Source organism: Phacochoerus africanus, chromosome 2 (genome assembly GCF_016906955.1).
Source record: "Phacochoerus africanus isolate WHEZ1 chromosome 2, ROS_Pafr_v1, whole genome shotgun sequence".
Lineage (NCBI taxonomy): Eukaryota > Metazoa > Chordata > Mammalia > Artiodactyla > Suidae > Phacochoerus > Phacochoerus africanus.
The window spans coordinates 165649319-165756003 of record NC_062545.1 but is presented as its reverse complement, the minus strand read 5'-3'; the positions used below and the strand labels follow the sequence as shown (position 1 = coordinate 165756003).

The 106685-nt window shown below is 51.5% G+C and overlaps 2 protein-coding genes across 18 annotated transcripts; both read left to right on the top strand.

Annotated features, from left to right (window-relative positions):
* Positions 1-9656: 9656 nt before the first annotated feature.
* On the top strand, positions 9657-49948 carry IGDCC4 (immunoglobulin superfamily DCC subclass member 4). 7 transcript variants are annotated; one of them, XM_047767099.1, is made up of 20 exons: positions 9657-9712; positions 20012-20362; positions 21584-21725; positions 28853-28989; positions 30281-30421; positions 34018-34173; positions 34816-35229; positions 35729-35893; positions 36440-36577; positions 37392-37562; positions 39056-39295; positions 39478-39579; positions 41696-41879; positions 42562-42689; positions 43349-43519; positions 43696-43833; positions 44553-44658; positions 45154-45382; positions 46118-46279; positions 46817-49948. In XM_047767099.1, coding segments are annotated over exons 2-20 (3336 nt in total). In that variant the 5' UTR covers positions 9657-9712; positions 20012-20361; the 3' UTR covers positions 47228-49948. The 7 variants fall into 7 exon arrangements, with proteins under 7 accessions (XP_047623055.1, XP_047623048.1, XP_047623050.1 ...); XM_047767092.1 differs by lacking the exon at positions 9657-9712 and adding an exon at positions 9844-10132; XM_047767094.1 differs by lacking the exon at positions 9657-9712 and adding an exon at positions 10041-10132 and having other exon boundaries at positions 20012-20254.
* A 3552-nt stretch (positions 49949-53500) lies between these two features.
* Positions 53501-97913, top strand: IGDCC3 (immunoglobulin superfamily DCC subclass member 3). 11 transcript variants are annotated; one of them, XM_047767091.1, is made up of 14 exons: positions 53501-53852; positions 56688-56993; positions 88776-88920; positions 89249-89379; positions 89817-89954; positions 91284-91442; positions 92622-92787; positions 93083-93330; positions 93529-93693; positions 93989-94180; positions 94340-94444; positions 95164-95302; positions 95461-95680; positions 95955-97913. In XM_047767091.1, the coding sequence occupies exons 1-14, from the start codon at positions 53753-53755 to the stop codon at positions 96141-96143; spliced, it is 2403 nt and encodes an 800-aa protein (XP_047623047.1). In that variant the 5' UTR covers positions 53501-53752; the 3' UTR covers positions 96144-97913. The 11 variants fall into 11 exon arrangements, with proteins under 11 accessions (XP_047623047.1, XP_047623042.1, XP_047623038.1 ...); XM_047767086.1 differs by having other exon boundaries at positions 95461-96055; XM_047767085.1 differs by lacking the exon at positions 53501-53852 and having other exon boundaries at positions 56539-56993; positions 95946-97913.
* Positions 97914-106685: the final 8772 nt, after the last annotated feature.

Sequence of the window (106685 nt, the reverse complement as noted above, 5' to 3'; positions counted from 1 at the left end):
CAGACTTCCCAGTGGCTCTCTAGCTCCAGAGCTCCAGAGTCCTCTCAGAGCAAGGCCTCTAGGCTTCTGGACTTCCTGCTAGCCTGACCTCACCCACCCAGTGGTGGTGAGAAACAGGGATTACTCCCTTGGTGCTACGATGGGGAGCAGAGTTGAAACAGCTGCAGTAGGAGAAATTTCATAACCATAATTTTATTTTGGTCTGGGAGTGGTTTGGGGAATTACCAGGATTTAAATAAGTTAATCAGCCTAGTTCTGTCCATAAATCTGGTGCCTTTGCCCTGCATCTTGGAAGAGGTTGAGCTCCCACTGAAATGGATTAGACGGGTTGCAGCTCCAACATAGGCAGTGAGATTGTTGATTTTGTGTGCTCCTTACTGAAAGATAACACTTTCTAAATTGGCTCCCAAACTTGAGTTTGTGAAATAGAAGTTTTGGAACGGTTAGCCAGGATAGTTGTCCTTAGCCAGTTTCAGGAATCCGCCCCCCCCCACCCCCAACCCCTCCACTCCCTCCTCACCCATCTTCACTGGAAAAGCACACTGCAGATGTGGCATAGTTTAACATTCCACCTACAGGTGACAGTTATTTGCAGGAAGGTCCTCTGACCAGGTGAGTTCTGGAACCACACTGCTGTTCTGTGAAACTCTCCACGTTGGCTTGGTTTCTGGGCATATGTGTGGCCATACTTATATCCCTAAGCTGCAAGTGAATGCCACTGTGTGTAGTTCCTTGAGTACTTAATGATGTGTTGCCTTGAAAGTTAATTGTTTTGTGTTGTCTCAACTGTCCATTCCTCCTCTTTTTTTTTTTTTTTTTTTGTCTTTGCTATTTCTTTGGGCCGCTCCCGCGGCATATGGAGGTTCCCAGGCTAGGGGTCGAATCGGAGCTGTAGCCACCGGCCTACGCCAGAGCCACAGCAACGCGGGATCCGAGCCGTGTCTGCAACCTACACCACAGCTCACGGCAACGCCGGATCATTAACCCACTGAGCAAGGGCAGGGACTGAACCCGCAACCTCATGGTTCCTAGTCGGATTCGTTAACCACTGCGCCACGACGGGAACTCCCCTCCTTACTCTTACTGCTGCTTCTATGTCAGTCTAGGACTTGTAATGTGCTGGGTTAGGTGAAGATTAAGAATTTCAAGTGACCTCAGGGAGTTCCCGTTGTGGCTCAGCAGGTTAAGAACCAGACTAGAATCCATGAGAATGCGGTTAGATCCCTGGCTTCACTCAGTGGGTTAAGAATCCCACGTTGCTGTGCCTGTGGCTGTGGCTGTGGTGTAGGCCAGCAGCTGCAGCTCCAATTCGACCCCCTAGCCTGGGAGCTTCCATATGCCTCAGGTTTGGCTTTAGAAAGAAAAAAAAAAATGTCAAGTGACTTCAAAGTTCTTAACTTCCATTCCACAACGATTTAATAACAGTCATGTGCCAGGTCTGTGTTAGGCCACGAGGAAACAAAGATGAAAGGGACACAGCCCTTGCTCTCAACAGGTTCTCAGATCCAACTTCACCTCCCACCTCACTAGCACACCTAGCAGGACACTGCCACTTTCTTAAAGGCATGATAAATTTGCATTTTCTTGCTTTTGTCCCTAATCAAATCCAAGCTGTGCCCAACATTCAAGGTTCTGTCACCTGATCTAGCCTCTCTTTCCCTCACCTCTTCACTCACCCACAAGCATCCTGAGGGTTTCCTCTTTTCTTCTTTCAATTAGGAGAACAGGAGTTCCTGTTGTGGCTCAGCAGAAACAAACCCGACTAGGAGCCATGAGGACTCGGGTTTGATCCCTGACCTCACTCAGGGGGTTAAGGATCCGGTGTTGCCACAAGGTATGGTGTAGGTCATAGACTCAGCTCGGGTCTGGCATGGTTGTGGCCGTGGTGCATGCCAGCAGCTACAGCTCTGATTCCACCCCTAGACTGGGAACCTCCGTTATGCCACAGAGACAACTCATGCTTCAAAGCCAGACCCAGGTTTCTCTTGGCACCCTACAGAGCCTGTATGGGAACCTCCTCACCTGACACAGATGATACTGCAAAATGGTACCAGCAACAGCTTTGGAGCTTGGCTTCAACCCTTGCCTCTACTTGCTAGCTTTATGGGCTTGTGCATGTTTACATAACACTCTGATCCTTGGTTTCCTTAGGTGAGAAATAGGAATAATAACAGTGGGTTATTGTGAAGATCAAATTTGTTTAATATACTATAAAGCACTTGGTGCCTGCCATGCAATAAAAGTGCTCAATAAAGTTTATCTTAGGTTTAGCATTTAATTTTATACCAAACTGTTTGCTGCTGGTTTTGTTTCTGCAGTTAGATTACTGACAGTGTGAGTGGGCACTATATTATATACTTGGTTAATTCTCCCCACTATACCTCTATAGTCAGATATGTAGGCATCACTTATTATATACATGGATATCAAAATTTTTCTTGGTCTTTTTTAGGGCCACTCCCATGGCATACGGAGGTTCCCAGGCTAGGGGTCAAATCGGAGCTGTTGCTGCCGGCCTATACCACAGCCACAGCAATGTGGGATCCAGGCTGCTTCTTCGACCTACACCACAGCTCATGGCAACGCCTGTCAGAGCCAGAACAGATTCTTAGAAATCATCTCATCTACTGCTTTACTTTACAGGTGAGAAGCTGAGGCCCAGAGCCAGGAAGTGATGATACCCTAGTCATCCCAGCTGCTTAAAGAGAGTCTGCACTTGAGCCCAGGTGTCCTATCTTTGTCTTCACCTCCCATGGCAATGTCCTCCCAAACCAGAGATTAACAGATAAATCTGCCAAAGTGAGGAAGCCAAGGTTGCTGCCAGGATGGCCCTGGCAGAGGTGGAGGGAGTTGAGGAGCTGATAGGGTCCCAGGCCCTCTCACCTTTCTTTCATCCAGAGCGGCAGCTTAGCTTTTTACTTATACATGATTGGAGAAACATGTTCTGCAGCTTATTTTTTTTATTTTATTATTTTTTTGTCTTTTTTTTTTTTTGCTATTTCTTTGGGCCGCTCCCGCGGCATATGGAGGTTCCCAGGCTAGGGGTCGAATCGGAGCTGTAGCCACCGGCCTACGCCAGAGCCACAGCAACACGGGATCCGAGCCGTGTCTGCAACCTACACCACAGCTCACGGCAACGCCGGATCATTAACCCACTGAGCAAGGGCAGGGACCGAACCCGCAACCTCATGGTTCCTAGTCGGATTCGTTAACCACTGCGCCACGACAGGAACTCTTTTTTTTTTTTTTTTTGTCTTTTTGCTATTTATTGGGCCGCTCCCGCAGTATATGGAGGTTCCCAGGCTAAGGGTCCAATGGGAGCCACAAACCTACACCAGAGCCACAGCAACACGGGATCCGAGCCGTGTCTGCAACCTACGCCACAGCTCACGGCAACGCCGGATCGTTAACCCACTGAGCAAGGGCAGGGACCGAACCCACAACCTCATAGTTCCTAGTCGGATTCGTTGACCACTGAGCCACGACGGGAACTCCCTTGTTCTGCAGCTTAAAAGAAGGTTTAAAAAACAAAACAGTGACCCTTCCCATCATTTTATGGATGAGGAAACTGAATCCCAAAGAGAATTGCAAAGCCGCATAGCTGTCAAGGTGGCAGAGCTGGTACCAAAAATCAGGCTAACTCCCTGAGGTACAGGCAAATAAAGTAACTTTTTCAAAGCTACAGGACCAGTTGGTAACTGAACAGAGACACTTCAATATAGCCTCTAGGACTCCTACTAAATTTCCTAAAATCTAAGGTATCTTAGAATCAAGGAAATATGGTATTTGTCTGAAATGTGAGTTCCTTCATGGACTGAGCTCATGCTGAGTTCAGAAAGCTTGTACTGGGTGGGTCTTGGATATGAATCTCTCTGAACTTGCCCAAAGAAAAAAGGGGGAGCATGAGAAAGACTAAAGAATTTGAAATCTGATAGACTTAGGTTCAAGTCCAGTAGTTGTGCTCTTGAGCAAGCCCTTTGCTTCTCTGACCTTGAGCTCTAAAGTGGGGTTCTAATACCTTCTTCAGAGTTGCAATGAAGCCAACGTGTTGGAAGTATTTTATGAAGTTCAAGTTGGCATTCCTGCCATTGATCTGACCTCATCCCCTCCAAGGAGTTCAGGGCTGCCAGTGGGAGTAGTCTGCTTGCCAGGACCTGAGCTGTCAGGCCCCAGCCCCAGAGAGAAGACAGATGCTGGGTGGGGAGAAGGAACATGACTCAGCCCCAGGGATCTTGGGAGCAAGGGGCGGTGGCGGGGGAGAAGAAAAGCCTCCTATGAGGGTAACCAGACTCTGCCTTGACCTCAGATACTTCCTACCTGCCTGACCCAAGGCTGATCTTACAGAATTGCACATTATTTTGGATGAAACTGTCATTAACTGTAAGAACTTTGTTAGGGATAACATGTTTCACCTGTGACACCTTTCCCTCTGAATACAGACTGCTAACATCTGTGTGGTAAGTGCCCACCACTTGACACTATTTCCTCACAAGAGTGTCATGCTCAATTTGATCTACACAATAAGCTAAGAGACATCAGTTAGGCAGTGTTAATATCCCCACCTCCTGCAACCATGTATTGTTTTGTTTTCCTCCAGAGAAAGAAATTTGAGCCCAGAGAGGTTGTGTGCCTTTGCCCAAGGCCACAGTGCAGAAGTGGAATGCTAATCCTGGCTTCACTCATCCTTGAGCAAGCAACGTGAATTGAGTACATGCCATGACCTGGCTCATGCTGAGGGATTCAAAGACCTGGGGATGCTCAGGGGAGTCACTCTCAACTCTCAAAGGGCTCTCAATCGAGGAGTAAAGATAGGCATTAGACAAAAGAGGGTCACTACAAAGAGAGAGAGATACTTGCAGTCAGACAGGGGCCGGGGCTGGACATTGGGAAGGCTTCCTCACACATTTGGCTTCTGGGGCTCCTCCAGCATCTCTCTACGTGGTCTCCCCGGCTAGTATAACTGAATCACTTTGCTGTACAGCAGAAATTAACACAACATTAAATCAACTCTACTTCAATACAATTTTTAAAAAGTACATGGGAGGTTGTATTAGATTACATGGAAATACTACAGCATTTTATATGAGACTTGAGCATCCACGGATTTTGCTACTCATGGGGTGCCTGGGAACTAACCTCCCACAAACACTGAGGGATGAGAAGCGACTGTATTTTTCACCACAGTGATAGATTTTATTATCTATTCCAGAATATGAATGCCACAGATCTCCACTGATGGTCCTACAGAGCAAGTGGTCCATAAATTCTTGGTTTAGAGTCATAGAACCTACCAAGATCTTAGAGATTACAATTCAGGCAAATGTTTCCCAGAACTTATGGATGCTCAAACCCCTTTCACAGTAATATGCTAATTAAATCCCTTACTGATTTAAAACACAATTTTTTGCATGGTATATGATAAAGGAATAACTTTTAAAAAAATATTCATCATTGGGGTCTTCCTATATGCTATGCACTGTGCTAGATCCCAGGAAAATAGAAGTGAGCAAGGTACACATGGTTCCTGCTGCAAGGAACTTACTGTTTGGCAGTAGAGCCAGACAAGTTGATGATGTTTATTGTAATAATGCATACTAGATGCTCAGATAGAAGTACCAACTCACAAAACAAGATCTCTGGTTCTGATTGCTCTGCTCAGATCGAAATGGTGTTCCCAGGATTTTAACATTTTTCATTTGGATGCCAGGCCACACAGATACCGTATGCTCAACATGCTAAAAAGCAAATTACTTCTCCTCTCTTCTGTCCAGCTCTCCCCTCTGTTCTCTTTATTTGATAGCATCCTATCCACCTGGTCAAACTAATAAAAACTGTAGTCTTCTACAGTTTTCTTTCTTTCTTTCTTTCTTTTTTTTTTGTCTTTTTATGGCCGCCCCCTCAGCATATGGAGGTTTCCAGACTAGAGGTTGAATCAGAGCTACAGCTGCCAGCCTACACCGGAGCCATAGCAATGCCAGATCCAAGCAGCATCTGCGACCTACACCACAGCTCATGGCAGCACCGGATCCTTAACCCACTGAGCAAGGCCAGGGATCAAACCCACAACCTCATGGTTCCTAGTTGGATTCATTTCCACTGCACCACATTTCCTCTTCTATGGTTTTTCCCAGCCTCTATGCTGAACTGTCCCCAAATGTTACTTCTGTCTTAAACTGTCTCAGGGAGGTTAGGTTAAGAAAAAGTAATTATAGCAGTATATTGTTAATATAAGACAACTTTAACATATTTAAACTGATGATTGAAAAAAACACTCCTCCCTATTTAAGAACTGATGGGTGCTTATTTAAAATTAATTGCCCCAAAAATATGATGTGCCAACAAATATGACTATATATCAAAGTTGAACACAAACTAGAAATTTCATCATATGCTATAGGGTCAAAAATAGCTTTCATCTTATGATTGTATTTTGTGCTAAAATAAAAATATTTTGAGTTTTAGTTTTGAAATGTAAAATAAAAGCTTTTCACATCTATTGGAAAGTACTCCATAAATAACATATTACAGATACACTCAGTCTGCCTTTCTGGTAAACAAAAAGCCAAACTAAACCAAATTATCATTAGATTTTATTTTTTAAAATACTGGTTTTTAACGTATTAGTTATTAATAGCTTTTTTTTTTTTTTAAGGGCTCCAGGTGTGGCACATGGAAGTTCCCAGGCCAGGGGTTGAATCTGTTCCTGGCCTACACCATAGCCACAGCCACACCAAATCTGAGGTTCATCTACGACCCACACCATAGCTCTCAGCAATGCAGGATCCTTAATCCACTGACCTAGCGGGGCTAGGGATTGAAACTGCATCCTTGTGGATACTAGTCCTGTTTGTTTCCACTGAGCCACAACGGGAACTCCAAGTCACTAATGACTTTTGATTAGAAGATGCTAACATTCTTTTCTGATGATGATCAACTTGAGGCAAATTCGCCAAATTTAGTTTCTCCTCAGCATCAGTTTTGTAGCTTAGCCATCAGTGCTCCTTGTACTTCCTGTCACAGAGCTCATGGTCCAATGTGGCTATTAATTAGACAACTTATAGATAACAAAGATTGAAAACAATTTAGGAGTTCCCATTTGTGCCATTGGTTCTCCCCTCCTTAACTTGTCAAGACCTAGGTCAAATATCTACAACAATCTGTGTAGTTCCCACTATGGCTCAGTGGAAATGAATCCAACTAGTATCCATGAGGACGTGGATTCAATCCCTGGCCTTGCTCAGTGGGTTAAGGATCTGGCGTTGCCCTGAGCTGTGGTGTATGTAGGTCGCAGACGCGACTCAGATCTCAGGTTGCTGTGGCTGTGGCTGTGGCTGGCAGCTGTAGCTCCGATTCGACCCCTAGCCTGGGAACTTCCATATGCGGTGTGTGCAGCCCTAAAACACAAATAAGAAATTTAAAAATATATATAAGTTCTTGCTGTGCTCATATACTGCTAATTAAAAAAACAAAAATAAAAACAAAAAAACTTCTGTGAAGGGGGTTCCTGGTGGTGGTACATCAAAAGCAAACCCGACTACTATTGTGGGTTCGATCCCTGGCCTCACTCTGTGGGTCAGGGATCCAGCTGCCCTGAGCTGTGGCATAGATCGCAGACAAGGCTCAGATCTGGCGTTGCTGTAGGTGTGGTGTAGGCTGGCAGTTATAGCTCTGATTCGACTCCTACCCTGGGAACTTCCATATGCCACAGGTATGGCCCTAAAAAGCAGAAAAAAAAATTATATAAAGGCTTTTTCCTCAACATCCCCACAACACACAGTTTCTCTTGCTCCCCATTCTCCCTGCCACCTTGGGCCACTTAAGACACAACTGTGCCTGTGGGCAGTGACTTGTATCTTCTATCCTGGCCCCCTGGCACTTACACAGTGCCAGGTACTGGTCTATCTGCTTAGAATTCAGCAGTGAACCTAGCACACAAAAATCTCTGTCCTCTCAAAGCCCACATTCTGGTTGGGAGGACAGACAATAAATAAACTGAGTAAAATGTAGAGGATGTTAGAAAGACTGGGGATAGAGTGGGGGGAGCTGTGAGGACATGAGGGGTGGGAGGCAGAGTTCCAGACCTGTACTCCTGGGCAAAGGTCTAGAGGCTGGAGGGAGGGGACTGGCTGCCATCAAGTTACAGCAAGGAGGCTGGTGTGGCTGGAGAGGCAGCAAGCAAAGGGGATGGGGTAGGAGGTGAGGTCAGAGAAGTAAAGCAGGCCTCCAGATCAGAGAGGTGTTCTTGTCATAAGAAGGACTTCGGTTTTTGTTTTGAGATAGGAGGCACTGGTGGGTTTTGCTCAGAGAAGTGACACAATCTTGTTCCCACTTTAATAAGATCCCTCTTGGTTCCGTATTGAGAAAAGACTAAAGGGGAACAAGGACAGAAACAAGTCAAGGGGCTATTGTGACAATCCAGGTGAAAGGTGATGGTGCTTGGATCAAGGTGGTGGCAGGAAAATGGAGTGTGAAGGATGTAAAAGTGAAGAGCCAAGGCTGGCTCTAATATTTTTGACTTGAGCAACAGGAAGGATGAGCTACTAGGAACTGAGATGGAGATTATGGGAGAGGCAGGTTTAATAGGGAAGATCAGAGCTCAGTTTGGGACATGTTAAATTAGAAATGCCTACTTGCCAATGGAAATGTTGAACAGGTAACTGGATATACAAGTCTGGAGTTCAGGGGAGATGGTCCAGGCTGGAGGTGTAAGTGTGGGCACCTCCAGCATAAAGATGTAATTTAAAGCCTTGATGACCAGCTGAGATCACTAAGTGAAACAAATAGGAGTGATGGGTTAAGTCAAATGCTGCTGGTGGGCCTGACAATGAATGAATAAATGCCAGATCCTATTAGACCTGCAAAGTGAAGGTCATATCACTAAGGGTTAGCTAGCAACAGATGGGTTAGGTACCTACCCTCTACAAAGTGGCTCTACATATGGGAACACTGGAGACACAGGGGATGAAGAACCATGGCATCCTGGTCTTGGAAAAGACCTTAAATAGGTCATTCAATCTGTACTCCTCTTGCTACCCTACCTAGCCTGATGACTGAATCCCTGGTTATCAGTATCCCTGGGATACTGAGGCAACCAGTCTGGCTAGGAAAGAGAAAGCACAGTTGAAGAATGAGTGGGAAATGACCTCTGGAATCAGAAAACCAGGGTTCTGGTCCTGCATCTCCTGATCCCGAGCTTCCTGTCCTTATGCTAGTCATTTCACCTCCTCCAGCCTCAGTTTCCCTGCAGGTAGAATGGGAGCAATCAAATCTTCCTTGTCTCTCCCAGGGTGGCAGGGAGGTGGGAGTGTAGCAGTGCTTAGGGTAGAGTAAATGCCCTGTCGGGGCTGGTTATTCTAAGAGCAAAAGAAGGAGGTCAAGAGAAGCCATCAGCTTGGAATGACAATGGAAATGGGTTGAGGGAACTGTCATGTCCTCAGAAGGTCTGTTGGTTCAGCATGTGGCAAAGCTAATGAGGATTCAATCCAGAACCGAGGATGGAATGGACTGGCTCAAGTGGCAGGATGGGGTCTGCCGGGTCAGAGACTGAGGCCTTGAATCTGCCTCCACTGAGCCTGGAACAGAGATGGAGGAGACCCTGAGGCAGCAGCAGAGCCTTAAAGTGATAGAGACAGATAAAGTAACAGAGGCAGAAAGAGGCCCCAGGACGAAGAGACAAGCTGCCCAAATGGGGGCCCAAGGCAACCTAGAGAAGGTAAGGGACAGAGGCACAGACCCCAGCGGAGCTGAGCACCCGCGCGCCGAAGGTTACAGTGCACGGGCAAGGGTCTCCCGCGGGGCCCGAGTGGCCGCGCTCGTTGGGCGCCCCCGCCCGGGCTCCTCGCCCAAGATGGCGATGGAGGGGCGGGCGAGGCGGCAGCAGCCCCGGCCCCCGCGCCGGCCCCCGCTTGGGCCCGGGCCCCCGAGGCCGCGCCCCCGCCCGCGGCGCCGCGCCTCCCCGGGCCACTGACGCCCGGCGCGCCCTCCCCCGGCGGCGGCGGCGGCGGCGGCAGCGGCGACCGAGGCGCGGGGTGGAGGCGGCGGCGGCGGCCCGGGCCCGGCCCCATGGCGCGGGGGGACGCTAGCCGCCGCGGCGGGCTCTTCGCGCTGACCTTCTGCCTGCTGGCAGCGCGCGGTAAGGTCGGGCGCCGCGGCAGTGGCGGAAGCCGCTGCGGTGTGTCAGTGCGTCCGCGCCCCGGGCTGCGCTGGGCTATAAGGCCGGCGCGTCCTGCTCCCGAGCGAGTACGGGGGCCGTGGGGCTCGGGCTGCGTGTCCTTGTGCCTGCTGTGCCTGCGCTCGGGGTCTGCGCGCCTCGGCCCGGGGCGTTTGCGGCGCGTACTAGTCTGCAGGGGGTGTGTGTCCTTGGTTTTCGGAGTCTGGAGTGAGTGAGTGTGTGTGTGTGTGCATGTGTATGTGTGCGTATGTGTTTGTGTGTGTGCAGAGGGTGGGGAGGGGGCTTCTACGGACGTCCGCGTCCGCAGTGCGTGCCTGGCCGCGGCGTGGCATCGCGGGCGGTGGATGCGGTGTTGGTGGTTTTCGCTAGGCGGGCTCTGCCTTGCCCGCGCGTGTCTTTTGGTTGGAAGTGTTAGAGAGGAGGGGTGTAGGGGTGTGTGTCTGCACCTCCATTTGTGTCTCGAGAGCGTGTGTAATTGTGTTTATGGGGCTGTACTAATATTTGGCCTTGGCTTTTGGGGAGTGTCCTTGCCCTTGTGGTGGTGGGGAGGGGGGGAAACAGAGCAGGAGATTCCGGATTGACTGGGGATAGTGGTGATAAAGTACTCAACTTTGTCCAGTGGGTGTGGTCCCGGAGGCTAGTTGGGGCGGGGGTGCCGCGGGAGAGTGTTGCCCCCGCAAACCCGAGGCCTAGAGTAGCCTGGGAGAGGGGGCAGGAAAATAGTTGCTTTCGTGGACGTGTCCAACACTCGCTCGGGATGGCACGCGTGTCACCCCTGCCCCACCTCTCAGGGCCGGATCAGAGGAGCGTTGACGGGATCAGCAAGGCCTCCTCCAGGCCCCCACCTCAGATCGGACTCAGGGTGGGTAAAAGTCAGAGTTGTCCTCAGTGGAGAAAGGTCTGGGGATGGCGTGACGGAGTCCCAAGGGTCTATGCCTAGGGCGCCTTCTTCAACCCCCAGCCCTCTAGCTTTCCGTCCTTGTGTGCCTTTAGGGGGCGGCCCGTGGGGAAGGTGGTTGGTTGGGCTGGGGAGGGGGATGGGCTGCCCGCTTTGTTCGCCTAGCTCTTGCCTTCCCTGCAGAGGGGGAAGCTGAGGATGTGTCCGGGGCGAGTCGGGGAGGGACTTGGCGGTGGGGGTGGGGAGGGGGATTTCTCTCCAGCTGCTGCGGCTTTCCAGAGAGACTCAGCCAGGCCACGTGGGAGGGAGGCAGGGACCTCGGAGTGGGGGAAGGAGCCTCTGCCTGACCGCCCGGCCCATCTCCAGGAAACCCAAACAGCGGATGGGACAGTATCGGACACTACTCAGACCCCCTCTCTCCCTACAAAGACTTTTCAGACCCGGCTGGAGGCCACCTGGGGGCAGGGTCCGGGCAGCTGGGCTAGGGAAGTGGGGTCCTGGGAATGTCAGGTGGAGGGGGCGGGCAAGTGCCAGAATGGCATCTATCCTCCTGGAGGCCAGGGGATTAAAGAATAGTTGTGCTGGAGATCCCGTCGTGGCGCAGTGGTTAACGAATCCGACTAGGAACCATGAGGTTGCGGGTTTGGTCCCTGCCCTTGCTCAGTGGGTTAACGATCCGGCGTTGCCGTGAGCTGTGGTGTAGGTTGCAGACGCGGCTCGGATCCCGCGTTGCTGTGGCTCTGGCGTAGGCCGGTGGCTACAGCTCCGATTCGACCCCTAGCCTGGGAACCTCCATATGCCTCGGGAGCGGCCCAAGAAATAGCAACAACAACAACAACAATAACAACAACAACAACAAAGACAAAAAAAAAAAAAAAGAATAGTTGTGCCCACTGTCTTCTGCTCTTCTAAGAGCTCTGGGACTGAGCTCAGGGTCACCCTGCAAAGCAGAATCTGTGCTGAGAACTGTACTCACTGGAGCATTATGGAATATCCGTGGGGCCTCCCTGCAAGGGGCTCAGTTTGCCTCCCAGACCTGGCCTCTCCCTGCTCCTGAGTGCACAAGGCAAGGGCAGGCCCAGAGCAGAGTCGGGGCTCTCTTGGCCAGCAGTGTGCCTGGCTGAAGCAACTGCTCTGCTGGCCCTCAGTCCTAAACGCTTTGAGTGTGCAAAGCCCATCAGGTCTAAGGACACTCCTATAGAGTTCTGACAAGCCACTCTGATCTGGATGGAGGTCATTCAACAAATATTTACTGAGCACTGTTTTTGGGCAGCATGTGACTGGTGCCTGGAATATAGTAAATAAAGAGGAGACTGACAGATAGTCTGGAAAAGTCAGGAAAAGCTTCCTCCTGGAAGTGGTGAATAATAGAGCTCAATACAGAGGGTTAGTTAGCCCTGCAGAAGGAGACTGATGATGGGGAGAGTTTTCTGGAGAGAAGAGTGTGTGCAAACCCTCAGAGGTGAGTTAGATCACTGAATGAAGCTTAATGAGGCTAGATTTGAGAGCACAAGGCATGAGGGTGAGGCAGCCTGGGGAGGAATGGGACAGAGGCCACAGAGAGTCAAGAGAGAAGGCTGACCCCAACTCATGAAGGATCTTGTAAGCCCCAGCAAGGTTTTTGGCTTGAGAGCTCCCACGAGCCCTTAGAAGCTTTTAAGATCAGCTTTGCAGCCGCTCACTCCAGCTGATATGGAGAATGATTGGACAGGCTGGAGGCAGGAGCTGCAGGTTCCTGGGAGGCTGGGGTAGTAATTCAGAAGAGAGGGTGGTACCAACTAGAGTTGTGGCAGTTGGGATGGATTCCAGAGATATTTAGGAAGTAGAATCAGTAGGATTTGAGGATAGATTGAGTTTGTGGGAAGTGAGGGAGGGAGAAGTCAAAAATCATAGACACCTCAGCAATTTCAGCATGGCAGAATATGAAGGGCTGATGTTCGAGACAGCAGTGATGGACCACCTCTCCTGAGCACTGCTCGTGGGTCAAGGCTTGGGAACTGGGAATATGTGGTGGTGGGATGCCCAGTGCTCTGTCTTCCCTACATACATGAAGTGGGACTCTCCCTTCCACCCAATCAGAATTTGGGCAGTGATGCCAGTGGTCAGTAGCAGGAGGGCTCTAAGAATGTGAGGGCTGCTTTTTCCTCACTGGGAAACCCCCACCCACCCATCCCTTTTTCAGCCCAGAGGCTCAGAGGCCAACCTCAATCATTTGGAGGTTAGGAACCAGGTCACACATAATTTCTCTCCGTAGTGAATCTTATCCAGAAGTTATCTAAAGCTTCATTGATCCCGTATGTGTACAGGATCATGCACTATGTATAAACTATCATTTCCTTTCTTTTTGCCTAAAGGTATGTTGTTTTGAGTTGAGTAATGTCACAATTAGCGTCATCAAATGTCAGCCCTGAGGGGAATTCGGGACTCATTTGAGCATGAACCCATTTCACAGATGAGAAAACCGAGTGACTTCCCAGAATGACATGAATAGGGACTGAAATGGGGCTGGAACCAGTCTCCTGGCTCTTGGCGCAGCCATGCTTTCCTGGGATTGATACATGTGAACACAGTTCTGTCTCTCGTCACACACACCCCCCCTCCCCCAATGAGAAGTTATCAACAACTTCGGGCTTGGCCCTCCTCAGCTGGTGCATCTGGATCTGGGCTCTGGAATCCACTCTCTTCCACCCATCCCACCCGCTGCCTCCTGTCCTGCCTCCACTCTTTCTGAGGTACAGCAGCCAGACTTGACACAGAATTCCAGATGCAGAACAGATGTCATTGCCAAGCAGGCCTAGGGGCTCCCAGCTCCCCAGTTGCCGGGGAGAAGGAGGAAGAGTGGCTCTGATGGGGAAGGACCCCAGCCCTAGCCTGGGCAGAGGAAGGTGATGACAGAGGGAGAGAAGGAAACCAGAGAAAGGAAGTTCCGGGCCTGACATGCAGAGAAATGGAATCCCTGTCCTTGGGGCTGGGCTGCCAGCTACTATTGCTTCACTGCTGAGGTTCAGGCATCATCTGCATTTGAGGGGCTGTGGGGTCACTGGGGTCTGGGAAGCAGAAGCTCAGTAAGCTCTCCCTTGATGCAGAGCCAAGACTTCCAGATCATTCCATAAGGGGCTCATTACCTTGTCACATAGCTCGGAGCACTGGCAAATGAGTGGAGTGTGAGGGAGACAAAGGTGGGCCCCTGAGGAAGGTATGTTTAAATCAGACCATCCCTACAGCAGGAGAAGAGGTGAAGTCGGCAGCTCCCAAGCCCTGGTCATGTTTAAGGACAGAGTTTCTTTCAGTGTGAGTTTGCTGTTCGGTCTTTGGGCCTTTTAGGCATTTTGTTAGGGTTCTAATAGGTGCCATGTAGTGCGCTAGGCAGTTTCCACATATATTATTCACATCTTTCCCAGCCCTGAAGGGAGTTCCTATGATCTTACAGATAAGGAAACTGAGAAGTTTCTTGGAAAAGCAAAGCGGCTCTGTGCCTTATCTTTTTCAGTGTGTCTCCACATGTCCATGCGTCTGTTCAAGGAATATGTATTGAGCAACTACTATGTTCCAGGCATGGTTTTAGGTCCTAGGGAGTTAGAACACTGAGCGGGACAATAATCTTGAGCTTATTGCCTCGCCACTGAGAAAGGCAAGGCAAAAACCTAGAGTGCTGGAGTTCTCGTCGTGGTGCAGTGGAAACGAATCTGACTAGGAACCATGCATGAGGTTGCGGCTTCGATCCCTGGCCTCGCTTAGTGGGTTAAGGATCCAGCGTTGCCATGAGCTGTGGTGTGGGTCACAGATGCAGCTCAGATCCTGCGTTGCTGTGGCTGTGGCTGGCAGCTGTAGCTCCTATTAGACCCCTAGCCTGGGAACCTCCATACGCTGTGGGTGCGGCCCTAAAAAGAAAATTAAAAAAATCTAGAGTGCTAACTTCAGTGACCCAGGTGCCCACGGTCCTATGGGGTGGAAAAAGGAGAGGCGCCTATCAGACCCCAGGATGGCACAGCTATTGAAGGAAGAGGGAGCAGCAGTATTCTTTCAGAGAACAGGAAGTGGCTTGGTCTGGTAGGGACCCAGGGTCACAGGGAATAGGAGATAAGCAGGTCTAGCTGAGTGTGGCTTTGCTGTCAAGTCCCCCGAGGCCAGGGCTGTCTCCTCAGGATCATAGACTTCCCAGTGTCCCAGGCAACCATCCCAAGCTCTCCTTCCATCTGTTGTGGGAGGGGCTTATTGTGTGGTAAGGGAGGTGGCCAAGGTTGTGGGGCAGGGAGTGGGGTTTCTGGAAGAAGCTGACCTGTGTCTCCTGGGAAAGGAGAGTGGTGATGGTATCATGGAGAATTGCTCTTGTAAACTGAAAACAAGTTGTAAATCTGTTGGGCCCTGAAATTCATTTGATTTTTTTTTTTTTTGTCTTTTTAGGGCTGCACCCGCGGTACATGGAGGTTCCCAGGCTAGGGGTCTAATCAGAGCTGTAGCCACCGGCCTACACCACAGCCACAGCAACACCAGATCTGAGCCTTGTCTGCGACCTACACCACAGCTAAGGGCACTGCCAGATCCTCAACCCACTGAGCAAGGCCAGGGATCGAACCCACAACCTCATGGTTCCTAGTCAGGTTCGTCAACCACTGAGCCATGACGGGAACTCCTAAGGGCCCTGAAATTCAAAAATGACAAGACATTGATGTTTATGGCAAGTTCTTGGCTTAATGAAGGAGGCATTTCAGCTTCATCTCCCACCCCACCCGTACCTCCAATCTCTTTTCTGAGAGCTCACTGAAGAATGGAACCCTGGCTTATGCCAGGCCCCACACATCCCACAAAACAGCTTCGAGCTGGCCCCAGGGCTCAGCAGTGAATCTTCTTTCTGTCTGGGTGCTAATTGGCCTCGTAAAATCTGATTTATTCTGTAAGTAGGTAAAATAATCTGTCAGAAAAGGAGATTTGAGAGACGGCCCTGGGGCTCTCAAGCATACAAGCTGCATGTCTCTGGCAGGGCCCCACCGAGGAGACTGAGGAGAAGGGACAGAGAGGGAGGCCCCCTCGAGGCAGAAAGCTGGCCAACAGAAAGTGCTCAGGACACAGGACTGTGTCCGCCCAGTCCTGAGGGGAGCGCTGAGAAGTGCTTGTGAGAGGGGCTTGAGGAGTCAGCCATGGCAGGGGCTGAGGTGGGAGAAAAGAGGTGGCCACTGAACCCACTGGACAAACAAGGCCCACTCCCCAGAGCATCACTTTTACAAAAAGATTTGGGACATAGGAACCACGTTTATGTTGAAACAAACATTACTATATAACGGAGCAGGATGCAAAATGTGCCAGAGGTTTAAAAATAGAAGCATTTCAGGTAGTCAGCAAGCCTCCCGAGTAGGCTTTCCTCTGCTGCTGGGAGAATTTTGGTGAAAATGAGAAATGTGGCAGCTCTTTATTTTAACACAGAGGAAACCAAAGCCAAAAGCAGGAAAGTGGCCTCAAGGTCGTACAATACATGATAGACCCAGGACTCTGACTCCAGGCCAAGACTTGTCCTGCCACATCCTGTGGTCCATCTAGGCAAGAGGAAGGATGGGTAAGGGTGAGACCCAGGAAAAATTTCCCTGGGGAAGCCAGGGGCAGCTTCGGGGAAGGATGTAACGCCGAAGCTGAGCCCCTGAGGATGTATGTCCTTGGCACAGAGGTTGGGTTTGGCTCTTAGGCAGAGAGAACCCTCTTATTTGGGAGCAACTGTCTCCTCGATGCTGGGTTCATCTCCAGGATGTCCAGTTTTCCTGGACTGCCTCCAGAGAGATGAGATACGTACCCCACCCTGCTTCTGGGCCTTGGTTTCCCCATCCATAAAATGAGAAACCTTGGGCTCTGTACACATTTCCATCAACGTGGGCCAGCTTGAACTCCTAGCACAGCCCTGTGCTCTCTGCGGGGGACCCCAGTTCTCCCAACATCTATATCCCTGTTGGTTTCCCAGTCCGCCTTTTCTTGTTGGGTGCTGGGCTCTTCCGAGGTGGGGCAGCCAGACATCTGCTGATCCATGAATATTCAGGAAGGGAATTGGAGCCTCCTCTGGGCTGGCCAGCCAGCCCGCGGCCCCTCTGGCCGCCGTCCTGGTCCTGCCCGCTGGAGCCCAGGCTGCTGACAGACCCAGCAGCTGCTCAGGCCCCAACTGTTCACATTGTTTGTTCAGCGCGGCAGGGGATTTTCCAAGCCTGGGACATGCTTTGGGGGGCAGGGAGGCTGCCGGAGGGCTCAGGGATTCGTGTCATGTGGGGCTTTTCTCCCCTGAAACTCAAACCGGCTGGATTGGGGCAATTGGAAGCCGTTAAGCTGAGAGCCCAGCCTGGCCTTCCTTCTACCGTGTTTGCATCAGCATCTAGGGCCTCAAGAGAAAGAAGGGGCTGGACGTTAAGAATAGTGATTAGCATTTTTACATCCCTTTCCAGTTGATGAGGTGCCTTTTTTTTTTTTATACTCACATCAACTTTATCAAATAAATATTTTCCTGTTTTTACACGTGAAAAACAAACCCCAAAACAAACAGAAAAACATTTGCATCTCAAGATGAAGTGCCTTTAAAGAATGAGCTCCCATTCTTTGATTGATGCTCCTTAGGTTCTGGGCATCTTGTTTAATCCTCACAGCCTCCATAGTATCACCTTCATTTTACAGCTGTGGAAACTGAGTTCCAGAGAGGTGAAGTGGCTTGTCACATAGCTGGTAGGTGAAGCAGCAAGACTGGATCTTGATCTTCTGCCTCAAGGTCAAATGCTCTTTCCACTCCAGCCGGTGGCCCTCGGTGATGTGCATTGCCAGTTAGAATGGAAACTGGGTGAGGGGCAAGGGCTGCCTTCCCGCTGCACCCACTAGTCATGCTGAGCCCAGTTGTGCAGTTGGAGGTGCCAGCAGCCTGTTCTGTCCATCTGTCCTCTCCACTGCAGTGTCAGAACTCTGGCTTTTGCCCCAGGCTTATCTCAGACAATCAGAACACCTCTTCTCCCCTGTCTTGTTCTTCTCCAGGGGGAGGGGAAGGGAGCCTGAAGACAGCTGGGGATTCTAAGTGTTGGCATATATGTGTCCAGGAGTTGATGAGTGTGGCGGAGACTAGGCTGTGGTGTGTTCAGGTGTGGAAGCGTGTGTCTGTGGTTTTATGGGTTTATCTAGATGATGTTCTATGTTTGTTCAGGAATAAGCATGTCTGTCCAGTTCACGGAATAATCCAGCCATGATAGAAGCTCAGACGTCACCTGCTATATTTGAGTAAATTAAAACCCAGGAGGGGAAGTGACTGGCTCAAGGCCACACAGCTAGACTGTGACGGAGCCAGGCCTAAAACTGAGCGTTGCCTGATGCCCTAAAGCCATTGTGCTTTCTGCCAGTATGCTCCCCACCCTCCAGGGCTCCGTCAGCCTGGCCTGCCTTATAATGAGTGTGGGCATTGTCTTCACTTCTGTCCCTGGCTCACTCTCAGACACGCATTGTGCCTTTAAACAAGGTGTCGGGCCAGAGGACAAGAAGGAATCTTGGACCATTGAGCTTTTATGGGGCAAGGAGGCAGCAGGTCAACCCTCTGGGAGATGCGACAGGGAGAACTAACCATTTCCTATGAATAATGGTTACTGGGCCTTGCTGAGATGTTGTCTATAATAACAAACATTGGCATTTGTGTGTTTTTGCCTTGACCCTGGGATGGCACTCCTCCACTGTTCCTCTACTCTTTCCTTAGTGGCCAAGTGGTGTTGGACCTGCAGGCTTTTTTGGGGCATCTAGGGAAGCTCAAGGGACTGGGTTCTGGTCCTGGCTTGCTGCGTGGCTTTGGGGGAATCGGCTGCAGGCAGGAGTGTTTAACTCCTCTAGCCATTGGGGCAGAAGTGGGTTGGATAACAGTGGTTGAGAAGATCTCTAAGATTCCAGGAGAGGGAATGACATTACTGAGCCCTGGTTCAGTGCCAGGCCAGCCACTGTTCTGTGCTCCTTTTCGACACAGCATCTCATTTAATACTCACAACAGCCCTGTGAGGAAGGAAGTACTATGTCTTTTTGAGTTGAGATACAGTTCATATACTACAGAATTCGCCATTTAAAGTGTACAAATGGTGGTTTTAAGTATATTCACAGCTTTTGCAACCATCACCACTGTCTAATTCTAGGTCATTTTCATCACCCCCCAAAAGAAACCTCAGATCCCTTAGCCATTACTCCCTATTATTCCCTCTCCGCAGTCCCTGGCAACCATTAATTTATGTTCTGTCTCTATGGATTTGCCTATTCTGGACATTTCATAGAAATGAGATCATACAATATGTGGCATTTTGTAACTGGCTTCTTTCACTTTGCATTAAGTTTTCAGAGTTTATCCACATTGCAGCAAGATCTGTCTTTCATTTCTTTTGATGGCTGGATTATATACTTATCCAGCCATCAGGTAATTGTGCATTTGGATTGTTTCTGCTTTTTGTTTTTGTTTTTATTTTTGCTTTTTAGGGCTGCACTCGAGGCATATGGAGGTTCCCAAGCTAGGGGTCTACTTGGAGCTACAGCTGCTGGCCTACACCACAGCCACAGCAACGCCGGATCCCAGCTGTGTCTGCGACTCACGCCACAGCTCATGGCAATGCTGGATCCTTAACCCACTGAGCAGGGCCAGGGGTCAAACCCACAACCTAATGGTTCCTAGTCAGATTCATTTCTGCTATGCCATGACGGAAACTCCCTGTTTCTGCTTTTTGATAAGAACTGTGATAGTTAGTGAATGAGGAGGTTGAGCAGTAGGGGAAGATGGGCACGAAGCGCAGCCATTGACCCAAGACCACACTTAGGGGCAGAGCCAGGATCCAGACACAGGTCTTTCCACGAGACCTCTTTCTCTGTGATTTGCCCCAGACGCTGGGTGGATGACTTGGGAGCTGGAGCCTGTGGGATGTGGGAGGACATACACTGATGGACCTGGTGCCCCCTCCTCTACACAGGGGTGCAGCCATTGCCCCAGGAGACGACGGTGTCCCTGAGCTGTGGAGCCGGGCCGCTGCAGGTGATCCTGGCCCCAGAACAAGCCACTGTGCTGGACTGCAGCCTGGGGGCGGTGGCCGCCGGACCCCCCACCAGCATCACATGGAGCAAGGATGGAGGCCCCCTGCCTGAGCATGACCACCTTCGCCTGCTACCCAATGGCTCCCTGTGGCTGTCCCAGCTGCCGGCACCCGATGGCAGTGGTGAGGCAGCCCTTGGGGCCTCAGAGGTCCTTGAGGGCAGCTATTCCTGCCTGGCCCATAGCCCCCTTGGAGTGGTGGCCAGCCAGGCTGCAGTGGTCAAGCTTGCCAGTAAGTGCGACCTAGAGGCTGAGCTGAGACCCACGAGTCGTGGGGTGTGGGAAGTGGGGTCCACCCTTCAGTTACTTGCACAAAAGCTTGTCTCCCAGCCCCTCCCTTTTCCCTGCCTCCCACCTGCTCAGTGGGTCCCTTCCTGGCATTGTCAGCCTCAGTGTTCAGTAGTCCCACGTCTTCCCCAAACCTCTCTTCTTTCTCTTCCTTTCCCTATGAATTCGAGCATCTAGACTTATGCTGTCCTCTAGGAAGCCTGCCAGAGGTTCTTTTTTTTTTTTTTTTAGGGCTGCACTTGAGGCACATGGAGGTTCCCAGGCTAGGGGTCCATTTGGAGCCACAGCTGTTGGCCTCTGCCAGAGCCACAGCGACACAGGATCTAAGCCGTGTCTGTGACCTACACCACAGCTCACAGCAACACTGGATCCTTAACCCACTGAATGAAGCCAGGGATTGAACCCGAAACCTCATGGTTCCCAGTCAGAATTGTTTCTGCTATGCCACGATGGGGACTCCCCCAGAGAGGTTCTTAAGAGTGTCTGCACCACAAAGGTGCTCCCCACACCCATGGCGGTGGCTGTGTGGAGTAGAGCCGCATTGTCCAGCCTGTCACTTGGGGGGATCTCAGGAGAGACAAATCACCATGAAATAATTTGAGGGCCAGAAGAAATGTACATCTCACTGTAGTTTGACCATAAAGCGATGTAAGGCAGAGGGACTTCAGAATTCATTCTGCCTTCAGCATCTGACCAGTCATCACCACTTCTCCAATGGCCTTTTTCCAACTGTTCTCCATAACTCTGAATTTGCGCTGCTTGTGTTCCTGTCACCCTGTGTCTCTGTGTCCATGTGTGTTTCACTGGCTGTGTTTGCTGGGTCCCTTCTCGTGTTCCTCTCCTGTCCCTACGCTTTCTCTCTCTCTCTCTCTTTTTTTTTTTTTTGTCTTTTTGCCTTTTCTTGAGCCGCTCCCGCGGCATATGGAGGTTCCCAGGCTAGGGGTCTAATTGGAGCTGTAGCTACCAGCCACAGCCACAGCCACAGCAATGTGGGATCCAAGCCGCCATCCGACCTACACCATAGCTCATGGCAACACCAGATCCTTAACGCACTGAGCAAGGCCAGGTATCGAACCTGCAACCTCATGGTTCCTAGTGGGATTCATTAACCACTGAGCCACGACGGGAACTCCTCCCTACGCTTTCTCACTCTTTCTGTCCCCAGTGCTCTCAGGCTTCTCCCTGCATCCGGAGTCTCAGACTGTGGAGGAGAATGGGACTGCCCGGTTTCAGTGCCACATTGAAGGGCTGCCAGCACCCGTCATTACTTGGGAGAAGGACCAGGTGACGGTGCCCGAGGAGCTGCGGTGAGTGTCCTATGGGGGAGTAGGGCAGAGTCCCCAGGAGGCAGATAGGGCAGGCTCTGGGATGTGCTCAGGAACTGGGATTCTTAGAGTCAGGGTGGCTCCATTTGCCCAGACTGACTTAGGAGCCCACAACCACCTGACACTCAGCTCATTTCTGCTTCCAAAGAGAAGCTGAGCAAGAAGGTTTTGCACCCTGGGAGGAGAGCCTCCCACCAAGCTGTAAGGCTTGGGTAGAGAGCAGTGATCGAGTCCTTCAGAGCATGTGGAGTCCAACCACTTGCTTTATTGAGAAAGAGACCAAGGGCCAGAGAGGAGCTGTGCTTTGTCCAAGGCCACACAGTGAGTCACTGGCAGAATGTTTCTTGTCCACTCAGGGCCTGGAGACTGCTGGGAGGGTTTCCCTTGGCAGGTTCCTCTGGCGTTTCTACCCCAGATGCGTAATTTCTCTTCTCTCAGTTCTATCCACTGGTGTGCGGTATCTGATAAATGGGTTGTGGAGGTCCTTCCTGTTTCACCTGCCCCTCTCCCCACATTGGTAGGAGAGAAATCCCAGGGAAAGGTTTCCAGGGCAGGGGAGAAGCAGAGGCTTGACCCAGGACCTGATCCCTAGTGCAGCCTCCTGGTAAGGCCCAGGCGTACACACAGCGTGTCCAGAAAACCCAAGGCTCGTTTGCTTCTGTGGTCTCGGAATGGGTCCTGTGAAATGTGGCTCCAAAGGCCTTTCCCAGCCACCCTGCAGTCCTCTCCCTGCATCTCTCTAGCTGTAGTTACCAGCTCACTCTCTCCTCTCCTGGTGGAGGTGGGTTCCTTAGGCTCAGAAACATTGGTTGCCAGATCTCTGCCCTGGAACTAACCTGTCTTCAGTGTATTGAGTTGTCCCAGCTCCTCTGACTTTTGTCCCTGTCTAGGTAGGGATGAAACTGTAAACTTCTAGATAGAAAAGCCCCAGGTCACGTCTCTTCAGTTGTAAGGGAGATGAAAGGTGAGAGGTCAAGATAAAAGTGATTCTGTTGCCTTGGTAATCAGTCAGCCTGACTGGTCCTCAGCAAGTCACTTCTCACTCAGCTTCATTCTCCCCATCTATAAAATTAGGGGGGGGGGGCGGAGTTCCTGTCATGGCTCAGTGGAAATGAATCCGACGACTAGTATCCAGGAGGACACAGGTTCAATCCCTGGCATTGCCATGAACTGTGGCATAGGTTGTAGACCTGGCTTGGATCCTGCATTGCTGTGGCTGTGGTGTAGGCCAGCAGCTGTAGCTCTGATTCAACCCCTAGCCTGGGAACGTCCACGTGCCATAGGTGGCCCTAAAAAGCAAAAAATAAAAAATAACAAAGGGGGCAGGGGAAAGAAATAATTGCATCAGATCATGGTTTCCAAAATGTGTTCTTTTTAGAACATTAGTCCCTAAAGATGATTCTGGGGGGAAAAAGTATTCTGTGGTCAAATAAGATCAGGAAACTGCCTGTAGATCTCTCTCTCTCGGAGTTGACAGGACCCTGAGAAGCCTTGTACTGAGAAACCTTTGAACTTGTTGAACAAAAGACTTCCTAGTCTTCTTTGCCCAGACCCCACTTGCAGGAACCCTGTTAATATTCCAGGAATGAGCCTTCTAGGGAGGGGACCTTGGGGGTGCTAACCCAGCCTTTCTAGCGCTGACATTTTAAGTCGTGTGCCTTCCAAATGTGGGGCTTCTCCCCACTGTTTGGTGGACACTTCTGGGAGTTGCTGGGTGAGAACCAAGTGGGAGCCTACTCCTGGGGCAGCCTCCAGAGAGGCTGGGAGCAGAAACTCTCCCTGCCTTAAGTCACAAGAGGCTCCACTTAATCCTTCTCATCATCCTTCAAAGTAAGTGTTGCTTACTTTTCATATTTTCCTCTATGTACTTTTAATTTCTATTCATGTTAGATGCATTTTCCAAATTCACAAAAACAAAAAAGAAGAAAGAAAAATTACTCGTCATCCTATCACCTGTAGAAAGCCTTTATGCTTTTCTTTCTTTCTTTTTTCTTTTTTGGCCACCCCATGGGGCATATGGAGTTCATCGAACAGGGGAGCAGATCTGAGCTGCAGCTCCAAGTTATGCCACAGCTGGGGCAATGCTGGATCCTTTTAACCCACTGTGCTGGGTGGGGATCCTCTGGACTTTTCTTCTGTGTGTTTATAAGAATTCTATTTAAAATTTTGCATTATATTGTACCAACTAGGATTTTTGTTCAGTTCTCTTTTTTTAAGAAAACAAAACTAGCATTTTATTACGATGTTTTTTTTTCTACTTAATACATAAGAAGCCTCCTTTCAGGTCTGTATATTTGGCTATGGCAGATATTATGTGCATTATCAAATGAGAGCACTGAGGATCAGAGACAGAAGTCACTGCCTCAGGTCACACTGCTCATGCCAAGAGTATCGCATGCCAGAGCCCCGGTGTGAATGACACAAGAGCCTCTTGTGATTTGGTGGTTGGGATGGGGAAGCTGCAGGGTCTGAAGAGGTTCCAGCTACAGGTGAGCTTAGAGATTGGGTGGTCCAGCTATGCTCAGAGCAGAGAAGTTACTTCCCCAAAGTTTCCCAGCAATCAGAATGGTTCCCTCACCGCCCACCATCTAGTCCAGGCATCATCCCAGGACACCATAGGCGTCTCCCTGGAGGCTGGAGCTGCCAGTTCCTGGGCTCTGGGAGTATTTGCCCCTAAGTCCTCTGAAAAGTGATCCTCATCTATAAATAAGCTGGGCTCACATGTCCCAGCACATTGTGTGTAGGGGGAATAAAGAAATATCTAAAACAGCAACTTGATTATGCCCAAGGTATGTGTTTTTACACATGCCCAGATATAGTTCTTGTACAAATATGCTATTCATAAACTCAGCCCAGTGGTTTGAAGGAGACCATATGCCTTGGTGTAGGCTGTGCACATGTACAGTTAATAAGCACATTCTGTCAGGGTTTGTGTGCATATTTTGGGAACTGATGGTCAAGATTAGATCCTGAGGCAATTCCCTGCTACTTATACTAATTTCTAATGATAGGGGATAATTTTTCTTCCATGGGAACCAGTAATCAATGAGGGCACTGTTCCCAAATCCCAGGCATTTACAAACCCTCTTCATAATTTTGGCCACCCCAACACATTTATACAATCACTGACTTTGTACATTTCTTTAATCATTTCTCTCTTTTGTAACCTTAACTCATATTAAAAAGGAACGTTAGCTCACTGCAGTCAAATAAAAAACCAGCAACAGTGACCATAAATAGAAGACAGCCATAAAAATAAATATACAACCTCTGGAATAAAAACGTACGCCAGGATCCACTTGAAATCACCTTGTTATCACCATTCACTCAACTTTAAAACCGCCACACTAATAGACTTAATTGCTGCAAGCTCCCAGTGCAATTTTCTGCCCTACCCACCTCCCAGGGCCCATCAGTCTGTCAACCTCCCATGACCCTCGGCTAGTGTCCCTTTCCCTGAGTGGATCTCTGAACAGTTCGGGGTGGAGGCTTCTTGCCCCTCAGGAGAGTCAGTGCCACTGTGTCATTTCTTCTGTGTTCTTGAATCCCTGGGTCTCAGTGGCCTTTTGCGGGGAGGAGCAGCAGGCTCAAGCTCAGCTTGGAAGGGAATGACCTCTCCCTTTTAGATAGAGTTTGCTTTGCATTCTATAAGTAACTTGCTTCATTTGCAATTTGAATTAGTTGTAAAAGGATAAAATACACCAACTTCAAGGGAAAGATTCACCTACCAACTGAACAGAGATGGCTATTACCATTATCTTTTTTTTTTTTTTTTGGCTTTTTGGCTTTTTGCTATTTCTTGGGCCGCTCCCGCAGCATATAGAGGTTCCCAGGCTAGGGGTCGAATTGGAGCCATAGCTGCTGGCCTACGCCACAGCCACAGCAACGTGGGATCCGAGCCTCGTCTGCAACCTACACCACAGCTCACGGCAACACCGGATCGTTAACCCACTGAGCAAGGGCAGGGATTGAACCCGAAACCTTATGGTCCCTAGTCAGATTCATTAACCACTGAGCCATGACATTATCTAATGTGAGCCCCTAATATATTAACAGGGTTGGGGTGGTGAAGTAGGCAGGAATTATCAAACCCATTTTTCAAATGAGAAACCTGAGGCCTGGCATGTGGTGACACTTGCTAAAGATCACATATGTTGGAACCAATTCTCTCCACTCTGCCACAGCTGCTTTTATATTAGATCCAGGAGTTATAGAACAAAGTGTACAGGGACACATGCTTTTTTCCATTAATTTTTTAAAAAAGTTTTATAGTTCCAAACTATATTCACTGTAACAAAAATAAGACACAACAGAGTCCCACTAATCCCACTCTCAGAGAAAACCTTCATGAATGACGTGTGCTTTCCCACCCTTGACTTCTTCTGCGCACTTCCTAACATATCATTTGCCTATTTTCCAAAAATAGAATTGCTTCATAAACTGTTTTGTGATTTCCCCTCCCCCACTAACCGATATGTCCTGGACATCCTTCCAAGGACAGGGCTTTTAAAAACACATTTTAGGAGTTCCCATTGTGGCGCAGCGGAAACGAACCCGACTAGGAACCATGAGGTTGTGGGTTCGATCCCTGGCCTTGCCCAGCAGGTTAAGGATCCAGCGTTGCCATGAGCTGTGGTGTAGGTCGCAGACGTGGCTCAGATCCAGCATTGCTGTGGCTCTGGCGTAGGCCGGTAGCCACAGCTCTGATTTGACCCCTAGCCTGGGAACCTCCATATGCTGCAGGTGTGGCCCTAAAAAGCAAAACGAACAAACAAAAAACCCCACATTTTAACAAAGCAGAAAAGATTTTAGATGAATACTAGAAGTGACTCCAGCTTGATTCTGTTGCCTGCAGCAAGAGCACCAACCCAGGGAAAGGTATACATCCTTTCACTCATTTATTCACTTGTCCATTTGTTCATTCAACACATAGTTAAGGCAACGCTACTTGCCGAAGGAAATATCAGCTCTTGGGTAGCTGGAGCAGTCTCCCTGGAAAGACTGGGAAACTGGAGTTAGGAATTGTGGGCAGCTCCTGGCAGGGACCCTGCTGGCATAGTCAGCTAGCTAGACTGAGGGAGGGGGAAGCATCTTAGAGGCAGAAAATGTTAGGTGAAGGAGACCTGGTTGGGGACGGGGTCCTTGTTTCTCAGATGGGTCCTACATGTCCTTCCCCATCACATTTTCCATGGCAGCAGCCCGGGTCTTGGTCTGGGATTTTAACTCCAGCCACCTTGTGGCTCCTTGTCCCTTCTCCTCTGCTGGCCCCAGCTCTGATGTGGGCAGCTTTTGGAGCTGAGGGCAAGACGCTGGTACAGAAGTGGCTTTGCATGTGGGATGAGGGAAGGACTGATGCAGGTTTATGTTTTTACTTTAAGTCTTGGGACCACAGCAGATTTCCAGGCTTGTGGCCAGAATTCTTTTCCAATACCCTTGAGCTAGTTCTCCTCTTCTGTGTTTAGATTTTCTCATACTCTTCTTTCCCCATGAGCCAAGAGATCTTAACCAAGTGCCCAGCTGCCCCATCCCCTCCCTGACCTTGGTCCAGCCTATATCCAGGGGGCAGCACCATTTGTTCCAGTGAGAAACTAGAACTCTCACCCTCAAGCTTCTAGCAGGGATCCCAGTTAGAAGGTTAGGGAAGCCCCGTTCCCTCCCTCCTTGGGCCAGAGCCTGTTCTGCTCTCCTACTCCCTAGCCCCCATAGATACTTCCTGCCTGGCCCTTCTAGCCCAAACTTCTTTCCAACACTCTAGCCAAAAGGACCGAGAATACCACCCTCGTCCATCCTCATGTACATGTTGATTGGGGCTTGCTGGGGACCACCTCCCTTTCATTGGCCTTCTCAGCCATCTAACAGCTGCTGAGACAGGCAGCCGCTAAGAACAGGGAACCCAGCACCAGAAACCTGGGTTCTAGTTTTAACCCTCCTCCAGCTGTGAGATCCTGGCAAAATAGCCTGCTCCCTCCAGGACTTCGTTTTGACATCAATAAAATGAAGATTGTGATCCCCTGTGTCTCTTGGGCTTTTTTTCCAGGGTCAGATGAGATAGTGTGAATAGAAGGGCTTTTATCAAGAGAAAGGGGAGGTGCAATAGGCAGGGAGTAAACAGATTCAAACTGTATAGAAGGTGAATAGAAAAAGTAGGTCTCCTCCCACTGACAGCTCCCAGGATCCCTCCTCAGGCACAATCCCTGTTACCAGGGACATTCAGTGCAAGCATATACGTGTCTGTGCACCTCCCCCACACTGTTCTGCACGGTACATATTTTGGAGATGGTCATATATCAACACACATGGAGCCGCCTCCTTTTAACAGCTGCCTAGCATTCCATTGTATGAATGTGCCCAAACTGATTTAGGTAGTTCCCACCCTACAGATGGACACTTGGATTGCTTCCAGCCTTTTGCTATTATACAGACAGTGCTGGAGGGACTATCATTAGACATGCTTTGGAGTACATGTATCAGAATATATGTGCGATGAAGTCCTCGAAGTGATGTTGCTGGGTCAAAAGGCCCATGGCGATTTTGATTTTAAGATTTTATCCACCTGCCTTGAAAGAGGGTGTATTTTTTTTTTTTTTTTTTGAGAGCCGTGCCCGCGGCATATGGAAGTTCTTAGGCTAGGGGTCGATTTGGAGCTGCAGCTGCTGGCCTACACCACAGCCACAGCAACACCAGATCCAAGCCACATCTACAACCTACACCGTGGATTGCAGCAACACTGGATCCTTAACCCACCGAATGAGGCCAGATCGAACGCACATCCTCACAGATACTAGGCAGGTTCTTCACCAGCTGAGCCACAACAGGAACTCCGAAAGAGGGTGTATTGATTGGCACGGCCACTAACAAGACAAGACTGCCCTCCCCCGTCCCCTTATCCACAAAGAGTGTTATTAAACCTCTCGACCTTGCTAACCTGATAGGTAAAAATGGTATCTTGTAGTTTTAATTTGCATTTTCTTTTATTACGAATGAAGCTTGAAGATGAGGAGCTGGAGGTTTCTCAGGCTGGAGGGGGAGGTGGGTCCAGGATAGTGGGCACACCACCCTCCCTGTGGAGCTCCTGCCCATCTTACAGGTGCCCTCTCCCCCTTCCCAAGGCTCATCACGCTACCCAATGGGGTCCTCCAGATCCTGGACGTTCAGGAGGATGATGCAGGCTCCTACCGCTGCGTGGCCACCAACTCAGCCCACCAGCACATTAGCCAAGAGGCCCTACTCCGTGTGGCCCGCAGAGGTAAGGGGGCTGGCTGGGTGGGGAAACCGTGGGGTTTCTGGAGTCAGTCATCTCAGACCTGGGAGAGGCCTCAAGTGGTCCAAGACCTGCCTTCAAATAGGTGACGGGTGAGGTGATGAAGCCTAGAGAAGGCAGTGCCACCCAGAAGCGCAGAGATAGTGCTGGGGCGGGGCCCAGCTCCTGGTCCAGGGCTCTTTTCCTGCAGAGGCTCTGTGTTCCCGTGGGTTGAATGGAGAGTCCAGGGTTGGAGACGGGGGCAGGGAGGTGAGGCGTCTGTGGAGGGGTGTTGGTGCCCTGAAGCCCTGGTCCCCTGCCCTCTGTGCGCCCTGAGGGCTCTGCCATTGGGGGATTTTTGTGCACTGTGAATTCAACTTCCAGGAGTCTGGGCTCCTGTTCTCTCCATTTCTCTGAAAAGCTCCCTTCCCAGTGGGATGGAGTTAGAAGAAGACAGGCTTTAGGGTCAAAATGACCTGGTTTGAATCCTAGCTTCTCTACTTACCATCTGTGTGACCCTGGGCTCCTTATCAAATGTCCAGCTCAGGGACGTGACGCAAACAGCTGAGATGAGATTAGGAAGTACCTGGTGCCCTGCAGATGCTCAATAGATCTCACTTTAGTCCTCCCCCCAAGGGCCTCTGACTTACCTCCCTTTCCCGTGGCATCTACCCGCCTCCACCTCGCCGCCACACAGCTCCTCCCACCCCCCTCCTCATCCACTCTACCTCCACTCCCACCCCACCTGCTGGGGCTTAGCTGATGAGCCGCCCTGAGTCTAGTTCAGGCGCCCTCCAGTGCCCAGGGTCTTTACCTCCACCTGCTGGACAAACTGGGTATTCATCATGTTGACCCAGGGACCCAGAGTTACACAGAGAACTTGGCAGGGAATCAGTGCTCAAGGGGCTGCCAAGCTGGCAGAAACTTGAGCCCAATCCCCTGCCTTTCCCACGTAGGAACCGAGGTCCTCTGGAGAAGGGACTTGCCGGAACTAGAAACTATGACTGTTGACTCCAAGTCCAGACTCCCAAGTCTACTCTTGACCCTGTTGGTCTTCTGCCTGGAGGGTGGGTTTGATCTGGCAGGGAAGAGTGGAGGTGGTGTGTCAGCAGCCAGGTTATTCCTCTCCTGGCTCTGAGAGAAAGAGCTGACTTCCAGTCCCAGTACTGCTGCTTTCCCCACCTGTCAGAGGGAACCGTGCCCCACCTGCCTCACCAGATGAATGTGAACATCAGGTGAGGTGCTGCATGTAACGACGCCAATGGTAAGGCTGCCTGCTGGCCTGCCCTCTCTCCAGGGTCTCTGCTATCCACTGGGGTGCAGGATGTGGTCATTGTGGCGGCCCCGGAGAACACCACAGTGGTGTCCGGCCAGAGCGTGGTGATGGAGTGTGTGGCCTCGGCTGACCCCACCCCTATCGTGTCCTGGGTCCGACAGGGTAAGTGGAGGGAGGGGACTGGAGAGCCTGGGAGAGGAAGGGTGTGGCATCTCACACATCCCCAAGTCGAGGAGTGATAAGAGTGACCATACCATGGTCACCGACCTTTGGTGTGGCAGGAACTAACTCCTCTCCCAAGACTGAGTGTGTGGGGGAGCCTGGACAAAATTAATCATCAATCCGTGTAGCAAGTTTCCTTTCCCAAGCACACTAAGTTTGCCACTCACAAAATTGCTCTTGAGGAGTTTCCGTTTTGTCTCAGTGGGTTAAGAACCTGACATACATGTCCATGAGGTTGCAGGTTCGATCCCTGGCCTTGCTCGGTGGGTTAAGGATCTGGCTTTGCCGTGATCTGTGGTGTAGGTCAAAAACACGTCTTGGATCCTGAGTCGCTGTGGCTGTGGTGTAGGCTGGCAGCTGCAGCTCAGATTTGACCCCTAGCCTGGGAACCTCCATATGCCATGTGTGCGGCCCTAAAAAGAAAAAAATAAACCACTCTTGAGACCCTATCTAGGGTGGGCACTGGGCTCGGTTCTCCACCGCACATATTTCCAGTCCTCACAGCAGTGAATGTGTGAGAGCTGAAAAAGTGCCCACGAGTCAGTGGAACTCAGACCCTCTGCTGGCCCACGCAGTATGCTGCCCCTTTGTGCCCGGCTTCACATTGGGCACAGTGAATAAAAGCCCCGGATGAGAGAGAACTGAACTCAGTCTGTGAGAGGGAGATAAACATACATCCACAAGGAGAGGCTTGACAGTAGCAGGCAGCAAGTGATGAGTGCCAAGTGGGACCGCATTATAGGAGATGCTATCAGGGTAATGAGAATGTCTGCCAAACGTCACCTTATAGTCTACTGAACACACAACCCACTCTTGCAGGAACCTCCAGGAGCCCTTGGAAGAGGATAGGGCTATTATTTCCAGTGGGCAGATGAGGAAACTGAGGCTCAGGCAGGTAGAAAGCTGGGACCCAAACTTTAGAGCCTTTTCTCTTTCTGGTACATCACCCTCTACAGCCCTGTATGGAGGAAAAGCAAGGATTATTTTTATTTCCATTTGCTGATAAGAAGTGACTTGTCCCAAGTTAATGGCAGAAGTAAGTCTTAAACCCAGCTCTCTTTACCCTTCTTCCCTGGCTCAGACCTTTACCCTATACTGCCTCCTTTTTGTATTCAGTATATAAAATGATTTTTTAAAAAAAGAGTATATAATGATAGGAGTTTCCTGGTGGTTCAGTGGGTTAAGGATTCACCATGGTTACTGCTATAGCTCAGGTTCCATCCCTGGCCCGGGAACTTCTGTATGCTTCAGGTGTGCCCCTCCCCCCAAAGTATATAATGATGAATACATAGAGTTTAAAGAAAAATAATAACCCAAACAACTACGTACCCCCACTAAGCTGATGAAAAAGAACAGTGCTGGTATCTGTGCCTCCCTGACCTGCCTGGCCTCATTGGACTTGTGAAACTTGCCTAGTTAGGGAGATCCTGGGGCCAGCAGGACCCTTGTACTATTACTGGGGTAAGCCTATGGTGTTGCCCAGAAGTTCTATTCTCAGAATTTCTCAAATCCTGACCCGGCATCAGATGATGCAGGGAGATTCTCACAATTGCCGACTCCCTCTGGAGTTCACATCCAGAGAGTAATGACCCAGGATTCTTTTTTGATTTTTCTTTTGTTTTTCCTTATTTGGGCCACACCTGCAGCACATGGAAGTTTCCAGGCTAGGGGTCAAATCGGAGCTACAGCAACTCGGGATCTGAGCCACATCTGTGACCTATGTCGCAGCTTCCAGCAACCTGGGATCCTTAACCCACTGATCGAGGCCAGGAGATGAACCCACATTCTCATGGATACTAGTCAGATTCTTAACCTACCTGCTGAGCCACAAGGGGGAACTCCATGACCCAGGATTCTCCATGCTTAAACAAGTGCCTGAGGTCCTTCTACTTTCCTGACATGGTTAGAAATGCAGAATCTGGGGTGCCCCAGGCCTCTGCATCTTAACAAGGTCTCCTGCGATTCTGAGATTTGTGTGCACAGCAAATATTTGAGAATTGCTGTCCCAGAGGTCCTGACACCTATGGTTCTGGGATCTCAGTTGGAGAAACTCTGCTAATAGCACTCCTGGTCAGAGGCTGGGAAGAGAGGGGCTGTAAAGGGACTTCATTCCTGACCCTGGGTACTTTTCCAGGAACTTACGCCACTAAGTCAGGGGAAGGGTATAATTTTTTTGTTGTTGTATTTTCTCCTGATGGCAAAAGTTGTTATGTATTCATTGTGGAAAACTGGGGAAAAGCAAACAGAAAAATCCCACCATTCAAGAGATAAAATTGTTAACATATTGAGTGTATTTTCTTCCAGATTTTTTTCTGTGCACATGTACGTTTTCCCTTAAAATTAAAAGCATGCTGTATTTACAGTTCCAAGTCCTATTTTCATTCAACAGTATATCATAAGTTTCTCCTGATCTTTAAATCTTTTTCAAAAAAATAAAAATATTTTTGGCCTTGCCTTTGGCATGTGGAAATTCCCAGGCCAGGGATCAAACCTGAGCCACAGCAGTGACCTGGGCCACTGTGGTGACAATGCTGGACCCTTACCCACTGTGCCACAAGGGAACTCCCCCAAAATAATTTTTTTTTTTTGGTTGCAGAGGCTCGATGTGGGATCTCAGTTCCCAGACCAGGATTGAACCTGGGCCACAGCAGTGAAAGTGCCAAGTTCTAATCACTGGACCACCAGGGAACTCCCCAAAGCTGATTTTTAATAACTGATATTCCATCACTTGAATATAGTCATAATTTAATTTGCTAGTTGTTGCTAGTTGGTGCCAGTTGTCCACTATTACAGTTAACACTTCAGTGATCAGCCGGGTTCACAGCTCCTCACAGCTTCCCAGCACGGGTGCCCACAGGTGGAATCCCTGGTTTCAAGGTCAAGGTGGAGCCCCTGTATCAGTTACCCTTTCTCTGGCATTGCAACATACTATTTGAAAGATTTACCAATTTGATAGGTAAACATGAACATCTGTGTTTTGATGTGCATTTCTTTGATTTGGTAAAATTGAGCACTTTTTTGTCTCTTGGCCATTTGAATTCCTTTTCTGCATTTTCTGTTCATGTCCGGAAGTCAAGGGCTTTTTAAACGGTTTTCAGTTCACATCAAGATAAAAGTCTGCACCTATTCAAATCTTTGGTTCTGGTCCAGACCTTTCCAGACATATTTTCATCACAGCAGGGAGCTAAGACCATATGGGAGGAGTGTGTACTTCTTGAGGGAAATGAATTTAACGATAGCAGGTAATGACTAGTAATGGCAATGACCAGTGTACTGAGCGCATGTAATGTGCCTGCATTGTACAAGGCCGTTTCACAGAACTTATTCGTTCCACTCTCAGAGCAGCCCTTTCAGTGAGGAACTATCTCTCCATTTTACAGACACACTGGGGCTCAGAGGGGGTCCGGTCTAGCAAGTGGAGAAACTGAGCCTGCTGTGTTCTCTTAACTGGGGTGTGGAGGGCCCTCCAGGTCCCGAGAGTGGATGGAAGGGCAGCCCTCAGCTCCTCCGCTCCAGCGCTTCCCCTCCTCCTGCAGACGGGAAGCCTATCTCCACCGATGTCATCGTCCTGGGCCGCACCAACTTGCTAATCACCAGCGCACAGCCCCGGCACTCTGGCGTCTACGTCTGCAGAGCCAACAAGCCCCGTACGCGCGACTTTGCCACCGCCGCCGCCGAGCTCCGCGTGCTGGGTGAGGAAGGGTGGAGAGTGAGACAGGGTGTAGGACACGGAAGTAGGAGTGAGGAAGACCAGATTGAGGCTGGTTAGCTGGGGCTGAGGAAAGGAGGGATGGGAGGGGGAAAATGGGCAAGTGGGTATGCTGGAGGATAAAAAAGGATGGGGCTAGGGAGGCCGGGGTTGGAGAAGGGTGATTAGGGCATGGCTTGGGTGGTTGGGGGTGTGGAGGGGTGGTCTGGGTGAACGCAGGTAATGGGGGAGGGGTGCGACTGGGGTTACTGGAGGAGATGGAGTGGTTTGGGTGGAGAAAACTGGGGGACAGGGTTGGCAGAGGGGTAAATCTGATAGGTGTGGGATCTGGGAGGTGGGGGAGAAGAGAGGGCTAAGTGCGGACGCGGGGTTAGATCCACGAGGGGCCAGGGTATTTAGGAGAGGCTGAGAAGGCCTGGGGACAACTCAGGGAGAGGGAGAGAGTGGGGGTAGAGTAAAAGCGTGAAGAGGGCTGGCGCTGCGCTGCCGAGAGTATTTTGGGGGGAAGGGTGAATCAGGGAGAGAGTTAGAATAGGTAGAGCGGACGCCATAGTTCGTCGGGGATTTGGGGGCGGGGCCCGGAGCGGCCGGAGCTCGTGGTCAGCTTCCCCATCCCCTCCGACAGCGGCTCCTGCCATCTCGCAGGCGCCCGAGGCGCTATCTCGGACGAGGGCGAGCACCGCGCGCTTCGTGTGCCGCGCATCGGGTGAGCCGCGGCCCGCGTTGCGGTGGCTGCACAACGGGGCGCCGCTGCGGCCCAACGGGCGTGTCAAGGTGCAGGGCGGCGGCGGCAGCCTGGTCATCACGCAGATCGGCCTGCAGGATGCCGGCTACTACCAGTGCGTGGCCGAGAACAACGCGGGCACGGCGTGCGCCGCCGCGCAGCTGGCAGTAGTAGTGCGCGAGGGTCTGCCCAGCGCCCCCACGCGGGTCACCGCCACGCCCCTGAGCAGTTCCACTGTGCTGGTGGCCTGGGAGCGGCCCGAGCTGCACAGCGAGCAGATCATCGGTTTCTCCCTTCACTACCAGAAGGCACGGGGTATGTCTGGGGCTAAGAAGCTCCAGCAAAAGCCTATGCAGGGGCGCATTGGGAGGGGCACATATTGGTTGACAGAAGGGTTGCCTGGTTGGTATCTTTGGGGATAGAGTGGGGTGGGGAGGGAGCCCACAGGAGAGACCTGTGTAGATATGGGTTAGCCATTTTCCCCATACCCACAATTTGTTATGAGAAGTGGGAAAGGATGCTTTTCCTCCCACGGAAAATTGCCTTGGCATTCCTGGAGTCAGCTTAACTGCAGCAGGAGTCACTTAAGTTGGACGCTAGAAAGAACTTCCTAACCAGTGGAGGAATTAATACAGTGGAAGTTGAAATCAGGAGAGTGTATTCTCTCCTCTTCAGATTATCTGGAATGATTTATAAAGAGGCTATTCCAGAGAGTGGGACAATATGTAGGATCCCCAGGCAGCCTCCAGCTGGATCACTGGTGGTGGCCCTATGACAGACCCTTTGATCCTTTCTCCCCTATGTCACCACTTAGGCATGGACAGTGTGGAATACCAGTTTGCCGTGAACAATGACACCACTGAGCTACAGGTTCGGGACCTGGAGCCCAACACAGACTATGAGTTCTATGTGGTGGCCTACTCACAGCTGGGGGCCAGCCGCACCTCCACCCCAGCGCTGGTCCACACATTGGATGATGGTAGGGCCTCTGTACCTGCAGTGGTCACCTTGGGGCCCGGAGAACTCCCTGGGGATGGTAGTTCAGCTTCTCTTTACTAGTGTACACCAAGATGCTTTTCCCTACCTTGTATCATCTTTTGTGCCCTGAAAGGGGATTAGCAGGGTTCTTATCCCTAATTTACAGTTGGGGAAACTGAGGCCCAGAACATGAGTGGCTTGCTCAAGGTCAGTAGTGTAGCTGGGACTGGAGCCCAGTTCTCATGATTGCCTGTATGATATGGCTCTTCTCCTCCTCGCCCACGTACCAGCCAGTCAGGCAAGAGCCAGTGACAACCCAGTGGATGTAGGAGATTGTGCCCCCAACCACCTTCTGGCTTCAGGGTGGGAAGGATATCCCCTCATCTGCAGCTTGGAGCTCCCCTGAGAGGCTCCCTTTCCTCCCTCAGATCCTGGTCCTGGGCCAACTTCTGACTTGCTGTGTGACCTGGGCAAGTCTCTGACCGCTCCTGAGCCTCACCTTTCACGTCGGTGGAACAGAGCTCATGCTGATGTTCTTCTGTCTCAGTCCCCAGTGCAGCGCCCCAGCTCTCCCTGTCCAGCCCCAACCCCTCGGACATCAGGGTGGCGTGGCTGCCCCTGCCTCCCAGCCTGAGCAATGGGCAGGTGGTGAAGTACAAGATAGAATACGGTTTGGGAAAGGAAGGTGAGTGGGGGCGAGGTGCGGGGGCTCCACCTGGCTGGGAATCCTTGATGTGCAGGGTGGGTCAGAGCAGCTGGGGGCCTGAACAAAGCTGAACAGTGGGGAGACTGAGGAAGGTAGGCAGAGCAGTGGAGTGGGGCAGGGTGAACCTGGAAAAGGGGCGTGTGGGCTGGCGGTAGGGAGGGCAGGAGTGAAAGGGGGCTAACTCAAGACAGGGGGAGACCTGGAGTCTAGCCCCACCTCCTCTACAGCTGCGGGGCTCATCCTGTTGTGTCCCTGCCTTAGTTTCATTATCTGTGAAATGTATCGGTGGAAGGTTATCCCTGGGGTCCCTTCCACTCACAAAGTGGATGAGGGATAGGGCGGTGGGGGGTGTACGTGTGGGACTGGGGGAACTGAGGCACTGGGGGAGGGATTGGGGCAGATGTCCCAAATCTAGAGGAGGGGGTACGAAAGGGATAAAGAGTTGGGACAAGGCAGGTGGTTGGGGGCCAGGGTGAGGATGAGGGGGAAGGGGAGGGTGAGGAAGAGGGCTTGGGGGCCCTGGAAGGCAGGCGGTACCTGATGGCCTTCACAGCCAACCCCTGGTGCCCTTGCCCCAGTGCGTGTGGGGCAGTCATTGACTGCTCCTGGGAAGGTGGGGAGCGCATGCCATCATTCGAGTCTGTCCAGGCATTGAGCTGTCAGTGCTGAGAGGCCTCAGGCTCCGATGGGCACCGAGGAACCAGGACCTGAGGTAGAAGGGCTGGTGTAGCCGAGTTTAGGAGTCATGGTCCTTAGGTGGCCGCCCAGCAGTCAGTCTTTTCTGTCCCAGCAGATCAGATTTTCTCCACTGAGGTGCCAGGGAATGAGACGCAGTTTACGCTGAATTCACTTCAGCCCAACAAGGTGTATCGAGTGCGGATTTCGGCTGGCACAGGGGCTGGATTTGGGGCTCCCTCCCAGTGGATGCAGCACAGGACGCCCAGTACACACAACCAGAGCCACGGTACGGGGTCAGAGGGGACAGGCAGGTGATGTGTGTGCATGGGTATATGTGTGTCCTGGGAGTTCAAACCCAAAGGCCCCCATCAGAGACCTTCCATGGCTCCCCCTGCTGGATGGGCAAGGGGGGATGGGTGAAGAGGGCCAGCGCTGGCCTTTGCGGGCACTCCTGGGCTCATGTCCCTTCCCTCTGCTGTGTGACCTTGGACAAACCATTCAAAACTCTACCACTTCGTTTACTCCCAGGCATGGCATGAGGATTGATTAATGTATTGTAGAGAAAGTATTTAGTACAGAATCAGACATTGTTAAATAGCAGCTGCTTCTATGATTATGATTGTTGTGTGTTTTGTTGAGAAGCCCAATGTTAAAATGATTAAATGCAGACAAAACCTGGCACACATACTATCTGTGTGACATCGGCAAGTTACTTGACTTCTCTGAGCCTCAGTTATCTTACCTGCAAAATAGGGGTAGTAGTATTTTTGTTATTTTACAGGATTATAAGAATAAAGTTAGGAGTTCCTGTTGTGGCTCAGTGGGTTAAGAACCCGACTAGTTCCATGAGGATATGGGTTCCTTCTCTGGCCTCGCTCAGTGGGTTAAGGATCTAGCACTGCCATGAGCTGTGGTGTAGGTCGCAGATGCTGCTCAGATCTGGTGTTGCTGTGGCTGTGGCTGACCTAGCCTGGGAACTTCCATATGCTGCAGGTGTGGCTGTAAAAAGAAAAGAAAAAAAAGAATCAAGTTAAAAGATATGGTACAGGAGTTTCCGTCATGGCTCAGTGGTTAATGAATCCGACTAGGAACCATGAGGTTGTGGGTTCAGTCCCTGCCCTTGCTCAGTGGGTCAAGGTTCCGGTGTTGCCGTGAGCTGTGGTGTAGGTCGCAGATGCAGCTCGGATCCTGCGTTGCTGTAGCTCTGGTGTAGGCTGGCAGCTACAGCTCCTATTGGACCCCTAGCCCGGGAACCTCCATATGCCACAGGAGCGGCCCAAGAAATGGCAAAAAGACAAAAAAAAAAAAAAAAAGATATGGTACAAAGTGTTTAGAACAGCATCATAGACACATAGTGAGCCACCCCACTCTTTGGTTCCCAACTCCAACGGCCCCATCCCTCCTTCCTGGCTTCAGCTGCCTCTGTGTTCCCCTTGCCTGCTGGTATCCACTCATTCAATTCCTTCAGAATTCTAGAGCCCTACTCTAGAGTAGGAACTATTAACCCTGAACCAGAGGTGCTCCTTGATAACTTCTTTGCAAATGCCCAGGAGACATCTCTGTATCCCCAGCACCCTGGGCTTGTGGAATAGTGAGCTCTCTAGACTGAGCCGGGGCCTGGCACTTAGGCTGGTGGCTGAGTGGTGATGCTGGCAAGGCTCTTACTCCATGCTGTCTTCCTGCTTTTTGTTTCCTCATGCCTCCTCCCTCTCTCACCCCTGGCCTCCTCCTCCTCCTTCCTTGTTCTCTTCTCCTCCCTTCCTGCTCCTCTGCCCCCAGTCCCTTTTGCACCTGCAGAGCTGAAGGTCCGGGCAAGGATGGAGTCCCTGGTGGTATCCTGGCAGCCACCTCCTCACCCTGCCCAGATCTCTGGCTACAAACTGTACTGGCGGGAGGTGGGGACAGAGGAGGACGAGGCCAATGGTGAGAGCGCCCCAGGGGGCCGTGGAGACCAGGCTTGGGATGTGGGACCTGTGCGGCTCAAGAAGAAAGTGAAGCAGTATGAGTTGACCCAGCTAGGTGAGAGGGCCGGTGGTGGTTTGGGGGGGAGTACGGGGAGGGGATGAGATGGCCATGGCTCCGGTGGAAGGCTGGACAAGATGGGTCAGGACTTGGAGATGGAATCTCTCTGAGGATAAGAGAAGAGAATGACCCTAGAGGCTCCTCTAGCCAGTGAGTTGACTCCCCATGACCTTCCTCAGTCCCCGGCCGGCTGTACGAGGTGAAGCTTGTGGCATTCAACAAACATGAGGACGGCTATGCTGCGGTGTGGAAGGGCAAGACGGAGAAGGCTCCCACGCCAGGTGAGGGGGTGGAGAAGGGGAGGAGAAGGCTCAGTCAGCCGGCCTGTATGTGGCCTCTTTCCCTCTCTCATGGGCCAGTCCTGGTTGTCACACTGAATGGAAGCTTCAGCCATCCCCAAACCCATTGTGCTAGGCTATCCTAGGTCACAGAAAGGAGCTCCAGCTTGTGCACTGTCTTTTAGGCCTGCTACCATGTTTTCATTATCCATGAGCAGTGCTAACTTGGAAGGTTTGGACCAAGAGAAACCTCATCATTGACTTCCAACCCCAAGTTTGACCTTTAAACAGTTTTAAAAATGCATCCACCTATCCCTCTGCTCTAGGCAAGGAGGGGATCCCTGTGTGGCCCACCAGGAAATGGAAGCTCAGGGTCTTAGTCCAGGATGCTGTCACAAAACACCTTAGACGTGGTGGCTTAAACAAGCAACATTTAGTTCTCACGGTTCTGGAGGCGGAGAAGTCCAAGATCAAGGTACCGGCAAAGTTAGTATCTGATGAAGACCCTTCCTGGCTCATAGACCATAGGCCATCTTCTTGCTGTGTCCTTACATGGCAGGAAGAGGACCAGAGAGTTCTCTGAGGTCTCTTTTCTAGGGCATGGCTATGGACTGGATGTTTGTATCTCTCTCAACATGTGCTGAAACCCTGTCATGGGATACATGCGATGTATAGGAGATAATTAGGATTAGATGATGTCCTGAGGGTGGGGCCCTCAGGAATGAGATTAGCACCCAGTATAAGAGGCACAAGAGAGGAGTTCATATCATGGCTTAGAACCGAACTAAGATCCATGAGGATGTGGGTTTGATCCCTGGCCCCACTCAATGGGCTAAGGATCCGGTGTTGGCATGAGCTGTGATGTAGGTTGCTTGGATCATATGTTACTCTGGCTGTGGCATGGGTCGGCAGCTGTGGCTCTGATTCACCCCCTAGCCTAGGAACTTCCCTATGCCTTGAGTGTGGCCCTAAAAAGCCAAACAAACAAACAAACAAACAAAACACAAGAGAGCTTGCTTCCCCTTTCTGTTCTGAAGATATGAGAAGTCAGCAGTCTATAACCCAGAAGAGGGCCTTCTCGAGAGCTTGACCATGCTGACACCCTGATCTCCAGCCTCCAGAACTGGGAATAATAAATTTCTATTGTTCATAAGGCATTCAGTCTATGGTTCTTTGTTGTTGTTGTTGTTTTATCTTTCGCCTTTTTAGGGCCGCACCCGTGGCATATGGAGGTTCCCAGGCCAGGGGTCCAATCAGAGCTACAGCTGCTCGCCTACACCACAGCCACAGCAATGCCAGATCCGAGCCGCATCTGCGACCTACACCACAGCTCACAGCAATGCCAGATCCTTGACCCACTGAGCAAGGCCAGGGATCGCCCAAGTCCTCGTGGATGCCAGTCAGATTCTTTTCCGCTGGGCTATGACATGACAGGAACTCCTCTGTCTATGGTTCTTTGTTATAGTAGCCTAAAACAGACTAAGACAGGCACTAATCTCTAAGACAGGACCCCACCATATGTTCAAATCTCAACATATGAATTTTAAGGGGAAATAAACATTCAGTCCATAACACTTTTCTATATACTTTACAAATATTAACTTAATTCTCATAATAGCCCTATGAGATGTAGGTACTATTATCAGCCCCACTGACAGAATAGGAAATGGAGACACAGAGGAGTTAGTTAACTTCTCCTTAGTCACACAGCGAGTAAGCGGCAAAGTTGGAATTTGGACCAGGGGAGCTTGGCTCCAGAATCCATAATTACCATGATTTGCTGTCTCTCTCTATTACACTCTTACATACTTGTGTTCCCTAGTCTGCAATCTGTATGACCTTGGCAAAAAATCACTTAAATTCTTGGGTGCCTCAGTTTCTTCATCTGTGAGGTGGGAGCGATGCTACCCAATTCAGGATTAAAAGAGAAAGGGTAGAAGAAAAGGCCCTGGGGGCCTGAGCATCCTGGTGATAGTAAAAAAAAAAAAAAAAAAAAAAAAAAAAACTGGCAGAAAAGAAAAAAAGAAAAAAGAAAATGCCTTGGGAACTGCAAACCACTATCTGTATTTAGAGATGAGTATCCTCCCTCCCTTCCCACACCCTAATTTTTACCCTCCAGACCTGCCCATCCAAAGGGGGCCACCCCTACCCCCTGCCCATGTCCATGCGGAATCAAACAGCTCCACGTCCATTTGGCTTCGATGGAAGAAGCCAGACTTCACCACAGTCAAGATTGTCAACTACACTGTGCGCTTCAGCCCCTGGGGGCTCAGGAATGCCTCCCTGGTCACCTATTACACCAGGTGGGAAGAGGGGCTCATGGTATGATGGGGGAGGAAGAGCGCAGACGGTGGGGAAGAGTGAGCAGGTGATAAGGAGAGGGACCTGCCTGGGGGTTCGGGGACTCATGTGTTAACCCAATTGAGGGTCTGATGACCTGATGGTGACATGCGGAAAAGTGGGAGTCTATCCAGTCCCATCCACCCCCTCACAGGAGACCCTTGTACTCAACCCTAGGAAATGTCATGTGCAACAGACCTATTTCCTCAACTTCAGATTATGGGGAAGAGACAGCCCAGCTGCTGTCGTAAGAGGCCCCTGATTGGGTAGGGAGACAGACCTGACCTGGGGAGCTGTTGGTTTGGCAGAAGAAATAATACAAAGCAACAGATACATAAATCACACCTAAAGTAAAATTAAGTCAAGGATAAGATGCATCAGAGATGGTTCCTTGGGTGGAGAGTGATGTGGATTAATCCAGGAAGAGGGGTCCTGGCTTGGGAATTGACCTTGGAGCATGATACCCTGGGAGCAAGTTACATCCAGGCCTCTCTGCAGGTCCTCTGGATGGTATTAGTGGTCCCCCCACTAGAGAGCAGGTTCCCTGAAAGGGGCAGGGGCTGGAGCAGGGTGTAGATCTGGAGGGGCCTGCCTTACTGGGAGGGTGGGCCTGAGAGCCCCAGTCACTGTTTCTTGCCTCTGCAGCTCCGGAGAGGACATCCTCATTGGCGGGCTGAAGCCATTCACCAAATACGAGTTTGCAGTACAGTCCCACGGAGTGGACATGGATGGGCCTTTTGGCTCTGTGGTGGAGCGCTCCACCCTGCCTGACCGTGAGTGGCCCCTCGGCCTTCTGGCCACTAGTCCATCTTTCATTGTACTCCTTTTTGCCCTTCGTGGCTCAGTGCTAACGAACCTGACAAGTATCCATGAGGATATGGGTTCGATCCCTGGCCTCATTCAGTGGGTTAAAGATCCAGTGTTGCAGTGAGCTGTGGTGTAGGTCACAGATGCAGTTCAGATCCTGCATTGCTGTGGCTGGAGTGTTGGCCAGCAGCTGCGACTCCAATTCTACCCCTAGCCTGGGAATTTCCATGTGCTGTGAATGCGGTCCTTAAAAAAAAAGCAAATAAATAAAATTAGAAGGTACAAATAAGCCTTCTGAAAACTTTGGAGCTCTGTCCCCAGGTCCCTAGAATACCAGACAGTGTCTTCAATCCTTGGAAGTGTTTGGGTGTGGAAGTTTGGGGAGCTCTACGCTAAGGAGCGGACAAGCGTTTCTGAGAGGAGAGGAATGGTGGTGAAGTGCCCCCCTCCCAGCTGTTTTCCAGAAATTCCCCATTGAAAGACCAGACCTCATTTTGCTTTGCATTTTGTGGTTTTTCTTCCTAGTAAAAGAGGAAGCATGTCCTCATGCCCTGGCTCCCAGCTGCCCCCAGAGCTGGGGCTCTCAGTGACCCTGCCTCTTTCCATCTCCTCCCCTGCATCCCAGGACCCTCAACGCCCCCATCTGACCTGCGCTTGAGCCCCCTGACGCCATCCACCGTTCGGCTGCACTGGTGCCCCCCAACGGAGCCCAACGGTGAGATCGTGGAGTATCTGATTCTCTACAGCAACAACCACACACAGCCCGAGCACCAGTGGACCCTGCTCACCACAGAGGGTGAGTGCTCCCACCCGGGGGCATCTGAGCCTGTTCTAAGGGCTTCTAGGAGGAGCAGGAAGAAGCTCCTGCCTGAGTGGGAGAAGCAGATTTCCTCTGAGCCACTTCCCTGGCCCCTCTCTGCATCCCACCCCGACTCTGTTCATCAGCTCTGCTCCCCCTGCCCACCCCCACAGGAAACATCTTCAGTGCTGAGGTTCATGGCCTCGAGAGCGACACTAGGTACTTCTTCAAGATGGGGGCACGCACGGAGGTGGGGCCTGGGCCCTTCTCTGGCCTGCAGGACGTGATCACGCTCCAGGAAAAGCTCTCAGGTAAGAGGTGGGAGGGGAGAAAAGAGTAGGGTCTGTGCTGGTGTCGCCCAAGGCCTCCAGAGGCCCCTGGAGTTGACTTCTAACCCTAAAATCACCTCTTCCAAGGCCCTGCCTCTGGACACACTACCCTCTTGTAGTTTTGGACAGCTGCCCCGCTTAGTTGGGTGTGGAGAAGACAGATTTGAAGGGGAAATGGGTGTGGTTCAGGGGCGATTCCGTTGAGGGGCCAGATCTGAGGGAGATTGGCTTGGTTTCTTTGGGGGACTGGCTTAGAGAGGTGATGAGCTTTATGGAGTGGAGGTCTTGGGCAGTGGGACTGGCTACATAATTTGCGGAATCTGGTGTGAAATGAAAACATAGGGCCCCTTATTTAAAAAATTAGGAAGAATTTCAGGGTGGTGACAGCAGAGCATTAAACCAAGGCCAGAGCCCTTCCAGGCATGGACCCCATGCCACTGCACTGCGGCAGGCATGCCGAGCCAGCCCTGCTGGGCAGGCAGGAGGCGTGTCTCACTGAAAGGCCAGGTTGGTGGGGAGGAACCACAACTTCCAGATGTCCCAGGGGGCGGACAGTTGCAGAGAGAAGTAGTTGTGTTGCTTGTGAGACAGGAAAGGCCCTCCTGCCCTTGTATGTGTCTGAAGGGTGAGTCTCTGAAGGAAGCCACAAGAAGTCCCTGTCTGTGAACCCTGGCTTCCCTGTCCTCCCTCTCCCCTGCCAGATTCTTTGGACGTACACTCAGTCACGGGCATCATCGTGGGCGTCTGCCTGGGCCTTCTCTGCCTCCTGGCTTGCATGTGTGCTGGCCTGCGCCGCAGCCCCCACAGGTGGGTGCAGGGACCAGTCTGACCACAGAGAGGAGAGATTTTGAGAAGGGCTACAGAGATGAGAGAGCAGGAAAAGTGGCCATGGCCTGCCCTGGGCACTCCCAGGAGCCCCATTAAAGTTGACTATGGGATGAAGGGATTGGGGGTGGTGTCCTCATGGGAGGGGGGGTGGTTTAGGGACGCCCTCAGCCTGACCCCTCAACAAGGACAGGCTTAGTCAGAGATGCTTCTCTCCTGCTACCTTGGTAGCTGCCAGCACCTTGGAAAAAGGGACCCCCAATCTCCAGATACCTGGAGCCAATGGAAGAAAGGCCTCATTTGCAGTGTCACAGCTATTTTGAACCATCACAGAGTGTCTCATTCATTTCACAGAATGGGAAACCAAGTCCCAGAGATGGGCAGGAAGCTGCCCAGGGACACAGGCTGAACTAGATCCTGGTCCCACCCCCACCCTGCTCTTTGACTGCTCTGCTTGTTCCCCATCCTCCCTTCCAGGGAAGCCCTCCCAGGCCTGTCCTCCACAACCACCGCTGGAAACCCCGCGCTGTACTCCCGAGCCCATCTTGGGCCCCCCAGCCCCCCGACTGTCCATGAACTGGAGTCCCTTGTGCACCCCCGTCCCCAGGACTGGTCCCCACCGCCCTCAGACATGGAAGACAGGGCTGAAGTGCACAGCCTTATGGGTGGCGGCAGTTCTGACTGTCGGGGTCACTCCAAGAGAAAGGTGAGCCTGGAGCCCTGGGATGTCTGAGCCCCACACTGCAGCTCACTCCCAAGTAGGACACCAGGGGGCGCAGGAGCACAATGTGTGACCCTGTGAGAGACCCTCTCCGCCTCCTCCCCCTCTCCTTCCTGGGCCATCTGAAGAAGAACTGGCACTCTCTCCCTCCTCCTTGAAAGGGCTGGCGGGCAGGAAAGCAGATGGGCCCCCATCTCTGGCAGAATAGGTCAACCTGGTTCTCCCCGAAGGAGGGGAGGGCCCCCAAAGGACTGTTTGCCGGTGATTCAATGTGGCCAGAACACCTGGATTCCTTCTCATCCTGGAGCTGGGGCGACCTTTAAGACCCAGCTCTCCCCCATATGGGGAAAAGAGCCTGGTTATTTTGGCCTTGGCCAAATGGGACCGGGATCCGGATAAGGTGGGCCCACACAGGGCAAGTCCCCTCCTTGCTGGCTGTGGTGGCTCATCTCACATTCTCTGACCAGTCAGCTCGAATCCCTGAGTCCTTCCTCACCCTTTATCTGACTCCGTGGTGAAGGAGACCCTGCCTGGGTTGGAAACCTCTGGGCCTTTCTGCAGGAGGACCTCTCTGTCGTCACATTCACCACCACCCCCCCCACCCCCGGCACTCAGCCCATTCTGGCTTGTCCCCACAGCCTTGGGGAGGGGGTTCATCCACTTCCTCCTTTTATACTTCCCAGCCAAGCCCTCAGGGCCCCCGCTTCTTTCCCTATGCAGATCTCCTGGGCTCATGCCGGCGGGCCGAGCTGGGCAGGTCCCTGGGCAGGCTGTGAGCTGCCCCAGACAGGCCCCATGCCCTCTCTGACCCGGGCTCTGCTGCCCCCTGCTGGAACCGGGCAGACGCTGTTGCTGCAGGCTCTGGTGTATGACGCCATAAAGGTCAGTGTCCTGGGAGGAAGGGGGAGGAAAGGAGAGAAGGGTCCCTGTGTTTGCGAAGAGCAAGTAGCAAATCCTCTGGAGACCCCTGGTGGTGACTTCTCTGGGGATAAAAGTCTAGCCTCGAGACCCCGGGAGCCTGTCATGGTGAGTGAGTGGAGGGTGGGCCGGTTTGTGAGAATCTGTGTTTGTCTGGGTTGGGGACCGTCCCTTTTCTACCTAGGTGAAAGTGGGCCATGGCAGAATTACCATGGATCTGAGGGTGAGCCTGGCCCAAGGGCATTCAGCCCTTCCCCCTATTCACTGAGGCCCTGACTGAATCCAATCCTTCTGGAACTCCTGGGCAAGAGCATTTCCCTGCCTCCCCAGGGATCCAGTCACCCTCTCTTGTAGGATAGTCACTGATCTTCCTTTACCATCTCTCAAGTAATATACAGTGGGCTCTGGGCTGGAGGTCAGTTCCTCTCCATCCCAAGTGTGATGGGCATTCTTCTGATGGTCCTTCTCAGTGATGGTCTTGGTGTTCTCTGCTCTGACCAGGGCAACGGGAGGAAGAAGCCACCCCCAGCCTGCAGGAACCAGGTGGAGGCTGAAGTCATTGTCCACTCTGACTTTAGTGCATCCAAAGGGAACCCTGACCTCCACCTCCAAGACCTGGAACCTGAGGATCCCCTGCCCTCAGAGGCTCCTGACCTCAGTTCAGGTGTTGTGGATCTAGGACAAGGAGCAGACTGGTTGGACAGGGAGCTGGGAGGGTGCGAGCAGGCAGCTCCTGGGCCAGACAGACTTACCTGCCTGCCAGAGGCAGCCAGTGCTTCTTGCCCTTACCCAGACCTCCAGCCCAGTGAGGCTCTGGAGGAGGCCCCTGGGAACAGCTGCCCACCAAAGGCCCCCTGCCCTCCAGGAGCCAGTCCAGGCCTGCCTAGAGCCCCAGTCTCCTCCTCTGCTTAGCTCCCCTCGAGGGCACAGTTTGGGTCAAGCTGGTATGGATCATGGGACATGACCCATGTGACCACACATGTACACACGTGTACCTGCAGGGACCGAACATCATCAAGCCATTTGGAGCCTCCTAGGTTGCTTTGGCTCAAGGGAGAGGAAGAAATGGATTATTCCCTTCTGTGACACACATGATATGTGAGAGACGTGTGTGGAGCACAGCTATATGTGATGTACACATGTGTGAAGCACACGTGTGTGTGCTGGTTGGTGAGCTGGGAAACTTCGGCTCAGGCTGGTCACCATGGCCTAACGGATCCTCCAGGTCAGGACAATGCCCCAGTGTAGTCTGTTCCCAGCCCTGTGGGCCCCCCATCTCCATCACCCAGCCTTTTATTACACACTCTGAGAGTGTCTCCAGTGCCCTGTCTGACAAAGACAGCCCCAGCCCCCTTTCCTGTCCGCCTGGGCTGAGTGCACATAGGCTCTGAATGTCTAACACTTTAGTTGCATCGCCTCCCACCTGCCATATCCCCATTGCCCAAGTTGAGAGGGTGACTCTGGCTCCCCTCAGCACAACTCTGCATCTAATTTGGTAATTGGGGAAGTGCCTGGTTTTGAAAATCCACGTTCTCTTGCTCTCCTCTCCCGCCTCCCCGCTCTGGTGTCTGTCTCCCACTCCACCTGCTCTCCCAGTCCTAGTGCCCTCCTCTCCCTCCCAATACTCTTTCCTTTCCTCTCTGCGGTTTCTCTTGTCTCTCTGCTGTCTGCCACACCTCTCCCGAACCGTGTCCCGTGGTTCTCCTGCCTGGCTTCAGTCTCTACATCCTTCCCTAACAACACGACTACCTCATGTCCATTCGAGGCCGTAGTGTGACTCCTGTGTCCTGTCCATCGTCCACTTGAGCCATTATCCTCCTGCCCCCTCCTCCCTGGGCGCCATAGGCCCCCTCCCCAGGCCGACTACCTACCCCCAGCACAGGTCTGGAGAAGTCCTTTCAGCTTCCCTTGCATTTTTCTCCCTGGGATTGAGATAGGAGGGTTCTCCTTGGAAGAGACAAATGCAAGTCATACAAGGGGGGTTTTGAGACAGAGAAAGGGGAACACAACTCAAAGGCTCAGGATAAAATTATGTTCTCCCTTTCTGTGCTAGGAGGCAGGTTTGCTGGATGGAGGGGGTTTGGGACCTTCCTTCCCAGCTGAAGCTAGAAGGGTAGAAGCAGATGGGGATTAGGAGCCCTGCAGCCCAGCTGTGTCCACCTCTGTGCACCTTGAATGTGGGCTTGATGGGGTGCGGGTAGAAGGAACCTCTTCTGGGGTGCTGGAAGGGAGGAGGTCTTTGCCCAGGACAAGGGCGATAGGCTCATTTCATTCTGTTTTTTCTTTAAATTCAATCCTAAAATCATTTTCTGTTGACCCGCCACCCAGGGACAAGCTTGACTTTTATTTCCTGTGGAGAGAAAACAATGTCATTTATTTGATTTTGCACCTCAGCCTCTCACAGGAGCATCAAAAATGCGGTCTTTTCTCCCTGAATGCATCTTTTTTTTAACTGAACAGCACATCAAGAGTTAACTCTGGCTTCTGGGCCAAATTAGAAATAACCAGTCTAGCTTTCTTTTTTTTTTTAAATGGTGAAATGTCTCTCAGCGGAGTTGCAGCTTTCTCAGACCCTTTCAGCATCTGTGTTTATTACACTCGGGTGTCACTCACGTCTGACATCCGCACCTACATTTTCTCCCCCTCCCCCTCCTTCAGCCAGCCTATGATAACACTAAGGATTATTAATGTTGGTTTTGTATCTCGTTAAGGACAGAATTGTCACTTGTACTCTTTCTGTGGCATTCAGCGTTGCTGTGGCTGACACCACTGTATATGGTTCATCATTGCTCTGAAGGTCAAAAGCCTCATTTTATTTTGCTGGTTTGATTTTTTTTTAAAGGAAAAAAAAAAAAAAAAACTGCCCTGAATTAAATGGCTGTTTTAACAGTAGGCTCTTAGCATTACACCACATAGTCATTTTTCATGTTCTTGTTTAACAGGCACTGAGGTTCTGGTTTAAATTAAATAGCTGCAAATGAGACAATTTATAACCCATTAGGTTGGATGGAAAATTGTTTCTCAAAAGCAAATAAGTAATAAATCTGGTATCTGCCTATAACTCACAGTTGATAAGAAAGTGGCCATTACTCACTAGGATTATATATGATTTGGGCTTGGGGTAATTTGGAAGTGTTAGGTTTGTGTCTTTGTAGCAGTATTTTTATTAGAAAAGAGTCTATTGGCCTTTTACAGGGTATTAATCCCTTTGTCACCTACCATTGATGCCTTACGGTTTTTGACTTTCATTTAAAAACCTTTTCTTGATGCATGATAAGTGTAATCGGTACCTGCTCACTTATTTGTCTGTATTTAGTTTTGCTGTATTATTTAATTATTTTTCCAGCATTTTTTTCCTCCTTACAAATATGATATTCTTTAGTGTTAAGCCAAGGTGTTTGTTGATCATGTACATGTCCCAATAATGAATTAATAAACTATTTTCCAAAAATGTTCTCTTTTGAAACCAAAGGACTAGAATTCCCTCAGCCTTTCTGTCCTAAAGAATGTGTTTCCTACTAGGATGGGAAATGTTGGTTTCTGAGAGAAAGAGCAGATGGTTATAGGCAAGAATTGAACGGTCTCTGGAGAAAAGGGAACCCTCGCACACTGTTGGTGGAAATGTCAGTTAGCGCAGCCACTATGGAAAATAGTATGGCGATTTCTCAGTAAAACTAAAAATAGAACTACCCTACCATATGACCCAGTGGATTCACTCCTGGGTATATATCCAAAAAAACCCCCAAACACTAATTCAAAAAGATACATGCAGAGTTCCTAGTGTGGCTTAGCAGGTTAAGGACCCAATGTTGTCTCTGTAAGGATGTGGCCTTGCTCAGTGGGTTAAGGATCCGGCGTTGCCACAAGCTGTAGCATAGGTCACAGTTGCAGCTTGGATCCAGTGTTGCTGTGGCTGTGGTGTAGGCCTCAGCTGTACCTCTGATTCATCCCCTAGCCCAGGAACTTCCATATGCTGTAGGTATAACTGTAAAAAGAAAAAGAAAAAAGAAAAAAATACGTTCACTGAAATGTTCTTAGCATCCCTATTTACAATTGCCAAGATATGGAAGCAACCTAAGTGTACATCAACAGATGAATGGGTAAAGACCATGTGATATATATATATATATACACACACACACACATACGCACGCAATAGAACATTACTCAGTCATAAAAAAGAGTGAAATTTTGCCATATGCAACAACATGGATGAACTTGGAGGGCATTATGCTAAATGAAATAAGTCAGACAGAGAAAGACAAATACTGTATGATATCACTTATATGTGGAATCTTTAAAAAACAGTGAATATAATAAAACAGAAACAGAATCACGGATATAGAGAACAGCTAGTGGTTACCAACGGGGAGAATGAAGCAGGAGGGTCAATGTGGGGGTAGGGGATTAAGAGGTACAAACTATTATGTATAAAATAATGGAGTTCCCTGGTGGCTTGGTGGGTTAAGGATCTGGCATTGTCACTGCTGTGGCTCAGGTTTGATCTCTGGCCCCAGAATTTCTGCATGTCACAGGCACAGCCAAGTAAATAAATAAATGAAATTTAAAAATAAAATAAGCTACCAGTATATAGTGTACAACACAGGGGATATAGCTAATATTTTATAAAAACTATAAATGCAGTATAACCTTCAAAAATTGTGAATCCCTGAATGGTATATCTGTAACTTATATTGTATAGCAACTATACTTCAATAAAAATGTTTTTAAAAAGAGGGAGTTACCGGCGTGGCACAGCAGAAATGAATCCGACTAGGAACCATGAGGTTGCAGGTTCGATCCCTGGCCTTGCTCAGTAGGTTGAGGATCCGGCATTGCTGTGGGCTGTGGTGTAGGTCACAGACATGGCTCAGATCTGGAGTTGCTGTGGCTGTGGTGTAGGTTGAAGGCTGTAGCTCTGATTAGACCCCTAGCCTGGGAACCTCCATATGCCACAGGTGCGGCCCTAAAAAGCAAAAAAAAAAAAAAAAAAAAAAAAAAAAAAGTTAAAAAGAAAATAACTTATTCAGAATCCTAGGATAGGAAACTCCCCCCCCCCCAAAAAAAAAGAAAAAGAAAGAGCTGAAACATCTCTTTCTCTCAACAGGCACTTAGGAAAAATATTTAAACTTAGGAAAGATGTTTTCTTTGATGGCATGCTTTTAGACTCTTCAAGGACCTCCTTCCATCTGGACACATATTCTTTAACTTTCTTGGGTGCAAGGGAGGAGTGAACCACTAACTCCAGAGGTCTGGGCTCAGCAACTCTTCTTTGTTCTGGCAACTCCAGAATTGCCTGTGGCTGCATGTTCACACATATGGACACTGTCCCTACAAGCTCAGAGACCTATACATGTACACTCACCTTCACAAATACCCTTGAGTCCATTAACCTGGGCACAACAGTCACACACAAAACCCCACACTGACACCTCTCACACAAGGGTCACAGTTGGCAGCTTCTCTGCTAAGATCTTTACAGTGCCTGGACTATGCATGCTTTTCCTCTTCAGGGAACCAGAAGCCAGAGGCTGCTCTGCCCAGGACCACCCCAAAGTGGCTGGTAAGCCAGCCCCAAGTTAATTGACAGATCATAGGGAGAGATACCGCACATTTTGCATGCAGCGGAATAGCCATTATTTGCATATCACTCTCAGACCAAGGGTTGTGATAAAGAAGAATTAAACACTTGTCAAAATGAATTTAAAATGACAGCAACTCGAGACACCAATTTGACCTCTCCAGAGTCTAGGACAAGCCAAGAAGGGGTTGTTGAGAATTCAAGCCCTGAAGGGGGGAGTTCCAGGACTTTGCACCCAGGGAGGGCCCCCCTTCCCTCCCTTTCCGGTGGTCAGTAGTGGCCCATCATTCCTGCTCTTCCTCATAATAAAATTGGTTTGCAGCTTTGGTGTTCCCTAACTCTGAATTTCTCCATTGCATTCCATTGCCTGCTCCTAAGTCCTGTCTCTCAGGCTCACCTTCCAATTGCTACCTTACAGTCAGGAGTCCCTGGACTCCCTAACCCATCATTAGTAAACTTAACTGATTTCTTGAGGACTTTTCTTTACCCACCTGCACCAAATTTAGTTTTATATATGGTTAATTAACACTCCTGGTCCAAGATTCCAGAGCTGATACTAAAGGGGAGATGTAGTTATTCCTCTGCGGTACCAGTTCAATACCAGAAGAGCGAATGGCTGAATGTGGCAGAGATTACCCTCTTTAAATCTCCTGCTTGTAGAACTTCGTAGTTGCTCAGTAATTTTGATGGACTGGCCCATCGTGCTGAACTCTGAGGGAGAGCATGGATATGTATCTCCTAAGAGGCATGCCTATCTTCTGTAACAATTCTTACGTGAGACCAATGTCCTTTATGTGTTTTCTGACGTGAAACGTTCAGTCTTTGTGGCATAGAAATGTTACTGGGCATTTTAACTTTCTGGCGCTTTTGCGGTTACTAGATTGTTTGTCACGACCTGTGTTTTATAAATGTCCTATGAGTGAGCAAGAGAGATACGACTATATCTTCCGGATGAGCTCAGAGAGTGACTATCTTGGCAGAACTGCAGTCAGAACCCAGGAACCCGGTTACTTTAGCATTCTCATTGTCTGCTTCCCAAGTAAGGCCCTGGGGAAAACTGCCTTCCCACTCCCTCGTGCCTCCTGTCCACCCGAGAGCCGGAACTCCTCAGTCTAGAGTGGCCAGTCTTGCATCTAAACGTCCTAGCCTTTGGATGGAAGAACCTGAAGGCCTTGGAAAACAGAATCTGACAACTTTGTGCAGCTTTTAGGGAATTATCTTGACAATGTAGACTTGGACACGGTGGAGGAGGGCGCAGCAGAGAGTGGGTCAGAGCGAATCCCGCAGCTTTGCCCATTTCTCCGCAACCCAGACCCACTTCGCAGTCCTTTGGGTCTCCACTTCCCCAGCCCCCCAAAGTCCGGGGCTGGCTCGCGGGAAGTGGGTACAGGGCTGCTGCTCGGGACGGCGCCGGCCCCGCTAGCCCCAGTTCAAAGCGCAGGGGGCGCGTCCGCCGCGCAGCCGGGAATGTCCGGCCGCTTAAAGCGCTCGCCGGCTCTTTTGTTCCCCAGACCGGGCCTCCGGGGAGAGGGGGCTGGGGGAGGGGACCGGGAGAGGAGGGAAGGGGGGCGGCGGGCGGCGGGAGGAGGGCGGGGCGGGCTCAGGCGGTGCCGAGTGCGGAGCGCGCACCCAGGGCGAGGCTGACAGATCGCCAGGGTGGGTGCAAGATGGCGCAAGCGGCGCTCCCCCAGCGCCCCTGGCGCTCCTAGGCAGGCATGTGGCCCCAGCCCCCAGCCGCCCGGGCTCGGCCCCGGCCGGAGCCCCGGCCCCGGCCCCGGCGCCGGCCCCGCGGGACGCTGTGAGCCGCGAGAGGCCCCGGAGCCGCGCGTCGCCGAGCCGAGCGGACCGCGAGCCCCATGGCTGCCCTGCGCGCCGCGCCCCCGAGCCGCTGGCCCCGGCTCTTGCTGCCGCTGCTGCTGCCGCCGCTGCTGCTGCTGCTACCCGCGCCGAGCGACGGTGAGCTAGGGCGTCCGCGACCCGGCGGCTGTGAACCCAGCCCGGGGAAGGGCGAGAAGGGAGTAAACGCGCGCGAGGGGCGGACCTGAGGAGAGCGGCGCGGACCTGCAGGCGGACCCCGGGACCTAGGGACTTGCCGGAGAACGGGAGCCGAGCGGGACAGGGCGGAGCCCGGGGAGAGGGCACTGAAGCCGGGCTGCGGGGCACGGCAGGAGGATGCTGAGGACCGAGCTCCTGAAGAGAGACCTGCAGTCAGTCAGTCCGCTGCAGCTCCACAACTGAGGGCAGGACCCGAGCCCGGACCGAGGGGCAAGGAGCGCGGCAAAGCAGGAGCTCGGCGGGAGGGCTGGAGTTGGGGAAAGGGGGGAACGAGCCACGGGAGACCGCAGGGCAGAGTCCTGTGGTGCGCGGAGCTGGGGTGCGCGGAGCCCTGCGGTGGGCACAGAGTGACCGGAGGCGGCGGATGCAGGAGACCGCCGACCCCGGGGACGAAGGCCGGGATAGAGCGGGCTGCGCTGGGCGCAGAGGGCAGGTCCTGGATTTGGAGCCGGGACTGAGGCGGGGAGTGAGAGGGAGAGACAAGGAAGAGGAGGAAGATTCCTGGCGGTGCGCGCGTTGGGAGTGGGAGACCTGAGAGACACACCTCGAGCTGAGGATGGGGCAGAGAAGCCGACCGGGGGCGAGTGAACGGCTGGGCAGCCCACGTGCCCGCCTTGCCCCGGAAGGTGTGCACGCAGAGCTCGGGGTCTGCCGGCTTGGCTGCCCGGAGCTTCGTCACCACCACTCTGTTTCCACAGTGGCTGTAACGGGCTCACCTCACAGGAGAGGGGTGCAAATTGAGTCCCTTCTCCTCCCACCTCAAGTTCTCAGCAGACATTGCTCTGGGCACTGTTCTCTCCCCTCTTAGCTCCGAAGAAGCGGGATATCGCGGCAGCATCTAGGAGAAACTTTATCCTCCGGTTGCTATACCGGGATTGGAGAGGGGAGCAGAAGCAGCTGAAATGCAGGTCTTGGGGAGGATGGGTAGGGATTTGAAGGGGCGTGACCCTCATATGTCCTAATAGGAATTACGCAGCCCTGAGGGTAGGGAAAACGCCCCTAACCCCAGCCCTCCTCCTCCCTCCTTTCTCCCCACCCACTGCCTGGTCTCCTCTCAGCCAGGGAGGGCGCTGGTCTGTTGGGAAGGGGCCAGCTCAGGGATCGCTAGCTTCACGGAAATGTGAGGAGGGGGTCTGTGGCTGCCTTTTCAGCTCAGGTGGGTTCTTTCTCCCTGGCGAGGAGTTGTAACTGGTCTGGTGAGTTGCTCGTTGGAGAAGTTGGAGACTTGGCATCTTGCCTGGATTTGGAGTTCTTGTTCTTCCTCTTCTGATTCCTTGATCACCCTCTTCTCCCTTCTCTTCCTTCCCTTCCTCTTTCTGTCCCTTTCTCTTCTGCAGGAGTGAAGAGGTTGCTGACAGTAGAGCTTCTAGGAACCTCCCTCCTGAATTTTGGGAAATATGAGTTGATATTTGGTATCCCTCATCTGCCTTATGACAAAGAGAAAACAAGCAAAACAACCAAAGCCCAGAGCTTCTTAGGGGAGGAGCAGTGGTGCTGGATGCTAGCCTAGCTTGTACCTGATACTGGGCCAACACACCCTGCTCCCTGCCAGGCACTGGACCAGGCCTCACATGGTTTTGCCAGCAGCAAGAAGCAAAGATTTATTACTATCTCATTTTATATTTATTTGGAACTTTTTTTTCCTTTTTATCTATTTAGGGCCACACCCATGACATATGGAGGTTCCCAGTCTAGGGTTCGAGTCGGAGCTGTAGCCACAAGCCTACACCACAGCCACAGCAATGTGGGATCTGAGCCACATCTGCAACCTACACCACAGCTCATGGCAATGCCGGATCCTTAACCCACTGAGCGAGTCCAGGGATCAAACCTGCGTCCTCATGGATGCTAGTCGGGTTAGCTAACCACTGAGCCATGATGGGGTCGTGGAACTCCTATATTTGTTTAGAACTTTTAACTTTTCACAGCGCCTTTGAATCTGTTAGTCACATTTAATAACAAGCCACACTGTTGTTCCTGATTTAAACACATGAGGAATGGAAGCAAGGCCAGGTTGAACACCTAACATGAGGTCATACCCTGAAAGTCTGAGGCTTCAGTGATTTGCAAGGATAACCACAGAAGTGGCAGGAGCTGTATTGAAATCAAAGTCCTATTTTCAGGTCCCCAATTTGCACCTATTAACTGTGAGTCCTCAGACAAGTTGCTTAACATCTCTGGGCTTCAGTTTCCTTTTCTCTAAAAGATAAAAATTTTTAAAAGATGGTAGTGGAGTTCCCATCATGGCTCAGTGGTTAACGAATCCAACCAGGAACGATGAGGTTGCGGGTTCGATCCCTGGCCTTGCTCAGTGGGTTAAGGATCCGGTGTTGCTGTGAGCTGTGGTGTGGGTCGCAGACGCGGCTCAGATCCTGAGTTGCTGTGGCTCTGGTGTAGGCCGGTGGCTACAGCTTCGATTAGACCCCTCGCCTGGGAACCTCCATATGCCGCGGGAGTGGCCCTAGAAAAGGCAAAAAAAGACAAATAAATAATAAATAAATAAAAGATGGTAGTAATAATATCCATCTCTCCAAGATGGTCTGTTGATGAAGTAAATATACTGTATGAGATGATACTTCATAATAACTCACAAAGTTCTGTGTGTTAATGGAGATTCCTATTAACATCACAGAATGACAGGGATGGGATGCACAGATCCAGAGAACTTGGAACCCTTGCTCCGGCTCATTCCATGCTCACCTCTCCTTTTGCTCTCATCTCCCTCACCTGATTCAGGTCTTGGCCACTCTGCTGAACTGGCCTTTGCTGTGGAGCCAAGCGATGATGTTGCAGTCCCTGGGCAGCCCATGGTACTGGGCTGCAGGGTGGAGGGGACCCCTCCAGTGCGAATCACCTGGCGGAAGAATGGGATGGAGCTGCCAGAGAGTACCCACTCTACCGTGCTGGCCAATGGGTCCTTGATGATCCGCCACTTCCTGCTGGATCAAGGAGGCAGCCCTTCAGATGAGGGTGACTATGAGTGTGTGGCTCAGAACCGCTTTGGGCTGGTGGTTAGCCGGAAGGCTCGAATCCAGGCAGCAAGTAAGTGGATGCCCTTACCTTTTTTTTTCCCCCCAGGCCATGGGGGATAGAGGAGTGGTTCCATCTTATGCAGCTTCTGGAGCACTAATTTCTCAGCATGGGTCAGTTGAAAGGTGCATAGCAGTAATCTGTGGTGGTAGAATTACAGCATATACTCATTTAAGTGATTGGTATGCAATTTGACAAGAATGTAGCCAAATACTGTTGTGGGGAGAGGGAAAGAGAAATCAAGAGCAAGCTTTATCCAGCTCTTGGGTCAGTGTGTCTTAGTTTCCAGATGCATTGTGAGCATCCCAGTCTATTGAGTAAAATTCTCAATAGACTGGGATGCTTTAAACAATTTAAAAATTGTTTTAAAGATCAATGATTGTCATATTTTGGGGCGATTTAAGAGAATTTGAAAGGTAATTTTGGCTACCTGCATCTTTTAAGTATGTGCTGACTCTCAAACCTTTCGGGTAGAATAAAACCTCACTGTGCCAGAGATGACATTCTGAAGCTTGTCAACAATTTGCTTAACAGAAGATGTGATAGAATAATTTCAGGGTTAACACAGTGATGACATTACTCCCACTTATCTTCAAGCCGGTGTACTTTGTAAAAGAATTTCAGCTCTATTGAGGAATAATTGACAGTAAAATTATGAGATACTTAAAGTATACATGGCGGTGACTTAATATTCAGTGTGGGGTTTTGTTGTTGTTGTTGTTGTTGTTTTCTTGATTGGGAGAGAAGAGGTGTCTCAGCTCTGGAATTTTGCTTTGCTTGTGCTGATGGACCATTGGGTATTGCAGTGATGAAATGATGGCTGTGCTTTACCACCCTGCCCTGCAAAAAGTTATTGTAGTTGTTGTTGTTGTTTAATCTGTGTACACGCGTGGGAATTGTTTCTTAAACCAAAATTATTGTTATTATTTTTATTTTAATGATTTTTATTTTTTTTCCATTATAGCTGGTTTACAGTGTTCTGTCGATTTTCTACTGTACAGCAAGGTGACCCAGTCACACGTACATATACACATTCTTTTTTCTCACATTATGATGCTCCATCATAAGTGACTAGATGTTGTTCCCAGGGCTACACAGCAGGATCTCATTGCATATCCATTCCAAAGGCAATAGTTTGCATCTATTAACCCCAAATTCCCAGTCCATCCCACTCCCTCCCCCTCCACCTTGGCAACTACAAGCTTGTTCTCTAAGCCCATGAGTTTCTTTTCTGTGGAAATGTTCATTTGCGCCATATATTAGATTCCAGATATAAGTGATATCATATGGTATTTGTCTTTCTCTTTCTGACTTAGTTCACTTAGTATGAGAGTCTCTAGTTCCATCCATGTCAAAATTATTTATGTACCTTGGGAAGGTGGCGGGCTATGAAGGCGGGAGGTCATGGTTGAGAACCACTGCTCTTGAGAAAGCCCAAAAGCTTTGCCAAGTGGAAAATGTTCTCTATCCTGTATTGCTCTACTTCTGGGGAGGTGTCCCTTAAAGAGGCTGCTTTAACTTTGGTTGGTAGTACGTCTAGCTAATACTAACTAAGCACTTGTTGCATGTTGGGCACCCTGCCTAAATGCTTTGCATGAACTATCTCATTTAGTCATCATGCTGATGCTGGAAGATACGCTGTTGTCATTCCCCTTTTACAGATGAGAAAAGTGAGGGAGTTCCCTTTGTGGCTCAGTGGGTTAAGAACCCCATATAGTGTCCCTGAGGATGCTGGTTTGATCCCTGGGTTAAGGATCCGGCGTTGGGTTAAGGATCACCCAATGGGTTAAGGATCCAATGTTGCCACAAGCTTCGGCACAGGTCGCATATGTGGCTCTGGTCCTGTGTTGCTGCAGCTGTGGTGTAGGCCGGCAGCTGCAGCTTGATTTGACCCCTAGCCTGGGAACTTCCATATGCCACAGGTGTGGCCCTAAAAACAAACAAACAAAAACAAACAAACAACAACAGCAAAACCCCCGAAACTTAGGGGAATTGGTGGCTTATGGTGAGCAGAGGAGCCGGGCCTGCAGCCTATTCTGAATCCTGCACCCTCCCACTTAACTCCTGTGGCACGCTGCCTCATCACCGTCTGATCACTGACAAGTTTCTTCCTGGCTCTGAGGGCATTTGCACAGTTGCTCTGAACGGCTGGTGAGTGATGAATTGTTCTGAGGCAGGAGCCCTCTCTTGAGCTGAAGATGCCCCTTTGTTCTAAGGAAGGCGCATCCAGGCCCCCATATGGAGCTCTCTGGGAGGCAGCCCTGGACCCTGAGACCGAATCACTTCTGGCTCAGCAACCCCTCATCCCCCGGCCCTCCTGGCGGTGGTGGGGAGGCTGGTGTAGCCCTGAGCAGATGGCTGGGTGTGAGGAGGAGAAGCATGGATGAAGGGTGGGGACCTGAGGAAGATTTTCAGATGGGAGAAATGAGACTTCTCAGGGAGCTGACCCCCACACCCTCCCTGGCCTGTGTCAACACTGGGCGATAGATGGCCCCTGCATCACCAGCCTGGGATCCTGGGAGATAAATCCCCAGGTGTTTATATATAGCTAATTGTAAATGTGCTTTTCTGTAAATGGTAATAACTTCAAGATGTTTGGTTTCATTAAACTCCTAACAGTGTAAGAAATTGAGCTGTGGGCCTTGGCTGGGGCAAGAGCCAGTGGGCAAGTTCAGCTTGGTTAGTTCTTTGGGGTCCTGGGGACAGCTGGGGGGTTGCAGCCAAACACTGGCAGTCTGATCCACCTCTCTCTCCCCACCAAGGCTTATGGCCCCCTGGGGGAATGCTTGGCTACCAAGCAACCGGGTGGCTGGACCCCCTTTTCTCACTTCAGAGGCTGATGTCCTTAGAAACCTCCAATGCTGATTAGCTGCCTATGTTTGCTTCTTTAGTAATAATTCCCAGCCCGTGTGCCCGCAGGCAGGGCAGATGTTGTGTGACACGGGAGGATGCCTTCTGAAGAGGTGTGAGAAGCCTTCCAGAGTCCCTGCTTCTCCTTCCTGCTCCACCGGAGCTGACAGGCAGGGGGACTGTACCCTTACAGACACATAATCCACCCAGTGGACTCACCCAGTGAGGCAGGTAGGGGTCCAGGTCTGTGTGGGCAGGACTTGCTGGGGCATCTGAGCTCTGGGAATACCCCCTCTTCCATCCCGGTGAGCTCAGATGCTGTCATTGAAAGATGGCCTGGAGTTCCTGTCATAGTTTAGTGGAAACAAACCCAACTAGGAACCCTGAGGTGCGGGTTCGATCCCTGGCCTTGATCAGTGGGTTAAGGATCCGGCGTTGCCATGAGCTGCAGTGTAGGCCACAGACATGGCTCGGATCTGGCGTTGCTGTGGCTCTGGCTTAGGTAGGCAGCTATAGCTCTGATTCAACCCCTAGCCTGGGAACCTCCATATGCCAAGGATGCGGCCCTTAAAAACAAAACAAAACAAAAAAAAAACAACAACCCCCCCCCCAAAAAAAAACCAAAAAAAAGAAAGATGGCCTGAACAGGATGGGCTAAATGACAGGCTGATTTCTCGGGGCTTCAGTTCCAAGCGTCTCCTTTTTAGGATGGAGTGGCTCAGGGTCCAAAGGGCACTCATGCTTCCAGCCCATCTGGTTTCTCTGGCTTGCCATTCCATGTGTTTATAGTTTGGGGGCTGAAAATCGAGATGTGTGTTAAGGATGGGACCCTGGACAAGTTAACCTCTGCATGGCCGTTTCCTTACCTGTGAAATGTGCATATAACCCTACTTTGGGGGATGGTTGTAAGACTAACGCACCCCGTGCTTTGCCTGGCACATAGGAGGTGCTCAGTAATGGAGCTAATACTTTTTTCTTCATTTAAAGGTGACTTCACTGATATACACTGCCAGCAAAAGCAGACAGCCTGAATCTGCTCCCAGCCTCCAGCTTTCTCTCTCCCTGGGACTCAGGAAGCACTCCAGGGAAATCTCTCAGGGAGCAGAATTACTGGAGCCTGAGCACAACTTGTTTTAACCCCTTCCTAGGAGAGCCTTGGGGTTCTCTGAAGCCTCTGGGCATCAGCCAAAGCTTGACTGGCTGTGAGACCCTCTGCCATCCCTCTGGAGGGGTCCAAGGACAGCATATGGGTCACCTGATCCAGTGGGAACATGCATTGATGCACACCTGTTGAGGGTTGTGAACCTGGATGACAACAGCGAAGAGGGATGGGATAGTTACAAGGAGCAGGGACACCTGGGTGTGGGGCACCTCAAGCAGATGCCCTTGGTTCCGGGTCCTCATTTCCTGGTCTCAGTTCTCAGGCTCAGGCCCCTGGAGACTGGAGTAAAGAGCTAGATGATCTAGAGCAAGACTTCTCTAATATTACTCGGCCCGTGGATTACCTGGGGATCTTGATAAAATTCAGATTTTGAATCAGTAGGTCTAGGCGAAGGCCTGGGGTTCTTCAGGGTTAACAAGATCCCAGGTGAGGAGTTCCCATCGTGGCTCAGCGGAAACGAATCTGACTAGCATCCATGAGGATGCAGGTTCGATCCCTGGGCTTTCTCAGTGGGTTAAGGATCTGGCGTTGCTGTGAGCTGTGGTATAGGTCACAGATGCGGCTCAGATCTGGCATGGCTGTGGCTGTGGTGTAGGCCAGCAGCTACAGCTCTGATTCGACCCCTAGCCTGGGAACCCCCGTATGCCTTGGGTGTGGTCCTGAAAAGACCAAAAAAAAAAAAAAATCTCAGGTGATGCCAACAGTGCTGGTCCACAGGTGCTAGAGGAGCGCCCCCTCCCACATCATAATCACTGGTGTAGGGGGTCTGTGGGCAGCAGAGTGAAGTCTGTAGGACATGAGCTTCAGGGACAGACCTAGGTGGGTTTGAACCCCAGCTCAGCCACTCACTGATGCTATGTTCTTAGCACAAGTTCCTTTTAACTCTCTCGAGTTTTGTGCTCTCATCCGAAAAAAAATGAGCATAATCCCATCAGCCTATCAGGGTTGTTGGAGGATTAAATGAGGTGATGGGTGTAAAGCATGTGGCACAAGACTTGGCATCTAGGAAATGCTCATTATGTATTATTGTTAGTGCTAGCTACTAATGGCTAATTTAGGCTGAGAACCAGACTGTCCCAATGCAGGCTGGGCTCTCAGAGCCAGGATTGCCTCCCTTCCAGCCTGGGGTCATCCAGATTAGGCAGGCCCAATGCTGGTTCTGAAGGTTCTGAAGGCAAAGACTCCCCAGCTGGATGTACATTGTCCTCTGAGTCTCAGGGTCCTTATCTTTAAACTGGGGAAATAATATTTATCCAGGAGGAATGCTGTGAGGATTACCTATGATCACGCGTAAAGAACTTGGCAGAGTTCAGGGCACGTAGAAAGTGTTGCTTAAATACTCTTATTGTTTGGGGGAGGGGAGGTGATAGAGGTGAGAAATGTGAAGTTCTAAGCTCCTTTTGATGTGGTGGTTCCAGGCAGGCCCCTGGGGAGCCCAAACGTCTAGAAAGAGGCAGTAGGGTGTGCTGAGAGGGAAGTCTAGTTCTAGTCCCCTGCTCTCACCACCTCAGTCTCCTACTGCTCAGGTCCTCAGTCACCCAGTCCTAGAGTCTGAATCGTTCTCATCCTCTCTGAGGGAGGGCTTAACCAGCAACTCTGAAATCTCCTTCGGTAGCAAGATCCACGCTTGTGTGGGAGTTCCCGTTGTGGTGCAGCAGAAACAAATCTGACTAGGAACCATGAGGTTTGATCCCTGGCCTTGCTCAGTGGGTTAAGGATCTGGCATTGCCGTGAGCTGTGGTGTAGGTTGCAGACGTGGCTGGAATCCGGCGTTGCTGTGGCTCTAGTGCAGCTTGGCAGCTGTAGCTTGGCAGCTGCAGCTCTGATTGGACCATGTGTGGATCCGGGGGGCAGCATCTGAGCTTAGTTCTGTGGAAACAGATCTGGGACAGGGGAACTATGGGCTGAAGTTGCTGTGTGGTACAGCTTGTTGGGGGGGCAACATATTTAGGAGGCCTCTGTCACTTGTGTGGATCCCAGGCTTCTCTCCTTGAAGGATGGCTCAGCTAAAGTAACCCTGAGGAAGTCTCCCCCGACCCTCACGCACATCTGCCTACCCATTTGGGCCAGAAGCAGGCTCTGCAGCTGAAGTGTCACTGGTGTGATGAGTGAGTGGCCATGCCTAAGCCTGCTTTCATGCCAGGCAGCTCACCCCTAAGCATGCCATGGTGCAGAGGTATGTGCAAATGAGCAAGGGTCAAGGCCTTCCTACCTGCCAGTCAGTACTCCAGAGACCAGCCCCTTCTGAATCTCTTGAGAAGCTGTCAGGTGTGATGGAAAGGCCCTGGGCTGGACATCAGGAATCCTGTGTGGCTCTGGGCAAGTCACTCATCCTCTCTGGGCTTTGCTTTTCTCCTTGTAATATCAAGTAATTGGACCAAGGTTCATGTCTATGGTATTAAGGCTTCCTTTGCATCCAGTCAGTCCATGAGACATGCCTGCCTTCGCTGAGCCTTTTCTCAGTCTTTTCTCGTCCCTGCTCCTGCCTTACCTGATCCCTCCCCAAAGACCACTTAGCTTACGGTAATTCCTTTTTCCCCCTCCTAAGGTGGGGAATATTTGTGGTCTGTGGCATTCAGGCTGCTTGCATTGTTAAGTAACTGTTTTGTGGCTGGATATTCCATCTGTCTCCTCAACTAGATTTTAAGCTCCTAAAGGGCTTCTCTTTCTTTTGTATTTCTCACGTCCCCTGCCTGTGGAGCGTGGTACAAACGAAATGAACCTGTGGCCTTGTGGGTGCAAGGCCCTGTCTCTCTCCACTTCTCTTTTGTTTCCTCTCTCTCGCTGGCTCTCCCTACCTCAAATTGACAGCACAGCTCAAAGGAACAGAAGCTTGTGAACAGGCAGGATCGGCAGGGGAATGTAACACTCGGGCAGGATCACGGGGTGGTGGCTGCATGTTTATCTCTAGACGGGCGGAGACGCTCTCTTCCCCACCAGATGGGGTGTGAATCAGAGACCAAACTGCTTGGTAGCTTTCATGCGTGGGTCCCTGGGTCTCCTGCCTTGGCCTTTATTCCTCGCCTGGATGAAGCGTCTGCCCACCGGCCCCAACTGTGGGGGTAGGACGGCCCCTCACCCCACCAGCAGGACTTGAGTGTGGAAGTCAAATGCTTCTGGTTCCCACACCTTGGCTCCACTGTTGCAGGCAGCCAGCTGGCCCCTTGAACACAATGTGCAAATCTTCTCTGTTCCTGTTCCCGGCATTGTCCGTGGCCGGGCGCCTTGGCTGGGAATGTGGGCCGGTGAATAGGAGAGGCATTTGCAGCCTGCAAATGAAACAGGCCCCCGGTGCCCCCCCCTCTCCCTTAGCCCTCATCTCCTCCCACCCCCAGGGAGAAAGGACTTTTTCACTTCTGGCCTCCTTGTATTGCCTTTCCCTCTTCTCTCCAGAGTCCCTGCAGGCGTGTGTGTGTGTGTGTGTGTGTGTGTGTGTGTGTGTGTGTGTGTGTAAGAGAGACTTTTCACAGTAGCTCGAAGGCTCTTCTGCACAGCCTCAATAAAAGTAGACTAGAACAGAAGGGTACCCAGGATGGAAAACCAAACAGCTCACTGCTGTCTTTGTGTAAACTGGATCGAGTGTTTCCAAGAATGTCTGCCTGTGTAACTAACCTATGGCTCCCTAAGATCTCTGGCCACAGCCTTGTTGCAGCAAGGAATGTAGAGGCCAGTAGTGCATGTGTGCATTGCCATGTGGGCCCTGGTGGGCACCTGAATACAGATGTGTGTTGAAGGATGGGCTCAGGATTGGGGTCCAGCTCTCTTCAAAGGACTTCCCTGTGGGAATCCCTCTTTCCTTGAGCAGTGGGGCCAGCCCAGAGATCTGGAGTGGATAGAACTGGTGCAGGGCAACGGGTGTGTGTGTGTGTGTGTGTGTGTGTGTGTGTGTGTGTAGATACTTTTATTAGGTTCCGCAGCTGAAGGGGGGGAGGAGGGAGGCAAGCCCTAGGTCACTGGTGGAGCGCGGGGCTTCTGTGATGGGCATGAGGGCCTGGCCATGGTACCTCTGGGCGTCTGGGCCAGAGTTCTCTTATTCATTAGGCAAAAGCCTACAATCTGGCTGCAGTCCGAGCCTGCTGGCCTGGGCTGCTCCATCCTCCCCCCACAACCTCCACCAAAAGACATTTCTTTGATTTCTGTGCTCACTTCCCCTGCCCCCAACCTTGTTCACCCTGTTCCAAGAAGGACTAACCTTTGTGACTGCCCTCACATGTAAGGGAGGAGTAGAAAAGAAAGGGACCTGCGTGGGCAGGAGCAGTTCCAAGGACTTCCTGAAGAGGGGTGCCTGGACAGGTGATACTGTGACCCGGGGAAGGTGGAAAGGCCTGAGGGGCAAGCAGGAGGCACTCTAGGCCAGACCACAGGGAGGTGGAGGCGGTGGGGAGTGTGGGTTTAATCCAGGCCAGCCCACCACCGACAGAGGCAGAGGGAGGAAAATTAGATGCAGAGGGCTTACACCCCACCCTGTCCTTCTCTGAATCTTAGTCTGGAAACTCCACAGTCTTTGACACCCCTCCGCACTCTGCCCCACCTCTGCCTTCCAGTGTGTGAGGCCAGGTTTAGGGTCTTTGTCTTTATCATCCCTCAGCCCTTGTTTCCTCAGCCCTGCAGTCTTCCTTCCTCAGGATTTCCTTCTTCCTTCCTCCCTCCCTCTCTTTGCCACTCCACAGCATATGGAGTTCCCAGGTCAGCTGCAGCTGCGACAACACCAGATCCTCAACCCACTGTGCCAGGCGGGGGATCAAACCTGAGTCCCAGTATTCCCAAGACACCACCGATCCCGTTATGCCACAGTGGGAACTCTTCCTCCAGCTTTCTTTATTGTTCTGTCTTCCCTCCTGCCTCTTGCTCCAATTATAGCAATTCCTGTGTCCACCATTCTCTGCTATGTTTGGAGGGAGATACCTCTGTTTCAGGAGCAAAAGTAGGTGAGCTCAGGCTTCAGTACAGAACAGAGGGAGAGGAAGAGGAGAGGCTGAGAGGACGAGCTTCAAAGAAGACCCCAAAGGAAGGGTCTGTGGTCTGCCCAGCGTGTCGGAGTCTCCCTGGGGGCATACCTTCCCTGAGAGGAATCTGAGAACACTGGCCCCTGCTTGGGGCCAGTCTCTGAGCCCGGACACTGACCAGAGTGGGTGGTGGGGCAGCCCGGGGCTGCTCTCTGGAATGCTGGTGTTGGGTTGCAGTGCAGATGCGAGCGGTGATAATGGGCAGGAACTGGACTTTCTGGTCTGGCTGCTGCCCCCAAGGCCACTGGAATGTGAGGGGGGGACAAGCAAGAGGCCCCAGGGACTTGGGGTGGGCAGATGGAGACCAGACCACCTAAATGGAGAGGAAGGGGCAGACCACCAAGAGAGAGAGAACTGAGATCCAGCCCTTTCACTGAATTTCAGGCTACAGCGAAAAAATCCTAAAATTCCCAGTGCATCCAGGACCCTAAGTAGGATCACAGGCATCCAGCCTATGGGGAAACTTTGGAGCTCATCTCATCCCACTCTCTCATTTTACAGACTTGAAAACTGAGGCCCCAAGTGGGTAACCTGCCCAAGGATGTGACTGGTCCTCCAGCCTGGGCAGGTAAGAGAGCCTCTTGGGTCCCTCGTTCCTCTTGCCCTCCCCAGTGCCTCACTGCTCTCTGGTATGGGAAGGGAGAGATTTTTTTATATCCTTCCCCGCCCAGGGCAGATGGGCACATACATTTCTGTTTTTCTCGTGTCCTGCCCTGCCCCAGGCTTTGTCTGTGGTCATAGTTCTGGATGTGGTGGTTACCAGCAAATCTCAGATGTGGGCTCCTGACATCCACAGCATATTTCATAGAGCCTCTGAGTTTCCAAAGCACACCAGACACTGAGCTGAGTGGTCTGAGGGCTACCTGTGTGCTGGTGGTAAACCAACTAGTAGTTGTGGAAGTGGTCCTAGTAATATGAGGCTGCACTCTCCTAATCCCTTTGTGTGTTAATTTACTTAACTCCCGTGACATTTCCATTGGTAACTGTTACTAGGCCTATTTGAACAGATGAGTAAACAGAAGCCTAGAATGGTTAATTAACTTGCCCAAGGGTGCACAGTAAAGTAGAGAAGCTGGGATTTAAACCTGGTCTGCCTGACCCAAAATTCAGTGGCCTGTGTGTCCTTAGAAGGGCCTCGTTTCCCTTGAAAATATAATCAGTATTGTCTGCCTCAGAAACAGAGCCAGGTACCTGGGCACATGCAGGGTGGGTGCGAGGGCATTGGGAGCTTAGAGTCCTGGCCAAGGTGGGAGCCACTTCCTGGTGTGCCCAGCAGGGCTACACGCCCTCCACCTATAGCTGCTGCTGGAGGCCTGGGCAAGTTAGGCTGGGATGCTCTGCAGAAAGAAGTCTTGTCCTACCTGTGAGACTGGGCAGAGGGGCTGGGGACAGGTTCCCCGCAGGAAAGGGAAGGAAATCGGGAGGGTGTTGGGGCTGCTGGAGGTAGAGGTGGGAGTTGCTTCTTCCAAGGAGGAAAGACAAGTTCCCCTCCCCCCAGGGGTCCTTTCAGCTCCCTTTCCCTTTCTTATTCCCCCGCATAATGATGCTGATTGCTCCACATCTGTCATAATTACTCTTTGTTTGAAAATTCAGAACAAATCACAGGAGAGGAACTGGTGTGGCTTGTGAAGGATCCTTCTCCCCAGGGGTTCTTGGCAGGGGAGGGGTGGGGGGTGGGTATAGGTAGTAGGGAAGAGCCATAATCAGCCTGGAGGATGGAGGAGCCAGGCTGCTGATCGTCCTTGTGCTGTCCCCTTCCCTGGGTGAGGTGGCCTGAGGCCTCTTGGACTTACATGGCCCTCACCCCAGACCACAATCCCTGTCTGCTGTGTGGCTGGGAGATTCTACCACCATCCCAACCTGGGTGGAGGGGTCTGCGTTAGGCCCCTGCCCTCTCGGCCTTACTGTACAGTGTTTTGGACAGGAGGCTTCATGATAAACCCAGTGGCACTGCAGGGAAGGGCAGGCTGTGCCTGCTGGAAGGGCACAGGGTAAGCCCTTACTGGCAAAGGGAGTGGGGCAGTTGTAGCTGGGGTCCCTAGAACAGAGGTGGGAACTAGGGGTGGGGGAAAGGAGAGAGCAGGAAACCAGACCCTCTTGGGATCTAGCAGCAGCCCTGGGTGCTCAGTGTTTCTTCACCCTCACTCTTGGCAACCTGACTTCTGGGGAGGGTCCTGGTTCCTGTCCCCATCCCTACCTGAAGGCCTCTGGTATGGAGGGCTGATAGTTCCAGGGGCATATGCCCTGGCCTGTGGCCCCTGCCTGCCATGGACATTTTTCCATTTCATCTACCCAGCCTAGCCCCTTCCCACCTGGGACTGTGTCTGCAAAGACTGCGACCTTTTGTGGGGAGAAATCAAGGACAACTTAGAATTCATCCCCAAACCCTGCCTGTAGGAAAACCCCACTCACTCTGGCTGTGGGATCATGGTGGAAGTATAGACACCCTCAAGGAACTGGAGCCAGTACGAGATGCAGGTGGACTTGAGCTGAGGTCTGGTTCTGGGTTCAAGTTTCCTCCTCCCCTTCAAGCTTCTGGGCCTCAGTTTGTCTTTGTGGGAAATGGGACAGAGCACTGCCCTGCCTGACTTTTGAAGTGGGGAGGATGAGTAGGTTCCAGGAATTTGTAGCATGGAGGGTTCTCCATCAGTGGAGGCTCCCTTTATTCAGGCTTCTGAGGGCATCAGTGTTAGCAGGGCAGAGAAGCTAGGGGGAGGGCTGAATCTTGGAAATAGAACTCCATGGGAGGTGCCTGGCTAGGGCTGCCTTAGAGGGGACATCTTCTCTGGCCTCACCATTATTATTACAATTTTTTGGCTGTCCCCAAAGCATGCAGAAGTTCCTGGTCCAGGGATCAAACCCATGCCACAGCAATGACAACACTGGATCCTTAACTGCTAGGCGACCAGGAAACTCCTTAGCCCCATATTATTGACCGAGAGTCCTGAGAGGAGCCTGGATTTGACATAGACATCATCATTACTTCTGTGCCCTTCATGGCTCCCACTTCAGCAAAAAGCTGCTTTTAATAAGGAAATTCTCAACTCTTTCCCATGTGATTTTGGACCCACCTAGTCCAAAGTTCACCTTCCTGGGCCTCAGTTTCCCTATAGATGGCAGGTAGTGTGAGGAGGACCAGATTACAAGATTCCTAAAGTCCCATCCCACTTCTAAATTTCTAAGACAGGAATTCCCATTGTGGCTCAGCAGTTAACCAACCCGACTAGCATCCATGAGGACATGGGTTAGATTCCCGGCCTTGCTCAGTGGGTTAAGCATCCAGTGTTGCCTTAAGCTGTGGTGTAGATTGCAGACGAGGCTTGGATCCCACGTTGCTGTAGCTCTGGTGTAGGCCGGTGCCTACAGCTCTGCTTCAACCTCTAGCCTGGGAACCTCCATATGCTGCCGGTGTGGCCCTGAAAAAAAAAAAAAAAGAAAGAAAGAAGGAGTTCCCTTTGTAGTGCAGCAGAAACGAATCTGGCTAGGAACCATGAGGTTGAGGGTTTGATCCCCGCCCTCACTCAGTGGGTTGAGGATCTGGTGTTTCTGTGAGCTGTGGTATAGGCCTACAGCTGTAGCTCTGATTAGACCCCTGGCCTGGGAACCCCCATAAGCTGTGGGCTCGGCCCTAAAAAGACAAAGGACCAAAAAATAAATAGATAAAAAAAATTCTGAGACAGTGTCTCATTTTGTCTTTTTTTTTTTTTTTTTTTTTTGCTTTTTAGGGCCACACCTGTAGCATATGGAAGTCCCAGACTAGGGGTGGAATCAAAGCTGTAGCTGCCAGCCTACACCACAGCCACAGCAACACAGATCTGACCTACATCACAGCCCTGGACAACACCGGATCCTTAATCCATGGAGCGAGGCCAGAGATAGAACCTGCATCCTCATGGATACTAGTTGGGTTCGTTATTGCTGAGCCACGACGAGAACTCCAGTCTCGTTTTGTCTTGAACTGGCTCCTACCTCCCCAACTCTTCTCTCTACCTCCCTCTGGGCTCTGTCTAGCTCTCTCCTCCATCTTCCTCTCCCACGCCTGTGTCCTGACACCTCCTCCTTTTTAGTGTCAGGAACAAAGATCTGCAGCAAAGTTCTCTTGTTATCCTCACCCTCTGTCGCTCACTTGGCCAGGTTGCCACCCACCTGGCTCCAGGCAGGCAGTGCATGTCAGGCTGGGTCCAGGCAGGGTATGGCAGGGCGGGGCGCTGCCTAGTTCCACGCGCTGCGGGAGCTGTGACACCAGCCACGCTGGTCCCCGCGGGCACTGGCTCACTGGAGCGAGATAGGAAGAGAGTGGACCTCCCCTCTCCTTGGCGGGAGGAGGGATGACCCCACCCCCAGCACAAAGTCCCTTCTCACCATGACTAGGTGGGTGGGCTGGCTGACATGTGGCAGAATCAGAATCGATGTGCGTTAAATTAACTCCACGCGTTCCAAGTCTTGGAGCCTTCAAGTTACTGCGCTTTGGTGTGTCTGTGTGGGTGTGAGAACGTGTGCATGCAAGTGTGTGAGTGTGAGTATGTCTGGTGTGCGAATGCTTCCTGGAGCTTCTACATGGTGTCTGGGATCACTACTCCCCTGGCCTTCCCCTGGTAACCAGGAAGCCAGAGCTGGTCTTGGGGAGCAAAATGAAACAGGAGAGTGAGGTGTGGGCTTCCCAACCCTCTTCTTCCCAGTTAGCTTGGGGTGTAGGCCAGAGACTTCTGACAAGGGGCCAGAGCTAGATGAAAGTTTGTGGGGAAAACTTTGAACAGGCCAGCTCTCCTGGGGAAAGGGAGCAGAGAGGGTCCCAGGGCCTTCACAGAGGTGGGCGCTTATCACCCTGACAGTGCTTGGGCTGGAGGCCCGGCTTTGCTTTCGGAAGGGGGAGGTTGGGGAGACTCAGAAGACTTGTGATCCATTCTGGGACAGTGAATATATAGCTAGTCTCCCCACTGGTCTGCAAACTCTGTGAGGGGAGGGGCTGGCCCGTCTCCGCATCTTCAGGGTTGAACACCGGACTTGGTCTGGAGTTGGTGCCTGGGGAGGGTGGGAAAAGGGGTGCTATGAGTGTGTGAAAGGGAGTGTAGGAACACCTCCTGCCTGCTGTGGTAGGCACACTTGCCCTCTGGAGCTCACCAGCCTGGGGCTGGGGGAGGGCAGATAAAGCTGAGTCAGATATTATTCAAGTGCCTACAGAGTTGTGTCACCTAAGCCATTCTCCCCAGGCTTCTGAGTCCCTACTGTCAGGAGCTGAGAGTGGCCAGGTCTGCATTTAACTGTATCCTGACATCTCCTAATCCAGCTTCTTCTGGTCTATCTTCCTATTCTACTCCCTCCCTTGAAACACTCTTTTCTCAAGGTCCCACCAGTGGCCACTTGGGGGAGGATGGGATTGGCCAGTGCTGCAGGGGTCTCCACTGAGTGCTGAGTGGAAACGGCTTGGCCTGATGAGTTCAAACCCCAGTCTGCCACCCCAGGAGAGGTGGCCACCAGTACTCAGTTACCTCAGGGTTAGACACCCTTCCAGGCAAGCTAGTGAAAGTCCCAGGATGCCAGATCATTGGCCTCACCGCCAGAATAGCTAACAGGCTAGTTCCATGCCAGGAAGCATCCTTCTTCTCTCCAGCCTCTTGTGCATCCTCTGTGGAAGGACTACCCCCTGCAGGTACACACCTGCCTTCTTGTTATCTTGGAAGGTCATAACCATGATAACAAAGCATCCTGTGAATGCATGTTGCTATGGGAATGGCTAAGAGGAGAAAAGGGAGTTCCCTGGTGGTCTAGTAGTTAGGATTCGGTACTGTCACTGCTGCAGCCTGTGCACAGTCCCTAGTTTGAGAACTGAGATCTCACATCAAGCTGCTGCACACTGTGACCAAAAAAAGACAAGATACACTCTGTTATACTCGGTGTCTCCTTATCAAAATACTTAGCTATGGAGCTTTTCTTTTCTTTTTTTCTTTTGGCCATAGCATGCAGCATCTTGACGTGGGATCTCATTTCTCAGACTAGGGACTGAACCGAGGCCACAGCTGCGAAAATGCTAACCATTAGACCACCAGGGAACTTCCTCTTTTTTTTGTTTTTGTTTTTGTTTTGTTTCTGCTTTTTAGGGCCACATCCTTAGCAAATGGAAGTTCCCAGGCTAGGGGTAGAATCAGAGCTACAGCTACAGCAACACCAGATCCAAGCTGCATCTGCGACCTATACCACAGCTCATGCCAATGCCGGACCCCTAACCCACTGAGCAAGGCCAAGGATTGAACCCATATCCCATTGATCCTAGTTGGGTTCGTTACCACTGAGCCACAACAGGAACTCCCATGGAACATTATTTTTAAAATTATTTGTGGTCCTGGGTTTGGGGAAAGAAGAGATGTGAAGAGAAATAGGCATCCTTTAAAAAGGACTTTTTAAGTTAAAAGTATTGAATCTCTAGAGAGGTGGCTGGAGGCACCTCATGTTTTTTGAATAGTGGATCATTTCCCAAATGTAATTTCTGGGGATTAGACATTCAGGCACGCTTGCTGAAATCTGGACAAACCATAAAGGCACATATATAGTAATAGATAATAATAGCTATGTTTGTAGTTTCTGTTTGGTCATTTTAGTCTTGTAAAATGAAACTAGTGGCCTGTTTAGCATTAGAATGATCTTTGATCTACTACAAACTAATTGTTGTTTCCTTGAATAATTCCAGATCAGGGGACTTGAAGCATCATTCTTTAGAGTCCTTGGGTCTGTGTGGGGGCTAAAGGGCTGGAAAAGGAGGAGAGAGGGAGGCCAGGCTGGTGGGGCTCCAGGCTTCTTCCATCTACCACATCCACAGCAGCTCTGCTTTCTTCTTGCTTTGTTTTGGAGTTCTTGAAACTAACCAGGCAGATCAGTTAACTCAGTAGAAGGTCCTAAGCAGGGGAAGAGTTCAGCAGCAGTAGGTGCTGTGATGCCAATCAGGCTTAAGGTTCTAGAGCCTTCAGCAGAAGAAATATGACTCTAAGATGAAGAGTTAGGGGACTCATAAAGGAACACATTATGATCATATTGGAAGTTATGACAGGGTTAGATTAAACCTTGATTCAGGACTGAGTCAGAAAAACAATGAGCTATTCTGAGATCGTTCTCTTGTTTAAAAAGCATGCTTTTCATATATCCCTGTTACGACTCCCACCTGGTAACATTAAATGTGGTCGATCAGCCAAAACAATGAACCATTTTGGCCGCTGTTCATTCAGTCTCTCAACAAGTGTTGTTCATTCTTTAATTTTATCCTCAAATAAATGGCTAGATGGATGTTCCTGTTTCAGAGTTTAGTTGTGGGCTGCCACAAAGGACTTATAATCTAGTAGTGATATGGACATTAGAAAAGACTGAGGCCTCAGAGCTCTGTAGTTTGCATCATAAGTTTTGTTAGCTAAGGGCTCCTCTGTCAGCTCAATAGCTGTTGATCTGAGCAATAGACCTTTTTAATCACTTGTCAAGCCTGATAGGACATTGGACCTTATGTATGACATTCTTCCTTTAGGCAGAAATAGTCTAAGAGCCCATCAGAAGGGATTAGGAAGTACATGCTTCTAGAAAAGGATACGTAGAACTGAAGGATATTAAAGCAGGTCAGTTCTCAAATCAACAGAGCTCAAAGAGCATCTGTCCTATACCTACCTGCCTCTGAGCTGGGTACCCTGAGGGAGGCTAGAAAGATAAGACACCTCCCTATCTTGAAGGATGTACTCTCTTCTTGCCCTGCCAAAAAGCAACCTTATTTGGAGGCGACGGTGAAGAGAAGGCAGCCTTGATAAAGCACAGAATCTGCTGAATGCACAAATAGTGTGGTGGTGGTCATCTTGTCCATCTGCATCATCATTGTCTTTACTGCTGATTTCTTTTTTCTTCTTTTTTTCTTTTTTTGGTCTTTTTTTTTTCTATTTCTTGGGCCGCTCCCACGGCATATGGAGGTTCCCAGGCTAGGGGTCGAATCGGAGCTGTAGCCACCGGCCTACGCCAGAGCCACAGCAACAAGGGATCTGAGCCGCGTCTGCAGCCTACACCACAGCTCCCGGCAATGCCGGATCGTTAACCCACTGAGCAAGGGCAGGGACCGAACCCGCAACCTCATGGTTCCTAGTCGGATTCGTTAACTACTGAGCCACGACGGGAACTCCTTTAGTGCTGATTTCTAAGCTCCCATCCTTATACATGGGGTGGGGGGAGGAAAATGCCTCAGGAAAAGGAATTTTTTTCCCCGGTTTCTGATAAAGAGTGGGTTTCCACAGGCCTGTGGTTGGAACTCCAGTCTTAGCTATCTGTCCACCCCTCTCATGAGGACTTTTTTAGGATCAAAACAGTGGCGTTGGTGCTTGGGGCAGTGCATCCGAATCCTGAAACCTGGCCCTGGATGCAGACCTTGGATAACCTGGACCTCCTTTTCCCAACCATTGTCCCTCTTCCTCCTTGAACATACCAGTCCCTTGTCGGTCCAGGCTCCTCACTGTTCTCCACCTTCCTTCCTTTTCTTTTTAGAGTCCTGCTGGTCTACTCACATCTCTGCCAGCCATTCTCTGAATTCCTCTAGTCCTTTGAGCTGGTGGCACACAGTTGGGCACTGAGGGGTATAAATCCCCGACTCCTCCCATTGTTTCATGTGTTCCCAGTGAAATCTAATTCGGCTGTCGGCTGTCGAAGGCAGGGCCGTGCCTGTTTTTTGTTTTCCTGAGTCGGGGACAGAACCGGGGGAGCGCCGTATGGGCCCTTAAGACCCTGCAGGTGGAGAGAGGAGCCCCGGTGGGGTCGTGTGTCCGCCCGCCAGGCCTCCACGCGAAGCGGAGGGCTTCGTCCCCGGGACCGCTCGCTCAGTTTCCCGGGCCAGCCCGGTGCGCCGTGGCCCGGGCCCAGCTGGGGAATTTGCCCCGCCGGGGGGTTGGGGAGCGGGGGTGGCGGGAAATGGTGCCTCGCTCGCCCCAGCGACATCAAACCCTCGTTTGGCGTGCGAGGACAATGGCTGTCTTATTTTCTCCATTCGCCGCGCACAATGCCGGATTCTCTCATTCACCCGCGGCGGTGCGAGCGAGGTAATTAGCCAGCGCCATTCAGCGCGGACACTATTGCTATGCGGGGGGGCGAGGACGCCCGCGTCGGCGGGGATTAGCGGCGGGTCGGGGTGTGCAGCTGCGGCCACTTCAAAGGGGCCCGGCGGCCCGGCCGGCTGTGGGAACCGGCGCCGCCTCCCTCGGGAGCCGCCCCGCCGGCTCGGCCCCGGGCCCTGCGGACGGGACGCGGCCGGTCCTCCCTCGCCCGCAGCCGCCCGCCGCGCTCTCCGCCCAGGCAGGCCCGGCGCTGCCCCGGCCCGAGCTGCAGCGGCCGTTGTCGCTCCCCATCACACTCCCACTTTCATCGGGATCTCAAGTGCTTTTTTCTTTTGAGTCCCGGGAGTCAAAGGGCAGAGAGGGGAAGGTGGGGGAGGAGCGAGGGGGATGGGAGCTTGACACAAAGCGCTGACCTCTGCGGAGTGGAGCAGATGGTCCCACTTACTCCTGCCGCCGAGCGAGCGGCTCTCAGGCTCGGGGCCCTGACCCCGCCCGGCAGCCGAATGCCTGAACTGGGGCCCCGCGGGGGCCGGGCTCCCGCCTGCTCCTCCACCCGCCCCGCTGCTGCCCGCTCTGCGTCTCCTGCCACTGGAGTCAGACTGCCTGGACCAGCCTGTCTCCTTGCTCGGTGGCTCGGCTGAGAACCTGCCCTTGGATGCTGAGCGGGAGGGAAGATCAAGATTCTCAAGAACCTGCCAGGCCAGGGGTACTCAATTCTGGTTATGCACTTGAGACATCCTCATGTGCTCTCGTAGAAACACAGATTCCTGAGCATCAAGTCCCACCAAGGGATCTGAACTCTGGCAGTGGAGTCCAGAAATCTGCCTTGGTACCCAGCACCCTAGGTTATTCTGATACACAGTCAAGTTTGAGAAAGGGGGCGTGGTGCCTAGTCCAAGTCCTTAATTTCATCGAAGTTGAAACTCCAGTAGAGGAAATAACTTGTCCAGGACTAGACAATGACTTGTGCAGGGTGGGGACTTGGGTGGAAGGGAAGGTGGTGGGGAATGACCGAGACCATATGAACCTTAAAGGCAGCATTCAGGAAATAGTTAATGAGGACTTACTATTTACCTTGGCTTTGTTCTAGGTGCTGGAGGTAGAAAGGTAAATTAGACTGTTCTGTGCTGGTAAGGGTCTCATAGGCTAGTAGGCAATTGATGTGTGAGCAGCTGATTCTAATACAGTCTGTTAAGGGCTAGCAAGAGGCACAAGGCAACACGTTCAAGGCAGGAGTTAATTCTGCCTCATTTGGGAGATGTGGAAGATGGGGTGCTAGTAGAGAAAATAGCAAGAGAGTTCCAGGCAGTGGGGACAGCAGAAGTAAAGAAACATAAGCACGAACATCTATGATATGTCCAGGGAAAGCAAATTTGTCTCGTGTAGTCAGAGTACATAGCACATGAAGAGAAAATTAGCTACATTTGGAGCTGAGAAGTTGAAACAGGACCTAATAATGGAGACACTGAATAGCCATTCCCAAGAAGAGTACCTTGATTCAAGGCAATGGAGAACCACCATAGGTATTTAGTGATCACATTGCATATTCAGGAAGAAAGATAATTACGGCTTCAGTTGGAAGATGGCGAGGGAGAGAGGACTGGAAGTGGGAAGGCCAGAGAGGGGAAGCTATTACGGAAAGTTGAGAGTGAAAAGAGCTTAAGCCAAGGCTTTGGGAGAGAAAAGGGAGGTTAGACTAGGATTTAGTAAGAGGAAGAAGCCTTATTTATGGGGAAGAGGGAGAAGGATGGGGCAGTAACCCCTTGGTTTGTTTTAACTTGGGCAGTTGGTACATGATGAGGCTGTTAATAAGAGTCACAGGAAGGGAAGAGGTTAGGGGTGGGTGTGGTGATTCCTTTGGATTCAAGGGAAAGCTTTTGAAACCCTCTGCAGATGATTCCTGGGGCCCTAGGAGATCTCTGACAACTAGACAGCAGCAGTGGAGTTCCCCAAATAAGTCGACGTCCACGAGTTGGTAGCCCTATCCAACCAAGGAACTCCATGATCCTCCCTTGGCATGTGGGCCTCCGTCTTCCCCCAAACAGATAAGGCTTCCTCTGGAGTCTTGTTGAAGGGCCTGCAGGGCTGAAACCTCTTGTGGTTCAGTGTTGAGCTGCCAGAGATGCTATAGAACCATGAGAGGTAAATACAGCATCAGTCAAGGTTTGCGCATAGGAGAGTCCTTTCCTGGGTGGAGAGACTACTCTACCTAGTGTTATCCTAAAATCTTAACAGTATGCACCTTAGAGATTTCTTGTCTAGCCTCCCCCAGTCCCATTTTACAGATGAGTAAACCAAGGTTGGAATTAAAAGGTCTAAAGGGAAACTGTGACAGAGCCAGGCATGATCCCAGGTCACCTCTCCATTACCTAACCCCTACTGTATTAGTCCCTGCAAATCCTAATATATGGTTCTGGAAATTTGAGGGAAGTATCTGTTTTTGTTGAGTTGTCCTCATGGTCATGTGAAAGCAATTTACTTAATCGCTCCAGCCTGGGCCCCCTAACCAGACACCCTTCCGGGAGGTGAAGGAGATCCGGTATCCTGACCAGAAGGACAGAAGTTAAGGATGTTGTGGGCCTGAACGGGTTTACATAAGGAAGATTGGTGACCCTGACACCAGCGGAGACATGCAGTCTGTGGAGAAGGGCTCTGCTGGGCCTGGACATTTTCAAGTCTAAGGCAGAGAGGGATTCCCAAATCGACTGCCACCCTCTGACCCTGCACCCTTGGCTGGTGCTTGGAAGTAGATGCGTCTCAAAGCCGGATGAGACTTTATAGCTCGTCCAACTCAACGCCCCCATTTTACAGAGGAGGAAACTGAGGCCCAGAGAGCGGCTTTGGCTTTATCAAGATGGCACATCCAGTTATGAAAAGGGCTGAGTCAGTCACAGCTACTCTTCCCTTTGGCACATCCATGCCCCTCTCCCCTGCCACTCACACCATGGGAGCCACTAGCCTTTCACAATGTTTTGTCCTCCCCCTGCAAAATCAGGAAAATAAATTACTCCTCTATTATATAAGGACTAACAGGTGACAGGAGTAACCCTACAGGCCCCATCCTTGCAGCTCGGTGTCCTGGCTTGCTGATTTGGAAATGCTCATGGAAGAGCTATACCCAGGGAATAGCATCTAGGTTGTTTATTTACCTGTGTTAATAGAATTTAGGAAACGTGTGGGCTCAGTGACCATTAGTGGGCTAATAATACCATCTTATCATGGTGCTTATCTGCATTAGTTACACTCTAGGAAACCTACTTCAAATTCTGGAGGAATTCAGTTAAAATGAAGCCTGGTGTGTCATGGGTGTTTCTGAGTATGTGTAGGCATGGTGTTTTTAAGGGTCTAGGATGTATGCCTCTGTGATTTTCTGTGCCAGCGTCTGCAGTTATGGTCAGTCATGTTTGAGCCGCATTTGCGGGGGAGGGGGTGTATCTCAGAGCTGTGATGCTGGGAAAGAGCACTGGATTTGGAGTTAGACCACTCTAAGTTCAAATGCATGCTTTAGCATCATGAAATGGTAATGTGTGACCATCATTAAATGGCTGTGTGATTTTGGGCAAGTTACTTAACTTCTCTGAGCCTCAGAAGGTCTTGTAATCTCTACCTCTCAGGGTTATACTGATACTATATCAGTGGCTTCTGCGGGTGTCTGTTTTTCAGTGCTGTATTGTTATTATGGTACCTAAGATCCTGGCACAGGTGCTTTTATCCTTCTGATATTTTTCAGGAGCTTGGGTGGAAAATCTAAGGACAGGGCCTATGGAATGGAGGGAATATGCTCCTGGGGTGCCAGGGCGTCATCTTGAACAGGTTAGCTGTCAGTAAGTATTTGTCGAATGAATAGTTAGAGTCAATTCAATAGGTGGCTGTGTAAATAGGACAGATGACGATGTTTCCCAAACCCCAAATCAGGACACATCCTCTGACTCATTGCCTGATATGTGGGATGAAAATAGGGCAAAATATTTGAAATTGGGGCTGCTTTTGAAAAGCATGGGGTAGGTAGGGTGGTCACATGGGGTGGGTGATACTCCTCCCTCTTTCCTGTCCCCTGAATGTGTAGGGGTCACACTGAAAGCAGGGGTCACACCCACCCGCTGGCAGGCGCACCACCTGTGTCCCACAGTACATGCTTCCCCAGGCACACTTCACGCCCTCCGCGGGTGGGCTGGAGGCACGGGAGGGAAGGGGGGAGTTCATGGAGCCTCTGAATTATGGGCTGAATAATTAAAAGTAGGGCTTTGAGAAGTTTTATTCTTCTTGGGTTGTAAAAGCCAAGCCCAAAGGCTGCAGAGAGCCCCAGATTGCCTCCCCTGCAGCCGTTCCTTGGGCCCCACTGTCCCTTGGAATCAAAGATCAAGCCATAAAAGTTCGATGGTCACCAGCCTACAAGTGGGCCAGCAACTGGATGCAGGGACTTTTCCCAAGCTGTGTCCGGCCCCCCACTGTCCCCTGCTTCTCCCCCTCATTTGTCAGAGGTGGCTGCTAGGAGGGAGGGGAGAGACATGGATTTATGACTGCTGACTTGAAAGACAAAGTTGCCTTTTGTGTTAGAATTGGGGCTGGGGGAGTGGTGAGCTGGTGGTGGTGTGGGAGGGTGGGAGGGAGGGGTTGGGGTTCAGGGGCCCAAGGCAGGGGGTAAGGGGCTTGAGGAGGCAGACAAAAGGATCCAGAGGCTTCTCAGAGCAGGGTCACCAAGGAAAGGCCCAGATGAATCAATTACCCCCAGCAAAGCTAAAGAGGGCCCCTGAACCATCACAGTCCTCAGCAGCTGTTTGTAAGCTCTGGACACCATCCTCCCACACCCATCTAACACCCAAACCCTACACAGTGCCTCCGCCCAAAAACACTTTGGATTCAGAGCCTTAATTCAACTTTCAGACCTCCCTCTGGAGGCCCAGGGAAGTTAATACAGGTCTTCTAAGTTCATCCTTTCCCCCGCCCCAAAGGTCAGCATCCTCTGGAGGTTCTCCTCTACCAGAGCAAAAGTCAGGGGCAAAGTAGGGACCCAGATATTGTGGAGACTGGGCCAGAGTGTTGAGAGTGAGTCCAGGCCAGAGAATCCTGATGGCAAAACCAAGATCCCACTGGGGACCGTGGCAAGTTGCCGGCCTCCGCAGGACTCGGGTTCTCTTCCATCCACGCCCTCCCTCCTTCCCATGTGCACGTAGAGAGAGGACATTTACAAGTGCTTTGCAGAGTGTAAAGAGCATATGAGGTGGGACTTGGCAGGCCTCCTGGCCCTCCAGGGGTCACTCTGCCTGGTGGGTCTGGGTGGAGGCCAGAGTAGCCATCGGGTGCCTGAGTCCAGCAGGTGCTTTAACTACACCTCGGAGAGCCACATCCATCCCCTGGAATGAGCCTGGCCAATAAAGGCATGAGTTTATGGGCTTCATAAACATTTTACTAGAGAAATCAAGGCCTCAATTACCCAATGGCTTCTTCCAACTGACAGCTCGCCCAACTGGGGCCTCTGTGAAGCCCCCAGGCAGAAGTGAAATAGAAGCCAAGCTCTGGTTTATACCCGGCTGTCCCTTTCCCCCAGCACTGACCCTCTCACCGTTCAGAACCTGCGCGCTGTCTTGACTCACTTCTCCAGAGGGCTCTGCCACTAACTCTCTGAGTCTTTGCCTCTCTGTGGCAAGATGATTCCACTCTCAGAGGAGATAAACCCCCCACCCCTGATCCCACCATGCTCTTCTGTAACCTCTCAGCACCTTTTGGTTCAAGATTCTATTTTCTCTCAACAATAGCTAGCAAGTGGAGTTCCCGTCATGGCACCGTGGTTAACGAATCCGACTAGGAACCATGAGGTTGTGGGTTCGATCCCTGGCCTTGCTTAGTGGGTTAAGGACTTGGCGTTGCCCTGAGCTGTGGTGCAGGTCGCAGATATGGCTCAGATCTGGCGTTGCTGTGGCTCTGGCGGCTACGGCTCCGATTTGATCCCTAGCCTGGGAACCTCCATATGCTGTGGGAGCGGCCCTAGAAAAGGCAAAAAGACCAAAAACAAAACAAAACAAAAACAAACAAAAAAAAAACCATAGCTAGCAAGTATTTGCTGTTTACCAAGGACCATGCTAAACCCTTTACAAATCTATCTCCTTGATTTCCCCCCAGTGTCACAGCTTTAGCAATATGAACTATTATCATTCCTATTTTATGAGAAAGTAGAGATTTTGAGAGTCTAAGTAACTTGCCTGAGGTCATAGAGCTAAGAGTGGTGGTGTTGAGTTTGGAACCCAGTTCAGATTCCAGAGCCTGTACAATCAACCTCTTCACTGTACCACTTCCTCAAAGTGCTCTTAGCAAGTATTTCCCCACTAGGAGTAGAAATCTTGCCATGTGAGGCCTTCTCTGCCATGCAGTGTGACAGTCTCAGGATATCAGCGAATGCGGGCCTTGTCAGCAGTCTCTCAGTCTGTGCACCCGGGAGAGGAGGGCTCAGGCAGGAGCAAGGCTGGAACAGTGATGAAGATGGAGGAGAAAGCGGGGCTCGCTGCTGGGGCAGCAAGAGAGAGGGAGCAAGACAGGAGGCAGCTGTGGGTCTGAGGCCTTGCCTTGGGTCTAGACCAATGCTGTCCAGTAGGATTTTCTGTGGTGGTGGGAATACTCTGTTGGTGTTGTCCCATAAGGGAGCCTGTAGCTCCTTGTTGCTATTGAGCCCTTGAAAGAGAGCCAGTAAGCCAGAGGAACTGAGTTTTTAATTTAAGAGGCTACAGATGACTAATGGCTACCATATTGGATAGCACAGCAGTGTTCACTACAGATGATGGCTGACATCTGCTCAGAGTCCTCTGGTGAGGTAAGGCCCTGGTGGGCTCAGACCATCTACAAGGGTCTTCAGGCTCAAGGCATTTTTTCACATCACAAATGGCTGAAGAGTTATGGGTGTTTTCCCTCAGAAAATGTTTCTCAGGGAACAACCCAGACATCAAGTATTTGAAGGTCTACTGTGTGAAAAACAAAATTGTGTAAAAAAAAAAAAAAGTGTGCCTTCTAGAGTGGTGCTGTCCAGTGGAAGTATCATACCTGCCACTAATTTTAAATGTTCTAGTAGTTACACAAATAAATTTCAAAAGGAAACAAGTGAGTTAATTTTAGCACTAAATTTTACTTCATCTGTCTAAAACATTATTACTCGAACATATAATCACTGATTTTAAATTATCAATAAGTTTTTTTACATTTTTGAGACGAAATCTTTAAAATCCAAAATGTTACCATTTTGGAGTTCCTGTTGTGGCTCAGTGGGTTAATGACCCAGTGTTGTCTCTGGGAGGTTGCAGGTTCCACCCCTGGCCTTGCTCAATGGGTTAAGGATCTGCTATAGGCTGCAGCAGCAGTTCTGATTTGACCCCTGGCAGGGGAACTTCCATGTGCCACAAGTGTGGCCACAAAAAGAAAATAAAAATGTCATCATTTCAACTTGTAATCAAATTTTTTGGCCATGCCCATGGCATGTGAAAGTTCCTGAGCCAGAGATCAAACCCGAGCCACAGCAGCAACCCAAGCTGCTGCAGTGACAACACCAGATCCTTAGTTTGGTGCACCACAAGGAAATTCCCTGTAATCAATATTTTAAATTATTAACTCTCATTTTTCCCAACTTTGTAATTGTGGTAACTACACATAATGTAACATTTATTGTCTTAATCATTTTCAAATGTGCAATTCAATAGCATTTAGTGCCTTCATATTATTGTGCAAACCATCATCATCATTTTCAGGATTGTTTTCTACAAGTGAAACTCTCTTCCCTTTAAACAGTAACTCCCTAGTCCTCTCTTGCCATCGGCCCATGGCAAACACGATTCTACTTTCTGTCTCTGAATTGACTACTCTAGGTATCTCATATAAGTGGAATCGTACAGTATTTATCTTTTTGTGACTGACCTATTTCACTTAGCATGATGTCCTCAAAGTTCATCCATGTTGTAGCGTGTGTCAGAGTTTCCTTCCTTTTTTAGGCTGAATAATATTCCATTGTATGTATAAACACATTTTGTTTGTCCATTTGTCCTTTGATGGCTACTTGCACTACTTTCAACTTTTAGCTATTGTGAATAAGGCTGCTATGAACATACATGTACAAATATTTCTTCAAGATCCTTAATTTCTTTTTTTGGCCACACCCATGGCATGCAAAAATTCCCTGGGCCAGGGATTGAACCCATGCCACAGCAGTGACCCGAGTCACAGCAATGACAATGCCAGATCCTTAACCCTCTGCCAACCAGGGAACTTCTAAGACCCTAATTCTTTGGGGTATATATCCGAAAGTGGAATTGCTGGATCATATGGTTGTTCTATTTTTATATTTTTGAGGAACCACCATGTTTTCCATTTTCCAAAAACACCAATTTACATTCCCACCAGCAGTGTACAAGGGTTCCAATTTCTCCATATACTTGCTAACGCTTGCTACTTTCTATTTTTTGTTTTTGATTTGATAGTAGCCATCCCAATGGGTGTGAGGTGGCATCTCATTATGGTTTGGATTTGCATTTCCCTTGTGCTTAGTGTCTATTTTCTACTAAGTCTTTGAAATCCAGTGTGCATTTTACACTTAGAGCCCATCTCAATTTGGACTGGTCACCTTTCAAGTGCTTAAAAGCTGGCTATTACATTGGAAAATGAGATTCTCAAGGGAAAAGGTGGGGGCCGTGCATGGAAGCATATGGGGTTCAGGCATGTTTCTAGTATAAGGAGAAATGTTACAATCATCTGAGCTGCCTGAAGAGGAGCAGGACATTTGGAGTGTCCATGGTCCTTGGCAGGAGTGGGTACCAGGAGGAGCACTGGCCTTGACGGCCTTTAGAAGAGCCTGTAGGTCATGGTTGTTGCTCTCAAAAGGCTGTATGAGTGGAGTCAGTCATTGCCTCAGACCCTCAGTGCCACTGGCTTCTGCAAAGTCTGTGTTTTGAACTCTGTCCCAACAAGCCCACTGAGCTCTTTGTTGTCACACACCAGATAGGTGTCTAGCTGTAGCCAAAGGGTTGGTGGCTGGGCTTGGGGGATGCTGCTGGCTTCCCTCCCAGCACTCTGTCTCGACCCTTCCTGCCCCCCAGCGTCCCCCTGGAGCCTGTCTAATCAGATCCAGGCCTGACTTCACCAGAGGTCCTGGACCAGGAGGAAAATTCCCCTCCCCTCCCTAAGCTGCTCTAGATCTGGCTCTCAGGAGAGCCCCCTCCCCTTGGGTGATTTATAGGGGTGTCCAGGAGCCATTTCCTGCCTGTTTCTGCTCCCTTCCAGCGCCCCCCTCATGGGGGGGTGGGGGGCGGGAGGCGGGTTGCTGGGCACTCTCTCTGACCCTCTCTCCCCATGGCCTGACTGTCATGGGGGGCACAGGGAGTAGCTGGGAGATTCCTTCTCACACCATTTGGGGACCAAGGCGCTTTCTTCTTCCTTTCTCCATAATGGCTCCCATGCAGGCCTTTGTCTTCCCTGTTACTCTCAATGGTCCTCACGCTGCCCGCTGCTGTAAGGGCCTCCCAGCACTACCCACCCCGTAACCCAGCTTGAAGTGAGGAAATCAAAACAGCCCTTACCTGACCAACAGGTGTCAGCAGAAGAATAAAGCATCAACAGCCACAGGCCACAGTACCACCTTCATGTCCACCAGCCACAGGCACACTGCTACCCACACCGGCCACAAGTAGTGCCTCCAACCACAACAGTAACCTGCATCCACTGTTATCAACCACACAGTGGCCTCCAGGATGACTTGCTCAGGGATCAGGGTTTTCAGAGGTCCAGTCCTCAGCCCCACGTACCCATGGTCGTCCAGGGATGCCCCCGCCCCAAAGAGACATGATGAAGGACAGTTTCCCCTTGACTCTGTGGCCTGGAGAACAGGCTTATGAAGCAAATGTCCCACTCAGAGATCAGAGATCTATGTGGCCCTGAGCAACTTTCTCCCCAACTTCCTAAAGAAAAAACACTCTTACTTGTGAACACAGAGTGGAAGATTCCGAGTCCCCAACTAAGCTGAGCGTGGACAAAGTCCTGTTTATGAAGGTGACAGGAGTCCGAGCTGGCAGGCCCTGAAGGGTACCTGTTCACCCCTTCATTTGTGGATGAAAGGAGTGGTGCTCTTGTTGCTGAGTCCAAGTTCATACTGCTGGCCACATAAGCTGAGAGACGGGTTGTTGGCACAAGAATAGTGACTTTATTTGGAAAGCCGGCAGGCCGGGAAGATGGTAGACTAGTTTCCCAAAGAACCATCTTGCCTGTGTTTGGGCGCTAGTTTCTTTTATAGAACAAAGAAGGGGAGGTGAGGAGGTAAAGTAAAAAAGGTGATAAGTTATGGCAAATATTTCCTGCTTCCAGCCAGACTCAGAGGGGATGTGTTAATTTTTTCTTGTTGGCAGCCATTCACAGGTGGGCCTGGTCAGGATATTTCCTGTGAGCTTAAAAAAAAAAAAAAAAAAGTATTTGAGCTTAATGCCTGGGCATGGGAGCCAGGTTTCCCAGAGCTGGGCCATTCTGTATACTTTAAGCGATAAGCAACATCCCTTTAGTGATTAAGTTGTAGCAAAAGCAATAGAATACAAAGGTTAAAGTAAAAGAAACGGGGTGCAGATTTGTTCTTCCCTATTACATTCTGACACTGCCCGCCCAGGGTCCCAGGACAATCCCCCAGGACATCCTAAGGGATATACAGGGCTGACTCAAGGGTTGGAAAGGGGTGGGAGGAAGGGGAGGGAAGAAGGAGCCTCGGATAAAGAGGACACCCCCCCCCTTATTGCAATACCTGCCTGAGACCACACTGTGTAGCTAGCTGGGTTCTAAGGGATGGGACGGAGGAACCATCTCTGGGACTCTTTGTCCTCCCTGCAACTTGCAACCCAAGGCCAACTCCCACTTAGTGAAAAGAGGCCGGGCCAGCCTGCAGTCCACTCTGGGGTCGCCTGTCTTCAGAGAGTGAAAAACTTGCTAGAGAGCTAAGGGATGGCCCAGCAGAGGGCTTGGGGCATGTAACCTCTGATTTGGGGCTGGTAAAGCCACCATCGGGGCCTGATCGTATGTTTCCTGTTCACAAGAAGAATGTGTTGGCTTTAGATGAGTGGTTTTCAAGCACTTTTTAAAAGCAAGGCTATCCGTTGGGTGTTCCTGTTGTAGCTTGACCGTAACAAATCCGACTAGCATCCATGAGGATGCAGGTTCGATCCCTGGCCTCGCTCAGTGGGCTAAAGGATCCGGTGTTGCCATGAGCTGCAGTGTAGGATGCAGCTCAGATCTGGCATTGCTGTGGCTGTGGTGTAGGCTGGCAGCTGCAGCTCCAATGCAGCTCCAATTTGACCCCTAGTCTGGGAACCTCCATATGCCTTGGATGCAGCCCCTCCCCCCAAAAAAGTAAAGCTACCCTTCAAATGAAATGTTTGGCAGGACTGCAATTAAGTAAAGCTGACTGGCTGCTCCAATGGAAGGAAGATGTGGGGTCCCGGGTGGCGAGGGGCCCCAGCTGCATCCCAGGGCCCCCAGGGGACCCCCAGGACTGTGTTGTACACAGTGCGATGATGATCAGCCTGGCTCCTTAACTCCCACCTCTTCTTGCTTGAACATTCCTCTCCAGCATCACATTCAACCCCTGCTTTGTCATTGTTTAGTTTTGGGGGGAGAAAGAAGGTGGAGCCCAAACTTTCTCCATCCGCAGTGCCCTGAGGAGAAGCAGCCCTTTCCCTTGTCTCTATCCTCAGGCCAGCTCCTAGCTCTAGGCGCCTCCAGGGAGCCCAGAAGAGGGGCTAGAAACACAAAGGGATCCGGTTCCTTAATGAGGAGGCATCTGCAGTCAGCAGAGCCATTAGTCCCCGCCCCAGGTCCCTGGGGGGCTGCAGGCTCCTCTCCAGCTGGAGTGAGGAGGGGACAGGCAGCTCCCTGGCTTCTGAGTGGGCAGGGCTGGGAGGGGACCCAGACGGCTGCCCCAGGAGCCTGGGTGCCCTCTCCACTCCCTGGGTCTGCCTCCAGCCCTGCCCTCCTAGAGGGAGAAGCCTGGAAGCAGTAGAGTGGCCCCACCAGTGCCTCAGCCCCCTCCCCCAAGCCCTTAGGCTGACCTGCAGGCTCTTGGCCAAACACAGCCTTTGGCCTGAGACAGGACAGGCCGACCTCCGATGCTCCCTGAGGATTATTTCACCAGGGCTGATGGGGACACCAGCTGGGGCATTTGCCACCACCTCCCTAGGGCCCCAAGGTACCCTTTGTAAGGGCTGTACCTACATGGGGATGTGTGTGATTGATGATCCACACACAACCAGAATCACACACCAGCCGCAGGAGCTGAGGGACACCACCCGCCATTCACATCCAGCCTCAGCCACCCACATCACAGGCACAGAGACAGCCACATCCTTCCAGCAAGCACAGCCCTGCACACATGTGCCGGGAGGCGCTCACACCCATCAGCCACCCTCCCAGGAGGCCTCAAAAGAGGAGGAGGCAGGGCTGGGTATTTTTATGCATGTTTATATTTAATGAACCACATGCAAATGAGATGGAGAACGTGCCACAAAAGAGTCAGCCCCCAGAGACTCTGAGAAGAAGGGCACAAAGGCTCGGCCTTTCTGAGCTGCCCTGGAGTCCTGAACAGGCCGTCACATTGAGGGGGGCCTGAGACGGAGGGTGTGCCCGCCCACACCAGGGAGCCAGGAGCAGGAGCCAGGACCAGCTCTGGTGTCCCTGCTGCCATGGGGGGAGGGCTCCTTCTGGGAGGGGACAACTGTCCCAGTTGATGGAGTGCTGGAGGGGAGGGGCTGCCTGCCTGGACAGATGGTGAGCCGCCTTCCTGCACTTGAAGCAAAGTGGGTTTTAATGAAATCACAGCCCTAGTGCTGAAGCTGGAAACCCGGGTGGGAGGGGCCCCTTCTCTGGGCTTTACAGGTTGGGGAGTGGGGCTGGGTGGGAACGAGGGAGGACAGGATCGCTTAACCAGCCTAAAATAGGATGGGGAGTTCACCACGGCCCCTCCCATGATCGGAGCTCCAGCATTTAGTTCAGACAGATCCCCCAAAGGTGGGGAGGAGGGTCCTTGAATATTTATGATACATTGAAATGTAGATTGGTGGGACTGACAGTCTTCTGAGAGGCTTGTCACCTTAGATGGATACACCATCCATCCTCTTGGGGTGCCTTGAGAAGCTGCAGAAGAACTGGGGAGAAAGGGGTGATGATGAAGGGAAGAAAAAGCCACTGGGCACTGGTAACCAGGGTCTAATGACCAGTGTCCCTCCTAGGTGACACTGGACTAATCGCTTCCCCTCTCTGGGACTGTGTCCTGTTCTGTAAAATATGCAGCATAATACTTAGCACTTGCATACCTTAGGGGGAGTTTGTAAAAGTAAATCCGAAAGCACCTGGAAAAGTGGGGCACAGGCCTTTCTCTGACCAGCCTTTGTGTGTCACCAGCCCAAGATTTCCATGTTTGAGGTTTATCATCCAAGAATTTGTTCGTACCCTTCTCTAAGTGGCCTATAACCATCCCTTAGGGGGAGATATTTCCCACTAATAAGAGGCACAGTAAGTACTGCTGTGCCAACCCCAAGCCATTGCCCTGTTATCTGCCAGCTCCAGGAAAACAGGAAAACACCCTGCCCCTGGGTGGGGTGAGCTCCGGGCTCCGGGACCCTGAGCCCCACCCCCCAGACGCCCTTGCCTGTCCCTTCCGCAGTTAGCAGCCTGCCTTTCCCATACACACTTCCCTTTCTTTCTCCAGCTATGTCAGACTTCCACGTGCATCCCCAGGCCACGGTGGGTGAGGAGGGCGGCGTGGCCCGCTTCCAGTGCCAAATCCATGGGCTTCCCAAACCCCTGATCACCTGGCAGAAGAACAGAGTCCCCATTGACACAGACAATGAGAGGTGAGCCCTGGGTGGGGAAGATGGAGTCAGGGGGACCCAGAGGTGGGCCTGGGGTCTGGGCCTTGAAGAAGGCCAGTCTGGTGGTAGTGGTGGTATCTCTGCAACTTTGTTGAGACCGAGTATATCTGTGTGGCTTGTGGGCCCAGATTCCAGACTCCCATCCATGAGAAGATCTGTGTGTGATTATTGTCAAGGCTGGAATTGCAGGTGCATCCATCCACCTACGACGATGAGATTGACACGAGGACAGGGCCTGGGTCCTGGGTGGGGTCTGTGATGCTGTGGCCCCTGATGCTGTGCTCGTGGTTGACCATGTCCCCCACCACAGGTACACACTGCTGCCCAAGGGCGTCTTGCAGATCACAGGCCTACAGGCTGAGGACAGCGGCATCTTCCACTGTGTGGCCTCAAACATCGCCAGTGTCCGGGTCAGCCACGGGGCCAGGCTCACTGTGTCAGGTGAGGAGTCTTTGCCCTGCCTTGTGCTTCCCTCCACCCTTAAATCAATCCCCCTTCAACTGAGCCCTGGAGCCCAGTCAGCCAAGTGTGTACAGAGCACCTTCTGAGCACAGAGATCTGGGCCCTCAGGGTGAGGATTCAGCCAGAATCCAAGGCCCTGTCCTAGCTCGATTCTCCCTGAGGAAGCCTGCCCTCTGCTTATGAGTGGTTGGATGGGGGTGGCTCTCCCATTGCCAGAGGCTCTGCAGAGTCTAACTGGAGAAATGAGTGTGTGTGCACATCCTGGAGCCACTGGCATCTCCTCTCTGCCCCCAGGACCCGGCTTCTGGGCAGAAGCTTGTCCCCCACCTCCCATGTCCTAAGCTATATGGGGGCGGGGGGTGAGGAGGTGGGAAGGGTCCCAGCTAAAGTTAAGCAATGTGTCATCCTCCTTCCAGGCTCAGGCTCTGGGGCCTACAAGGAGCCTACGATCCTCGTGGGGCCTGAGAACCTCACCCTGACTGTGCACCAGACAGCCGTGCTCGAGTGTGTCGCCACGGGCAACCCTCGCCCCATTGTGTCCTGGAGCCGCCTGGGTGAGCCTCATCCTGCAGCTCCTGCCTCTCCCACCCTGTCCCACCCCCGGGAGGGCCAGTCTCTTCACCCAGTTCCTGGAGGGAACTTGGAGTCCTGTTTGTTCTCCGTGGGGGTCCTTTCTCTCTGGGGGCAGGGGGAGGGGTGGCTTCCCTCTCCTTGGCAGGACCAGGGAGGTCTGCCTGCCCACTGCATTCTCCCTCCCCGTGTGCAGATGGCTTAGCTCCCCGGGTTACCTCGTCCGTCCCCGCAGTCCTGCGCCAGCTCCCTGCCTCCATGCTCCCTTCACCCTTGGCATTGCCATCGGGCCCTGCAGAACCCCTCTGTGGCTCTCAGCACCCCTAGTCTCTCTCCCCTCCTGCTCATCTCTGCCCTCCACACCCTGGCCATCCTCCCCAGCCATGCAATCCCAAGCCCCTCAAAATCCCAGCCAGTTGGCACACCCTCGCTCTGGGCTCCCCCAGTCTCTAGCCTGGCCCCCTAAATCCCCAGCCTAAATCCCTAGGCAGCTGAAGGAGAGAAATGAAAGGGTGCAGATGGGCCCACATTGTCTGAGTGGAAAGGTCACTGAGGGAAGGAGAGTCTGGAGGGGATGGGGTAGGGTCGCATTCACAAGGAGACTGGGCCACATTGTAGCAGCTGAGTGATTGGGGAAGGAGGGGGCAGCAGGCGGGATAATGGAGTAGATTTCACCACTTCAGGGACTGAATGGGGAGCTGTCTCCTCGAATTCTGACTGTGCTAATCTGATCCTGGGTGGGGGGAGGGCCCGGGGCCTGGGAGAGGCTGGAAAGAGTGGCCTCACCATTAGGAGGAGCCCATAGGCTGTGCAGGGACCATCTGGTGCAACTTTCCCCAAAGCGTGATCTGCTTTGGGGGGAAAGAATGGCTTGGTGCTCTCACAAGTATGGGAAGCAGAGTTAACCAGGTTCCTTTGCGGCGGGACTTCTCAGAGCCTTTATGTCAATGGGCATTGTGACAGTCCAGGAAGGGAATGGCTATTTAACCATGGGGCTTTTTTCAGGAGAGACAAACCAGGTTGGGAAATGTCCATGTAACCCAACTCCCCTACTTTCCTGACTGAGAAACTAAGGGAAAGGGATTGGAAGGTCACCAGTGAGGTGGTGACAATGCTAGGATTTAGGACCCAGGTCTCTGCTGCTAGGTGAGAGTTTTCTGTGCCGCCTCCACAGTGCTGTGATGCTCGGAGGGAGGAGTCAGCGTCAAAGACTGGGCGGGGGGGGGGGCTCCTGGCAGGTTGATGGGTGGCCACTTCCATCCTGGGCATTCTTCCAGCGCACCTGCCTCCCTGACCCTCCCCTTCCTCTGCAGATGGCCGTCCCATTGGGGTGGAGGGCATCCAGGTGCTGGGCACGGGGAACCTCATCATCTCAGATGTGTCGGTCCAGCACTCAGGTGTCTACGTCTGTGCAGCCAACAGGCCCGGCACCCGGGTGAGGAGGACAGCACAGGGGCGGCTGGTGGTGCAAGGTACGAGCTCCTTAACCCCATCCCCTGCCCCCCCATTGAGATCCCTGGCCCAGCCCATTGCCTTATTCTCACCCACTGTCCTATTCTCACCCTGACCTTGCCCCTGCCCCTCTCCAGGCCCCAGAGCCCAGGCCAAAGGCAGCAGCTCTCTCTCTCCCTCTCCCCCAGAAATGTGTATGGGGAGTGGGAGGGCATTCTTGTCATCAGCCCCTCCAGGTGCCATTGCCACCCCACCCCACCCCTGTCATTTCCACTTTGGACTCTCAGCTGGTCTCCCCAATCTGTGTCGCTCCCACCTGTCCCTCCCCACACATGCTGTTCTCATTCACACGTGTGGCACTTCCATGCTCACACCTGCCCACACGCTCTCATCGTGTTTGCCATGTCACACTCTCACACCGCATCTCCCGCCACACACACACACACACACACACACACACACACACGCAGCCAACCTCTAGTCCCATGGTGTTCAGGGCCTCTGCAGCTGACCAGGTCATTCTGTCCATCCTCCTGCCCTGGGGTTCAACTGGCCCTGTGAACTGGCCCTGGGTTCCCGTTCTCAGGGGTTTTCTGTGGTGGGTCTCTCCCAGAGAGCTGGGCAAGAGGTGGGAGAGAGGGGATGAGGAACTTAAATGCCTGTTTGTTTAGCATTCCGTATGCTGTTAATCTGTTTAAATGAAGGTGATGGAGCATTTCATTTCTCGGGTGTTAATGGAAGCTTGAGGCTTGGGATTGGAGGAGAGTGGAATTGAATGTAGGGGTGAGGGGGGCCGGTACCGAGGGCTCATCCATCTCCCCGTGATTACTGCCTTCGAGGTGCAGCCAAACCTATTAGCACATTTATTTATTTAACAATTTCCTGAACAGAGAGCTCAGCTTGATTGCTTTGGGATACAAATGTCAGTCTTTTAAATAGTCATTAAAATGGAGTCCTCTCCTGGGTCTGCCTCTCTGGGGCAGAGGGAGATGAGGCCTGGCTCCCTCTCCTGGAACCTGGGTCAGGGTGGGAGGCTGGGCCCTACCTGGACGATTCTCCTAGGGGTGGGGGTCCCTTGGCCACCTGTCCCCTGCAGACCTCTGGCCCCACCCTCTCCCCTTTCCTTCACCAGAGCTGTCCCCTCCCTCTCCACCTGACCCCTCACAACTCTCTTGCTTCTCTATGCCCCCCCACCCCAGCACCAGCAGAGTTTGTCCAGCACCCCCAGTCCATCTCCAGGCCAGCTGGGACCACAGCCATGTTCACCTGCCAAGCCCAGGGTGAGCCACCCCCTCACGTCACATGGTTGAAGAATGGGCAGGTGCTGGGCCCCGGAGGCCACGTCAGGCTCAAGAATAATAACAGGCACGTGTGTGGTGTGTGCGCTGGGGTGAGGCCTGGGGAAAAGACGGGGAAGAGGGTCTAGAATGAGTGGCCTGGGTAGGCTGTGCACCTCCTCTTGGGGCAGAACCCTAAATCGGGGGTCTGGAGACGTGGGTTTGAGCCCCAGGCCTGCCCCTAACTTGCTGGGAGTCCTCAGACAACCCTGTTGTCTTCTGGAGGGGCTCAGTTTCCCCATATGAAAGATGGGGAGATTTGGCTTACCTCCAAGGATTCTCTGGAAGGAGGAGGGGGTCTGAGGTTCTCCCTCCCCCTGCAGCACCCTGACCATTTCTGGAATCGGCCCTGAAGATGAGGCCATCTACCAGTGCGTGGCTGAGAACAGCGCTGGCTCCTCTCAGGCCAGTGCCAGGCTGACCGTGCTGTGGGCCGAGGGGCTGCCTGGGCCCCCCCTCAATGTGCAAGCGGTCTCCGTGTCATCCACTGAGGTCCGAGTGTCATGGACCGAGCCCGTGGTCAACACCAAGGAGATCATCGGCTATGTCCTGCACATCAGGAAGGCTGCCGGTGGGTCGGGCCCGGGAGGGCAAGGCTGCTCTGCAGCTCCTTCCTCCTACTGTGTCTCAGCCTCCTCAATCCTGCACATCCTGACCGGACACCTTCCCTCCCTTCTCCCGGCTGCACCTTGGCTGCCCTCATTTCACCAGTGTGGCCAGGAGTCCCTCACGCTCCTTCATGTCCCTGCCCTGCCCTTGGCCTCCCCAGATCCACCAGAGCTGGAGTATCAGGAAGCAGTCAGCAAGAGCACCTTTCAGCACCTGGTGAGCGACCTGGAGCCCTCTACTGCGTACAGCTTCTACATCAAGGCCTACACACCCCGGGGGGCTAGCTCAGCCTCTGCCCCCACGCTGGCCAGCACTCTAGGTGAAGGTGAGGTCTGGGCATGGAGCACAAAACCACAGACACTCAGGGTATTGTGGTGGAACCTCTGTGGGCAGTTGTTCAGGTTGTGCACTGCACAGGGTTCTTCACGCTGAGGCTAAGTGGAGGCTGGGTGTCCTTTTCTAATTTACGTAAAGGTGCTATTTGAGCAAGCAGAGGCCCTAGGTTAGAGGGCAGGGACCCATCGGGCTCGGGTGGGGGGAACTGGGTCACGGGTGGCAAGTGGGAGAGTGGAGCTTCAACCACCAAATCCTCACGTCTCAGCCTCCTTCTCGGCCTGCAGCCCCTGCCCCACCCCCACTGTCGGTGCGGGTCCTGGGCAGCTCCACCCTGCAGCTGCTGTGGGAGCCCTGGCCCCGGCTGGCCCAGCACGAGGGCGGCTTCAAGCTGTTTTACCGCCCAGCAAGCAAGACCTCCTTCACTGGCCCCATCCTGCTGCCAGGGACTGTCTCCTCCTACAACCTCAGCCAGCTCGGTGAGGCGGACATAGCTGGGGCTTGGGGAGCCGGGCAGGGGTGCGGTGCCCGGCACCAGGAGGTGGTGGGCAGAGGTTGCCTCCAGGTCCCCCCCACCAGGGACACAACCGCCCAGTGAGGCCTGGGGTAGTCCCTCAGCAGCCTGGCCTTCCCCCCAGACCCCACTGCAGTGTACGAGGTGAAGCTGCTCGCCTACAACCAGCACGGGGAAGGCAATGCCACAGTCCGCTTCGTGTCTTTGAGGGGAGCATCTGAGAGGACAGGTGAGGAGTTCCTGTTGTGGCTCAGCAGAAATGCATCTGATTAGTATCCATGAGGACGCCGGTTCAATCCCCGGCCTCGCTCAGTGGGTTACGGACCCAGTGTTACCATGAGCTTGTGGTGTAGGTCACACACGAGGCTCAGATCCTGTGTTGCTGCAGCTGTGGTGTAGGCCGGCTCTGATTCGACTCCTAGCCTGGGAACCGCCATATGCAGTGGGTGCAGCCCTAAAAAGACAAAAAGAGAGAGAGGACAAATTAGGGTTGGGGATGGGGTGTGGCCAAAGACTGGCACTCAGGAAAGGAGGTCAGGGGCTGAGGGAGGAGGGAGCAGACATCTAGGGAAGGTAGGAGTTTGGAACAGTACATGCAGCCCTGGAGAACATAGACCTGAGTTTCCTGTTTGGCTGTGTGACCTCGGGCAAGTTACTTAACCTCTCTGAGCCCCAGTTTTCTCCATAAAATGGGAATACTAATCCAAGCTCTGTAGAAACATACGGAGGATGAAATGGCCCATATAAAGTGTTATTCCTAGTATCTGGCACAGAGTTAGTGCTCAGTAATTAGTGAAAAGAACCAAAAAGGTTGAGCTGGGATATCATAGACAAGGGCAAATGGTATGTAGACTTAGGGGCAGGAGCAGCAGCCGAGGGGGCAGGAATCTGCATGTGCTGGGTGTCTGGAGGCCCCAGCCTCCAACCTATTCCTGCCCCCACCCCTAGCCCTGAGCCCACCGTGTGACTGCCGGAAGGAAGAAGCCACCAACCAGACGTCCACCACAGGCATCGTCATCGGCATCCACATTGGGGTCACCTGTATCATCTTCTGTGTCCTCTTCCTCTTATTCGGCCAAAGGGGCAGGTGGGCCTTGGACCAGGGAGTGGGGGCTGGGCCGGCGTGGGATGGGCAGGCCTGGGGCAGGAAAGCCACAGGGGAGGGAGTGTTTGGGGCACCTTGTCTGCATCTTTTTATTCTTGCTCCTCTCAAGTCCCTCGCTCTAACTCTTGGCTCACCCCTAGGGTCCTCTTATGTAAGGATGTGGAAAACCAGCTCTCCCCTCCTCAGGGCCCCAGGAGCCAGAGGGACCCTGGCGTTCTGGGACTGAATGGGGCGGGATGGGGAGAATTGGGTCCGCTGGGCCGAGATGAGAAACGTGTGGACGTGAAGGAACTGGAGCAGCTGTTCCCCCGAGCAGGGGCCGTGGGGCAGCCGCACCCCAGGCCTCACCCCAGACCCACGGTGAGTGCCCCCACCCGAGCCAGCCGCCTCCGCGCAGGCTCTGCCTCTTCACCGTGGTCGCAGGCCTTGGCCATTGGCCCTGACCAAGCTGCAGCTCTTCTCCAGGCACCAGACCAATGGCCACTGCGTCTCTCTGTGCCCCGCGTCAGGCAGGGAAGCCTGGAGACTTCACCCCTGAGTGGGACTGAGTCCAGAGCCTGACATCTCTGGCTGGGGGCCTTTGGCCTCATGCTGACACCTGTGTGACTGTCCCTTTCCCTGGCAGGATCCCGAGGCCCCTGCCCTGTGCGAGGAGACCCAGCTCTCCGTGCTGTCCCTTCAGAGGTGTGGTGTCCTGGAGGAGATGGCATCGGAGGCCAAGGCCCCCTGCGTGGGCCCCCCTGCTGCCCTGCCACCCCAGGACAGAGACCCTGGCCTCCTGAGTGAAGGACCAGCCACCCAGCCAGCTCACTCGGGCCAGTAGCCAGTGTCCGGCCCTTGAAGGAGCAACCACCCCATTCTCAGGTCAAAGGCAAGATTTCTCCTGTCATGTGGGATTTGGATGGGGGCTTCCCAGCATTTCTGTCCTGCCTGTTCCTCAGATTGTCAAGATATACAGTTGCCTTGGCAGGGAACCCCTCCAAGGACCCAGAGGGGATCCTGCGGGAGCACCCCCCCCACCAGGCGAAGCCCCCCTCCCCTGCCGCCACCTCTGCTGGAACCCACATGACATGGAACTGAACTAATATTTTCCTTTAAAAAAATAACACACTTAAAAGTCAAAAAAAAAAAAAAAAAAAAAAGAAGAAGAAGAAAGAGGAAGGTGAAGTGAATTAGACTCCAAAAATATGCCCCTGCTGTGGGCCTCTGACACTGTCACCCTCCATGCCCTTGTTTTCTCAGGATAGATGTTTGCTGTTTTGGCTCTCAGCACCTACCTCAGCCGGAATGAATGTCCTTGGGGGAGTGGGGTTGTGGCCTCAGCCCCCTGCCCCACAGAGCCCTGAATGCACTCCTACCTCAAGCCCCTTGAGGGGCATCCCCTCCACCCACCCACCCCCACATTGTTATCCAGAGTTTTTTTAAAAAAGGGAAAAAAAAAAAAAAAAAGCACTTCCCCATTTCCAGGTGTGAAAGAAAATGTCTACCTCGAGGCTTGCTGGCTCTCGGGCCTGTGCTGTGTCCCTGGACCCTGCCTCCTAGGGCTCCTCACCAAGGGTGGGCCTCTCGGGGCCTGCCGAAATAAAGATGGAATTGGTCAAAGAACGTTTTTTGAAAAAGCCAAAAATAAGAGGAAAATTCATTTCTGGGAGTATAAATTGTTACTCGAACTAGCCACCTCCCAGCATGCTGCCGGCGCCCCGTCTCGTCTGTCTGTCCACTCCCATGGGGACTCTGTGTCAGCCAGCTCTTCCTTGACGGGGACCCCCAGGACCCTCTATGCCCCTGGGCCCGGAGAGGGTGAGACGGTCACCCCGCAGCCTGCCTCCTGTCCCACCCAGACACAGAGCCGCGGGGGCAGGCTGGCCCTTGGAATGTACTGTGTGTGCCGGGTGTGCGTGTGCAAGGGCAGGTCCCCAGCCCTCTGTCCTATGGGACACCGCCAGCCTGACCCACTCCCTGGACCGTGGAACAACCACTGTCAGCAGATGTGGCCGGAAGCTATTTTTCTACAAGGTGTGTTTAAGGATTTATGTTTTTGTGACTTCTTGTTTTTTTCTTTTCTATTGTGTTGTTCTTTGAAAGGCTTAGTTAAAAGATGGAAAACAAACAAAAAAAAAACAAAAACAAAAAAAACAAGGAAACAAATACCTATTTTTGGTTATGCTCATAAACATTTTTTTAAATAGCAGAAAGAAAACTTTTTTTTAAAGAAAAAAAAAAGTGTATTCCTTAAGTATGAGATTAGACCATAACATTCCCTGACCCCCAACCCTCTAGGGACCCCACCCCAAACTTTAGTTCATTAGCTGAAGAAAGTAGCCTCGGTGTTATTAGAAGACTGCAGTCTTGTCCATGTGGACTCAGGGAAGGGCATTGTCCCTTCTCCCTAATGCTGAGCCCAAGCCCAGGGTGCCACAAACCTCCCAGGCAGTGCCCCTCAGTCCCACAGTGACTTCTCTGCACCCCCTTCATCCTGGAACCCCCTCTCCCATGGGAAGGGTGGGTCTGGAGGAGAGGGGGGGCCACCTGGCCTGTCTTGGGTTTTGTCACACTCATTTTGACTGAATAAAAGTCCTGTTGCCAAAGTGAATCTTGGGTGTTTTGGTGGCTGTGTCAGGCTGTGGGGGAGGGGTGGGAGTGCTGGGATTAGGGGAGCCAGGGTGGCATCGAGCCAGGCAGACTCCTGGGTACCACATGTAGGTGCCTTACATGCTGGGCCTTCTCTGCAGGTAGGGAGGCTCCCTAGGCTCTCACAACCTCCCTGGTCTAGTTATCATCATCTTCTCTTACAGATGAGGGAGCCGAGAAAGGATAAGAGGAATGAAGGAAACATCTTAAATCTCACACTGGAGTCTTGGCAGGATCAGAGTTTGCATCTGGGCCAGGGCACCAGGTTCCAGGGTCAGACCTCTGATCTCTGCCTGTGCTCCTTAGCTGGAGACCAATCCCTCTGGCCTATAGTGACACACCACCAGTATTTGAGCTGTAGCTGCCAGCCTACACCACACCTACACCGCAGGTCACGGCAATCCTTTACCCACTGAGCAAGGCCAGAGATTGAGCTAGTCGGGTTCATTACCACTGAGCCACAACAGAAGCTCCTTCTGGGTGACTCTTTTCAGGGCACACAACCATACCCCTGGCCAGCCCTCCCCACTCCTCCCTGTCCTCTACTCAGTTCAGGCTCCCGAGGCCAGGTATCTGGGGCTGCCCAAGCTTAGGATAGGCCAGGACAAAGATCTGGAGGTCTTAGTGGGCCCTCAAGCTTAGAAAGAGGCAATAATGGTGTAATGAAACTGCTTAGGATCTCAGTGTCCCCTTTGCTGCTGAAACAGAAAGCCAGGGCTCACCCCTAGGAGGCTCTGTAAGTCTGGAGGGCCAGATTCTACACCCAGATGCATCTGTTTTATTTTTTCATTTTTTGGCCACACCTGCGGCATGCAGAAGTTCCTGGGCCAGGGATCAAACCTGAGCCACAGCAGTGCCCCAGCCACAGCAGTGACATTGCCGGATCCTTAACCTGCTAAGCCACCAGGGAACTCCTCCCAGATGTATCTTTTGAGAGGAACAAACTAGGACAGTGGTTTGCAAACTTGGTTCTCCAATTGTGGCTAGGGGCCTGGGGGGGATTTCTCTGCCCTCCCCTCACCCAGAGCAACTCCACTGTTATCTGTTTTATATGCTGGACTTCACCTGAGATTTCATTTGAAAACAGGGAACTGCACCTAAAAGCCTCCAGCCTGGCACTTCTGGAAGAGTCCTGCAGGAGTGGTTGGGACTAAGGTCCATAAACAGTGACGGTGCTATGGATGCTGAGCTAAGAAAGAGAAGTCTGAGGCCACCATGGTGCCTGTCCTGGGTCTTGCAAGGAAGTGGTTGATTTGTCCTGATGTTCCCAGAGGAAAGAACTAAGCCCAAATATAGACATAACACCTCACCCTTCTCTACACAGAACTTTACAAACACAGGAATTCTTCATCCATGTCAGCCATCTGAGGACCACTTGGGGAGGTGGTGGGTTTGTCATCTGATGGAGCAGACTGGGGGTGGAAGAGCAGACCAGGTAACCTCTGGTGCCCCTGTCCCCTCCAAGAGTCCAAGAAGCTAGTATCCATGCCCCCAAGGGAGGGGTCCAGAAACCTTTAAAAACCACCTGATTGGACTCATGCAGATATATGCAAGTTGCACACAAATCACATGCAAATATAGGCAGAGCCTGTTCTAACAAGACCCTGAACTGGGCGAAGGTAAAAGGAGAAACAGAGTTCCATTGAGGAAGTTTGGCAGAAACTGGTATCAAAGCTGAGTGGCCTGGCTACAATCTGGGCCCTGGGATCTCAAATCATCCAGAGGCCTCAGGCTGAAGACCTACTCCAAGCCTCCACCACATACACCCCCTGCCACCCACCCACACACACTTTGGGCAGAAATCAGTAGCAGCCAGGGCTTGCAATCTGCTCCAATTATCTGATGCTCTGTAACACAACACCCCACAACTTAGTGACTTCACCTAACATTTCTTTTGCTCACACATCTGCAGTTTGGGCAATGCCCAGTGGGAATGACTGTCTCTGCTCCACTGGGCATCAGCTAGAGCAGCTTGGAGCCAGGGGGCTGGAATCATCTGAAGACTCACTGGTCTCACATCTGGTGGCTGATACTGGCCGTTGGCCCCAGCACCTACATGTGGCTTCTCCATGTGCCTGGGCTGCCTCAAGGTCTGGGGGCTGGGCTCCAAGGACAGAGCCAGGCAGGGCCTGTGTCATAGTTTAGAATCTAGCCCTGGATGTTCCACAGTGTCACTACCACATTCTATTCATGAGAAGCAAATCACTAAGGCAGGCACATTCCAGGGAGAGGAGTTAGATTCCACTCGGATGGGAGCAGAGTCTAAGAAGCTTTGGGCATATTTGACCACAGGACTCCTTTGTGGGGATGGATGGCGAACAATAGGAAGGCCCTCTGGAGAGGCCCTGGGGTGTGATGGGAGGGGCTGCAGGAAGACAGGGAGGGCTCCTGACTCCCAGCCAAGCCCTGCTTCTGGGTCTCATCCCTATGATTAGTGATGATCAGTCTGGAGGGCCAGTCCTGAAGTTACAGGGACCAGGGACCAGGCCCCTGTGAACACCTGGCAATGGTGCAAACTCCCTCTCCTAGGGCAGTGATGGATCAGGGGCCACAGGAAGCTGGTGCCAGCCTGAGAACCATATCCAACCAGGGACCATAGACCCCAGAGTAACAGAGCCAGAAGGGGCCACCCAACCCCTCATGAGTCAGATAAGGAAACCAAGAACCATGAGAAGCAGGAGTTGCTCAAGTTCACAGGGAAGTTGAAGGCAAAGCCAGGGCTTGAACCCCGCCAGGCCAGCCACACCCCGCCTGGATCCCTTTGCCCTCAACCCGGCCAGGCCACAGTCAGTACTGGACTGAGCTCCAGAGCCCAGAGGGCATCTAGCCTGCGATCTCTGCTCCGGGGAGGGCTGTGACTGGAGGGTTTTGCTGCCATCATGTGGAGATAGTGAGAATTACAACTACAGGGAGGAGGGCCTGATGGCCACCCACCCCTAAGACTGGCTCAGCCCCATACAGGAGACACAGACCCAGACTCTCAGTGAGCTGACAGTATAAGCTTGAATGAAAATAACTGCAATTTATCCAAGTGTTTGCTTGGAAGGGTACCAGCAAGTTGTAGAAACAAGAAAATGTGATCCACTGGGGGCCAGGGTTAAGGAAGACTGGGAAGAAGAGTAGAGAAGGGGGGAAAAGACATCTCAGGCTGAAGGCACAGGGTAAGCCAAGCACATGGGAAGACCAGGGAGCAGCCAGGGGGCTATCATTTGCTGCATGGGGCCTGGCATTTAGTAGATACTTAATAAATGTGTGAATGAATTATTACTAGACTTCCAGAGCATATGCTTTTTCGTGATTGATGTGTCTGAGGAAAGGCTCATGTGGCTTACTAGGTGGAACAGGAACTAGTAAGAGGCCCAGATGCCTTGGTACTTCCTCAGGGAAGGGAAAGAGTCACTGTGGAGTCCTCGGTATCACAGTGATAATGATTCCTCTGTTATTACTTCTTGTGGTGTTGAATAGAACACCCGCACATCACCTCCTGAGTCTTCTCACAGCCTTGTAGTGAGCAGGGCTGGACTTACTGTCATCTTCCCATTTGCCAGATGAAGAAACTGAGGCCTAGAGAAGTGATGTGATAGAACTGGGAACTTGGGTCTTCTTGTTTCAAGCCCATGCAGGCTGTTGATTGTTACCTGTAGATTGAGGACCAAGAAGAGTAGGGGACCTTGGAGGGAGGAGTTGGCTGAATTGGCTGAAATGGAGGGGGTTTTGGTCACACCCATGGCATGTGGAAATTCCCATGCCAAAGACTGAACCTATTCCACAGCAGCAACCCAAGCCACAGCAGTGACGATTCCAGGTCCTTAACTACTGAGCCACCAGGAAACTCTGGAGATTTTCTTTTTGAATATTGAGGAGAGACCAAGGACTGTCAGACCCTGAAGAGGAGATGTGGAGAGTTTGGCCATGTCCTAAAATGCAGGTTGGGTCAGGAAACTGCCATAGCTCCCCACTGCCCCCAGAGCCATCCAATGCCTTTAGCCTGGCATTCAAGTCCCTCTCACAAGAGGCAGTGTAACCCAGTGGTTAAGGATCAGATTTACAATCCCCGCTCAGTCACTGTCTGGCTATGTGACCCAGTGGACAACCTTTAACCTCTGGTGCCATGGTTTTCTCCTCTATAATCTATGAACAAGCAGAGCACGCACTTGATAGGTTGTGAGCAGTAAAATCAGTTATGTAAAGCACTCAGGACTGTGCTATTATTATTATTTTATTATTATTTTTTTGTCTTTTTGCCTTTTCTAGGGCCACTTCCCGCAGCACATGGAGGTTCCCAGGTTAGGGGTCTAATCAGAGCTGTAGCTGCTGGCCTACGCCACAGCCACAGTAACGCCAGATCCGAGCCGCGTCTGCAACCTACACCACAGCTCACGGCAACGCCAGATCCTTAACCCACTGAGCGAGGCCAGGGATCAAACCCGCAACATCATGGTTCCTAGTCGGATTTGTTAACTACTGCACCATGACAGGAACTCCTGTGCTATTATTATTATTATTATTAGCTGGGAATTCCCTGGTGGCTCAGCAGGTTAAGGATCCAGCTTTGTCCCTGCAGTGGCTTGGGTCACTGCTGTGGCGCAGGTTCAACTCTTGTTGTGGGAACTTCCATATGCTATGAGCACAGCCAAAAAAATTATTAACCAGAGCAGAGGCTAATTTCTGCCCCTGTCATCCTCCAAGCTGAGCTCCTGGCTTCTCCAGAACATGCCATGCAGTGGTGGCTCCAGGCCTTTCTGCAAGCTGTTCCTTCAGAATGAGGCTAACTATCCCTTCTTTCCAGATCCTTCCAAATATCCTCCCTATCCTCTCTGCTAGGACCACCTGTCCTGCCTTTGCCCTTGCTCTGCAACCTCTCATACTTTCCTTCTGCAACATAAAATGCACATGATGTGTGTTGGCTACAGCTCCTTGGAGAACTTGGGATGTGAGCTTCAATGGACAGGCGTGGCCTCTTATCTCTCTTTTTTTTTTTTTGTCTTTTTGCTATTTCTTTGGGCCGCTCTCGAGGCATATGGAGGTTCCCAGGCTAGGGGCCAATTGGAGCTGTAGCCACTGGCCTACGCCAGAGCCACAGCAACGTGGGATCCGAGCCGCGTCTGCAACCTACACCACAGCTCACGGCAACGCCGGATCGTTAACCCACTGAGCAAGGGCAGGGACCGAACCCGCAACCTCATGATTCCTAGTCGGATTCGTTAACCACTGCTCCACGACAGGAACTCCTCTTATCTCTTTCTGACCCAGCACTGCTGCCATGAGCAGCACCCAATATGATGCTTCTGGAAAGAAAGCAAGAAAGCAGGAAAACAAAGAGGGAGGGAGAAAAGATGAAGAGAAAGAAGGAGGGAGAGAGATGAAGGGTGAACAAAAGATGAAGCTGAGAGAGAGAATTTAAGAGAAACCAGCTCCATCCACCTTGCAACAACTTGAGGGAAAGGAACGTGGAGACTGGAAACTTGGGGTAATTTGCAACTTTTCCTTGGGTCTTATTGTCGTTGCTTGAGCCATGGCATTGAAACAGACTTTGAAAACTTTGAAGTGGCTCTGGACTTATTTCACCTCTCTGAAGCTCAATTTCCTCATCTGTAATAGAGATAATCATGGTACTTATCTAATTGGTTTGTTTGGAGAATCGAATGGGAAATGACTGGAAAATCCTTGGCACCTGGTCCACAGTAAGCACTCAATAAATGCTATGTATTATGACGGCAATGGTTCGGTGAATGAGATTTCCGGACTTGGAGTTAAGGGTGTGCACTGCTGGGGAAGGACGCGTTTCTGAAGCTTGGAGGGATGCCTATTGTCCTAGAGTTGGGCCCAGTGGTCACACAGAGGTCACACCGTGTTTTCTCCCAGCTCCCCCCAAAAGACATACAATAAAGACTCCTGATTGCTTGATTAAAGGAAGCGGATACACAATTCATTTCAATTTTAGACCTAACCAACCCCCCCACCTTTCAAAAAGAATTGCACACTCTACTCCAATTTACACAGTGAGCCAACATGGAATTTTCCAGCGGGTTCTGAAGCCTTTGAAGTGACCAGACCAGACTATTGATTTATTTCCAACTAACCTCTCTCTTTGAACCCAGAAGGGTCAAGGTTAATTGTATAATAAAACACACTGTGCCCAGCTGCCCCCTCTGCGGGTGCACGGAGCCCCCCAGACCTTTCTGAGCCGGGGAAGGCTGGATCGTATTTCTGATCCATTCCCCGCATTCATTTCCTTCATCAGGGCCCATTAAGAGGAAGGGAAAAAAAAAAACAAAAACCGACCCCTCATTTCCTCCCTGAGAGATAAATTTTAATTTGCTGCAAACCAACAAAGGGGATCTAAGCTGCTTCTAGGCTGCACCCTGCGGTTGATAAATCTTGCGGGGAGCACCTATTCTGGGGCTGGCTGGGAAAGGGGGGGTGGGGGCGGGAAACGAAGGGGCAAGGACCCCAAGTCTGCTTCTCACACATGGGGGGAGGGGCACTCCTAAGGGCCTGACTCAGCGGATGCTTCTAGGGCGGAAACGTCTCCATTAAGCCTTCATTGCCGGTTGAAGTGAGTTAACCCACTGCCCACAGCTGTGTGCGCCCAGTCCGCCCCCAACAGCCAGGCGAGGTGGGCCCTGTCGTCATCCTGCTTCCCTGGATGAAGGAACAGGCTCTCAGTGGTCAGAAAACAGGTCCCTCTTCTCACAAGGAGCAAGTGGCTGGGCCAGGACTGCATCCCAGGCTTTTGCTCTCCTTGTAAAATAATAGATTCTTTCCACCCACCCCCATCCTCCCGCCCCGGGGAAATTGTAAATGTTCATTTCCATCATTTAAAGAAAAAGATTCAAAACTGTTATTGAATATACGGTCGATTATCAAGTGTCTGCAATTGTGCCAATCAGGATCCAGCCAAGACTCACCTACTACCTGTGACCCTGTCTCTTTACTCTCCCCTCTTTTTTTTTTTTAATTTTAATTTTTAAAATTCTTTTTGTCTTTTCTAGGGCTGCACCCACATGGCATATGGAGGTTCCCAGGCTAGGGGTCTAATCAGAGTTGTTGCCACTGTCCTACACCAGAGCCACAGCAATGCCAGATCCGAGCCTTGTCTGTGACCTGCACCACAGCTCATGGCAACGCCGGATCCTTAACCCACTGAGCAAGGCCAGGGATCAAATCCACAACTGCATGATCACTAGTTGGATTTGTTCCTGCTGCACAACGGGAACTTCCCAACATTGACATTTCTGAAAGGACAGGGTCAGTTCTTTTGCAGAGCGAGCCACAGTGTGGGTTTGTTTCATGCTTCCTTCTGACTGTGTAGTGTCATATTGTTACTGAACTCAGGTTATTATTCAAGAATCCAATACTAGACAAGGGTTGGATAAAAGATGGCTTTATTGAGGAAGCTGGCAATCCTGGCAAGAAAGTGCACTCATGTCCCAGAAAACCACCTCCCTAGGTCTTGCTAGGAAATTATATAGGGAAAAGAGGAAGGGGCTCCGTGCTGAGGAGAGGTTTACCAGGAGAGTGATCAGCTCATTCTGTGTGATCGGACATTCTTCTGATGGGCTGGTGGTGAGGTAAAGAGGAATCAATATTATCAGCCTTTTGGTTCCAGCTCATCTGGGGTCTGTAGGCTTGTGGGCAGTGTAAAGTAAACTTCTTCCACCTGGCAGAGGTTTCCCTCGATGCAAAACAGCTCAAAAGCTATGACTCAGAATATTATCTATAGCCATTGACAAGGAACTAAAAGTACTTTGTTTAATGGCTAAACTATTATTCTTTTGTCTTGTTTGAGTGTTTTCCTTTGTTTTGGCATTTTCCTCACTTTTCTGATTAAATTTATTCTTTGGAACTCAGGGAAGGCCCAGGAGGATAAAGTTTTTCTACAGACAAGAGGTAGGCAGAGGACAAGATGGGAAGAGAGGCCCCATAGGGTCGGGCTGGGTTATAGTATGTAGACCTTCACAGCTGGAGGCCCAGAAGCCAGGTGTTTTTGGCAAGGGACCCAGGATTTCCAGCTCCACGGTCAGTGCTCATTCTTGGTCTCTTGGCTTCCTGGCAAGGAGGGAAGGAGTGTGAATGGTTCTACCTGGGGGTGCTGTCAGCACTGGCCTTACAGAAGCACTCTCTCTCTCGGGACTTTTCCAACTCCAAGATTGCAACTTTGAAGAAGAAGCCCATCCATCACTTCTCTCTGGAATGTTTCTAAATTTGTCTCAAGGCCCAACTCCCAGGTCTCTGCCTCTCTGAGGCTGTCATGACTCAGGCAAAACCAATGCTCCTTCCTTTCTGTTTCCACACCCCTATGTTTCTGCCTCATTGCATGATTTGTCTCCATGTAGTAGAAGTCACTGTGGATAGAGCTCCTTCTAACCCCCTTATGTCCAGGGCCCAGCCCATGAAAGCTTCTCCATAAATATTTGCTAAGTAAGTTGTAACCCAAATAAAGCCAGTCTACCTTGTGGTCAACCTAAGTTTTACATTTGAAAGAAAAATACAAGATCCAAAATCAAACTTAAAAACTGTTTTAATCTTTGCTGATCAGCCTGGAAGTGGTGCCAGAGGATCACTATTCTACACTGAAGAATCCTGATTATTCTTTCTTCTTCTTCTTCTTCTTCTTTTTTTTTTTTTTTTGCTTTTTAGGGCTGCACTTGCAGCATATGGAAATTCCCAGCCACAGCAACGGAGCATCCGAGCTGCGTCTTCGACTTACACCACAGCTCATGGCAACACC

Coding starts and splice junctions, on each gene's coding strand:
- IGDCC4 (XM_047767092.1), top strand. CDS start 10,063: ATGGCGCGGGGGGACGCTAGCCGCCGCGGCGGGCTCTTCGCGCTGACC. Junction 20,363..21,583: donor TGCAGTGGTCAAGCTTGCCA/GTAAGTGCGACC, acceptor TTCTGTCCCCAG/TGCTCTCAGGCTTCTCCCTG. Junction 43,834..44,552: donor GCTCCAGGAAAAGCTCTCAG/GTAAGAGGTGGG, acceptor CTCCCCTGCCAG/ATTCTTTGGACGTACACTCA.
- IGDCC3 (XM_047767080.1), top strand. CDS start 56,585: ATGACAGGGATGGGATGCACAGATCCAGAGAACTTGGAACCCTTGCTC. Junction 88,921..89,248: donor ATTGACACAGACAATGAGAG/GTGAGCCCTGGG, acceptor CCCCCACCACAG/GTACACACTGCTGCCCAAGG. Junction 91,443..92,621: donor GGGGCGGCTGGTGGTGCAAG/GTACGAGCTCCT, acceptor CCCCCACCCCAG/CACCAGCAGAGTTTGTCCAG.